Raw genomic sequence first — 110,009 nt, forward strand, 5'->3', positions numbered from 1 at the left:
GTCCCTCAACTACCTGCTGTTAAAGGAGCCAGGCCTTGAACTATGACTCCCTGTCTCAGGGCTCTTACTACCTGCAAATGGGTTGTTATAGAAAGGTAGAGCAGGTTTTTCTATTCCCTCTTTCTTGCAATGTTCATTCAATTGAATTAAAAATCACCATTTTAAAACATGAAAGTAAGTATTGTTTTCACAATGCTTAACTGCATATCCGCCAGTGGAGCTCATAGCCACAAAATGTCACTAGAGCCCAGAGCTTGGAAGGATACAAAAAAAAGATCACACACGGACATAGATAGTGAGGTCAACAACAGTGACATTAGATAGGATAAATCTTTACAAAAGGCTTATGTTCACATGCTGAAAGGTAAAAATCAATCACTAAGAACATATCTACATTGGGTAATATTTCTATTAGTCGGTCACTAAGAATCCATCTGCACTTGTTCATCTTTATAGGGTTTTAAACCGCTTTTTTATAGTGCAGATCTGGAGTCAATGGTTTACCATTGTCTGTTTTGTTTCTGCTGAATCAAGTTTCAAGTCTGCTTTAAATGTAGATGTGTAACTAGCAAGTTTTGTGCCCTGGGCTGAAAGGCTAAAGTCGAGGGAGGGGAGGGGGAGGGGGATGGTTAAATGTCCCAGAGACTCAAAGACCCTGGCTGCTGCTGCCATGGGGCAATCTCCCTGCCCTTAGGTGCTGTTGCTGTGGGCTCCTGGGAGCCACCATTTTGATGCTTCATGTAAACAGCATTTGTCACTCCTATATATGCTACCATTTAAATGGATTTAATAATAACAGGTTGGGTTATAATTCTGTTTACATTGTGGCTCAAATTTATTTGGCCAAACCTGTTTGAAAAACCTGTTAGAACTTTTTCTCCCCACACAGACAAGCTATAACTGTTAGGAGGGATGGAGAGAAACTTCCCCATTTGGCAGCTTATTCTGTTAAGGGGTTTCTTCAGCCTGCAGTAGCCCACCTGGCAATGGTTTCTTTCTGAGAAAGTATACAGGACTAGGTGGAGCATTCCTTTGAAATGGACAGCAACTCTTTACCCAGCAACGGAGCTAGATTGTTTTTATCTATTTTATAGGTAACCGGGAGCGGAAAATATGGAAGTGCTCATAAAGAAAACAGAAAACCCCAGCATCTGGTCTTTACTGCTTAGCAATGATAGGCAGAAAAGATGATTCACTTTGTTCTAGATCCTGGTCCCAAGCAGGAGATTCTTTGCCTGAAGTGAGGCCGCAGCAGTGTAGAACTTTGGCTATAGGAAATGTTTCACCTGTTGTCCAGTTCTTGTTACAGAGGAGCTTCAAGAAGAAGTATTTTGCTTGCAGATACCCATTGACTTGGCTGAGTCCAGGGAAAGGATGACCTGTCCGGTGGTTTTAGAGATGTTCTGCAACAGAAGATGAATAAAAATTAGGAGTATATCTGTGCCTGTGTTTGTAACAACTGCATGATGCACTGGGGAAAAAATAAGGTGATCTACACATGAAAATGAATGGTGAAGGTGCATAGTGAAATCCCGGGTTCCTTGATGTCAGTGACATCTCTTTGACTTCAGTGAGACTGGGATTCTTCCAATGGATGTAATTGGAACTTGGTGGGATAATTCCCAAAAGACAAGGATAATGAGCACTATCAGTACTTTTGTTTCTCTTTATAAGTACTGTCTCAAAATTAACTAATATTTAAAGTCTCACAAATGAGGTAGGGAAACATTATAATGGCTGAATGAGCCCTAACAGGGGAACAGTTACCTCCTATTTTGAGTATCTTACTAAATAGTTAGAAAATTAATAAAATACTATTTAAAGGAAATATGCAAGTGTCCAAGACGACATTGTGATTGTCCTTGTGCCTGCCTGCCTTCAAATACCTGTTTCTGAGCTGTCTTAGTGCAAGCATCTGGTGATAGGCATGGTGAGGGTTTGTGCGACCACTGAAAGGGACCCCATTCACCCTGGAGAAGGCCTCTGAACTCACTTGCCACTACTTTGAGTGTATTTTCACTGGAGGAGTCTTCTGTACATGGTCCCTTGGGCTCGGTCGCTCCTCCTGGCAGGTGTTCGTGGGGCTCCACCTCCCCTACATGCCTCCTTATGCCAACCTACAGCAGGCCACCTTATTTTATTGCAGCTGTCCCTCCAGTTCAGATGATCTTCAGTCTTCACGCCTTCTCTGGGACTGGTTGTTATCTTTGCTTCTATTGACAGGCTATAGGCCTGCTAGATTCACCATTCTTCTCTATCTCTTCTGCTCTTGCCAACTACTTGCTGAGCCTAGTGAGCACCCCCAGTATTGGGGTGTCAGTCAGATCCCCTCGAACTGGACCTAAGCCCTGAATAACTAACAAAGAAGACAAGCCAAAAAAAAGTAGCACACAAAACTATATACTGATGAGCGGCAACTAAAGAGAAAAAAGGCTTAAAGAAAAAGGAGGCAGGTGGATAGAGAAGGATAGATCAGTCTAAGCTACCCTTTCCTTCTCTCAGCCCTATGACCTGAGCCAGGTGGCGTCCCCTGGGATTCCACTCTTCTTCCCTGCCGAGGGTATCTTCTGTTCTTCTCTGGGTTAGCCTTTCCCCTAGGCTTTGCACCCATGGTAATTCAGAGTAGGAAGTCTCTGCCATCTCTGGGACGGTCCTGAAAATAGTAAGGAATCACACAAGTACCTGTTTCAAAAAAGACCACATGTAAACAACAATATGGGATTCATGGATTCAATGACTAAGGCCAAGAAAGGGGACCATTATGGTTAGCTAATCCAGTAGTTCTTAACCAAGTTACTGCAGCACCCTGGGGTGCCTTCAGAACTTTACAAGAGTGCCACAGGGTGTTAGCAAGTAAGGAGTGTCCGGGGAGCCACTCTAATGAAAGCACCCAGAGTGTCTTGTGTATCAGTGTCCAAAGCAAGCTTTAGTTAAAGCACCCCTGCCACCATTTTTCAGTGTGGGGAGGCTAATACATGAGATTCTGGAGTCTGCTGGAGTGTGGTAATTACCCTGCTCCAGCAGACTTGATTAACCAAGTAATTACAGCACATCTGAGCAGCCTCATGAATATGTATAGGTGCCCATTAGGTTTTCAAACATGGTTCACAAGATAAATCCAGAGATTTGAGAGACAAATCTACAGTCATGGCCTTTCTGAGTTCCTTGCAACAGAAAGACTGCTCTATTATTTTTCTGTAGTCAAAACAAAAAAGGGTGAAAACTAAGAGCTGACATTTTCTGAGGGGTGCCACAAGTCTATCTAGGGGTGCCTCAAATCTATTAGTCTGGCATCCTGTATCATCAGGCCATAAAACTTCATCCTATAGTTTTTGCATCAAATACAACTTCTGGTAGACCTACAGCATATGCTTTATAAAGGCATTCAGTCCTTACTAAAAGACATCAGATGATAGCCAGAGCATTGCATCCTTAGGTAAGTTGTTCCTCTATTGCACTCATTACGAACAATTCACATTTCTAGTGTGAATTTGTTAGGCAACAGCTTCTAACCCTCTGATCTCAGATAACAGAATACTGTATTTGTTAGTACAATAGTAGTCAATATTTATGCTTACCATATTAACAATATTATAGGCAACATCCATCTGTAATACTAACACATTGCTGTATTGTTAGTGATTGAACAAACAGTTTAAGTCTATGTGGTGTCTTTCATACAAGCAGGATTCTAAATGCTTCTCAATGTTAAAGAAGGCAGAGCTAAAATAAAAATGCAGCATGAGAGAAATGAAGTTACCAAAGACAGAAATACATATTCTCACATTCTAAAAGAGATGGGTATTTGATGAACTACTAAGATAATTGGAGGCCACTTCTGTTGAAAGGAGCAGCAGAGAAGGGTCATGCATTAAGACAAGTGAAATTGTGTGGGAAGAGAGAGGAAGCCAGTGACTGCCAAGCTAGTGGAGAAGCAGAGCACATATGTGCACATATCAGAGACCTGGGACTCAGGGTGTCTGTAGATTATAAATCTGCTTTGATGAGAGGAAGGGACCACTGGGTGAGTGTCTCAGCAGAGAGAAAATCCTAAAGGAGTAATACACGTGGTGATGTTGGGGCTGGGAGGAGAAGTGAGTTTGCAAACACATGGGATGTATGAGAAGGCAAGTTCAGAACAAAGACAGTGCTAACATTATACAAGAAGAGGCAAATGGGAGACCTGAGTCAGAGAAGCTTCAGGAGATGGAGATGGAGCTGAAACTGAGGCTGTACCTCTCCCTGAGAGAGAGATGTGTGTCTTTAAGACACTCAGTTGAAGGAAAGGGAAGTGAAGTCAAAGATCACTTGGTCAAACCAGGCTCAGAGGGTGGCCAGGGATTAATCTAAGAAGGTGTCAAAAAGCAAGTACAGTGCAGTATTATTGGCATAGACATGATGGCTCAGAGAAAGGCAGAGGAGAACTGGAGAAGGTACACAGAAATCAGCAGATGGCTATGAAGCTCCACAGGGAAGGTAATCTTATCGTGGTGGAAGTGTCTCCACCAGAGATATGCAAATAACATGACAGGAGGGAGGCAAAGCTGTCTTCCTAGCTGTGTTTGGACAGGGCCAGGCAAATAGAAGTGATTTAGAATATCCCAAGAGAAAAAAAAAGGCCAAGGAGATATGGAAAAATGGCATGACACATCCAGAGTAATTATGAAGCTAGAGAGTACATCTACACATGCATATTATATCACCAGGAGATAGGTGAACAACCACCTGAGCAAGCTCACCAAGCATCAACCGCAAAACCAGCAGGTTAGGATGCTCAAGAGAATCCACTCCTACCCCAGCCCAGGAACAGAGCTTCTCCATGAGTACAAGGAAGCCTACGGCCTCCAATGGCACACTTAGATGCCTGTACAATAATGCTAGGAGTTTGGGGAATAAACAGGAGGAGCTGATCCTTCTGCTAAACAGAAAGACTATGATCTCATAGGGATCATGAAGACATGATGGGACTCCTTCTATGACTGGACTACCAGGATAAATGGCTATACCCTGAACAGGAGAGATCATGCCAAAAAAGGGGCAGAGGTTGTAGGTCTCCATGTGAAGGAGATCTACGTGTCCCTACAAGCTGAGATTCGTACCCAAGGAGGACAACTGGAGACTCCTTGGATTAGAATACGAGGGGAACATAGTGAAGGGGATACAATGGTAGGAGCCCACTACAGACCTCCAAACCAGCTTCAAGTGCTTGACCAAGAATTTGCCAGGGAACTGGCCGAGGCTGCATGCTCTCGGTGCATGGCTGTCATGGGAAACTTCAACTACCCGGACATCTCATGGGATGAGCACTCAGTCAAATCCTATTGGTCACAAAGCTTCCTGACATGCGTGGATGAGCTCAACCTGTCCCAAGAAGTTTTTGGGCTGACAAGAGGCTGCTGGACCTGGTACTGGCCAAAGGGGATGATCTAATCAGCGATCTAATAATCGAAGGGAACTGGGTGACGGTGACCACCAGTTGATCACTTTCACTATCCATCAGAAAGCTGGCAAGTCAGCCAGCAGTGCAGTAGTCCATGATGTTAGGAAAGCTGACTTTCATAAGCTTAGGAGGCTTGTTCCTGAGGCCATGATTTCACAGTAAGGGAAGTTCATGATGAGTGGTTGCTCCTTAAGGAAGTGATCCTAGAAGCACAAGGGGAGTCCATTCCTACCCGTAGGAAAGGTGCTAAAAGGGCCCAACAACCCCCTTGGCTCAACAGGGAACTTATGGGCCTCCTATGTCTAAAAAGAGAGGTGTATCATGGATGGAGGACAGGAAACCCACTAAGGAGGAGCGTACTGCTCTGGCCTGCACCTTCAGGGAGCGAACTAGAAAAGCCAAGGCTGCAACCAAACTCCATGTTGCTACACAAATCAAGGACAATAAAAGTCTTTCTTCAGATATGTGTCAAAAGAAAAACAAAGGCAACATTGGACCCCTGCTAAACCAGATGGGGCAGCTGACTACAAACACCCAGGAAAAAGCCAATCTGCTTAATGATTACTTTGCATTCATTTTTCACCAGCCTAAAGGGATCACCCTGCTGAACATAATGTGGGATGACCAGGGTAAAGATGAATATACGCCCACCATTGGCGTGAATCTTGTAAGGAAGGATTTTGAGAGGCTGGACCCCCATAAATCAGCTGGTCCAGATACACTGCACCCCAGAGTGCTAAAGGAACTGGCAGACATCATAGTGCAGCCATTGGAGAGGATATTCCATAACTCGTTGCATTCGATCGAAGTACCTGAAGATTGAAAGAGATCCAATGTGGTGCCCATCTTCAAGAAAGGTAAGAAAGAAGACCCAGGAAACTATAGACCAATCAGTTTTACCTGAATCCCTGGGAAGATTTTGGAAAAAATTATCAAAGAAACCATTCTCGACAGGCTGATGGAAGGCAACCTTCTGAGGGATAGCCAGCACAGGTTTGTTGTGGGTATGTCTTGCTTGACCAATCTCATTTCCTTCTATGACCAGGTGACATATCACCTGGACAAAAGGGAAGAGGTTGATGTAATATATTTGGACTTTTAAAAAGCCTTTGACTTGGTGGCCCATGATGTCGTCATGGAAAAATTGGGCAACTGCAGCCTTGACTACTCCACAGTCTGATGGCTGGGGAACTGGCTCCGAGGTCAGACCCAGAGAGTTGGAGCTGACGGAGCTGAATCAACGTGGCACTTGGTGACTAGTGGTGTCCCCCAAGGCTCCATTCTCAGACCTGTACTCTTTAATGTCTTCATAAACGATCTGGACACTGGTGTCAATAGTGGACTGGCCAAGTTTGCTGATAACACCAAACTTTGGTGAAGATTCTCCACACTTGAGGATAGGCTGGTAATCCAGGCTGAACTTGATAGGCTTCCAAGGTGGGTGGATGAAAAACCTGATGGCATTCAATATGGAAAAATGCAAGGTGCTCCACCTTCGGAATAAAAACCTGCATCACACGTATAGGTTCGGCAATGCTACAGTTGCTAGCACCCTGACCAAAAGAGATTTGGGGGTCATGATTGACCACAAGATGAATATGAGCCACCAATATGATACTGCAGCTGACAAAACCAAAAACCTCTGGCTTGTATCTACCAATGCATCTCAAGCAAGACCCAGGATGTCATCTTCCCACTCTAGGCGGCCTTGGTGAGGCCACAGCTGGAGTACTGCATCCAGTTCTGGGCACCACAATTTAGGAAGGATGTGGAGAAACTTGAAGGAGTCCAGAGGAGTCCATGGTCAGAGGGCAAGAGAGCAGGCCTTATGAAGAAAGGCTACGAGCTATGGGACTCTTCAGCCTGGAAAAGCACAGGCTTGGGGGGACCTGATGGCAGCCTATAAGTACATAAATGGTGTGCATCAGGATCTGGGAGAACATCTGTTCACCAGAGCACCTAAGGGGATGACAAGATCCAATGGTTACAAACTCCCACAAGACTGTTTTAGGCTGGACATAAGGAAAAACTTCTTTACTGTCTGAGCCCCCAAGGCCTGGAACAAACTCTCCCCAGAGGTGGTACAAGCACCTACTCTGGACACTTTCAAGGAACATTTGGACATCTACCTTGCTGGGATACTTTGACTCTAGCTGACTTGCTGCCCCTTGGGCAGTGGGCTGGACCCAATGATCTTCAGAGGTCCCTTCCAGCCCTAATGTCTATGAAATTAATGAGGAGCAATAAGTGCCAATTTCTTGCTCTGGGCACACTATTTGTTTGTGCTCTTGGGACTGCAGGCCATTGAGCTGGGTCAGAGAAGCCCCAGCTAACAGGGGGCCTGGGGCTGCTCCAACCTGACTCTACATGCTGCAGAGGGGCTGGCTGGGGCACAAGGGTGCTCCAGTGCAGGGCTAGCCAGTAGGCAGCCCCCACACTAAAGCAACTTTGTGCCCCAGCCAGCTGTATCAGTGTCTACACATGCAGTGCTGCACACAAAAAAACTCTGCAGCAGGGTAATACTTGTTGTCAAACAAGTACTACTTTGCTGTGGAGTTCATTAGTTCCTGCAGCCTAATAGGGCTGTATGGGTAAATAACAAGAAATTTACTGCAGAGCTAATTAGGCAGTTCTGCAGTAAGTGTCTTGTGTAGACATGCCCATAGAGAAGCAATTTGATGAAGGGAGTTGGTAAGTATTTGGGGAGATGGAACAAAAAACCAAAAAAATATCCATGAGCTTTCTACAAGAACAAGGAGCAATAGTTTCAAGTTTCATGAGGGAAGTTTAGGTTAGATATTAGGAAAACCCTTTCTCACCAGGAAGGTAGTAAAACACTGGAACAGGTTACCCAGAGATGTTATGGAATCTCCATCCTTGGCGGTTTTTAAGTTCCAGTTAGACAAAGCCTTGGCTGGGATGATCTAATTGGGGATGGTTCTGCTTTGAGCAAGGGGTTGGACTAGTCACTAGATGACCTCCTGAGGTCCCTTCCACTCTAATTTTCTATGATTCTTTGATCTTCCTGTCCCCCTGGCATCAACTTTTTTCACACTGTCCCCCCAGAGCTGGGGAAGAATAAGAATGAAAAGTCTTTGACCCATTTTTCAAGAAGCTTGAGACTACCAGACAGAACTCATGGGATGTGTTAGTTACATAGGCAGCTGTTACCTCTCTACCTCCCAAGGACTTTGCCTCTGGGCTAGTTTAGATCTGCTATTGTGTTTGTTTACTGAGCCTCCGCGTGGATCAGCAAGGAGGAGTGAACCTAACCATCTTCAGCACTCGAAGCACTAGTGTCTACAGCTGGATCTGAAGGAGCAACTATTCTAGATGACATCTGTAGGAGGCCAGGCACTGGAGGAGGACAAAGCTTCCCATGCAGTGGGTTACAGTAGGAACCCTCAGCATTTTGGGTCCTTGGGAACTAAAAACTGTCAAGTCAGTAATAAGTTTTTGCTCGTTTCCAGAGAGCATCCACAGGCACCACCCCTACTGTGAATGAATCATATGTTGGCTTTTATCATAGAATCATAGAAGTAGGGTCAGAAGGGACCTTGTAGATCTTCAAGTCCGACCACCCCCCGGGCGAGAGAAAAGACTGGCCCAAATGAGTCCAGCCAGGTAGTCATCAAGCCTCTTCTTAAAGATCCCCAGGGTAGGAGCCAGCACCACTTCCCTAGGAAGTTGGTTCCAGCTCCTAGCCGCCCTAACTGTGAAGTAGTTCTTGTGGATGTCTAATCTAAATCTACTCTCTAATAATTTGTGTCCATTATTCCTTGTCATGCCAGGGGGCGCTAGGGGAAACAGTGTCTCCCCCAAACTCTTCTGGTCCCCCCTAGTGAGTTTATAGACAGTCACCAGGTCCCCCCTCAGCCTTCTCTTGTGAAGGCTGAACAGGTTCAGGTCCCGCAGTCTTTCATTGTAGGTTCTGCCCTGTAGTCCCCGGATCATGCGGGTGGCCCTCCTCTGGACCCTTTCAATGTTGTCCACATCCCTCCTGAAATGGGGTGCACAGAACTGGACACACTACTCCAGCTGTGGCCTGACCAGCGTCGCATAGAGGGGGAGGATCACCTCCCTGGCTCTACTTGAGATGCACCTGTGGATGCACGACAAGGTCCGGTTAACCCTGCCAACCTTAACCTTGCATTGTGGGCCCATGTTCATCTTGGAGTCAATAATGACTCCAAGATCCCTTTCTGCATCCGTGCTCTCAAGAAGGGAGTTTGCCATTCTATAAGTGTGCTGCTGGTTTCTACTGCCTAAGTGCAGCACCGTGCACTTGTCAGTATTGAAACGCATCCTGTTTATGTTAGCCCACTCCTGTAACCTATCCAGGTCTTGTTACAGTCTTCCCTCCCTACTAGAGTGCTCACCTCACCCCAAATTTTGGTATCATCAGCAAATTTAAACAGGTTGCATTTCACCCCGTCATCCAAATCGCTGATGAAGAAATTGAAAAGCGCAGGCCCCAAGACCAAGCCCTGGGGGACTCTGCTGCCCACTTCCCCCCAGGTCGAATATGACCCATCCACCACCACCCTCTGAGTACGACCCTTGAGCCAATCTGCAATCCATCTGACTGTGTAGGCATCAATGCCACAGTCGCCTAGTTTTTTAATGCGGACGGGGTGGAAGACGATGTCAAAGGCCTTGCTGAAGTCTAGAAAAACTACATCCACCGCGACACCTGCATCCATTGCCTTTGTGACCTGATCATAAAAGGCACTCAGGTTGGTCTGACATGACCTGCCCCCAATGAAACCGTGCTGGTTGCCCTTGAGCATCATCCCTGAAGCCAGCCCATCGCAGATGTGCTCCTTGAGGATCTTCTCAAAGAGTTTCCCTAGGATTGAGGTAAGACTGACGGGCCTATAGTTGCCCAGTTCCTCTCTCTTCCCTTTTTTGAAGATGGGGACCATGTTAGCTATCTTCCAGTCATCTGGCACATGGCCCAAGCACCACGAGCGCTTGTAAAGCCATGCCAAAGGCCCTGCAATAACCCCAGCTAGCTCCCTCAACACCCTGGGGTGGAGAGCATCTGGACCCCCTGACCTGAACACGTCCAGCCCCTCCAGAAGCTCTCTAACCCAGTCCTCCCCAACCTGAGGTCTGGAGGCGTTCCCCTCAAGTCTGTCTGGCATCACAGCGGGGAAGTCCCGGTCCCTGCACAAGAAAACAGAGGTGAAGATTTGGTTAAAGATTTCTGCTTTCTCCTCTGGCACAACCACCAGCTTGTCCAGCATACTTTGCAGGGGCCCCACATTACCCGGTGCCTTCTTCTTCCTCCCTATGTATTTGAAAAAGGACTTTTTATTATCCTTGATCTTGGATGCTAGTCCTAGTTCTATGTTTGCCTTAGCCCCCTGACAGCCCCCCTACAGGCCAGAGCAGAGGAGGTAGACTCCTCTTTGGAGATAGTACCCCCCTTCCACTGGGTGTACACCGCCTTTTTGGCAAGCAGGCATTCCCGGACACCCTTGGTGAGCCAGGGGGGCTTTCAGGCACTCTTGTCCCCCTTGCTTCTTGTTGGGATGGACTCCCCTTGGGCCCTGAGTATTGTTTCCTTAAGGAATGACCACTCGTCCTGGACACTGAGTTCCCCTGCCCTCAAGGACCCCAGCACCTCACCCACTAGTCTCCTCAACTTATTGAAGGTGGCCCTCCTAAAGTCTAGGGCTACCGTCTTGCTGCAGGCCCTTGACACCCTGTGCTGGATAATGAGTTCCAGCAAGCGACGATTGCTATCACCCAGGTGGTCAAGAACCTGGAGGCCCCTTACCAGGTCATCGCCTGTGGCCAGGACCAGGTCCAACAGGGTGTTTCCTCTGGTGGGACCATGCACCTCCTGGATTAAGTGGAGGTCCTGTATCTCAGCTAGGAACCTCCTGGAGTGGTCTGTCCTGGCTGACCGTTCCTCCCAGCAGATGTCCGGGTAATTAAAATCACCCATGACAACTACATCCCATGCCTTAAGTGCCTCTGCAAGTTGGCCCGAAAATTCCCGGTCCAGCTCCTCGCCTTGGTTGGGGGGTCTGTAGTAGACCCCCACCATCAAATCGCTCTCCCCACAGTCCCCTTGAATCTTAACCCTTACCTGGAGGTTAGACCTGAGTGTGTGGAAGTGTGTACTTGGTACTGCTGATGTGATCCCTTTTGGAAAGCTGAGTCCCCCTTCTCCATGTGGGTCCATGGCAAGAAGCCTTTCTGAGCCACTTAATGGAATGGCAATTTGGGGTAACTCCCACTCAGGGATCAAGCCAGGGAAACATCTGCATCACTAGGAACTAATTAAGTGCAGTTGAACCTTCTCAGTACCTTACAAGTAGGGAGTTAGGCTACACAAGCGTTCTGCTAGTGACATTTTGAGTGCCTGCAGGCTGAATGCCCCTCTGCAGTAGCAGAGTCCCTATTTTCATATCAGACTTATATCACCTGTGTTGACTGAAACAGGGCTTCTTGTACCACCCAGCAGCCAGCCAAAGATGTGTGAAGGCAGTCCTTTGCCTTCTGCCAGCCTTTCAGTGTGTTTCTGGTTCTGGTGGTACAGGTGCAGAGTGGAGCCATGGAAAGCTGTCAGCAGTGCATGGATGGGAATGCACTCTGGCAGTGGCAGCTGCTCTACTGCAGCTGGAGGCAGACCTAGCCAATGCCTTTGCTGGAGGAGGCAGGGTAGGGGCAGGCTGAAAATACCCTTTAGTGTGGGTTGTTTTAAACTTCTGAGATTACAGCTTTCAGGACCGGAGAGGAGGGAAGAAACTTGAGAGCACTGCCAAGTTGAATAAATCCAGACCCCTATAGTGAATCCTTGCAAAGAGCAGAGAACTTTGTTTTTAAACCTGAGCCACAGGAACTTTCTCTCTTGTGGTTCTGCCTTTGGTCCTGCAACAGGTATCTGTTGATATGAGTGGCTGGTGAGGTTTGAAGCCAAGGCAACTCAAATCCACCTTGATGTTATGATCAGAAATACTTATGGTGTGGGGAGTGCTCCACAGACTATTTTGTACCTGAGTCAATTCCAGGAGAATCTGTAAATAAATTAACCCAGGGCTTTCCTGATATCTAAATGCCTGGGTGCCATATGCCTTACAGATTGCACCTTCAGCATGTACCATGGGCCCCCTGGGCCACAAGCCATGCTGAAGCCTTTCTGCTACACTGCACTGCTGCACTGCACCAACTTCACCCTCAGCTCCTGGCTGTGGACTCCCCTGCTTCCTGGTTCTGTACAGGTGCCCTGGGTCACAGCTTCCCCTGCATGACAAGCTGCACTACAGTGTGCAAAAAGTGGAAGCCATAGAAGGGAGGGGGAACTGGAGACCATGACTGCTGCTGCAGCTGGAGCAATGGGTGAGAGTCGGGGGTTGCAAATTAACCCTGTTGGGTTACACATCACCCATGGGCCACCAGTTGGATAGCCTTGAATTAATCCTTTCACTTTGTGATATTGAAGGCTTGGCAGATGCCTGATAACTGGCTCTCAGTGGTCACTGAATTCTTGCCCCTGATAAGACTGAATCCTGTACGGTGGCGGGGAAGGTCCTATGGCTCACAGCTTGAATCCAGAAAAATTAAATGACAGAAGCAAATACTCAGAAAATGCTGCTGGCTCTGGCTGCAGGCTTATTATCATAGGGCTGGAGTGTAGGCAAACGTCTGCTGATCTGCTTGTAGATAAAGCCAAGAATTGCCCAGTGGAGCTGTCCAGTGGTGGAGTGCCTGGTACATACACACACTCTTCCCTGAAGGTTTAGAGTGGAAACGCTATGAACTATTTGCACCTTCACTGAGAAATTAATTATATTTCTGTCAGTTCTGCATTGATCCTGGTAGGGGGAAGGGAGCAGAAGGGGAAGGGCAGGTATAGGGGACATAGCTGGGCAACTCTTAACTTAGGTTGCCTAAGGAACTTTCTTCCTTAGGCCAGTCTGCTCAAAATAGTAAGTCTTAGTATCACCCAATCTCACTCTTTGCTGGGATGAGGAATAAAAATGGCACCCCTACCTGTCACTGAAAGCTGTCCTACTCTGCTAGAACTAGAAATCCTGGAGAAGGGCAGAGGAAGGTACAAACAAGACTAGCTTGTGCCAGCTCAGCAAGGAGTGGAATTCAGCAGCTGCAGTAGCCTCTTACGATGGGAAGATGGGGTCAGGAAATTAAGGTGTCAAATGCACTGGCTTCCTAAACTGGGTTTAGGTGATTCTACCCCTCGGCATTCAGGTGCTTATGCCCATAACACTCAGTGACATGTTTGCCAGCTTGTATCCCATTAGGTAGGATCTATAGTCAGTGCCTCCTTTCTACAAGCCTAAAAGCATGCCTAAAGTTTGACATCAGCCAAGAGAGCTTTACCTCAGCTGACTATAGGAAGGGAAGTTGCAATGCCCAAGTGATAATTATCAGGCATTATGCCCAAGTAACCTAGAAGAAAGGATAATACCTCCAGGTGGAGAACAGGGGGAAAGAAGAGTACTTTCTCCTGGTATTACTGTGTACATAGAGCAGGTGTGCTGTAGGATAGTGGTTTCCAATCTCCAGTACACATACCACTATTGGTATGCAGACAACCTGTCAGTGGTATGCGTTAACAGATTTATTATAATTACTTTATACGATAAAAATTTGCTGGTGGTATTTAAGGTTGAACTGAAAAAATTGCTGGTAGTATTAGGGTTGTATCATTTTATATTGGTGGTGCGCAATCTGTCAGAATTTGGGAACCGCTGCTCTAGCACATGTCTGCAACTGCATGGAGCTAGAAATGGGACAGGGCTGCTCATTGTGAGTACTGATTTATGTTGGTAATGCCAGCAAATTCTGGCACTGTGCAGTCTTCAGACTGGCTTTGTGCCTCAGTGGTGAGGCTGCAATTCATTTAGTGTACAGGAATATCTTATTTGGTGCTGTTTCATTTTCTTAGACAGCTGACCTGGCCCAGTGTTGCATTCTCAGCTGATTCCCAAGTTCCAGATCAGTGCTCAGGTGACCACACCTGAAAGCCTGTGCTTGAGGGCTCCACCAGTGGATGACAGTCAAGATGTGCCCAAGGACAAAAGAGTCTCAACCTCAGGGAACAGAAGTGTGGCTTAGAAATGCCTTTCCATCCCAGTGTGACTTTTTGGCCAGCTGCAGCTTGGATGCCCTGATGAGCTGACCTTGAGTGTTCAAGTGATCATATAAAGGCTGCCTTCTTTAGTGGGGTGTATTGAGAATGGGCTCAATCTCTCCCTTGTGCCTCATTCCCCATCATTACACGTATGGCTGTCCCAGCATGACTTAGACCAAATGCCACTGGAAGCATAATAGAACCATAAGCACTGTGCCACCATAAGTATTCTGTAGATACGGAGGCAAAGACAGAGCTGCCCTTGCTAGGCAAATGACCTCACTCCTCTAAACTAATTATAAGAATAGCTTTTCTCTTGAAGATGGAGGCAAGGTCTGCTTTCTGCTTCTCCCCTATCACACAAAAGTGGATACTTTTCATAAGTCATGATGTTCAGCTTGGGCATGTCCAGATGAGTGTGCATATGCATTTCCCCAGGGACAAATAGCAGCAGCACATAGTTGTGCCACTGCTACTTGGCCCCAGGGAACACTTGTGCACGTGTGCTCTGGTGTGCAGCAGGTTGGGTGGGGTAGGGGTGGCTGGGGCCAGCACCTGGGGTCCTGGGGGCCTCCCAGGGCTTCAGCAGCAGTGATCCAGCAGCAGAGAGTCTGGCTGGCAGCTGGAGTGCAGCTCCGGCTGGCCAGGCTGTGGTTTTCAGGGATGCATGCTGCTGCCTTGTGCGCCATCCCACTTTTTTCTAGTGAGGGTTTTTTTGACACGAGGATCTCCCAGTGTCAAAAAACCCTGCCCTGCTGCAAAATAGCAGTATGGAGAACACCTGCATGTCCAGTGTGTGCAGTGTGTAGCACCACAGACAGGTGTGTGATGCTGCATACCACATGTGTGCACTTGCCTGGACATGTCCCTTGAGTCTGAGTTCTTTTTCATGGGAGATACAGCCTAGGGGTTGGGAATAAAAGTATCACTATGCCATGTCTGTGCCTCCTGCATTCTGGATCTGGCTACTCAAGTGAGAAGAGACCCAGGGTCTGTTTTAATTTAGGGTCCATACACTCCAGCCCATCTTCCACAGGATGCTTTCCTGGTTCAGAAGAGCCAGTCACTGGCTTTGTCACTTACCATGTCTTTAGCATGCCCATATACAAGGAACTGCCAGAGCACTAAGGGCTTGCCTGTCTGGTGGCTGGGCATGCCCCCTGCATGGAGACAGCCTCCACTTACTCTTAGCCCCATTATGCAATGTAGAACAGGGGTGACTAAGGTATAGCCCATGGGCCAGGTCCGGCCCTCAAAGCTGCATCATTCAGCCTGCAGAGCTGCCCACTGGTTCTGAAATGTGGTGGTGGGGTAACAGTGGCAGTGTTAATTGCTGTGGCTCCCGGAACCAGGGCAATTAAACCTGCTGCTGCTCCTCCTACTGCCAGATTTGCAGACCCATGGGGAGCCCCATGGACCATATGATGCAGCTCTGCCTGCTGAACTGAGCCCATGGCCCAATGCTGTGCACTGGATTGGGCTCATGGACTAACCCATGTGCTGCATTGGGCCCATGATCCAACCCCATGCACTGAATCTAGCCCATGGACTGAATCCACATGCCAGATCCAGCCTGTGGACTGGCCTCCCACCTCTCATCTGGCCTGAAGGGCCAGATAGGTTGAACACCACTGATGTAGGAAAAGCAGATGGTAAGGGGCCTAGTTTTTGATTTCTTCATCCTAATGTATCTACCCTCACTTGCATAGAGATAACAGATTCCCTTCCTGCCTTCCAAAACCCTTGTTTCTGGGCTCCCTTTCTGCTTACTCTTCAGATTCAGCTTCTCTTCAGTAAAAGTGGTGGGAAGTTTTTCTTTCTTCTGTTCAAATTGGAATATAACAACAGCCTGAAGTCAAGTGTGACAGAACTTCAGCTTACCCATCTCCTCGCTCTGCTTTCTAGAATATTGTACTGAACAGCAGAAAGGCCTACTTGATGGCTGGGTTTCACTTAAACATTTGTATTGTGTTGACACAAAAATCTATGGGAACGGGATTTTAAATGAGACCCAGCTGGTTTCTCTATCTTGTCCTTTTTGATTTGGTGAAGCCAGAGTCCCACCACAGAAGGGGAAGCATGGGAGTCCATGACTCAGGGGTGGTTTTCTGTCCAATAATTTTCAAGGCCATTTTCTACTAGAACTAGAAACTACTTCTCATATAGCAGTTACCAACACTTGGTAGGGGATATAATATTTATGGACATCGGCTCCTAGACAGAGACACATGGGGTTACTATTAAGACAAGTGAGATAAAATAGAAAAAGGGGAAATTGTACGCTGGCTGCTGAGAGATCTTTCCTGGCAGTGATGTCTCTGCTAGGGCTCCTCTGAAGGCTGAGTCTCAAGGATGTGCTTTGCCTACTTTTCAGACTCTGCCCCCAGGGAAATACTCTTCACCTGTGCAGGGAGAGGATGCCTGGACAAAAAGTGGAATGGGCCTTTCCCCCTACTTATGTATCCTTTGGTGAGAGAGGTGCTTTTTGTTCAATGAACAGACCATCTCCTGTATTCTCAATACAGGCATACCTCGTTTTATTGCGCTTCACTTTATTGCGCTTCGCAGATATTGCGTTTTTTACAAATGGAAGGTTTGTGGCAATCCTCCATTGAGGAAGTCTATCGGCGCCATTTTTCCAACAGCATTTGCTCACTTCGTGTCTCATGGGAGGAGGTCAAAACATCAACATTAACAGGAGTTTGGAAGAAGTTGATTCCAACCCTCATGGATGACTTTGAAGGGTTCAAGACTTCAGTGGAGGAAGTAACTGCAGATGTGGAAATAGCAAGAGAACTAGAATTAGAAGTGGAGCCTGAAGATGTGGCTGAATTGCTGCAATCTCATGATAAAACTTTAACAAATGAGGAGTTGCTTCTTATGGATGAGCAAAGAAAGTGGTTTCTTGAGATGGAATCTACTCCTAGTGAAGATGCTGTGAACATTGTTGAAATGACAACAAAGGATTTAGAATATTACATAAACTTACTTGATGAAGCAGCGGCAGGGTTTGAGAGGACTGACTCCAATTTTGAAAGAAGTTCTACTGTGGGTAAAATGCTATCAAACAGCATCGCATGCTACAGAGAAATCTTTCGTGAAAGGAAGAGTCAATCGATGCGGCAAACTTCATTGTTGTCTTATTTTAAGAAATTGCCACAGGCACCCCAACCTTCAGCAACCACCACCCTGATCAGTCAGCAGCCATCAACATTGAGGCAAGACCCTCCACCAGCAAAAAGATTATGACTCGCTGAAGGCTCAGATGATGGTTAGCATTTTTTAGCAATAAAGTATTTTTTAATTAAGGTATGTACATTTTTTTTAGACATAATGCCATTGCACACTTAATAGACTACAGTATAGTGTAAACATAACTTTTATATGCACTGGGAAACCAAAAAAATTGTGTGACTTGCTTTATTGCAGTGGTCTGGAACCGGAACCGAACTGGCAATATCTCCGAGGTATGCACCGATTCACAGAACACAGCAGTTTGGGTGGCCCCTGTTTAGGACAGTATTTGCCTGGGATTAATTGTGTCGGTAAGAAAGATCATGGTACTGAGAGAAACCTCACAGCATATTCTATTTCCAGCATCGGTAATTGTTTCTATTATTTTGGGCCAGTGTTGCCTCCTGCTTGAGTCTCAGCAGGCTGGGAGGCATGTGCTCACTCATTTAAAACTCCATGCAAAAAATTCACTCTAAGAGCCAGCCTAGTGTCCCTGTCCGCTGTGTAAGTGGATTTAGGCACCAAAGCAGGACGCTCTCCCATGCTGCTTGAGTCCCTTTAAAACAATCTTAATATAAGAGGTAGGCGGGTGTTACAAAGGTAGAGGCATTCATGGATGTTCAGGGACTCCAGTGCCGCAGAGCAGGATGGCACCTCGGTGCCTAAGTTCACTTACGTGCCTAATTGAGTAGAAGAGGATCTGACCCTAGGGATGGGCTTCCCGGGGCATTCCCAGGTGAGCCCGGCCTTGCTGTACTGCTAACCCCGTGGCCCTACAGCCCTAACCTCAGAAACCGCCTCAGGAGCTGACCCCACAGCGCCGAGCGCCGCTCTTCCTGCCCTCCCTGTCCAGGGGCTGCGATATTCACTCCTGAACGCCTGGCCGTCCCAGCGGGTGCGGGGCTGCGTGCCCCCTGCTCCCCCTAAACCGCTGCCTCTCCGCTGAGCAAGGAGCAACTCTGCAGCGCCCTCGGGCCGCTTCCCCGGCGCGCCCTGCCCCGCTCCTCCCTCACGCCTCGCCCCTGGCCGGGCCCCCGCGGCCTGCTCAGCTCCTCCCCCGGCCCGCGTCCCAGGCCGCCCCTGCCCCCCGAGCCGCCCCGCCGCCCGTGCCGGCGCTTTTTGGAATTCCTAATCGCGGCTGGCCCCTGTGATTGGCTGCTCGGCTCTGACCCCGCTCGGGCTCCGGGCTGGGCGGATAAAAGGGGCCTGAGCGGGGGCTCCCGAGCATTCCCGGGAGCGGGCACTGGGGACCGGCCGGCCGCAGCATGACGGGCAAAGCGGGGGATGCGCTCGCCCACAGCCTGCCCGCCAAGCCCAAGCCCGACAGCGCGGCTGGGGCGGCGGCGGCGGCGGCCCCTGGGCCGGGGGCCAAGGCCGGCTCCGGGCCCACCCCGCCCAGGTGCACGGGCTTCGGCATCCAGGAGATCCTGGGCTTGAACAAGGAGCCTCCGTCGCACCCGCGGGCCGCCCTGGACTCCTTGCCCGCCGGGCACCTGCTGGCGGCCCGCTCCGTGCTCAGCCCCGCCGGGGTGGGCGGCGTGGGCATGGGGCTGCTGGGGGCGGGCGGCATCCCCGGCTTCTACGCGCAGCCCGCCTTCCTCGAGGTGCTGGCCGAGCCCCCGAGCGTGCACCTGCCGCCCCTGGCGCGCCCGCCCGGCCAGCTGGACGCGAGCCAGACGGCCAGCTCAGGTAGGCGCCTCGGAGCCGCCGCCGCGGGGCCCCGCCCGGGAATCGTTGCGGCCCCGCGGGGATCCGGCCACAACGGCAGCCCCCCGCCCGCGGCCCGCCCGCGGGGCAGCCCGGGCCACGGGGGGCGCCGAGGCCGGGGCAGCGCCGAGGCGCGCGGCAGCGCCCCCCCGGGCCGCCCCGGGCCCCCAGTCGTTGGCGGCGGGACGGGGCCGGGGCCGGCGCCGGCGCCGCCCGCAGCCTGGACGGCAGCGCCCGGCCGCCGAGCTAGCCCGGCCGCGAGGGTCCCGGCGGCGGCACGGAGAGGCGGGAGCCGGGGCGGCGGGACGCGAGCGGCCCCGCCGCGAGCAGCGAGGGCAGGGCCAGCGGCGGCCACGCAGCGCCGCTCCCTCGGGGCACGGCGGCGGGGCCGGGGAAGGGTCCCGCGCTCGCCCGCCCCCCGGGGCTTCCAGGCGGGAGCCGAGGGGACGGGGCCGGGGTGCGGGGCCGGGCGGCGCCGGCGTCGGCCGCTTTCGTTTTGATCCTGCCCCGAATTCAAAGGCAACGAAATGGGGCGGGATCGGGGCCGGGCCGAGGCCCGCGCCCGCCCCGGGCTGCGGGGGGAGGGAGCGGGGCCCGCCCGGGGTCTCGCCGCCGCGGCGCGCTCGCCACGAAGCCCCGGGCCGGAGAGGACGAGCCCCGCAGGCAGGCAGCGCCCCGAGCCCGCGCCCACGCGGCCGCCTCTCTCCCCCCAGATTCCGAGGATGTTTCCTCCAGCGACAGGAAAATGTCCAAGTCCTCCTTGAACCAGAGCAAGAAACGGAAGAAGCGGCGGCACAGGTGAGAGCGGCCCCGGCCCCTCTCCCCTCGGGCCTTTGCCACCTCACTCAGCGCCGGGCCCGGAGGTGCTGGGGAAGAGGCAGCTCTGGCTCAGCCTACATCCCCTTGGAGCAGTGGCCTAAGTGCGGCTCATGGATGTAAGAGGCTGGGGAGGAAGAATGAGGTGGGCAGCGCTGGGGCTGCAGCTTGCTGCAGGGGAGCTGGTGGTGCTCCTCAAACGCCAGGGCAAGTCCAAGATAAAATATAACCCGGGAAGAAAGCGATCTGTCATCCTTACCGGCCAGCTGAGGACAAATTGGGTCTAACCCCATCTTCACCTTCCCTCTCTCTCTCCCATACACCTGGGCTTAAGAGCCAGTTGTGCGAGCAGGCAAGGCTGGGATCAAGTCTGAACCCTTGGCAAAAGGGGACAGGAGGGAGGAATCTGTATGCCTGAGACTTGACTGCTGTGGGGTGAAAAGGAGCAGGATTTGGCAGTTGACTGTAAATGGCAACAATATTTATCTGAAGGTGTTTTTATTTCAACACCAGACAGCTTGGAAACCAACCAACCAACACCCTCCCCCCGCCAATTATCTGTGCTGAAACCAGATGCCCCTGTGTTTCTGAAATACATATTTCACAAACTGTCCTGGCATTTGCACAGAGCCTGTAGAAATGGGAATAGCCAGATCATTGAAATTAGGTCTTTGCCAGACATTAGAGCAATCCATTTATTGGGCAAACAGCAATATCTGTCAACAACTTATTCATTATTGAAGCATTTACCTCCTTTGGCAATGAATAAAATAGTTTGGAAACAGAACATGCCCCCAGGGAAGATGAGGAAGACTTGGTTCCTTGGCATATTGGCCAAGACACTAGGATTATGTTTCTGCATCTAGGCTGTCCCTAGCTCTGCTACTGACTGGGTGTGACACTGTCGTTCTGCAGCTCTGTTCCCCTACTGTAAAATGGAGCTGAAATTGCTGAGCCTCATAAACATTAGATACTACAGTGAACTGAATTTTTTGGATTGCTATGGCTGGAAATAGTTGAGACAAAAAAGGACCAGGGACACAGCTACAGTGGATGATTTAGGAGTAATTAAATTGATCCTGTCATGAGGCAGGATAGATGGATTAAAAGTGTCCTGGTAAAAGCCTAGTTAGGTTGCGGTGTGGGAACAGATTAAATTTCCAAATAGGTGTCCTGCCATTATGCAACAGAATGGGCTTGATTCCCTGCTAGTGTTCCCATCCCACTCTGGAGGAACTGACAAGTGAGCTATGTGGGGCTATTCTCAAGCCAAACTGTTCCCTGCTTGTAAATAAACTCCTTGGTCCTTTGCAAACAGGGTTGAGCTTGGAGTAAGAGAAATAAGGTTCCCGATGCAATCAGGACTGGGGATGGACCAGGATACTGAAAACATGATTTGGAAGTGCTGAATTTTTTATGTTGTGTAGTAGCAACTTTGCGTTGTTTGAGGTTTTCGTTTTGTTTTGTTTTTTCCCTTTTTCTGGACTAAGTGACAGCTGAGTGGTGATGGGGAACTCGCAGGTCGGCAGTCTGCAAATGACTCCGAGGGGGAGAGATTGCATATTATGATAGGAAACTGAGACTATGGAAGTGTATGGAAAATTTAGGCTGACTGTCAGGGGAAAAATATTCTATCAGTGAGCTGTGTTGGACTTTGATTTTACTTCTTTGAGAAGATGAATAGAAACCCCAATTACTAGAAGCACTTAGATTGGACAAAAACTAAAAAAAGGTCAAGAAGGCAACAATGGGTTTTTTTTTTTAGTCCTGGAGAGAGAAATTGTCTGAGTGCTTGGATTTCTTTTATCCCTAGAGTTTGACATTCTACAAAAGCAGCAAAAATGAAAAATCCCATGAAAAACTGCAAATTTAGGAGTGTATTTTAAATAAAGATCTGATTGCAGGGAGGGTCTCCTGCATGCACATGCTGCTTTTGTTAATAATGTTATTGATCTCATGGAATCCTTTAGATTTTTTTAATATTGGAAGGTAATTTTGAAACTGTCTCTCTGTTTGTCCTATTGGGAATGTGTAGATGGATCCTCTGAAATTCTAATTTTGTTTTAGAAAATAATTTTAATTTTCCCCTCTTCTGCATTTTTCTCCTTTTTGGGAGCTATGCTGCCTGTTTTTTTGGTTTGATTGTTTATGTATGTATTTTAAATCAAGGCAGTTAGTTTTCCCAATGGAAAAAAACCCCTGCCTTGATCAGTAGATAACACCTGGAAATTATGGGTTAAAAGGGTTTGGGCTAGACTGAAATTTGGAGGTAGAAAAGGTCTGGAGTGTATTGTCATTTTCTGAAGATGTGCTCTCATCAGTCCAAGCTGCTAATTTTTTTTCAGTCCAGTCATCCTGGGCTGGGAACTGGTGAGGCAGGCACAGGCTGTGCTGTTGCCCCTTTGGAACAGCTGGCAAGGTTTTAATGGATCATGGAACGATGGGCTGTTTGGTTTCTTTTCCCAAGGAAGAGGAAGGTAACTGGGACTGCGATTGGAGGTGTCCCGTATCCTGGGGGAAATTGGTGAATAGGAGTAGTAAGCAGTCTGGATAAAAGGTTTTGTGGACTTGTTAGAGAACTAGTAGTTGGCTTTGTGAAGAGGGTGAGGCCGAGGGTCAGCAACATAAGCAGCATTGGGCACTCACAGATTTTGGGGACATGAAAGACTAAGAACAGGGTGTTTCGTGTCAGCGCCTCAGAGTGGCTGTCACTTGAGTGTGCATATGGTTAACATAAAAGGGAAGGTAATTCTGTAAGTCAGGACTCAGGCTTCCTTCAGAGGAGGAAGTAATTCTCCAAAGGTTTTCTAGAAAGAAACAAGTTCTGAGAGGTAGTGTCAGGGTTAGTATTATCTCTGTGCTGGTGGTGGTGTTGGGAGAGATGAACTAGGGAGGAGTCTGTCTGTCTGTCTGTCTGTCTGTCTGTCTGTCTGTCTGTCTGTCTGTCTGTCTGTCTGTCTGTCTGTCTACAGGGGGAAGTAGCTGAAAGTGAAGGTGACTGTGACAGTATAAACACAGTGTCCTGGCATTTCTGGTTGTTCCTTCACCCTCAGGCCAGACTTTCCATTCATAAAAACACAAGAAAAAAGTGTATGTTTATTTTCCAGTTTCTTAGATTTTCATTTGCCTGTTTGTTCCTGCCTCTGACTGCTCCTCACTTGATTTCTTCCTCTGCTTTTTGATCAATGAGTTTTACTCCCCACCCCCACAGGACAATCTTCACGTCCTACCAACTGGAGGAACTGGAAAAGGCCTTCAATGAGGCCCATTATCCTGATGTCTATGCCAGAGAGATGCTGGCCATGAAAACAGAACTGCCTGAAGACAGGATACAGGTAATCCTACTTCTTCAAGCTCTTAGAACAACTCTCCTTATCCCATCTCTCCCAGACCTCGTTCACTTACTCCCAAAGGAGAGGAACACTTGTATGTTGCTGAATACAACTGCAGAGACCTGGATGCTCTTCACTATTTAAACCTCCAGGCATCTGTTGTTTGCAAACTTGTATTTGGTGGCTGTGCCATAGTGTGATGATGTGGTGTGCCTTTGCCATTGTAATGAATTTTGCGTGGTAATGTTGCTTTGTGTGTTGCTGTTGTGGGAGGGTATATTGTTTTGAACTGTCTGTGCATACATCCATAGCAATTGACACAAGATATATAGGATAGTTTATAACAAATTAAAACAGATAACACAGAAAAATAACTCACAAAGGAAAATTTGCAAAAAGAAAAGTTCAGAAATGGACTAGAGAGGCCTCTTGGCTTCCAAAGGTCTCTGTGGCATAGTTAAGAAGGAAATCTATGGAGATTAAATCCCTGAATTGGGAAAACCCTGCTTTCAGCCCAGTATGGGATGGAGCTGTGGGCCAGTGAAGAACTGATCTCTTCTTCCAGGAAAGAACCTGTGGTCTATTTTAGGTTGTCTAGCGTTGCTGTTGATAAGATTAAGTATGAACTATGGTGTGAACAAGTTTCAGCTTTTGGCAGAGGGCATGCCAGAAGAGGGGGGAGGCAGCAGAGGGGGCTGTTAAAGTGAAAACAGATCTTAAAGGAGCCTTAAGGATGCTGCAGGTAGCACCAGAGGCAGAGCAGATTCCTGCTAATGTACACGTGAGAATCACAAAGGTAACTTAAAAGATACCTCTGATCTCTCTTTCCAGTCTGCTCCTCCTTCAGATCTCTACATTAACCACAGGAACACAGCAACCAAGTAGTGAGCCTGTGGCTTGACTCATTGCATCTCCTGTATTTTATTGGCTGTCTGGGAGCTGAAACTTGGCCTTGTTCCCTTATGCATCAGCAATAGCTGCTTCTCGAGTTGCTGCAGAACAGCTACTATGTGGCTGAGGTTCCTCTTTTGATGTCACACAAGTCTCTTTGGGATTTTACTGTATCCCTTGTTTTCTTTAACTGACTCCTCTGCCCCTGCCTCCCCACCACCACCCCACCATGTGCAGCCTCCAGCCTGTGTGTCTTCCCCCTGCACCCAGGGGACCAATGCATCATTATACAACCATCTCTTCAGGCCTTTGTGTGAATTGTCTTTTTCAGAGGGGTTAAAGAGAGCTCTCGTAAAGCACTGATACTGTAAATTATAGGGAGATAAGCCATGGGAGGTACAGGAGTGGGAAGTTTCTCTTAAATCAGACCACTTTGTTCCATTTTCTCTGTAGCCCAGATCCTGGCCAGACCTCTCCCCCATGTGTGCTAACTCAAATGTTTGGTGGTCGAGAAGGATTGGGACTTGATTCTTCTCCTGTTGTGCTGGCCTATCTCCTGATGACCTCGCTGACTAGGCTTGTAGATGCCCTAAGCACTGTTAGGATTTTCAGCAGACCTGAGCAATAATTAATTGGCCCATTACCTGAAATAGGAACAGAATAAGGGCTCTTATTACTCATGATCCATGTTGAAGTTTCACCTTAATCAGTAAGTCCTGAAGCTTTGTCTTCTATGAAGAACAAATTAGATAGAGGGCTGGTTTTACACTTCTTGACTTTTTTGGGGGGGGATATTGATTCAAAGTCTAAGAGACTGGAGCAGTACAAGTAGTCCTTTTAATATAAGGTCCAGTGGTGCATATGGGCAACAGTTTTGGTTTCCCATAAAAAAGGCTGTTACCCTTTCTCAGTGTAGTGGTGAGCTTAAGTCAGAGATATAGCTGGCTTATCACAATGTAGAAATGTAGTTTACAGATCATGCCAGGTTGACTGACTGACAGCTTGAAGTTGACAGGTTTCTGACAGACTGCGATTGACAAATGCCTTCACACACTTCAGATCATGGTTGCACAGGTAACTTTGATATGAAGATTATTTTTTTCCTGGCATTGTGAGTCAGTGGGATTTCTATTCTTCTTGGTCAGGAATGGAGGAGTGATAAGCAATTTCATTTCACTGAATGGTTCTCTATATTTTGCTGGCCAGTAAGAGGCTGCCAACAGTTTCTATGCTGCAGATTTTGATCCTGCATTTTTTGTTGCTGTGATCTTCCTGCTCAAATGGGACCAGACTAGACTTGTGCAGGAGGAGCTGTACACTCTGGGACGTGGCTGTTACAAGCATTGGCCTTGCTGATTACACTGGTGCCCCAGCAGAAAGTGATCATGAATGACACTGGGTGGCTATAGGAAGTGTTCAAATCATAGCTTTTTGTGGTATTACTTCATGGGGAATCTGAGTATTTCATGCAAGATGAATATGTCATGTAAGAGAGCTCTTAAGAGCTCTGATGGGGAAGAACTTGGGTGACACGGTGATGTGGAAAGGGCCAGTATAGGACTGTATTGTGTTCTTATAGTGTTTCATGTCTGCTATTTCATATCACAAGCTTCCACAAGCCTTGGAAAGATGATTCTAAAGATTGGACAAGCTTCTTGATATTTAGTCTTGATTTTTCTTTTTCTTAATTCTGTCCCATTACATTATTCTCCCATTCTCCAGCCTAAATAATATCTTGCCTATTTTCAAGTTCATATTCTCTTAACTTGTCTTCCCAGCTGTCACTCTCCAACCCTTAGTCACTGCTTATCCAAGCTGTGAAGATCTCTTTCTTAAATCTTTGGTTTATTTAATGGTTGCTCACAATTACCCAAGTCCTTGGGGACAGTCTCATTTCCTTATTTCATTCAGTATTTTGGGTTTCAATTTTTATTTCTACTGACATTAGCTACATTTTTATTTCCTGAGAGGAATTTCACTTTATTCCTTGCTTGCAGTTTTAATCTCTATTGCGCCCTTTGTAATTCTCTGTCATCACTAGAGTTTTCAGCTCCTCCCAATTTAGTATCATCATTGCATTTCATAAATATACTGCTCACTCCCTCTTAGCTCATTTAATTAAGACGTTGTTGTATCATTCTGGTCTTAGTGAGAAACTGCACAGGTTCTGACTGGACTGCTGCTGACACTATCCTTTGTTTTCATTTATGACATTATTTTTGGGAGGTAGAAAGTAGAGAAAAATGTGAAGCTAAAATAAGAACAATGAAATGGAAAGAGGACATAAAAAAATATTTACTTCTAAGGAAAACCTATAACAAACGGTAGTATATTCTGAGTAGGCATCAAAGGCTGAGAGAGTTAGTGATTTAGACCAATGCTTTGAATACAATTTTTAACAGCTCTCAGGTAACACAATGATATTAGATATTCTTTAGCTTCCTCACTGTAACGATGTACCTTCTTTTTGGACTGGATACCCATAGAAGAAACCTGAGGATTATTTCATGGGTAGCACTGGAGAGAGAGAGAGGAATAATTTTTTCCAGCTAGGCACCTCCTTCAAATCATACTAAATTTCACAAGATACACGTACAAATGTTGTCACATGTTTGGAAGAGTCTATAGCAGAACTGAAGTGACACTTGTCAAAATAAACTCAGACCTTTCGTCATAATCCAGGTGGCATCTGTAGGCTGGTACAGGCAGGCCTTTGTCTAACACATCTAGACAATTTAGAATATATCAAGACTTCTCTAAACTTACTATTGTTCACTCTACCAGCAGGAATTCTCCCATCCAATTCTGTTATGGCAAAGATGGTGATCTCTTAATTATTTTGTATGGGTTTATGTAATTTACCTGTTAGATTTATTAAAACACAATATTTACAAAGCCTGGTAATCATCTGATATTTAAAGTATCATTGCCCTGTAATAATTCGATTTGGGATTACTGAAATAATGGTGTATCAGTGTAATTACATCAAAGGAATGTATCTGAGAAGTTTTAACAAAATATTGGGTAAATGTAATAAGACTGTGACTGACCCCAGTCTTCATGTAAAGAATCAATCACAGGGAAAATAATCCCTTATTGAACTGAAAAGAAGGTATTTAAAGGGCTTGGGGGGTGTTTAAAGGGGTTTTTTGGTAATTCTTGATATAACCATTGTATAATGAGCAGATGGCCTAAATATTTTAGAGCAGGTGAAATTGAACTTCAGAGGAAAAGAGATGTTTAAATGGTATATCTAGGGTTTGTCTGTCTTTAAGTACCCCAGGAAGGCACACTTGGAAAGTATTACATGTGGGTTACACTGCCTTTTCTTAATATCTCGTGATTATTCAGGATTTGTATAATTGCTGGAGTGAATCTTTCTGAGTTAGAGGATCCATAGTAAGAGCAATGATAAAAAATCTTATTTAAAGCCAAGTTATTGGGTTCATAACCAGTAACAAAAATCAGGCCCCAGCAGCCATGATCTATTTAAAGTAAAGAATTTTGATCCAAACCGTATTGCCTGAAGGATAAAAATGGGGATTGTTCATTCAACATGGCCAATAATTCAGAGTATAAGGATGGAATTACTGAGATATTAATGGTGCAGAATGAATTGTTGTAACATTCTAGAGTGTTATGAGGTCATACCTTTGCCACCGTCTTTCACCTCCCCCCCCCCGCCTTTATAAATTCTGCTTAATTGAAAGGGACCAGGTTAAAGAGAGATTCTTCCTACACACTAAAATTCATGGTGATGTTATGCCCTGTTGAGAGTAGAAAAAGGGCTACATGAAGCATGTTGTCCAGAGTTCTTTTCTGTTTATGTATACTAGTGATACTGGGACATGTTTGGTCATAAACTTCTGTATATTCTGGTAGCATGTGGTATCTGCTGATGTTGGAGTTGGCAGCCTTCTGAAGAATTTGTGAAATAGGTAATTTTTATAATAGCTTGCTGTTTTCTCAATAAATACCTCTTCCAATAATTCCTGAGCATCATGGCCAATGAGATTAGAGAAGTGTTCATTATCTTCCCCTGTGCTTTTATAAACATGGGAAGTGTACAGGCGAGAATAATAAAAGTAATCAAACTTACTGGCTCCCTAAGAGTGTTATTCTGCCCATATGTGCCTAATAGGTATGTGGGTAGTTCATCCATTTTTAGTGCCTCTTCTATAACATGCTTATTTAGCTGATATCAGTTCATAGTCATTTTCCTTTTCAATTAAGAGTTATTTTAATTTAGCCCTTTCTGTAATGGCTTGTTTTCATTACCTTTTGTTTATGGCCCTTCAGACAATTTTCTGTCCATGTGTTCATTTTCCTCTCCAAATTTAGTGCTGATATAAAAATTGTGCTAGGTGCTATATTGGACCACAGGAAGCGGCAAGTCCTGCCCCAAAGAGCCTGCAATGTAGAATGATTAAAAAGGAATGAGAAGGTGAAAATAATACTGCACCCAACTAAACTTGAAGTGATGAGGACCCCTCCTCCATTTAGCCAATATTTTTTAATAAGTGAATGAGCTGTGGCACTAACTCCCCAAGATGTAGCCATTTAATAGTTGGATAATTTGTAGGCTGTACAGAAAGAGCTGGTCTTGTGAAGCACTTAAATCAGAAAGTGGACCAGCTAAAGATGTATTCAAAGTGCAGGGCATTACATTAAACAAAATATAGGCATTGCTGGATAATATGAGTTAAGTATGTATCATGATGTTCTCTCAAGGACTTTAATAAACCTCAGAGGTGTTCAGTTCATAATTGTTTTCTCCATTCAAGTATTAATATTCTATTTGTTTTGTATCCCAATCCTCTTTTTGTGGCTTTGTTACTAAAGAGAATTTAGGGCCATGTTGCCCACGCTGACTGCTTCTGGGGCCAGAAGTTCTGGTGGCAGACGGTGGCTGCAACAAGGAAGCCCCAGGAGTGCAAACACATCCATAGCTGTGCTGGGTCGGGTGGGTCTCAGCACTGGCAGGGGGCAAGCACAAATCATTCATCCTTACCATAGGCACACTCCAAACCTCTGAGGCTGGTATAGACTGTACATAGGCCCCAGCTGCAGGGTGGTGGCAGAAGTATTTTTTTGGTCAGAGAGCTGAGACTGCTCTGCCAGTAGAGGAGGGGTTCTGCCGTCACGGGAGCTTTGACTGTGGAGACACTCAGATTATTCTGGTAGGACAGAAGCACATTTTCCTCACTATCATACATCCTTTCTACTCAAAATACTGCATTCAGGAGACAGATCCTGCTGTAGGTTCAAGTTACCCTTTTCTGCCCAACCCTTTTCTGAGGGCTGTTGGAGCCACTGTGTGGGAGAAACCAGAGTCTGAAAGGGAGAATGCCCTGTTGCTGTAAAACACTCTAGTAGTAGTGGCTTCTGGGGTCTGCTGCAAGCCCCTCTGACCAGTTATTCTGAAGAGACAATCCAATTGGAGCAGCATTATTGCAGGGGGGGACATACATCCCAGGGGAACAGGTCATACTCTGCTGGTGGCTCTTAGTTTAGAATATATTATCTAATACATGATCAGAGGTGATGTCTGCTCCTCTACCACACATCCTTCTGGAGGGAGAAGCTGTTAGGACTGCATCTAAAGGGTGATGAGGCACAATGTAAACATAAACATTGAAGAAGCTACTAAATTAATATAGCTTGGTGCTCTTTGTGTTGCTTCTTTGTCTTGTGCTATCAGGAATGTGGAAGTGAAGCATTGCTTGTGTGCAGTCGCTATTTCCTCCACGTTGGTACATCAGACAGTTTTATGTGGTAGTGAGCATGATGCTGAACGGAACATCTCTCTTCTGTTCTTTTATTGTTTCCACCCTGTCAGTCCTGGCACCCTTCTACTATTGGCTTCTCTTGGCTGCTCTTCTATTTCCAATCTCTTCTTCTCAGTGAATAACTGAGTGTGGAATGATTTTTAACTACATTTATTCTGAGATGAATCGTGCTTTACTTGTTGCCTGTATTTCTAATCTATTTGGATCCCTTTCCATTTTTGACTCTTTGCTCTTTACAGCTTCTTCTAATGCAGTGCCAGCAGTGTACACACTATCAAAATTGGTCCCTCAGTTTGTTCATGGGGTGGGCCCATAGGGTCTCTGAATACTGGCATAATATAAACCTCATTGAGATTGGGACCCTAGTGTGCTAGGTACTGCACATACATACAATAAGAGACTGCAATTGCCTGGTGGATCTCCTTGTTTTAAATCAACAAGCCCAACAGACAAGTCTGAAAATGGCACACTTAAGCATGCAGAAGCAGCCCTAATTCTGATAGCTTGTGTGGATACATTTATGGTAGTGATCATGATCCTTCTATATTGTTGCAAAGACCAAGAGTTCAGTGCAGTTGGTTCAGCTGATGTAGGAGAGAGGAGAATCAAGTTCATGGTTTGAACCATGTGGCTTCATAGTCTACTGGATGTGAGAAATGGTATCATGCAGTTTTTCCTTATCCTATAGACAACATATGCAGTATGCTATAGTCTGGGTACTCAGATTTATATATCCACTAGAGTCCAAGGGAAGTCATGTATATCCAAAGTATATGGGGAAACTGTACTTGCTCATTGTACCTCAGGTCAAGAGCTGATTATAGCTGGCCCTTGAATAGTTCTCCCAGGAAGAGAAAAGGGAGGATTCAATGAACCTTCTGTACACTCCTGGGCCTCATTGCACTCCAGCTATAATGTCATCAGATCACTGCTCTGATCTAATGTTCATGTGGGATATAGCTGCCTGACGGGGGTGGGACAAACTGGTGCCACTGGTCAGGACAGAACAGTGCACCTGGGAAAGCTGCACTTGCACCAACGAGGACTGTGCTATCCCTCCAGTGTGCCCTTACCTGCAAAAGGAACTACCTAGGCCTAAGCATACAACCCCAAATCATGGTGACATTAGCCAGCTAGAGCCATGACTTCAGCATGTTAGTTGTATTGCTAGCTGCATCAGCTAGTGAACTTTACCAAAGGATAGTGGCAAAGCTGCGAGGAAATAAACTGCAGGTATTGCAGCTTCTGTTTACAATTAATTTATAGTTAAGGTTGGGATTTTAACAGAAAGATTCCTGCCAACAAAAATATGCTGGACCGTGCTGATGGCAATAAAGTCAGTGCAGGTAAAAAGTGAATAATAAAACAGGTGATGATAGTGTGTCCGAGATGCAGAAGGTGATCACATAAGTATGGAGGATGCCCTATTGCCTGTGGGCTGGGGACAAGTGATGCCATTTCCCCATGTATCCTGCAACCTTTGCATTCTTTGAACCTGTTTCACCTCTGGGATAAATCACAAGCTGCCACTCTGAACAGGACAGTTCTGGAGGAGCATGAGAGGAGGATGCATGTGAATAAAAAGAGCTGATCCTTTCTGGAGCCTCCAATGGTTGGTATGTGCCCTGAAGGGACAAGGGCAGATGAGTCTGAAAAGATGGAGAACAGCAGAGTACAAACCCTAGTTAGCCCGTAGCCAAGAAGGAGCGGACAGCAGGAGAAGAGACCAGGGACCCTGCTGGGAGTTGGTTATGAAGGCAAAGGGTAAGGCAAGAGAACCCAATTCAAAATCCACTGCTTATAGAGGGCAATGCACATTAAGGAGGCTGAATGGGATGCCTGCAGTTTCCCAGGAATTCCTGCAATGATTGCGGCCCTCATTGCAACCAGTGAGACAAGGAGGATTTGATGTCACTGAGACCCACTTCAGTGTCCTGGGAGGAGAACTTCAGGTAGGAGTGACATTGTTTGGCCTGGCAGAGATTGTTTCAGTGCAAAGCTTAAAAGAAGGCTCATCCTGGACAGTAGTGTAAATCTGGCCAAGTGAAGGAGGGTGGTAGAGTCAATGAGCATGGGAAAACTTCTGTGAGAAGCCTGTTTGCCTTACGTGGCCTATGTTTAAGCAGAATAGGTTCATATACCTTAGATCTGTGAAGTCTGATGATACCATTCAGGCAAAGGCCTGAGGAGGGGCCAGGCTGGAAAACCTGGCGGTGCCCAGAGTTGTGCAGCTATAGGTGAATACAAATGCTGCTTCGGCCCTAGTAGCGTGCAGTAAGTGCTCTCTGCCAGGTTGGGCCAGTTGAGTGGGCCCGTGCTGACTGAGTGGTCCTGCTCCTTCTCACTATTTTTACAGCTATTGTGGCTATGATGGACACTCTGGGATAACTGCCATGAGTGGATTGTACCTTTGTAGGCAGCTTCCTTGGAAGAGATGGACAGGGGAGAAAAGGTGGAGGGCAGCATAAGTAAGAGATACTTACAGTGCTGCACATAGGAGCTACAGTTGAACAGTGAAAAGTACTGTGGAAACATTCTTGGGGAGAGAAGACAGCAGGATGAGAGGGAAAGGAAGAGGACAAAGAGGAGGATATTCTGGAGCCATAATTAGTCATCTCCAAGCTGTAAAACGACAAGCTCCTAGGGAATTTAGACTATCCATTTATATTGGGTGACAGACAGCCAAGAAAGCCTCCTCAATATGGTCCTTAGATTACACAGAAGATGATCTTATGATAGAGAAACTGGAGAATCCCACATGGGGAGAAGACAATGGGGACTGGGAAAGAGAAAAGGAGGGAGAAGAGAACAGAGAGCAAGAGAAAGGGAAGTAACAGTATACAAAGGTGGAAGAGCATATAATTAGTTCTGTTATGAATTAGCCAGAGTAGAGTACTGAGGTAGAGATGGTGAAAGAGAAAGCAAAGAGGAATGTGTAGGCAGATGAAAAGGGTGCATGGTGCACAGGAGGAGGTGAAAGAATGGGGGTGGCATAAAAAGCCTTAGAGATATGAGTGGAAAGAGTTGAGGGAGTAGGTACAGACCAGAGCTAAGTTGTGAGCTGAGGCCAAGTTATGGAGGGCTTAACAGCGAAGCTAAATGGCAGTGCTTGCTTTCTCAGGTGGATTCTTTTGCTCTTAGGTGCTGCTCAGAGAAGTGTCCATTTTTGGCCTGCTCTTGGTCTTTCCTTCTGCTTCCAGGTCAGCTTCTTTGAAGGTCTTGTCCTTCAGATTGTCTTATTTCTCTTCTGAGTTGCCACTTTCTTCCTTCTGTCTTCTTGCTCCAACTGTGACAATCTTGCCTGTTGTGCCAGCCTGCAACCTAATGGTGCTTTCCTTTGTGCCTCATCTGACGTGGCTCTTGAGGCTGCTGATGGCTCTGTGTAACCAAAGACCTAGTCAAGGGAGCTGCTGAGAGTTTGGTGATTAGAAAGAAACCACTCTTGGTGCTTACAACTCTGTGTTTCGAGCATCCTCCTTGCTACATAAACATCTAAGGAGGACGAAGCAAGGAGGTAGCAGGGTAAGCAACAGTACATTGGATAGTGTTATATGTATTTTGCCATAGTACTTGGAGGCCCCAGTGAGGCTCAGGATCAAATTGTGTTAGGCCAGGAGTTCCGCATGCATAGCCCATGGGCTGGACCTGCCCAGTCTGATGTACTGATGGTTCAACACACAGTGTCTTGTGCTGAGTCTTTACTGCTTGAGCTAAAAGACCTAGTCCTGGCCTCTGCTGAACTAATCAAAATCCCTGCCAGGGATTTATGCCCTGCTTTACTTCCCCTACTAAAACTACTTTGCACATAGCACTTATCCCCAGGAGCATCCATGTGCAGAGCACATTTTGAACATTAACCAATTAATCCTCACAACAGCCCTCAAAGATAAGTCAGTATTATCACCCTCATTTTTAAAATAGGGAAATAGAGACATGGCTAGGGAAAATGACATGCCTGACAAAGTCAAACAGAGCTCTACCACTATTAGAGCTTGGGCATCCTGTCTCCAAGTCCCATTTCAAATTCTTGTGAGCACTCCTCTTTGTACCTGCCACATTGTACTCCAGAGGTGACATGGTATAGGGAAAAGTGCTTTTGGCATTTTCCAGGATGTCAGACCCTATACAGGCATATGGAATTGCATTGGTTTGAGTTCGTGTTCAAATCAGTGTGTCATGTGTTCAAATCAGCGGGTCCAGTTGCTCTCCACCCCAGGGTGTTGATGGAGCTAGTTGGGGTTATTGCAGGGCCCTTGCACAGCTTTATGAGCACTCATGATGCTTGGGCCAGGTGCCAGATGATTGGAAGACAGCCAATGTGGTCCCCATCTTTAAAAAAGGGAGGAGGGAGGACCCAGGCAAACTATAGGTCTGTCAGTCTTACCTCAATCCTAGGGAAACTCTTTGAGAAGATCATTGTGGAGCACATCTGCAATGGGCCGGCTTCAGGGAAGATGCTTAAGGGCAACCAGCACAGTTTCATTAGGGGCAGGTCATGTCAGACCAACCTGAGTGCCTTTTATGATCAGGTCACAAAAGCATTGGATGCAGGTATGGTTGTGGATGTAGTCTTTCTGGACTTCAGCAAGGCCTTTGACACCGTCTCCCACCCCATCCCCATTAAAAAAAACTAGGCGACTGTGGCATTGATGCCTACACAGTCAGATGGATTGCAGATTGGCTCAAGGGTCGTACTCAGAGGGTGGTGGTGAACGGGTCACATTCTACCTGGGGGGAAGTGGGCAGCAAAGTCTCCCAGGGCTTGGTCCTTGGGCCCACGCTGTTCAATCTCTTTATCAGCGATTTGGATGATGGGGTGAAAAGCAGCCTGTTTAAATTTGCTGATGATACCAAAATTTGGGGTGAGGTGAGCACGCTAGTAGAGAGGGAAAGACTGTAGCAAGATCTGGATAGGTTGCAGGGGTGGGCTAACATAAACAGGATGCGTTTCAGTACTGACAAGTGCAGGGTGCTGCACTCGGGCAGTAGTAACCAGCAGCACACTTATAGAATGGCAAACTCCCTTCTTGAGAGCACAGAGGCAGAAAGGGATCTTGGAGTCATTATTGACTCCAAGATGAACATGGGCGACAATGCGAGGTCACAGTTGGCAGGGCTAATTGGACCTTGTCGTGCATCCACAGGTGCGTCTCAAGTAGGGCCAAGGAGGTGATACTCCCCCTCTACGTGACACTGGTCAGGCCACAGCTGGAGTACTGTGTCCAGTTCTGTGCACCTCACTTCAGGGGGGATGTGTACAACATTGAGAGGTCCAGAGGCGGGCCACCTGCACGATCCAGGGGCAACAGGGCAGACCCTACAATGAGAGACTGAGGGACCTGAACTTGTTCAGCCTTCACAAGAGAAGGCTGAGGGGGGACCTGGTGACCATCTATAAACTCACTAGGGGGGACCAGAAGGGTTTGGGAGAGACCTTGTTTCCCCTAGCGCCCCCTGGCATGACAAGGAATAATGGCACAAGTTGTTGGAGAGTAGGTTTAGATTAGACATCCATAAGAACTACTTCACAGTTAGGGCGGCTAGGAGCTGGAACCAACTTCCAAGGGAAGTGGTGCTGGCTTCTACCCTGGGGGCCTTTAAGAAGAGGTTTGATACCTACCTAGCTGGAATCATTTGAGCCCAGTTTTTTTCTCCTGCTCATCCAGGGGGTTGGACTTGAAGATCTACAAGGTCCCTTCTGACCCAACTTCTATGATTCTATGAGCATATCAACATGGCAGCCACCCCTTAGACCATAAATAATCAAAATGAGATTTTCAGGAACTAAAGCTGCTAACCACCTCCCCCTCTTCTGCTCCACTCAATATTTATGTCCAGTGAGGTAGAGACCTCAAGAAAGGAAGTAGGATGAAGGGAAGAGGAGCTCTCCAGACCCTCACTTAAGGGATGGAAGGTAGGTTGCAGTCCAAAGCAGCGGGTTACACTCAAAGAGGTGATTATCCTGCATGGGCTACAAAAATTCCAGTCAATTCACCTGCAATCAGTAGGAGAATTTCCTAGATGTGCCCTAGTCTCTGTCCAGTCCTCAGGGCAGAGATTTCTAGGCAGGACCCTCTCTCTAAATGTTGTCAGGATCACTGAGTTACCCATAATACTGTGACCAGAAAAGAATAGACTGCAAGGTGCTTGAAGCTGGCTGTGTCTCTTTGTCTGGACAGAGCCATTAAACTTGTTCATTTGTGGGGGCTGAATCCCACTTCTGGCTATAATTTATGTACCTAAGCAAAATTCCAGGACTCCAGATCCACCTCCCTGGTGTGGTGAAATGCCCACTGATGTAAGCAGGAACTTTGATCAAGTTCTGGAGCAGAAACTGATTATCTACCTTACGTGGTAGATAATCTTCAAATTATTGCTCTTATTAAGTACTTTGTTGTCTCAGTCAGTATCATTTGGTAGGAAAAATACCCTTCCTCAGGTTGTGTAGTAACTTGTATTCACTTGTCAAGGTGAATCCTGGATTACCCTCCAAGTTCCTTTTGTTTTTAACTCATTTGTGTTGTGTCTGAGCCCTTCAGGACAGGGTTGTGTCTCACTTATTTGATTACAGTGGTCCCCTTGCTTGGGATGCTGGGAAAACAACACAATGATGAAGGCTTAGAAGTGGCAACAGTCTTGCTTATCCTTATCTCCAGCGTTAGGGACTTGCACAGCAGAGGACTCTGCAAAGAGAAAGTTTTTCCTCCCATGATTTTGAAATTAGGCTCTATTCTGCTCAGCCTTCCAGGTGAACACAGTGCTTTGCTATGGGGTCTTGGATAGTGGTTTCAAGAAAATGGTCAAGAACTAGGTGAAGATCTGGGACTAGATGGGTAGCCAGCACAGAGGGTTGGGTTTTGGTGTGATATGCTTTTCCTGCAAGCATGTGCTGATCAGGTGTGTTGATCTAAATCAGCTGAGAGATAAGGATCACTGTGCTTCAGCAGTTAAGGGTACTGTCTTCTAACTCAGTGCAATCATAAATATCACCAATTACATCTCTTATTTTAATATCCATGAGCAGCAAGGAGTCATTTTAATGTTTGGGTGGCCCTTCTACCTAGAGGAACTGCTCCCCACACCGTACCAGCCTCACATACATTTTTCTGGGTTTGATCCTGAACCAGACATTTTCTATTCTGGTTTCTAATTATTTTAGACACTGCACCATTCAGCAACAGCCTGTCCATGCTTCCTGAGAAGAAGAGCTAGATATCACTGGCATGCTGATGGAATTGTTTCTCAGTCTCTCTAGCAACCTCCCATACAAAATGACCAAGACTGACCATGGTGGGGTGTCACTTTTGAGAGTGTGTTCTGTCACCTATCTATCACTCCTGTGTAGGGTCTATCCAAGAAAAAAGAGAAAAGCCATCTTAGCGTGACTCCATCTACCACTGTGAGGCTCCCAGAGATGGATTGGTAACACCAGGTGATCAGAGAGAAGGATGCTACCAGATCTAACAGTAGCAGCATATCTGGTGCTCTTAATATTTTATTAGCACATCCACAATCCATCAGTGTAACCCGCTGTGTCTGCATGCCAGTCTAAAACATACCTGGAAGGGATCAAAAAGGTTGTAGCAAGATGGGGGGCGGGGGCACTATTAGTTAGTGTGCAACAACTATTAGTAATGTTCCTCTGAAGGAAGAGCCTTCAGGTGGGACTGTAGTTGGTCAGATTACTAACAGGAAGTGGCAGCCTCTGGAGCAAAGGGGCAGATCATTGTTTGTTTGATGCAGTGCTGGTAGATATTCCTCATGATATGTGGATACAGGTGAGAGACGTGCAGTTCCAACAAATTCCAGAGCCAGAAGGGAAGGTTCTTGCCCTGCAGTGCAATGTCAGTGTCAGTATCGTAGAGTCAGCTTGAGGATCTTTCATGATGGCTTAAGGAAAGCAACAAGGATGATGTGAGTCATGAGTCCCATGATCAGCCATGCAGGCCATGTGCCACCTTTACTACACTCATTTAACTTCATATCCCTTTTACACCTGCCATAGAAAGTGATGTCACCATAAATAGTGCCAATAATTTTGACATTACATTTGAATGGATAGCAGTAAAGAGTTTCCTCGTTTATAAAAATGCTGCAACCTCCTCCAGCAGTCTGGAGACTGGAAGTTTCAAAGTTAGGTCAAATCTTATCCCTCCCTGGGCATTTAAAAGTCCCAGTACCTGTCTAAAAGCCAAGTATCCCTGGCCAGCAATCAGGAAAATGTAAAGGGTATCAAGATCAGCCCAGGACTTGCCCTATTATTATGATTATTTATTGATTTATCAAGCACCAACAGTGTGCTTGGTCATGTGCAAAGAGGAAGACACAGTCCCTGTCCTAAGGGATTTACCATATAAATCAGACCCAGACAAGGCAGCTGGACACATTTGATATAGAGGTAGAGGGATCAATATCCCTGCAGCTGAGTTATTTTGATGACTCTCATTTTAGTGGATTATAATTGAAAGCCCTTGTGGAAGAAGTGTTTTAAGGAGGGTTTTGAATGAGGGGAGGGAAGCAGATTGACTGGTGCACAAGATAAGAAGCATTGCTGAAGAACAAAAGGCAAAGACAAGAATGGAGGAGAATGTAAGGGGAAGACTACAAAGGAAGATGTCTATGCATGAGGAGTGGGGAATAGGAGGAAGCAAGACCTGAGTTGCTCCAGGACCCACAATATGAGGACAAGAATGCCTAATTTGATAACCCAGGCAAGAGGACTCTAGTTAAGGCATTTGAACAGGCAAATGCCTGTTCAAAGCTGCAGGAGAGGATTATTTTTAGAGCAGCATTTTGCAGAATGGAGGGGGCTGAGCTGGGACAATGAAAGGAGGAGGTTGCAGTAGTCAAGAAGAGGGATGTTTGATATATCAGTACATGTCTTAGTAGCTGGAATTGAGAGGCAGCCAGGAGTCTTAGAAATGGTATAAAATGGAGCATCAAACTGGAGGTTGACAGTCTGGGTAACTGGTCATTCTCTATGTTGACAGAGTGTGAAGCCAGGAGAGAGCTTGTGATGAACTGTCAGAAATTCTGTTTAGGCTGTGTTTAGATTAAGGTGGTTGTGGGACACCTCAGAAATGAAAGGTACCAGATTAGACAGGAAGATGTTGGGAGCAGAGGTGGATCAGGGAATTCTCAGCATGCACATGGTAGGGGAGCACATACTCAACCTAGGCAGAGCAGCAAGGGAGAAATCCATCCAGCAAAGCTCACTAGCTCTGTGGCCATGTCATCTTGGCTGTCAGGTGGAGTGTGTTATTCCTTCTTGCTTGCTTGCTTAATTGAAGAGAATCAGAGGCCCTTTCTTCTTAGGAGCTTTTATTCAGTCCAACATAAAACATAACATTTAAAACCAATATTATCAATCAGTGAAGAAAGCTGGTAAAATGTCTGAATCTTGGCATGCTTGCAGGAACAGGGAAGACTGGCTATGAATTTCTGATGAGGTGGACTGCAGGGACCTCTTGATGGCAGTGGGCACATCTATGCAATCATTAATGCACCACAATTACTGCACATTTAGTTTAATATTTCCTCAATGAAGTGGTAACTGAATGTGCACTACCTATATTTACTGAGCAGTAGAGCCAGCACACGTTTTTTTGGTGACGGTTATTGTGCAGTAGCCTAATAACACTGTGTAGTAGCTTAATAGCACGGGTTTTGACCAGCACACTACTTTTCTTAGGCTACCGTGCAGCAAGTGTCTCATGTAGATGTGCCCAGTATCTCTTTTTTGTAATTTGGGGCTTTCAAATACACATGTAGCTGCATTGTATATGTCTGTGTGTACACAATTGCTTGTGGCCCCCTAGTGGATGTATGTGTTTGTTAGGCTAGCATCCTTTGCTCAACCAGGTGTATTGCTTGAAAGGTCTTTGCTGAAACATGGTGTCAAAAATGCTGAATGAAATCTGGTGACCACAACAAGTAAAAATTATTCATCTTCCAGGCTGAAGATCCAGGAAAGGAAAATGCTTGGAAATGCAGCATGAAACTAATTAAAAAAGCATCTTCTCTGGTTTGGAAGGAAGATGCGCTTCAAGGTCACATTCCCAGCCCCATGTAAAACCTTCCATTATATTTGGTTTATGCATGGATGCTGTTAGAAACAAGTCTTTAAAATATCCCTTTACTCATTCTAATTCCCGACCACATGAGTAACATCAAGGAAATTTCTCGTTTGCAAGCAGTGGTTCAGGAGTTCATAGAATAAACAAACCAATATGATTAATGCAAATAACCAGGGCACATTCTGTCTCATCTCCCTTTGCAAAATGAGAGAATTCTTCTGAAACAATTTACTGGTATGCATCATTAATAGTAATAAGAACTAGTTATCAGCTGGAATGCATAGAAGGAAACAGGCAAAAATAACCTTGTCTAGCCTTGTATTAACCAGGGATATAGTATATGGTACCAAGGTATCCTGGAACAATGGTAGTCCCCTTTACATGGTGAAATAAACACCCACATTTCCCAGGGTTTTGCAGATCTAATCATGAGGCCTTCTGGGTACACATATTTGTGTGGGTTGTTACAAGGGGCAATATTGTGGCTCTAGATTAGTGATTCTCAACCAGGGTGCTGCAACACACAAGGATGCCATGATATCCTTTTAAGGGTCCCACAGAGTGCCATGCAATACTAGTGCCGTTACATGTGCAAACACCTACGTGATTCACAGGATAAACCCAAAGTTTTCAAGTAGGAATCTATAGTGTCAAAAACATTCTGACCTGCTGTGGGCTTTCTGAGTTCTTTGCAACAGAAAAATTGCTCTAGTATTTTTCTGTAGTTAAGAAATTAATGAAATGTAAGAGCTGACATTTTGCACAGGGTGCTTTGAGTCTAAAGAGGTTGGGAACCACTGCTCTAGATATTTTCTGTGACTTAAAGCTTGTGCTATCTACTCTAGATTCATGGTGTCAGTATAAGCCTTCTATCCTTATCAGGGGTCAGGAGCAGGTTCAGAGAACTGGTGGAGTTCTGCTCTCTAAAACAATGACAGCGATTCAGTTGGTGTTCTCATCCATCTCTGTCAAAGATTGTAAGGTGACCTCTCAATATTTGCCTGTTACATGTTGATGGCAGGTTTCCAAATGTACTGAATCCTAGCAAAGCATGCACAGAAACAAGACAACTCTCTCATACCTGGGGAGAGTACTTAAGATTGAAAACCTCAGATCTCTACAATTTGACAACAGAAAATCTCCTTATCTGGGAGCAGATCCTCTCTGCCTGTCCTCTCAATGGCTCTCATACTGGAGGGCACACCCAGATATTCTGCAATCACTGTTCTGTTGTTCCATCAGTACTGTACTAGGAGTGATCTGCCAGATTGGCCATACTTGTTCTTTTCTTGTGGCTTCTCAACCCAGCTACATAGAATTTACAGTTCCAGAAACCCAATTATGCCTTGCTGAGGGGGGACAAGCTTTCAATAGTCCTTAAGTGTGCAGTCATCAGGCTTTTTCCAGACATTTGGATATGATGTCAATGATCTCACCAGTTACTGCCCTGTCTCTACATTCTTCATCTCAGGAAGGGGTCTGGAGAAGACATTTGTGGGACAATCTCAAAACCCAGATATTTGTAGTACCCTGGCTCCTAATGAAGTAATATATAAATGACATAGAGGATTGTCTGGTGTTGTTAGATGTTCCAGAAGAATATCAGTAGCGATAGCCAAAAGCAGCAGTATGAGGCTCTGGTGAAAGAAGCAGTAACTGACCATACACAGAGACAGGGTAGGGAAATAGTAGACTTTTAGAAATCTTCTCACTCAGCCATTTGCTCACAGCTAAGCATATGTGTCTGGATCCAGAGATGTATGTAGTTCTGGCTATTCCCAAGTGAACATGTGAGTAAGTAGTACAAGGCTTCCTGGTATCCATGAATTCTCTCTCAATTTCTGTCCATCCATACAATATATACAATCTTCTCCATCCATTTTCAGACCAGAATACTGGGAGTGGCATTCACAGCATAATAACCTACTGATCAAGCAAAAGTAATTGTCATGCAGCAACTAGCACTTGGTAGTAAGATGTCAGTGAAGATGTAACTATTCAGAGTGATGGAGCTGAGGAGGGAGTTGGTATAACCCAGCTGTGAAAAGGCAGCCCAAAAGTGACAAGGTCTCTTCCATCTGGAAAGATGCATTAGGCAGATATTAGGTAGTAGTACCGTGCAGTAGTGCTCACAGGCAAGAGGTTGGTGTGCCTTGAGGAGCTGTGGTTTCTGCTAATTTAGACCATACATCTCAGGCCAACACTTTTCCCTTCAGTCTTCTTCTAAAGCCTCTGTAATTCTGGAGATTGGGTCTGGAGGCATGTCCTGAACTTGCGGTTCCCTTGTATATAGAGCTCTTCCTTGGTTGCTTCTGAATCCCGTATGCTCTTATGGTTCTGCACGGTTCTACCCATTTACATCTCTGTTCATTCATTCCTCTCTCCTTTTCCTATTTCCAGTCTGTCCTAAACCACAGATTCCCTCCTAATTCCAACCCCGCTCCTTTTTGCACCCTGTTTCCTCAAACCCTGCGCCCCCTACCTCTGCATGGTAAACAATTTCTCCCTTTTCAATCAGATCCTTCCTTAATACAAATGTCTTCCAAGAAACTTTTGCAAGGTGATCTGCCCAAAAGGTATGAACAACAATAACTAAAAGCCATCCCCCATAAGCTACATGTTGAGGGTAGTTTTCAATTGTCAGTTTCTTGAGGCAGGTTCTTTATTTTAGCTCACTGCAGAGGTGCGCACACAGACAGTTGGGTGACAATAAGTGGGATATGAAGTGTTCATAGTGAACTTCTGCCTTGAGAAGCTCTCTCTCAAGATGTACTGATCCAAAAGAAGCCCCCAAAATTATGAGAACTTTGCACAAAAACATCAGACATTCTTCAGTAAATAGAAACTAACTGGCTGGATTATTAAGGCAGCCGTCAGCATCACATGTAGGTGCATATATATAAACTAAAAAAAACAAACAACTAAAATTTAAAATTTAAAAAAATGTAGTCTCCTTTTCCCTGTGCTAAGTGAGTGTGTGTCAGATCAGCACCTATCTAAAGAGGAAAGATCAGAAGAAATACTACTGATGCTGAAAGCTGTGCTACTAGCTGAATAGTCAAACATAAAGGACAGTGTTTGGGAATATTTCACTCAATGTGAGGAAATGAAATTTCCTACACAGTTGTCTATAAAACAAATTCCCTAGACCAAAGAATTCCAGAGGCTTGACGGGGATGTATTGATGCTTCTGCTGGTATGTAGAAAACTCAGAGGTTCCTAGCTAGAGGATCCTTCTCTTCTGCTCAGCGTTATACCAATCACCAAATTTGAGGTAAGGAAGGATTTTCCCCCTAGGTCAGATTGGCATTGCCGTGAGGTTCTTCCTTTCTGTAGTGTGGGGTATCATCCTCTTCCTAGGATCCTCTGATCACATAATAGCTAACTGCTGTTTCACGGCAGTGGCTGGGCATGACCTATGTTTCGCCTGCTTTAATCTATAGCATGTTATGTAGTTGTGTGTGAGGGTTTAAAGTGACAATTTTGGGAAACACTTTGGTGAATGGTTGCCTGAGAACACAGGGGACTGGACTTGATGGCCCAGAAGACCCCTTCCAGTCCTATGTTTCTATGCCGCAAAGCTAAAATTACTGCAAGAAAGAATTCCTGCTGGTCCTTTAGGCACAGGAAACATGTCTTGGCAAAATCAGAAATATTATCCAGCAGTAGGTGCTGGAGAAGACTGAAGTGAGTAATGAGGATTTGTATAATGCAATAAAGATACCACTGACGTTGCACAGTCTACCTGCCAGTATGGCTAACGGGCTCTCATTTTAGAAATGTCAAACTGACCTTTTCAAGGAGCTTTAATTTCATCATTTTCAATGATAACAAGTGATAACATTGAAACAATACGTTCAAAACAAAGTACTTTGATAATTATCCATAAAACACATTTAATTCCTGCAGAATATCAGTTTCATTGAATCAGTTGTTTTCCAACAGAAGACTGTTCTCGCACAACATTTTCCACCAGCCCCAGTCAATATTGGTTTGCCAGCTGGCAGAATTTGCTGCTGCTGTTTCTGCATTGGCTTCCTCTTGTCTGCTGTGAAAAGGGGGATGCTTGGAGTCAGCAGGTTGAGTTACAAGGCATGGAGCCACCTAGCGGATGTCACAGACTGCAGTTACCTCACTGGGCTACTAAGGAACGGTATGAAAGGTGTGCAAGTGAGTAAAGGCATGCAACAGAAGGTTTAAATGGATGCAAACAAGGCAGGTTCACAAGCATTGGTATGGATGTGAGAGGAATGAGTGGGGAGCAGTAAAAAAAACAGGGAAAGGAATTAGGCATTAAGGGAGGAAGAAAAGAAAAAATGATAAAAACAAGAGTGATGAAGAGTCTGTGTACTAGAGAGAAGGGGTCATGGATAGTAACACACCTTTAAAAGTCACAGTTAATCGACTACTTGCTGTGTCTCTCAGAAGAGAACATCTCTGGCCAGCTCTGATCCTAGTGCCTGGTAATTGTTGACAAATGCCAGGGTAATCTTGGGACTCATTTACTGCAGAGCTATGCATCCTTGAAATTGTTTAGATAAATACAAGGACGTTATTTAAATTGCCAGTCACAAAGTGAGATTTGCAGTCAGCTTCCCTCAGATTTTGCAGCATTTAAGGTATTTCCATGGGAGGACAGGTAATATCTGCGGACAGAAAGGCAACTGTATCAGTTTATCCAAAGTGTAAATGGAAAGCCACCTTGCTTGGACCTGGCATAAGGACATGGGGAGAGTGGAGGAAAGCGTTGCCTTTTGATAGTAACTATATCAAGAGTCAGAGGTGGTGGAGCATAGATAGATAGATATTCACACCTGGAAGGTTAGAAAGAACCAGAACAGGCATTGCCACCTCAGTCTAAGCACTCTCAGTCACCTCCTTCCTTGCACTAAGGAAAGAGGAGCTAGTATCCCAGGAGTGAAAGGCAAAAGCTTACCAGAGAAAAGAACGTGCTAGTGCCCAAGCAAAGATTCCTCTCTGTTCTAACAGGCACAAAAAGAGCTCTCCAGGCAAAAGGGAGACAAGGACTTGGTTCTTGCCAAGGGCTCTGGATTAAGAGCCATTAACAATCCAGAAATAGAATCATCAGAATGGAAATGCAAAGAGTTTGCAAGTGTTCAGACAGTCTGCACATGAATCCTGCACAAAGCGGCCTGTGATTCCATGAAGTGCCTGCCACTGGGGAGGCTGGGTTAGAGTAGCCCAGAACTAATGCACCCCCTGCTGGGAGTGGGTAGGACTGCTACAGCTGTGTTCTTCCATACCCTGGTGGTAGAGGCTGGGTGGGACAGCTGGGAGCTCCCTGCACAGCTGGCTCTTCTGCTTTATTCCCAGTAGCACTCCTGCTGAGAGAAGATGGGAGTTTGTCCTGGCAGCTGCTGCTGCTTTTCATTTCCCAATGCAAAGTCCCCAGCTGGGAGAACCTGGCCCATATCACCTGCTGCACCCAGGCTTGTCCATTGCTGGTGCACAATGTCCACTGCTGGTGCACAAACATTGAATTTCTCCTGCACCAGTAGCTGAACCCATCTCCAGTGAAGACAGCACAGGAGACTGGTAGGAGGAGAATGGGGGGTGGGGCATATGCCTCCCCTGAGATTGCCCCATCCTGAAGCGATGCTGAGTTGGAGGCCAGTTTTTTTGTTGCACAGGTTGGCAGCATGTGGGGAGCGGGGAGGCACTAAGCCACAGCATAGAAGTATAGGAGTGGATATAGGGCTTTTGGGCCACCCCCAGGCCCACCCACAAATTGTGCCTCCACCCCCCCGACTCAGGAGGCATCAGTCACCCCTGGCAGCAGTGCTTCATACCTGGGTGGGAGCACTATTGCCACCATGCAAGAGCCAGGACTCTACCTCGGAGCAGTCCCTGCCTGCCAAGGCAAGAGTCTGGAGTTCACTGCAGAATTACCCTCTCCCCACCCCAGCCCCCAGGAAATCCACCTCCCAGCCTCGGGCCCAGCTGGCACTTGTCCCTGGTGCAGTGAGCATGGCTCCTCCACAGCTGTTGGCAGTGGAGGCATCAGAGGGTTAAGCTGTCAGCTCTGTAATGTTAAACAGGTGTCAAAGGCGCCTCCATATATCTGCAGATTGAAATCAAATTCTTTGCAGTATAAAAAGATAAATTACCCAGGCGATTCCCGCCTCATCCCACTCATCAGGCCAGCGCCAGACGGCAAGCAATTTTTTTTTTTAATGTGCTAACGACCTAATCAAGCAATCAAGTCGGAGAAGATTGCGGAGTGACCCCGAGCATCCATCTGCCAGCGAGACCCCGCCATTCATTTCCATTCCGCCATGTACTTCCCGGGAAAGAGAGGGAGAAAAAAATCCTAAACAAATTAACACCCAATTTTCCATGAGTCTAATTAGTTAAATGAGGAGGTGTTTGGGGTGTCCTGGGGGAGGGAGGGGCTGCCTCTCAGAGAGGCGCATGGTAACTCCATGGCATTAATTAGCGCAGGTCAATGGCGCTGTTCCCTGGGGACCAGCTGCTTTAATTTCCCGTGATATTTCAGTGCCTGAGGCCCATCGATTCAAACTGAAATTAACTTATTTTTCAATCAGGCCCGGGCTGCCCCTGGGGCTGACTCTTCCTTTGCCTCCTTCTGAATAGACCTCAAGCAATTTTTCATCTAAAGCTGATGCCTTTCTACTGCGGGCAGGGAGGGAATCGAGGGAGGGAGGAGGGAGAATGAGACAAGAGGAATGGAAATCAGAGAGAGAACACTAATAGATTTCTGTGAGCCCCCCCAATACTGCTCGTATCTCTGCTTGCTGCTCCCCCAGGTCACAGCCCAGAGATTATTCTGCCAATTTTCAGAGAAGATGAGGGGCTTTTCAAACTGGGAATTCAGGGCGAGCTGTGTGGATCAACCCCCCCCTCCCCCCACCCTGGCACATGCTGCCCGGGCCCAGCCCTCCCCACAGGCATCACTGCACACAGACTCCCTCTGCAGCTCAGACACCCAGTAAATAATGAAAGAGAAAATCCCAAGCACAGGAGCCAAAAGCCACTAGAAAGAGGCACTGCAATGGGAAATTAATTACATCCTGCAGAGAGGGGTGGGAGTTGTTGTGAAGCTTGGCCCTTTTTGCTCTTGTGAGGGCGGAAAAAATACGTGCTGTGTACTGCCCTAGGAATGAAAGCCACAGCTGCTTCAGGTGGGACGAGCACAGCCCTTTCTGGAAGAGACATGGGTCCTGGTGGAGAAAAGCAGCATGGCACTCCTTGAGGGAGATGCATACTTCTGCCCCTGGGAGATAGTGATGGTGCTTAGTAGGCTCTCTCCCCCCAAAGAGACTGAGGAGCACTGGAAGAGCTTAGTAGGTAGAGGTCCACTGCTAGGGAGGCAGAAGTCCCCATGGGGCGGCACTAAGGGGCATCAGCAGAGCTGCAGGAAGAAAGCTAGCCCATCACTTGTGCTTTGCTGGATCCATTCAGCCCTTTCAGTCCTGTGGTTTGTGTCAGCAGTTACCATGTTTTTACATCTATATTGTTTTAGCTTCTGGTTCCTCAGGAGGATATTTGTGGTCACTCTCACATGCACATGCACTTGCACAAATAGTCACAAGCATGCAAGCACCAACACGCAAGCTGACATACAGCCTCCTCAGCCCACATGGAGTGGGGGCAGCCTTCACTTCAAGAGCCAAGTCACCTGGCCTCAGTAAACTGCAGCTCCCTTTTCTGTTGCCCTTTGCAGGTGTGGTTCCAGAACCGCCGGGCCAAATGGCGGAAGCGGGAGAAGTGCTGGGGGAGGAGCAGCGTGATGGCCGAATATGGGCTCTATGGCGCAATGGTACGGCACTCCATCCCGCTGCCAGAGTCTATTCTCAAATCTGCCAAGGACGGCATCATGGAGTCCTGCGCCCCTTGGCTACTGGGTAAGAGACCAGTCCCCTTCATGGGGCCCATGGGGCACAGCCAGTAGTCAAGGGAGTAAGGAGTTAAAATGAAGGAAATTTGAGCTATACTGAAAATGCTGAATAAGGGGAGGAAATTAATGAGCACTTGCTCTCTCCTCCAGAACGCAGGGACACTGCTACTGCTAATGACCAACGGGCCCCAACTCCTGGGGCCTGAGCTGCAACTGTCAGTCCCTGGTTCTAGACTTATCTGTCCCCAGCTCCAGACTCATAGTGTGAAGCTGTTGGTCCCTGAGCTAAGAAGTATGTAGATAAGGCTGCTGACCACCATCCTGGACTCCCCTGGCATGGGATAAGGGATATTGGGCCCCAGTTCCTGTGGTATGGATTTCCCTGGACTCAGAGTCAACAGAAAATTGGTTTCCATTGAAGAGCTGGAAGAAGTTGTTTAGATCCAGCTCCTGCAAGCCTGTGTGACTTCGTTTGGGGTGAGGGAGCCAACTTGTCCTCTCAACAACCCTTTTCTGGAGGACTGGAGTGGAGTTCCCCTGCAGCTCCCTCCAGCTGAGGGCACCAAACTCCTGCCTGTTGTTCTCGGGTGGGTGTGTGGGCTGTGTAGATGTGGACGTAGTAAATCCCCTTTCACACTCCTGCTCTTTGCTTCCTGTTTTCTGATCTTTCAGACTAATTCTGCCAAAACACTGACTTGTGGCACCTTAGAAACGGACAACCCTGCCCTTCTGTCTGTAAAACTGAGAGCGAGAGGCAGAGGGCTGGGCTGTGAATGAGGGAGACAGAGGCAAAGGGAAGATGAGATGCAAAGGGCTTCTGTAAATGAGAGAATAGAGACCACCCACGACACCTGCCTTGTCCAGGTGAAAGGGCTGCTCTGCTGGCCCTTCCTCCTTTTCCATCTTGTCACTGCTAGCCACCACTTCACTGTCCCTCAGCACCGGATGGCCTATTCTGTTTGATCTCTCAAAGCCCTGCCTTGCAGTTATCCTTTGGGAAATTCCCTGTCTCTTTGTGGCATTTAGACTGTGTCCCCTTATGGGACATCACGACTTAGGCATATATGTCCGTCTCAGACCTGGCCCTTCACAGACACTGGCTGCACACTGGTGTTCCCTCACATCTGCCCCTTTAGCAGAACATTGGCTCTTCCCTCAGGTTTAGCCTGTCTGGAGGGGAGCGAACATGGTCTTACCATCCAGATCTGCCCTGCCTCAAGCACAGAGCTGGCCGATGCTCCCCGATCAGGGCTGACCTGCCTTGAGCACAGAGATGGTACCTGCTCTGCTCTTGGGGCTGGTCTGCCGCCAGTAGAGAACTGGCCTGAGCTCCCCTTCATGCAGGGCCCAAAGCAATGGGCTCTCTCTGACTGCTGTTTGAAGCAAGGGTTTCTGCTTTTCCTTAATTCTGGCCTCTCTTTATCTTTGCTGTTTTCAGTTCAAGATGGCTTTCCCATGCCCAGGCGCTTTTCTAAACCCGAATACCAACAATTCTTTTTAGGGATGCACAAAAAGTCTCTGGAGGCAGCAGCTGAGGCAGGAAGGAAGACAGAAGTGGAGCGCCCCGCCCTGCCCAAGCTTGACAAGAGTGACAAGGAAGAGAGGGGCCCGGATCCCAAAACCACCATTTCCCAGGAGGAACTGAGAGAAAACAGCATTGCTGCCCTCAGGGCCAAAGCTCAGGAGCATAGCACCAAAGTCCTGGGGACCATCCCTGCAGACTCCCCAACTCCCATCAGGAAGCCAGAGAAAGAGGAAGAGGAGGCAGCAGCAGACGATGAGAGACAAATGGAGAAATCAAATTCATCACAAAAGGAGGAGAAGCTGATCTAGGGGAAAAGAGATGATGGAAAATGGCCCCAAAAGACTCTCTTCTGGGGGCTGCAGCCTCCTCTCAGACTGACAAGGCCCCTCCTGCCGCCCCTGCCCAGGGAGTGAGGCCTCCCATGGTCTCTGCATTTCAGGAAGCCACAGGCTCAGGCCAAGTTCTGCCTGTCAGGTGTGTCCAGAGACTGTTCCCCTCAGGGGTATTCCCACCCCATTTCCCACTCTGCCCTCAGGAGTCTTCCTGCTTCCACCTCTCTCCCCCTTTCTGGGAGATCAGGAACTGTCCCCATCTTCATCTGAGAGGCAACTGAAGCCAGTTGAGGTTTTGGGTCCCTCTGCACTAGCCTCAGAGCCACTTTGGGTTTCTCTGACCTGGTCCAAATTGTCCAGTCTCAAGAGTGAGTCTGAGTCCCACTTCCACCCCAACTCATATCAGAGCAAGGCTGCCCCTGCTCCAGTTTCACCCACCCCCAGGCACTGGGTCAGTCTGTCCCTAGCTGCAGTCCCACTTGTCTCTGTGCAAGACTCTGCTCTTGCCTGAGTTCCACCAACTTCCAGCCTCTGGGCAAGTCCCTTCCCAACCATTACTCCCACCAGAAACCTGCTGTTGGCCATCAGCAGGAGAGGCTGGGACACCCTTCCAAGCAGCAGGAGCTCCATCTCCTGTAGACCAGGTCCCTCCCTTGTGCCCGTGTTTCTGGTGTCTGGCCTTCAGAATGCCAGGACGCAGTGTGGGCAGGGTGAGATGGACGCACTGCCCTCACAAGGACCATATTACCCTTTCTCTGGCCATGATTATTGTGGGACAAATCCATGGAAGTGTTTGTGTAAAACAGTGAGTCTATTTAAATGGTGATTTATATGTTCCATGTATATCTTTCCTGACTGAGTGTTGGGGTGTCCCAGGGGCACTTTGGAATGGGGAGGGTGACTGGCATGTTGGGCAGCTGATTTTGGTCTTGGTTTTTCAGTGAGAAACCAAGGGAATAGGGAAGAACAGGCATAATTTGCAGGAGCTGATCCCCCAGCCCCAGGTACCCAAGACCCACACCTTCCCTATGGGACATCCCGAGTTTTACATCTGACTTCCCTCTGCAAGGGTGCTGACAATTCATAACACCCTCAGGTACCAAGTTCCTGCAGCTAGCAGCACCCAAAGCACATACCATACCTGGCTTTATGCTTTACAGACACCCAGGATCTCATGGGTACCCAAGCCTTGCACCCAAATTTACCTGTAATGATGAGACCCAGCTCCTCCCGCATGGTTACCTAGTAGTTGGCTCCACTCTCCTCAGTACCTATGCCCAGGCATCAGCCAGAACCTGCACCCGGTTCCACGTGCCGTGGCAGTTTAGCTGTAATCCAGGCTGCCTCAAACTGCTCCCTAGCACTGTCTGGTTAGCACCTTCTGGCCCCTAGCACAAGCTGCTGAGGTTTAATCATGTAGAATAATAACAGAGTCCTTGCTACAAACATGCTGTGGGTCTAGGCTGCTCCCACAAGGCTGATGATCAGACTTGGCTACAGCTCCCAGAAGAGCTCTGGGAATAGCAATGCACCCCAAGACCCTAGAGGCAGAGGCCTTGCAGGCATTGCCTCAACTTCTGCATTGAACGGGTCAAATACTAGGCAATATGTTTTCTGAATATATCAGTTAGCATAAAGTGGTATCATTTGCCAAATGTATGTACTGGCTTATATTTGACCAGCTTGGTCTCTGAGTCTCAAAGGGAGCTTCAGCCATGTCCACAGATGCACATAAACTCACAAACACTGTGATATGTACATATTCCTCATACCCAGAATCCCATATGAATACACAGACCCACAGCATCACAGCTCCATGCTAACATTGCCTTCCCATCCTAGTGAGGGACTTCCCTCCATGAAGGCCCCAGGACAGTGACTTCCACATGTCCCTTTCTGTCCTGCTGTAAACTGTGAGCTCTCCTTCCCCAGAACTACTGTTTTTATTCTGTCAAAGGCTGATCCTCCCCTTTCATGCATCTCTGTTCGTCTTTGTCCCCAGTTTGTTTGACGTGTTAGTTTATAGCCCATGGTGTGTAAATAATGTACATACAGTGAGAAAAGATTTCCGTATTGAGGTGTTTGAGGTATGGAACCGTAACAACTTCTAGTCATTCAGAACCTGTGATTTATGTGCCATTTTCTGTAAAGATATAAACAAAAAATAAAACTAAATTGGAATCCTGTGTACAAATCTGGTCACCTGTGTTCAGGAACAACGACCTCCAACTGGAACAGGTGTGGAAAAGGGCAATGGGGAGCATACTGTATGAGGGACTAGAAGAGCCTGGCTTGTTTGGCCTAGCAAAATGGAGGCTGAGAGGGAATATTGCTGTCTATTAACACATCAAGGGATAAACATCAGAAAGGAAGGAAGAAGAGCTCTTTAAACTAATCAAACAGTGGTGGCACAAAAACAGAAGGGTGTAAAGTGCTCATGAATTCATTTAGGCTGGAAACACAATGAAGGTTTCTAATCACCAGAGTAGGTAGGTTTTCCAAGTGCCATTTAGTAGCAGTAGCGGTGGCAAAAACCTAGTCAGTTTTAAGACAGAACTTGGTCAGTTTATGAAAAAAATCACATGATTAGGATGAGACTCAATGACCCAGGAGGTCCCTTCCAATCCTATATTCCTAACATTAACAGGGTTGGTGTCCCCTTGGTCAAAGGGGACCCAGCTAAGAGGCTGATAGCCCAGTGGATTGAATGACTGTATGCATCTGCGTGCCTGAGGTGTTTGCCTGCCCCCAAGCATGGCAAGTACCCATTGCCTCCAGTAGTTATAAAAATTGTTCTCTTATGACAACCAAGGAAATAAAGTAACATGTAGCTGCTTAGCAATCATGCTGTGCCAGAGCCAATAGAACAGACAAATTCATTCCCCAGCCCACAGCCTCCAATTCCCAACTGGCTTCTAATGTGGCCCAATGAATTCTCAGTTTTGTAACATGCATGGAGGGAGCCTGGCCTGGCCTCCCCCCCGCAAGAAACTTGCTACAAATAAGGGTGCCCTGGGCCACGTGCTTTGGCCATGATTACCTGGGAGAGGTGTTCATGGGATTCATTTCCAACCTTCTTCCCAAATACTCAGCTTCATTTCAAACTAAAGGACAAACAGCAGTGCAGTTACTATTTAAGCACTGTGATGGAGGCTTGGAAGCTAAAGGGCTGGGTTTGGACTTTATAAGATTGCATAGTGCAGAATGTCCTTACCTCTAGTTCCATGTATGCACACACACTTCTCCTAAGCTTTTACTATGCACATAACCGTGGATGCCCCCTCCTCTTGATCACAATAGGAATACACACTTTGCATATCAATAGACCTCTCACAAATGCATGCTAGATAGGTGCATGTTTTGCCTTCACACACTAAGATTTTTGCATATTGCATACACATTTTGCAAAGGCCATGCTTCACTTAAATATACAAATCACACCTGCAATTCAATTCAGCAATACTGCATTGATATGACAAGCTACAGAAATGCTGCCAAAGTACAAAGCAAAAAAAGGGCAAATGTATCAGGTATCTGGTAGCAATAGCTACACTCTGGTCCAGATGGGTATTTCTAACTGCACAGGGAATTATAAACCTTAGTCTGTATTGTTCTCAATAAAGACACAGTATGATAACCAACTGCTTCCAAAGTAATCAAGGGAGATTCCTTTTTCCCTTAGAAATTAGCCTATGATCACATCTTAATTAACCTGCAGCTATGCATCTTGCATGTAAAAGTAGATAATGAGGGAGCTATTTGCCTTCTTCATAGAGTTTGGAACTTTGGATTCTATCTGGCACCCAAAACTGAACTCAATGGACTTCGGGAAAAAACATATGGTACCCTTAAATACAGCTATAAACAGCACACATGGAAACAGAGGTCTTCAGCTGGGAAAGGTGGGGTGATCTGAGCGCTTTTTCTTGCACACTGGTGCACAAGCAGAGGCTGCTATGTCAGGAAGGGACTGCCAACCTAAAATGGGGAAGAGTAAGAGTTTGTCTATGTATCTTATAGGGCTGCTGCCGCACAGCCGTGCCCACAGAACTGTGGTGGCAGCGCCCCCTAGTGAAGATGTGGCATATGGCAACAAATGTTTTTAGCTGCTCCCCTTCCGCGAATGCCCGTTCTGCCAGCAGAAGGAGAGGTTTAATGTAGAAGAGGGAGTAGCTGATACCAGTCCCACAGGAGGGGAAGAAAGGAGTCTAGTGACTCAGGGCATCTCTAGTCCCTCCTCTGGGACTGAAAATAGGTCACTGCTCCCTTTCCTTTCTGGCAGCTCCAGGCTTGAGGAGGGGTGGGAATGAAAAACCCATGGAGCTGCATCCCCCCACCTGGGTAAGAGGAAAAAAGGGACATCACTGCAGCTGTTCTTCCTGTGCCCCTTCAGATATAGCTGTGCTACCTTATCCCTCTGGCAGAAAGGCCTGAAAGGTAAAATTGATGTAGGGGGTAGGGGGCAGGGGAATGGAAAGAAAGAATGACTGTAGAGGTTGGTGGGGAAAAAATGATGTGGCTGGGCAGGGGCTTAGTAACTTGTGGAGGGTGGGTAGATGGAGGCTTGGGGACACGGAAAGAACTAGAACCCTGGGGCATGGGGAAAAGCAGGGCATTTCCCCCCAACACTCTCACTCACTCTCTCTCTCTCTGCAAAAGCCAGCAAATAAACCAAAGAACACAGATCTAAAAAAAAATCTGTCTTGGGGGAATGTATCTGACATGATTTTTTACTTTTGCATGTTGGCATGTCCTTTCAGGCATCTGGAAGGAGGCATTAGCTATACCAGAGAGCACTCCCAGGCGTGGGGAGACATTCTTCAGACCACTTCCCAGGAACCAAGCCCCTGCTCTTCTGAAAGTATGTAACCAGGCAGGAAATATTCCCATGTTGTGACCAAAAGAAGCCACTGGAGGTCACTGTTGCTCTTATGAAGAATAACTAACCCTGGCTCCTATGGGTAGATTGCTGTCTTCCTGACTTTTGCAGTCCTTCCTCTAGAGCCTCAGTTTTTTTCCCTGCACTGCCTCAGCACAAAACCAGAGCAGTTACTATCATTGATGTATCTCTTCAAGGCAGTAGAGCCTGGGAGGTGCCCCACAGGAGGCAGGCACAGTATGTCACAATGCAGTGGTGCCTATCACGGCTGAGCAATATTGTCCCTCCTCTGGAGGCCTGCCACTCTGGTGCACTCGCTTGGCCTGGCCCCTCTGCCCTATTTCACCTCCCCTTTCAGACACAGATTCACCTTCTCCATGATCCCCTTCTCACATTGCCCCATGTGCTGGCTTTAACCAGTCAGTATTTGGTATTCCTGCTTGTGGCCCAACACTCTCTTCATGTGGGCAGCCTGTACCCAGCTACTACCTTTCTCCAGCTCTGTCCTTGCACCCTGTGCCTTCCAGCATGCTTCTTCCACCTCACTCCATCCCTTCCTCCCTCCCCTCATAATCGCTTCTCCAGCACAAATTGCTAATATCAACAGAGCTTTGGACAAGTAACTGTGATCCCACCCAGCCACCCACACACACACAGTTCTAGCTATTGCTGCTGATCACTGCTTCCTGGATGCATCCTTGAGAGGTGTTTGGGGAAGCTTGAGCCCAAATCACAGGAGGTACCAAGAAAGATGGTCTGAGGCCTTACTGCTCTGGAGCAGTCCTCTTTACCATAGGGGTATGGGTTATTGCCAATATGTGTGGTACTGAACAGGCAGATGTTCCTTCTCATTTGGTCTGACTCTTCTGTGCTCCCAGCACGCTCAGGACCATATTTGTCCTCTCCCTGTTTCATAGATTTAAGGCCAGAAGGGACCATGAGATCATCCAGCCTGACCTCCTGCATAGCCCAGACTACAGAATTTCATTTACACCTAGAGAGAAGATGGTTCTTCCTTCCCAATATTTCTGACACCTACTCCAGATATTTCGAGCTGCTCCACACCTCAGGTTTCTCTTTCCTCTGTCTCCTACCATCCCTTCCATTCTGCAAGTCACCTCACTTTGCTTTTCCTGGCACACAGACACTTTTAAATGTCCTCACAGGACATTTTTGCTCCTGTGTCTGATCCTGCTCCCTGTCTACATGCTCCATTAAACCCATGCCTTTGCTTCTTTTCCCCCAAGTCCTGGAACAGCTCCCTGGTCTTGCATTACTGATAGCTCTCCCCTTTGAAAGAAATGACAATGCCAATAACTTAGACCATGTAATCTCTGATGCAGTCACCATATACAGCTCACTTATGTGGCAAGGTATAAATAGCAGTGAAAAGAAAGAAGGTCCTTGCCCTAGGACACTTAGATAGACCACCTAGATTAGACCCATGCTGCCTTGGATGATCAATCAAGGGTGCAACCTCTAGTCAGTGAAGATTTCCTGTCAGCTCCTTCCTTTGGCGACTGGAAGACTTTATGAAAGAACATTTTAAAGAGGCTGTTGAGAAGGGTGAGGAAGACTGTTTGGAAGAAAAGAGAAGGGGTATTGTTCCAAGTAGAAAAGCCAGAACAGTGGTGGGGAGGGGGGCCTCACTTTTGAGATTGGAAGAAGAATCCAAGTGGAGCAAACAGGCATGGGGCATGAATGGGTACGATCAGTCCACAGGGTGAACAGGGCTTTGTTCAACTTCTGAGCATACAAGGTCAGTTAATGTTGGGGCAAGGGGAGCAATTGTGCAGTGACACAGGCCAGTCTGAATTGTCTGTGGCTGGGCATGCAGGCACCAGCCAAGGTTGGCTCTAGTTCAGGAGCCGCTGTCAGGACTCAGATTAGCATGAAGGTTATTCCAGTCAGATATTTCTATAGCCCACCCCTTTCCCCTCCCTTAAAAGGGATTGGATTTCTTTTGCTCATATTTGGGAGAGAAGAAAGACTGTGTGAGCAGGCAAGGGACCACCTCTGGAGCTCTCTGAGTGTAGGTTTGTAATTTGATGGCCAGAGAGGGGCGCAGCTAACACAGCAACTTGCCCCTTAGGAGCAAAACAACACATCCTAGCTTGTGCCTTATGTACAAAGGAGAAGTAGAACTTCCTGAAGACCACTTCTAGCCAAGAAGTTCTTCTGCACTCTGAATCATGGCCTGGCTGCTGCCCAGGGATCGCTGCCTAAAAGTCTGTTCTCAGACCTCTAGAGGCCCCTTTTTGTCCAGCATAGTGAGAGCCTGGAGCGGTGGGTCCCTGACGGCATACATGCCAGAAGCTGTAGCCTTTCCTGGATCAAGGAACCACCAGGGCCTTTACAGGATGTCAGTGGAGCAGGTGGATACATTCTGGGGGACACTAGGACGGAACCGACTCACGTGGATCAGCCCCTTTCACTCTGTCCAGGACTGTAACCTGCAGCAGGGCCGGGTTGCCTGGTTCCTGGGAGGACAACTGAATGTAGCAGGTAAGTTGGAAGCCATTGCCCCCTCTCTGTTCTCTGGCTTGCTGGGGAATCTGCCTGATCCCTGCCTCTTAGGGTGGATCCTTTTCACTCTCGCTGAAATGCTGTGAGTCTGTTTCTAGGGCTGAAAACATAGACTCCTCCCTTTACCCAGTAGCTAGGGAGCACTTTATGGCAGTATTAGATTCCTGGTTGTTGACACTTTCTTGGATGAAGCTAACTGTATGCACTGATCATTTTTCCCTTGCACAGAAATCCTAAACAGGGGGAAGAAGAATTTGACAACCAGCACCCAAGCAGCTGGGGGAGAGTAAGGGAGAAGAATGTCAGTGGGTAATAGCACTTCCCAATGAGTTTTCCTGTTGGGTTTTCTCCAAGTCCTCATTGCAAGTAAATCCAGGGCCTGCTCAGAGGTGCCTTCAGTGAAATGCTTTCACTAGGAAGAAACTGGGACTAGTTAGAGCACATTCTGGTAAATTGTGAGGAATGAAGAACATTCCTTTAGATCCAGCTATAAGCTTAGCTTTTGGGAATGTGTTCCGATTGGCTGTGTAAGATTTGTAGTAGGTGTGTAAGAATGTGATTGGCTTGATGGGGATGAGCACATATCTAGTAGTGATTGAGCAACTGCAGTTGGATGGTCATGCACTGGGAGGTTTTCTGCACTCACAAGCTGATCATCATTGGGTCTGACTAGTCCTGAGAGCCACCTAAAAAAATTAAGTGCTAGTTGCATTATGACTCAGTAAGTGATTCCCTCTGATTCATTATTGCTGAGCGCTTCTTCACACTGCTAAATAACAGCATTGCCAACTCTAAATACTCAGGAAGCATAACTTAGGGATCTTTTTATTTGCCTTCTGGGTTTGAGGCTTTACAGTTCATATTTTCAACCTTTTCTTTACAACTCTGAGAGCTAGAAATTTTCTTTATAATGAAAGTGGAGATTCCCACATGATCTCTTGGCTTCAAGAGCTGTGGTGTTAAAGAAAAACATCAAATGTAGCTGAGGCTCCCTATAAAATTGCAAATAGTAGCAGCACTGAGGAAGGAAGGGTTACTCCAGTCAGAGGAGCTTGCTTTGGGAGACTACTTCAAAAGTCTTCACCACTTGGAGTCTGCAAAATTCCCTGGGACTCATTGCCCTAGTTCTGCCCCATCTCAGGTCACTGCATTGTGCTTCCCTCTATTTCCTCCAAAGATGATCACTTCCTGTCCTAAACATTTCCTATGGAGTGTTGTTACACAGCTGCCTCAGCCCACTACAGAGGCAGGTACTTTCTAGTGGTAGGTGAAGCGATAACTGTGGATCTCTTCTTTGCCACACAGAACTCCTGTAAGAATTACTGAGTTAATATTTATGAGGCATTTTAAATTAAAATGTCTTATGAAAAGTAGAGAGCATCACTATCACTTTCTGTTTAGTTCTGTTCAGTTGGTAGTAGTTTCTGTTCAGAAACGAATTGATGGACAGTGTGGCTGAGCTGTTTGTGAGTGTGATGGACATGAACCTGAAGAGGTTAAAGGTGTGGGCATGGGGCTGGGATAGTGTCTATGACCTGAAGATTGGTCCAGCAGTCACATGGGATAGGACCAGAAGAATACCAAGCTAACTAGCAGACAGTGCTCCCCGCCCCCTGAGCCCAGATTGTAATCAGAGAACAGAGGTACCAGCGCTGGCCTTATGTGGGTCAGTGAGGTGGAAGACCATATAAACAGGTGATCCTGGTCAATATTCTGTTTCAGTGAATTGTTTGGATCGACATGTCCACAGAGCTCCGAACAAAGTGGCCCTGATCTGGGAGAAAGATGAACCTGGGAAAGAGGTCCAGATTACATACCGGTCAGTAGTGTGCGAGGTGCATGCAGTAGAGGAATCTGGTTGCACTCAGCTCACTTGTGGCAGGTGACAAAGGCACAATGATTCCCGTGTACTGTGAGCATATGACAGCACTCAGAAAATCAGCAGTGGTTGGGTTGCAGCCTTGCAGGATTGATGGAGGGGAATCTCAGACCTGGGACAACTTTCTTGCTGTGACCAGCCTCAGCCTTCTTTAGGCAGGCAGGAAGTGACAGCAGTTCTCAACAGCATAGCAGCATTTTTGTGTAAGCACAGCAAGCCCTCAGGCTGCAGGAGAGGTAGAACCAGGAGGGCTTCCCCATGCCCCATCTTCCACATATGCATACCCCAGCAATAACGCAATGTTCCCAGTGCTCCCTGTAGTCCAGTGTCCAGTCTTTGACATTAGACAAGAAGAAGGTATCAGACACCTCATAATGGAACAGTTGTCCAATAAGGAAGCTCTAGCTTAACTGTCCACACTCTCAGTTAGCTGGAAATTAGTTATGTTGGTCTTTTAAAGACTGCCACCTCTTCTGCTTCTCAATGAACTGTCTGGATTGGCATGTTCACAATTCTTCCCATTAGGAACAGATCTAGAGGAAGATTAGGATGTAAGGGAACCTCAGCCATTTATTTCCAGCTCTAAGGTGGGGTGATAGGGATGTTCTTGCTAGCCATTGTAATTCGCCTCCAATTACAAAGTGATTTCTTTGGACAGGGAACTACTGGAGTTGACGTGCCGATTGGGAAACACCTTGAAACGGCAGGGAGTGAAGAAAGGTGACCGGGTCACTATTTACATGCCCCCATGCCCTCTGGCTGTGGCAAGCATGCTTGCATGTGCCCGGATAGGAGCCATACACATGTTGGTATTTGCTGGATTCAGCGCTGAGGCTCTAGCTGACAGAATCCAGGATGGTAAGAGTTGCCTTTTAGGCAGGACATGTCCCTTCATCCTTTCCTCTTTAGGAACAACAGGGATTCCTGTTTGACCAATGAGGTTTCAAGTGACTGCACAAAGTTCCCAGGCACTGAGGCTGTCCTTGGCCAACTCCTTGCCGAGGGATCAGGTTGGGGATTTAGGGCTGAATCATGTGCTCACTCAGAGAACTTGTAAACCCGCCTTCAAGCTGTAGCTTCAGAGCCACCTCACCAGAAATGCTGGTTTAAAAAATAAAAGCAGTGGTTAGGAAGCTAATTGAGGAACAGTCTGCAAAGCCTCACAGAGTTCATTCATGACTGCTAGTTGGTGTGGATAGACATGGAAGGAGCAGCAGGGGACATTCAGCATCTATACTTCCAGAAGCTCCCTAGCCCTAAGGAGAGTTCTGCAATAGCATTTGTTCCGCAAGACTGCCAGAATCCTTCTCAATAGCTGACCTTTTCACGGCAAGACACCCACCCATAGGGAATGATAGAGGAGTCTTGCCTTACTTCAGAGCTGGGAAGAGAGGACTAGATCCTCCCTAAAGCAAGGCCGTGCACTAGAGGGCCCACTACAAGCCCCTTTTCAGTCAGTGGGCTCTGGGTGTGGCTGCATCAAACCCAGAATTGTTAAAGTAGGAGCAGCTGGGGTCTTCTTTTGGTGTGTGTGGGGGGGTGTTCTTTGCCTCAGGAATGGGAGCCAGGCTGTCAAACCCTACCACTCCTACAGTTATATGTTACCTTTCTGCAAATATTCCTGCAAGAGGGAGAATGTCACTGCTCTTGTTTAAAGAGAGGTCATGAAAAAAAAACAGCAGTTTGGGTGGGGGGAGGTTGGAGAAAGAAAAATGAAAGTGGAGCAGGGAAGGATTTAGGCCATGGCACCAAAGTGATAGAGACATCATGAGAATGACACATGGTGAGAGAGCAGAAAGCACCCTCAGCTGGACAGAAGAGAAGGCCTGGCAGCACTGCTATTAGTTTTCTCCCTTTTGTCCTCTCCAGCTCAATCAGAGACAGTGATCACAGTGAATCAGGGGCTCCGAGGGGGTCGGGTTACTGAGCTGAAGCAGACAGTGGACCAGGCTATGAAATGGTGCCCGAAGGTGAAACGAGTTTTGGTTTCCATGAGGACTGAGCAAAAGGTTCCCATGTCAGACCTGGATGTGCCGCTGGATGAGGTGAGATGTTCTGTGAAGCTACTACCATGTCCCTCCCTCTCCTCCCAGGAAGGACATGTACCCTATGGCTAGGGGCAGACATTCAAAAAGCCTGAACCTGAATTGTTTCAATCTTTGCAGGTTAGTCTAACCTGCCTAGGCTGAACCGATTTGTAACTGGATAGACATCCCCTCTGGACTGAAGAAACGCAGGCATATGCCTGCAGTGGCTCAGGCTAGAAGCTGGGAGAGGGGTGGGAGTGGGGGAATGCTAGAGCAGCCCGCCATTCCCTTCAACACTGCTGAGCTGAGGGGGACATGGTCAGGCCCCAGCAGGACACTTTGATTAGGGAGGGGTCCCCAACCCCCAACCCCACCCCTGCTGCTCCTGACCAGCAAGGGAGCCAGCAGGGAGTAACACAGCATTTAGCACCACATCAAGAAAACAAAAGCCTCTCCTCATTAGTTCAAGCTCTTCTTAAACTATTTTTTCCAAGGAAGAAAGGGAGGGACATTACCAGCTGACCTGTTAATTAGCTCCAAAACAAGACACTGTCCTGTCTGCCTTACACAGACATCTCTCAGCATTAGCTAGCATACCATATGCTAGAGAGGGGAAGGGGGTATCCCTGCTTGAGGGGGATGGGAGGGTAGGGAGCAAAGGGAAGCCAGGGAGACACTGCCGTGCCTGCAATCTCTGCTGGAGCTCCAGCAAGAGAGCAGAGGGGAGGGACCAGCCCTGCTGTGGAGCAGAGAGCCCAGCCCAGGGCTGCAAAGCATCTGGGATGCCAGGGGACTCTGGTTGAAGTTAAACCAGGAAGGGGTCTGGGAGTCATTGCATAAACTGGTTTGACTCAGTTCAGTTAAGTCTGATACTACATTCAACCAGGTTTCTCTCAAACTGTGGTAAAAGGATGCATTAGGGTCTGGCATGAATAATCTAAAGCTTATTGCTCAGGCAAAGACCTGGCTATTACTCTGCTCTCTGGAAAGGATCGTGAATGCAAGGAATACTTTGTGTGGTGATAGCCCTGTGTATTGTTGTGGCGCAGTACTAATGAGAGCCTGTGGGAGTATAGGCAAGGTCTTGAAAACTCTCTGGTCCAGCACCAGAATCCTGCTCTGAAGCTGCTACTGCTGTTGGTCTCCCAGGTTTGGAGATGGGCCCAACCAAAGCATCTCTGGCCAGTCAGTCTAGCCACTTTGGCCTGTGGAAGTATCAAAACTCAAGGGCTGCCTATGGCACCTGGGCTTCTAGGAAGACTCCTACCCAAGCAGTAGTTATTCCCAGGACTGTTTAGATTCTAAAATCAAGTGAGATCAAGTACATTTAGTCTGTATGGCCAGTTCTGAAGCACTGACTGCCATTCCAGTCTGGGCTCCTCACAGGGCCCTTGCCATGCACCTCACTCCTGTGCTGTAGCTTCCCCTGCTACACCACCTCTGAGCTCCCCATAAACACAGCTTTGCTCAGGTGCCTTGCCTGACCTGCAGCACCTCTGCCACCCCAGGTGGGGGGACCACAAACACATCTGCTGACTCCAATTAGAATATCAGTGCTATGCAGAATATAGGCAATGAAGTGGATGGGAAACATGGGTGTTTTAACTCCATCATAGGCAGCATCCATTGACAAAATACTTTATCCCCCTGGACACTCCATCACTGACCTAAGTATGGCAGTTCTTAGATAGCAAACTTTTGAAAACAGATTTGACCAGGAAATTGGTTAAGAACAAGAAATCACCTACAGACTGCGTTGTGTTAAGTATGGTTTAATCTGGGACTACAGGATTCTTATCTTGTTACTTGTCTTATCCTGTGACTCCTTTGTTCCTATAGGTTTACTGCTTGCTTGTTTGCTTCTTCCAGCACTGCATCCTTCTCCCTCCCCACCCTTCCTTGTCTTTTGTATTTTCTCTCTCCTTCTTACACTTTCTGCAGTCCTTTCACACAGGCTCTGATGAAATGAGCTTTAGCTCATGAAAACTTGTGCTAGATCTATTTGCACCTTATAGACTAGTTAGCTAATCTATAAGGTGCAAACACATACACACATACCCTCCTATATATCTAACCTTTGGATACAAATCTCCCCTGCCTTCAGAGTACCAGCTAAATAGTCTCTCAACATCAAGTAATGGTCAACCTCAGGGTTGCAGTGCTGATTCTTTCTGCAGAGGTGTAATTATGTCACAACATTTCTATTACTTCCATTATGTTCTAACCAGAGCTGAGCTAAAAAGTGTTTCAGAAGAATTCTGTGATAGTCAGAGAACTAACTGTGTACAAATAGCCTCTTACTTAACAGAGATTTTCCTTGGTTGGGTTCGTGGTCAGAGCTGCTGACTAATGACCAAGCTAAAGTAATTACCACTTCTTCCTGTTGCTTACTCTGCAGAGCCACTGCAGCCCTGGCAAAAAGGAACTGGATTTTATTTTGGATAGTGCATCAGCAGAATTGTTAATTAGGCCTTTATAGTGAGTTGTGATGCCTGTCAGAAATAACTCAGCCAGGGGGAGTGTGTGGTACCAGCACTTCAGAACAAAAAAAATCATCACGTTACCAGAAAATAGAATACACCTGACCTAACAAGAGTGAATTAGGAGTCAAAGGGCAGGACACTGGAGTGCCATTTAATACTAAATTTTCAGGGTGTTTCTTCTTTCTAGAGTGATATGACTTTAGAGAAAGTAAGCCTTACTGAACACAAAGAGTGGCAGGGAATTCAGTGGTTTAAGTACAAGCTGAGGTTGTTTAAGTACAGACAGTCAAAAAGCATGAGGCTAACTTGATTCAGTCTTTGCAGGTTAGTCTAAAATACAGAGATTAAGCTGGGAAACAACTAGACAGACATTCACTTTTGATTCAGAAAATGCAGTCTCATACCTGCAGTGGCTTAAGCCAGAAGCCAAAGGGGGGCACTGAAGCACATAGCCAGCATAGCCTGTGTGTTCACTTCTTCTTCCTGCTGCCCCAAAGCCTGTGAGATTTGCAGTCTGGAGTCACAGCAGCAAGATTCTGCAAAGTTACTTATCACTTCCTCTTCCTGTTTCCAGGTGCCTTTGGGATTTGTAGTCCACAGTCACAGCCAGTAGTAAGTTTTTAGCAGGGCAACTTGCTCTGTACTTGGGAAAGGGAAATTTAGCCCTCCTCCCTGGTCCCAGACCCCAGACAGGATTTGCCTGGCTACCACCCCAGGCCTTCTCTGCTGGAGTAAATAGCCCAGCCTCGCCTCGGGCTGGAAACCATGTTGGGATGGTTGGGGATTGTGATTTATCTTGAACCAGGAAGGGGCCTGGGACAGAAGTTTCATAAACCAGTTTGACCAAAATCAGTCAAGTCTGATACTACATTCAACCAAGTTTATCTTAAACCAGTTTCAGCCATTTTGAAACTGGTTTATGTGCACTGGACTTCAGTTCTGTTACAGGTTTAAACCAGTATCTTATGACTTAACCAGTTTATATGTAACTTATGTCCCTAGCCCTAGGTAGTAGTTCTCATCCCTTTTAAATTCAGGGCACCCCTCAGAAAATGCCAGCTCTTAGTTTTTACTTGGGGAATTGTGTTGCAGAGAACTCAGACCACAGCAGGTCAGCATGTTTCTGACACTCTGCATTCCTATTTGAAATCTCTGGGTTTATCCTGTGAATTGTGTGTAAGTGTAGGTGTTTGCACATCAAACAGTGCTAGTATTGCATATCACCACCTCCCAGCACCCTTAAAAGGATGTCATAGCACCCCAGGGAGCAGTAGCACCTTAGCTGAGAATCATGGCTTTAAGACATATAAAGCTTTCCAACCTGCATTTTGACCTCAGTAAATGACTTATGCAAGGTAAGAGCAGGTGTGGGGAGAATGGAAGTAAATCTGGGAGCTGTGAGGAGATCCCAGAATGAGAGTTTCTCTGCTTTCTGTCACAGGAAATAATGAAAGAGGACGTGTGCTGTGAGCCTGTTGCCATGGACAGTGAAGACTTGCTATTTCTTCTTTACACCTCAGGCAGTACTGGCAAACCCAAGGGGCTGGTCCATTCTCAGGCAGGCTACTTGCTCTATGCTGCCCTCACACATAAGGTAGGATCCTAGAACATTATGGCTGGAAAGGATCTCACAAGGTCATTTAATCCAGCATGACTAAACCATCCTAGCCAAGATGGTAATGAGGGCCCAGTCATGCACGGTGGGGTTATCAGTTTCCTTATGCACATAGACAGCAGGTTGATTAGGACTACCAACCTGCCTTGCCAACCACAGGAATTAAGCTACTTGAGCTAGAGAAGACTCTCTGGGCAATGTGGCAAAGGTCAGTGCCACCACTAGGACCAGAACAGGCCTGAATCCAGGTAGCAGGGCATGCTCTCGAGCAGACTTGGCACCCCGTTGTGCTGCAAAGGGCAGAAACCTGGGGGAGGGGATGTTCTGTGCTCCAAATGGCTCAAACAATGACAAACAGCACAAGGTTTGAGGGTGGGAAGGAACAGATATCAAAATCAATATGACTGCTGTATTTAGTTGTTTGTGGCTATGTCCTTTCCCCACTGTATTCGGAGACTGTCAGATCAGGCAGCGCATTACTCCCCAGCAGCGGGAAGCATTGTTAGGACACCAAGCCACCTCCATTTCAGTGTGAGGAGACAGGAAACAGCCCCTGCCTTTTCCTTCTGTGCATATGCTCTGTCCCAGTTCAGTCAGTGATCTACTTACAGGCCTAGAGGGGGAATAAGGGCATACTTACAGAGAGAGAAAGGTGTTCAAGGGTGAAAGCTCTGTTCCTAGTGGTAGTTTATAAAGCATTTAAGAAAAGGTGACCTCAGATACAGACAGTGTTATCTGACATTTTATTCAGGTCACTAGGGAGGCCCTGGACAAACCCACAGAAAACTGGGAATGATACTGGGAGCTAATTGTTATTAGCCAGGTTGTACCAGAAATATAATTAACTTGTATTTCTGAGACAGAAGCATTGGCTGCCAACTTTCCCAAGAAAGGGTAGGGGATAGAGGAGTCAGCTCCTGAGAGCAGAAGCTGAAAGCAGGGGCTGCTCCTCCTAAGCAAGCATGTGGGGAGCAGGCAACACCATCCAATTCCAAAATGTCCATTTGAACTCTAGCTGCCTCTGGAAGACGTAACCCAGAGCTAGAAGTAATCATCGTTTGTTTTCCTTAGCTGGGTTCAGCAGTCGGGTGCTGACCTAATTATCTTAATTTAAACAGAAACTAAGGAGGGAGAGTTTCCATTGGGTACATGCTGGAGACTTCCTCATTTGTCACCCTCTTGTCAGCCAGGTTCTTCACAGGAGTTGGAGCACTGCCACTCTGGCCTTAAAGGCAGACGGAGCACAGCTTTTTTTAAAGTATGGTTAGAAATGGCAGATTGTGGAGCAACAGCCAAAATGGGCTTCCAAAAGATTTACATTGAGGAGCTTTCTGGCATGGAGCAATGGGGAAATGAAGAAGCAGGTACCAAACCCAAGAAAAACAGATATTTCACTGGAAGACTAGCTCTGCAAGATGGTGGGTGTATGGATATTCTGCCTCTCCTGCCACTTCAGCCTGGTATCAAAGGCCCTTGTGGGAAGAAAAAGGAGTACATGAAACAAATCTCCTGTACTCTGGGTTCTAGTGAGTGTGCAGAGCCAGGTTCCTGTTGTGGACAGGTGTGTTTTCCCCTGCAGAGACAACACAGCAGCAGGAGAGGGAGCTGAAGCCTGTCTTGGCTCACAGAGCACAGGCAGGATTTTGATTACAAGACCATTCACACTCAGAGCCCATAAGAGAGATTGTAGGGTTGGCAGTGGGAAAGAAATAGTAGCTTGATTTTAAGATGCTCAAGTGGGAAAATTCACTACAGAATCCATGAAAAACAAAGAGAGTGACTGTTCAGAGAGCAGGACAGTGCTCTGTAAGAGGCTGGGACTCCATTGGCTAGCACACCTTTGGTGTGCTAACAGTTACCTCAAAGAACTGCCTTGCATTTAGTTTAAATGACCTGCTTTGCATTTTCATTGACTATCTGCTTGTTCTTTTGTTTTGAGAGGGATGAACCTCAGTGTGGCCCTAGACCCTCATTATTTGGTTGTACCACCTCACATCTCATCTCCTTTGCACTAAATAGCCCCAGTCTCCCCTTCTTATGAAAATCTCTGTAGTTCCCTAATAATTCCTCTTCTCTGGCTCTTCTCCAGCCCTGCCCTGGATGAGATGGGATGAGCACTGCCAAACAGTTTTCTGTTCAGGACAGGACTATGTAGCTGATCCATTGACTGTCACTACAAAAGGGCCAGTGTCATTTAATATGTAGCTGGTCTAGCTCCTTATTTAATACAGTTGTTGCACAAAGACCAGAGGTTTTTGCTAAGCTCATGTCTTTTTTCTGGAGTAGTCTAGTTGTTTTATAACCCAGCAGTATGTAGATGTGGTTCAAATTGTTCCTGCCAGTGAACTTTTCCTCCAGCTAAGCTTCCTTTAGTTTTGACCCTGCAGAATTAACAGGAATGGCCTTGTCTGAATCTATGCAGATGCCTTTCCTCAGAACAGCGACAGCCAGGCCCTGGTCAGGACCCAGCCTCCCTTATGCAGGTGCTTCCAGTGACATAAGATACAACCTAAACAGACCTAGGCTGTGACAGATGGGTGTAGGGTGACAATTGACAGTGATGGGGTATGAGGACACTTTAATCAGAGCTATCACCCTCTGCAGAGGAGAGGGGGATTCTTTCAAGGATACAGCCATTGCTGTCTGTTCTCTTGTGTACAGTATGTGTTTGATTACCACGATGGGGATGTGTTTGGCTGCGTCGCAGACATTGGTTGGATCACAGGGCACAGTTATGTGGTGTATGGCCCACTCTGCAATGGAGGAACAACCATCCTCTTTGAGAGCACACCTTTGTACCCTGACCCTGGTGAGTACTAAGGAGGCTCAGGAGCTAAGGGCATGGAGCAGGGCAACTAGCTAAGAAGAGGTGGTGGATCTGGGGAAATGAGGGTGATCCTGTCTTCAGAAAAATGTAGCAGCTGTTCTACAAGGACTAGGACAAGCTATATATTATAAAAGCTTTCAAAGTACCTTGCACTGAACCCTCAGAATGGGGTGGTGATCCTGGCTGTTCCATGCAGCACATGGGTGCAGAAGAGTCATGAAATGAATTCCCCTCTCAACCCAGGGAGCAGGGGTTCTCCCATCATAGCGTTGGTAGGGTTTGTTAATGGAACAGCATGTAGCAGGAACACAGACTGAGTTTCTCTTGAAGCTCAGAAGACAGGCAGTGCAGGGGGAGGCCAATTCAATAGCTTTCCTGAGGAAGGGTGGTGGCAAGGAGCAGAGCCAATTCCTCCCTGCTTTGGAGCAGTCTCTTCTTGAGCGCATATATGAGGAGTCACCTTTGTCGGTGATGCTGGCTGAACTCATTCCCACAGCAGAGACAGTGAGCTAGATGGAGTGCTTCAGTTATATCCTTGAGCTGGGCCTGCCTAGCTAAGAAAACTTGCCTGAGTCCTGGAAAGACATGAAAACCGGGACTGTGTTGAGGTGGGGCTGGAGGAGCCAGGTCTAGAGGTAACTGGTCCAGTTTCCCATTCCAGGACGTTACTGGGAAACAGTGGAGAGGCTACGAATTAACCAGTTCTATGGGGCACCCACAGCGATTCGCCTGCTGCTGAGATATGGGGACAAGTGGGTCAAGAAATACGACAGATCTTCCCTCAAGATCTTGGGCTCAGGTTGGTGCTGGGACGATGGCCGAGGATGGAAAGGCCACCACTCCCAGATGTAGATATGCTGCATTAGGGCAACATCACCATATTATGGGGTCAAAACTGCTTGGGGAGAGACAGTATAATGACCAGGACTATAACTTGGCTCAGTTCCATCATCTCAATGAAGACATCATAGGATATACAGGGCTGGAGGGAGGGACTTCCATAACTGGTAGTCATCTGTCCCTTTCCTCCTGGAGTCTTAAGACAGAAGCCAGTCCCTGAGATGCTGTACTTCTGAATTGTCCATCCCATGATATTCATCTGCCTTTCCCTTTGCAGTAGGAGAACCCATTAACACAGAAGCATGGGAGTGGTATTTCAATGTGGTTGGAGAAGCACGCTGCCCAGTAGTTGACACATGGTGGCAAACTGGTAAGAAACAAAGGAGATCCCTGTCTTCCCATTACCAGCACCTTTACAGCTCCCCAGTCATTAACCTGTCTTAAGAATAATTCTTGTGCACTACTGGGCACTAGCTGGGATGATTCTCATTATACATCACCATAGGTGTGTTTGGTCCCTTAAAGAGAATGCCCAGCACAAGAAGCCTCTGGGCCCCATCACAAGATAGATGAATAAATTAAGCTCTATTATTTAAAACTAGGTTGGAGAAGCCCAAGATGAGCAGGATACTCCATCTAATTATCTATGGCAGAGGTTGGTAACCTTCTGCCAGCAGAAGCTATACTTTGTGATCCAGCCCCTGCTGCAAGCCACAAGACTCTGCCCCTGCCCCTGAATGGCCAGCTGCCTTCACTGACACTCACTGCTGGTCTCCATCCCCTCTGCAGCAGGATTAAGCACAGATGCAGTGGTGAAGCAGGCTGTGCTGTGGGGGAGAGACCTGTGGAAGAGACTGGCAGCAAGGTGAAGCTCTATGCCATCAATCCCTTATACCAGTCCATAGTGCTGAGCAGCAAAGTTTGGTCTTGGGGTAAAGCTAACAGTGGCATCCTGCCCTTGCCCTGCGCAGATCCAGGGGGCATACCCCCCATGCTTGCCTGGGCATGGACATAGCAGTGGGAGGCTCCCTCCCCAGTCCCTATGTCTCCCCCAGACGAGCTGCTCACAGCTCCATCCTGCACCTCACCCCGGCTGAGCAGTGCCTGTTGGTGCCTCTTTGCTTTGGTGCCCAGGACAGTTGCTCCACTTTCCCCCACCTTTGCTATAGCACTGCCAGCTCGAACCTTTGTGGACTGGATCAGGCCTTTTTACAGGCTGGATCTGGCTTATGGGTCTGTTGCAGACCCCTAATCTACAGCCAGCAGAGGGCCTGCCTTACAGCAAGTGTAGGTGTAGGAAAGTCATCCTTTGGTACTAAAATGCAACCCTAGCCAGGGTGAGGCTTAGGAACAAATTTAATTTATCAGTATCTTGATGTGACTTTCACTGTGCTCCAGTTTCATGGGTGTTATGATTGAATTTACTTCAGAAACAGGAGGCATCTGTATCTCTCCCCGTCCCTCCGACCCTGGAGATGAGATCCGCCCAGGTCTGGCCATGCGACCATTCTTTGGTATCAGCCCCTGTCTTCTGGATGACAAGGTAAGATGCATACATTATCTTAATTAATGCTCTCATGCTGCCCCATCCAGCTGAATGTAGAGGATCTGCAACTTTCACTCCCTCTAAATCCTGTCCATTCATTACAGCTGCTCCAGAAGGAAGATCTATATTTAGATGAGTTGGTAGCTACCCCTTCTAGTGCAGCCTGTGTTTTTGCACTGCTTTCTATGGTGCCCCATCCTGGGAGGGGCTGAGGCTAGAGGAGTGAGGAGGTATTCCTCACACACACTGCTTTGGGATATTCTGAACCGGTGGCTTCCAACCCCATAGTCAGTGAAGAGAAGCTGTTCTTGAATGAAAGTGCTAATAGTTGTGCCTGAAATGAGCTGCTTGTGTCCAGAGGAGGCTGATGGGAGCCTAAGGCAAATTAGAGGAAGCAGACCTGGAGAAGAGGAGCAGAACAAGCTAGGCCAGGCACCTATTTCTTCCATCAGGGAGAACAGATCAATCCTCATTGCTAAGCAGTTGGATGGCAGAATGCTGAAAGGAGACTGTAGAGAGGGGGGTTAACCTCACTGTTGGTGAGCTCCATGAGACTGTCCCCCTTTGCTCTCCACATCTCTTCCTGTTAGGAGGAGGTTGTTGGGCAGATTCAGTAAAAGCAGACCCATGACTAATAGGGCAGGTTGTCTTTGTCCAGAGCTGTTCCTACGGGTAATGTTTTCCAGGGCAATGTCCTAACAGAGAATGATGTCTCTGGAGCCCTCTGCATCTCTCAGGCCTGGCCAGGAATGGCACGGACTATTTACAATGACCACAAGAGATTTTTGGAGACATACCTGACTCCTTATCCAGGTAACAACTTGTAGGAAAAACAGAAGCAAAGCAGGTTCCTGCATTGAGCAATGTTCAAAGCACATGGAAAAAAATATAGCTGCACTGGAACAGACCTTGAGACCAGGGTTCAATTCCCAGCTCTACTGTAGTCACAACACCTTGGATAAATCTGTAATATCCCTAGACCTCTATTCCCCTTGTGTAAAATGTAGACTGTGTTTCCTTTACTACTTTTTCCTCTGGAACATAAGCTCTTTGGCTTGGGGACTCTTGCTAAGTTTGTGCAGTGCCCATCACAATGGGCCCCTATGCTCAGCTGGGGCCTCCTGGTACTTCTGTCATTCTGTGTTAGTGTCTCATCTGGAGGCAATGGGAGAAGGTCAAGGGAGAGTGGGTATTAGAAAATGAAATAATAAAAAGGAGTACTGAACCCAAGAGAGTTGCACTATGGTAACTGTCCCAGACTTGGGGTGGAGAAGGGGAAGGCCAAGCAATGTATTCTAGATTTAGGGTGATAATGGAAAGTGACATATTGCTGGGTGGAGGAGGGGGAAGTCATGAGGTTGACTTGGGGATAGGGAGCACCCAGGCTAGGAAGCAGAGCACACCAGGGGAGTGCTGATCAGGAGCAGTGCTGACACTACGCTACAGACTGTAGGGGTATGAGATAAGAGTGCAGCTTGCACAGTAATTTGCAAAGTCAGAGGCATGTGATTTCGAAAGGGTTCATGTTTCTGACTGCCACAGGATTTTTCTTTACTGGTGATGGCGTCTATCGTACCAGCGAAGGATACTATCAACTGACAGGACGACTGGATGATGTCATAAACATCAGCGGGCACAGGCTGGGCACAGCAGAGGTGGAGGATGCTGTGGTAAGAGGCTTGGGCAGGGGGCAGTGCCAGCTGTCTGACCTCTGATGTGTAGGCAAGAGGAAGAGATGATGAGGGGAACCTCCTAAGGAAGCAGCATGAATAACAGTTAGAGAAAAGCCAAGAAAATACAGACTCTAGTGCAGGGGGGGGCAAAATGTGGCCCACAGGCCAGATGTGGCCCACCAGGTCATTCTATCCGGCCCACAGGGCCCCTAAAAATTTAGAAAATTAATATTTATCTGCCCCTGTGGCTGCCTGTCATGTGGCCCTTGATGGCTTGCCAGAACTCAGTAAGTGGCCCTTCGCCCAAAATAATTACCCACCCCTGCTCTAGTGTTATTCTAGGGATGCCTGAGTTTTCTTCAGAGGGAAGCCATGTAGTGAAAGCTGTGGGAAGTGGGATGAAAAGTGTGGTCTGCTGCATAAAGCAGTCCCGCTCTGATTCTACCCAAGCTCACCGAGGTGGCAACGACAATGTGCAGCCATGGCTCCTGACACCTATCAGGACTCCTCCTACCAGAGGCAACCACATGAGCATGTGCCAGTTACCCTATTGCCTTCTCTAGAGGGATAAGCTTTTCCAGCCAGGAGCCTCTCCAGGCTTGGAGAAAGACTAGCCCCTGAGAAGTGTGCAGAGCTTTCCTAATGGCTTAGTATGTGGCTTATTCACAACTCAGCTGTTCTCCTGGACCAGAACCTTGATTGATTATTCAGGGGAGGAATAAAGGTTAAGGCTGGGCTCATGCTGGAGATGGGCAAATCATGAGAGATTCAGAGAAGCACAGAAGTTAGCTGACCCTCAGAAGTCTACTTCTCTCTGGCTCTTTGAGAAGAGAGCACCTTACTGTTCTCTGGGGTAAGGCAGGACTCCAGAGTGGTGTCAGCAAAAGTATTACTGGACTTTGCTGCTGCAGCAGGGGTAGAAGAAACAGGATGTGGGGTGGCCCCTAGAAGTAAGCTCAGAGCTGGAAGGGATGTCAGAGACTGCCATGGTTAAAAAGGAGTAGGAAGAGGGACTAAGGGCCACATTGGTACCTCCCCCTCTCTCTCTGCGTTACAGCTGGCTGTGCCAGGCTAGCATCCAGCAGCGCAGGCTGCAGCCAGCCTGCCAGGGCTGCTGAAGTGAAATGCAGACCTGTTTTGTTCCAGAATCAGCATGCAGCAGTGGCAGAATCAGCTGTGATTGGCTACCCTCACAACATCAAAGGGGAAGGTGAGGCACTCACTTACGACCATAGTCTCCACTGTGTGCTGCTGGGGATTTTGGTTGGAGGCTTCATACTCAGGTTGGCTGTGTTTAAATGTGGGTCATGGGGAACATGCACGGCACATGTTCCTCTGTCTGTCTTCCCTTATAGTGGTGCCCAGTCCATAGGGAGGGCATGGAAGTCAACACAAGGGACAGAACTGAGTAGATTCTGCATGAAGCAGGAAAAGTCAAAGGCTCTGGCAGTCCTTTATATTTAGAGGTGTCTATAGCTTGGGGTACAAAAGACCTGCCCTAGGCTAGTACTGACGATGCATCTCCAGGATGTCGATTCCACATAACAGGGAAACGGTGCTTTGGGAAAAGCATCAGCTTTTTACTGCCACATGTCATGGAGATGGTGTGGTAATGAACTTTAATGAAGTCCCAGCTGCATCTCAGCATCCACAGCTTATGCATTGCTGCAGGCTGGGAAACATCAGCTTCAGGGTATCTGAGCCCTGCATGGCTTGGTACATGAATAAGTAATGTCATCTGTTTTTGGCAGGGGTTTACGTGTTCCTTGTGTTGAAAAAGGGCATTAATATCTCTCGTGAGACTCTAACAGCTGATCTCCAAGAGCTGATTTCAAAGAAGATTGCAAAATATGCAGCCCCAGAGTATGTTCAGGTAACAAACTGCAAGCCTGGCCCTGCACGTCCTGCCCCCCACATACCTACAGGCTTTGCACAGCATAGCTGAAGCCCCTTCCCCACTACTCCTACCCTTGTTGCTACAGCTTCAGACTCTAATTCTTACTCTACTCCCTTTGATCCCAGGTCACGAGCAGGCTACCCAAGACCCGCTCAGGGAAGATTATGCGTCGTGTGCTGAAGAAGATTGTAGAGAACAAGGCCCACCAGCTTGGGGACCTGACCACCTTAGAGGACTACGAGGCTGTGCAGAAGATCATTGAGGAGCATAAATGCCTCCTGCAAGGGGAGCGAGGCCAGTAACAGCAGCACACTCAGCAGGCTCCCTGTTTCCTTTCCCTTTACTCCCACCAAATTGGCACCAGACACAGAAAAAGCCAGTTATTAAGTACCAGCGAGTCAGCTTTACCTCTCACCCATGGTTGCTAGAGACCCACAGCCCCCCTAAGAAGCTGACAGTATCTGGGGTGGCAGGGATTGCTGCTGCAGGTAAACAGGAAGACATGCATCTGAGAAGTAGATTCCATGAGAGCAGATGGGCACAATAGCAGAATGACAGGAAATGCTTCCTCACTGGGCAGCTGAGGGTGGCATGCCCTTACATGAGGCTATTATAAAGACATTCCCTGCCTGTAGCTAATGAAGGGGGCAAAGGTTGGTTAGTTCTGGGATGGAGGCTTCCTTTTCAGCAAGGCTCCCCAGTCCAGTACGCCCATGCATGACTGGTGGTGCCCAAATCCTCCAACTGCATTCTATTCTTCCAGCTGCTGCATAACTGTGTCAATGCAAGGACAGAACAGCAGAGCTATTCTGTCACCTCCTTAGCCTGGTTAATAAAACGCTGACACATTTAACCCTTGGGCTACTAAGGTTTTAATACAAAGTATTTCAGTTGACTTGTGACATGGCTTCAGTACTGAAGAAAAATGCATAGTCTTTTTCTTTTCTTTATGCTTCCACTGGAATAACCAACTGCTGGTTTAGCAGTGACAATGAGCCCTGCCCTACAGAGCTGCCTATCCAGGAAGGGAGGCTGTAACCACATCTGACACAGAGCTCATTCCTCAGGTCCAGCTAAAGAGGTTCAGCAAAGGTTGTGATCCCTTTGGGCCAGCCCAGAGCAGAAAGTACTGTGAACTGCTTCCATGCAGCACCAGAGACTGCCATCTACTTTGTCACCACGGACCTAGTGGGTAAGGGTCCTGAGTTCCTCTCAAAGCAAACAAATTGGGTTCCTTCCCTACCCACACTGGCAGGCAAGATATGGGAATCCAGTTGCAGGAGAAGACTTGAGGCAGTAGTCTCTTCTCCACCCCAGAAGCAGACTGGACAAAGCAGAAAACTCAGCTCTGGCTCCTTCAGGGTATTTCCAGAAGCCTTCATCCTCCTTATGGAGGACTCACTAGCTCAGCAGTTCCACATCTACCAAGCAGGTTATCTGCTGAAAGGCAAGTTGATTCTGCTTCTCCTGAGCAACGGAGCCACTGGAAGCTTTGGCATTTTTGTCAGCATTCCTTGTTGGCTGGGAGACACTTTGTGCCCTCATTTTTTGTTAGCTCCCACCTTCCTCCTCCGCAGAGTCTCAAGATCCAGCTGTGAAACTGCAATTCAAAGAGCAGGCACAAATGAGCACAATGGTTTCAAAGGGTGAAGAGAGGTCTCTCACATGCACACCTCATTGTACAACCCCCTGATCTTCCACTCCCAAAAGATGAATCTGTCAGCCCTTTGTGACCCAAGTCACATGTAGGCCAAGAGCCAGCTGTCCCAAGGGCTGAGAGGAATGGATCTGCCTCACCTTTTCCAGGCTGGTACGATGTCCCACACTGATCAGGGTCATGCCCAAACGAATGCATGTACGGTATAGCTCATGCTCCACCTCTTCTGTTAGGGCACTGGTGGCTTCATCCAACACTGAAAGAAAAAGCAGGAAGTCCCATCAGCATAGAAGACTGTAGCTGATTGGACCTGTCATCACACCTCTCCTCCCCACCCTCCAACCTTCAACTTCTGCTCCTTTCCATAAGGACTCTGGTAAATGAGCATCTGGCTTATAATATGGCATGGAGCTCTCAATGCCAGCACCTCCCACTGAGGGCTCACAGGCAAACTACAAAAGGCACAAGAGGACCAAGGCAGAGATCTTGGTCCTCCAGAGGGATCCCCGCTCATTTCATGTATTCCCCTCTGCAACAGCCAGCTGCCACCTCTCTTTTAACCCAGAAGCAGCTGAGGGAACTTATCAGCTGCCCCCTAGATATGTCCAATTGATTTCTGAGCCAGAGAGCCCGAGTGATATTGAAGGGAGAAGAGACCTATCAGGGTGCAAAGGAGTGCTCCAAACTCGGTGTGCTTTGGGAACGGGTTGAGCACCAGAAGCCATTGGGTCTGTATTTCAAACACCTTGAAACCAAGGTGACCTGGGAAAGGGCCTCCCAGGCTGCAAACCCTGGGGAAGGTAGAACCCATCCCTATCCACTTCTACTACAAGCTGAACCTCAATTCTATTGGCAAGATCTCTGGATTTGGCAGCACACTGGAAACTGCAGTAGCTGCCTTTAAATTTTAAAAAATGGAGGATTTTTAATGGATGGCTCCATCCTGGAGCTCCCAGACACTTGCTTAGATACTGAACTGAGTTCATTTTACACTGCTCTATAATTTTCAGTTTTCAATAGGCCAAAGATTTCTGCACTAACATGACAAACCTGAAGTTACAGAAGCTGCAGGGAAAACACTACAGGTACTGGCAGCTAGATTAGACACAGTCAGAGACTCTGATGTAAGTACTTTCAGTGCTGGTCATTTTAACAGAAACATCCATCTGAAGAGTCAACTAGGCTGCCATTTAAATGCATTTCTGGGGATTTCACAGCTGACACCAAGACAATAAATGGGGCAGAGCCACTGGTTCAGGCTATTGGCTGACAAAGGTGCAACTGAATGTTTTAAATGTTATATTTTTAAGTTTATCTTCACAGCTATTTGGGCTAGAATCATATTCAGTGCAAGCTCAGATCCCAAAGCACTATTCAACAGCTAAAGGATGGGCCCCAGGACACTATAGAATATGGAGCCTGTGGTTGTAACAGCCATCAGCATGGGAAAGAGTTTAATTTCCCCAAGTATAGATTTGGGCATTTTTCAAATGTTTCTCTTTGAGAAGTTGTACTAAGTGGGGCTATCGGTTTCACTGACAGGCCAGGCTGAACTTTGGGAGACTTTTGCTAAAAATATATAGAAACCAAAAGAAATTCATTGGCAAACAGGCAGCATAAGACAAAGCTGAAGATGAGATTACTCTCCACCCACAGTCTCTTCCCCTAGTCCCTCTACTGAACACCCTTCACTCCCTCCACCTAAGCCTTCCCTCAAATATAGGTCACAGCTATGCATGCTGCCAAAGTACAACATGCTACTCTACCAGGTGTTACTTTCAAATAATAAACGTGGGAGTTTTAGCCTTGGTAGGGAAGTCAATCTGGTGGAAAGGTCACAGACACTTTCTTCCTGACTACAATTTTGCTGTGGATTAGAGAAAAGGCTGTAATTTGTGCAACTTCAAAGACGCCCAACACTGTAATTATCCAGAGCTATTTTGGTTCCATATAAGCACAGAACAAAGAATTACGCACAACTTACTTCCCACACTGCACATCAAAATCTGCTAAAGAACATCGTTAAAGGTTGCAACACCCAGTACTTAAAGCTAGGATATGGCAGAATTAAGCTGGCCTGTGGAATTTACATTCAGTCCTCTGGTATAGTATACGTTAGGACATGCTGTTCAGCTACAAGCTATTTTTCTCCACAGGACCCTGCCTCATTCAGGGTGGATTACGCTATTTATTGAGCTACTATTCAAGGTTGTGTTCTTGCCTCATTGTTTAACATGTTGCCTCAGGCCTGAATTACTGTACACTACTCAAATCTCTCTCTGCAGAGGGAAAAGTCCAGGAGGAAATTAATTGTTTCGTGGTGCTCCCCTCCACAGTAACCAAGTGCTTCATGAACAGTAATGCAGGCCCCCTCTACACATTAGACTTAAGGCACGATTAACCAGGTAATCATGCCTTAAGTTGTGACCCGATTACACGTTCAACCAATTAATGGTGTGATAAAATAAGCAATAAGCTGCAAAGTTATGCCACAAAAAAATGTGTAATAACTTTGTAGCTTGTTCTAATTACACCGTTAATCAAACGTGTGGGCAAGGGCTCCCCCTGTGGCTGGGAGCCCCATCAACTGAAAGGCCCCCAGCCACAGGGGAGCAGTACTCACTGCCAGCCTCACAGATGACAAGCCTTGCAGTGGTGGCAGTGCTGTCAGCGGTAGGGCTTGCAGTAGGGAGAACACTGGCCCCTGTGTGAGCCTCCTTGGCTGCAGGGCTCATAGTGAGAACAGCCCCACCACTGCTCGGAGCCACCTGAGATGTGGGGCTCACAGCAGCAGCAGCATGCCCCGTGCTGCCCTGCTGTGAGCCCTGACAACTGCAGGACTCATAGCCACGGGAGCTGGCATAAGGGGGACCTGGGATCATGATCCTAGGCTCCCCTTGCACCAGCAATGAAGTGCAATGGGCTCCAATGCATGATCCCACAATTGTGCCTTCTGCCATGCACATGTAGCATGGCAGGTGTCATTGTGTGGACTGCACAATAGATCCTATCATGCCTTTACCTGTGTGTGTAGAGGGGCCCACAGAGACATGCAGTCCTGATGAGCTTAGGGGGGCAGAAGCAGTCATTGATCACAGCCAGATATTTTAATACATTTGTGGAAAAGTACTACTGACCCATATGTAGACAGCACTTCCAGCGGTAGACCAGGTTCTCCTGCCCCTTAATTTGTCCTTTATTGCTCTTCTGTGTCTAACAGGGGAGGTATTTGCTACTTTTTGGTCTGGCAGCTCTATGAAAGTTTATGGGACTATAAATGAACAACACATTGAGATTTATGTGTATTCATGGGGCATCTCCTGGGCACAGAGAGTTACAAGGCATAGTTAGACCTAGGGCAAAAAATTTCACTTCAAATTTCCTTTTGTGAGGAAATGTGCATGCACCCCCCCCCCCCCCCAAACACCCTTAATTTATTCATAGTTTCATAGTAGTTTGGGGTCAGAAGGGATCTGAACAGATCATCTAGTCTGACCCCCTGCCACTGGTAGGAGCACACACTGGGATCACATGACTCCAGACAGGTGTTTGTCCAACCTTTTTTTTAAATTTACCCATGATAAGAGCGAGGACCACTTCTCTAGGAAGTAGGTTCCAGACCCTAGCCACCCTAACAGTGAAATAGCGCCTCCTAATCTCTAACCTGAACTTATTCTCTAGCAGCTTCTGGCCATTGTTCCTCATCACCCCAGGTGCTGCTGGTGGGGAATAGGGCCCTTTCTATTTGCTGCTGATCTCCCCTAATTAGTTTGTAGGCAGCCACCAAATCCCCCCTCAGCCTCCGCTTGCTGAGGCTGAACAGATTCAGGTCTCTCACCCTCTCCTCACAGGGCCTGCCCTCCAACCAAGCAAGTGGCCCTCCTCTGAACCCTCTCAAGGCAGGCCACATCCTTCTTAAAGTGCGGTGCCCAGAACTGGACGCAGTACTCTAGTTGTGGCCTGATCAATGTCGCGTAGAGGGTGAGTATCACCTCTCTGGACTAGCTTGAGATGCATCTTTGGATGCATGACGAGGTGCGGTTGGCTTTGCTGGCTGCAGTCTGGCATTGGCAGCTCATGTTCATCTTGGAGTCAATTATGACTCCAAGATCCCATTCCACCTCTGTGCTCACAAGGGGAGAGCTCCCCAGCCTATATGTATGCTGTGGATTCCTTCTCCCCAGGTGCAGCACCCTGCATTTATCTACATTGAACCCCATACTGTTACCATCTGCCCACTTCTGCAGTCTGTCTAAATCTAATTGCAGGCTCTTTCTCCCTTCAAGTGTGCCTACCTCTCTCCCCAGATCTTGGTGTCATCGGCAAACTTGGACAACATGTTTTCCGCCCCCTCGTCCAAGTCGCTGATGAAGATGTTGAATAGTGTAGGCCCCAGGACTGAGCCCTGGGGGACCCCACTATTCACATCCCACCAGGCTGAGTATGATCCATCCACCACCACTCCCTGGGTGCACCCCATCAGCCAGTTTTTGACCCATCCAACTGTGTAGGCATCAATGCCACAGTTGCTCAATTCATTAATGAGAATGGAGTGAGAGACAGTGTCAAAGGACTTTACTTAAAGTCCAGAAAGACTACGTCCACGGTGACACCATCATCATCCAGGGATTTAGTTACCTGGTCATAAAAGGCCATCTGGTTGGTCTGGCAGGACCTGCCTTTGAATGAACCCATGTTGATTTTCCCTGGGCATGAACTCCCCTGCTGGCCCCTCACAGACGTGATGCTTGATAATTTTTTCAAGGATTTTCCACAAGACCAATGTGAGGCTTATGGGCCTATAGTTTCCTGTGTCCTCCTTTCTCCCTTTCTTATAAATGGGGACCACATTAGCTAGTTTCCAATCTCTGGGCACCTGGCCCATGGACCTTGATCACTCGTACAGCCGTACCAAGGGCACAGCAATGACCCCCACCAGCTCTGTCAACTCCCGTGGGTGAAGGGCATCAGGATCTGCTGATTTAAAACTTAAAACAGTCTCTCTGAGAACCTGCTTCAATCATGACTCAGATGGCACAAGGGATCCAGGATGTTGCTAGCAAAGGAAAAGGAATTTTGTAGACAGCCTCCGCCACTTCACTCCTCCAGGGCCATGAAGGGTCCTGCTCTTCTCCAGCCTGGAACTACTCACCTGCATATCTGGGCTGGAGATAGAAGAGTCGGGTGAATGAGAGTCTCTGCATCTCCCCTGGGGACAGGATATCATACCTGCAGCAAGACCAAGAACCAGAATTACCACCAATCAGCAGTGGAGAATTATGAGAGCACCTCTTCAGAGAAGCAGGCTCAAAGTTATCTCCCCTCCCCAGCACAGCATCCAGAGCTACTAGGCCCAGAACTCAGGAGTGGCTCTGCAGCCCCAGGGATGTTAGATCACCTTGGAGGGAACTGAACACACATGGGACTATCCACCTTTAACATAACAGCAGGGGATGCAGGTCCTGACCCACAATACTGAGCTGACATCTTTGTTCCCCAGTACTGTTCATCTCTCCTTTGCCTCAATGGAGGCAGAGAAAAATGCCATTTGTGAACCAAGTGTATATGGGAGCTTAGGACTCATCCACACCACCACCAAGACCTACACAAACCCACTTGTAGATAATGTAGCAGCTTTACCAGTTCCAATCCACCTGCTGGTCCAGACCTCCTGTCCTTGCTAGTAAGTCAGACTGTAGATGCACAGACAGGAGAGAGCACAAAACAGTCCTGAACATATCTCCCTTCCACCCTCCTGCTCTCCTCTTCCCACTGCCAGCCCCTGCTTTCCTTTGGCTAAAGTCACCTCCCTCAGGCTACAATCCCCATCTATCACTTTCACCCAGCAACACCTGTCTTTCACGTCCAGGTCACCCCTGTCCTTGACACATCTCCACCTCCTCAGCAGCACTCTCCAGCACTGTGCTTAATCTGCTGATTTCTAAGGGAGGGTTCTGTCCTGATTAGGGACAGCAACTCTGCTCAGTGGGACCTGTATATCCTTGTATAGTGCCACCAGGCTGAGATACACCAGACACCACAGTGTCCCCACAGTCAGACAGAGATGGAGCAACCCCACTAGGCTCCAATCAGCTCCCTTAATGACTCACCAGCCCAGCCAGCTCCAGGAACCTCAGGATTCTCTCATCATCTGCAGACCCTAGAGGACAAAGACTATTACCACTATATCCAGAGCAGCAGGAGCAACACCATGCCTAAAGTCATAGCTCTAAAGAGGGGCCATTGGGAGGGGGAGGAGCATCTGCTACTTCCCCTAGCTTAGTTTTTAATGGAGTCGCTCTAGAAGTTTAACTCCTACATGCCTGAACCAGTTCTGAGGTGCACATCTCAGGTTGAGCTCCAATTAGAGCATAACTTGAAGGGAAGAATTAAAGGAATAGAGGTGAATGGAAAACCAGATCACTTGTTAGATACTTCAGTGAATTCTACTCACCCGAAAGCGGATAAATCTCCTTTAAAGGATAAATCACCTGGTTAAATAAACCAAAGACACCCCACATCAGAGGAAGCTGGATGTGAGAATTCATCCCAAACACATACACAGACTCTAACACCTAGGGAGAGCCAGTAAGGAGGGAAGCAGTCACACCTGAACACTCCCCTACAGGCCTTTAAGCAGCATACAGGTCCCTGACATCAGAGCTGCCTGGCCTGGCCTGTCCCAAGCCTGAGGACTGCAAGAGTCACCAGTGTGTTTGTGTGGCTGAATGTCAAATAGGCTGAAAGAGCCCAGGCCCCCCTGTGACAGCCAGGCAGAGGCAGGGACTCACCTGCTCCCTCAGGGTTCCATCAGTGAAGAAAGGCCTCTGCGGCAGGAACACCACCCCATGGGGGCCGAAGCACGTCAACGTAGAGACGCTCCCTGCACAAATCCAAGAGACAGAGTCTTGTCAATACCAAGTACAAGCCCAAATCCCCATCCCCTCACTTCCTCTCCTATCCCATCTTCAGTGCACAGGCCTGAAACAGCAGGACACAGGCACCAGGCAGAGACCAGGCTTCTGGGGAGCAGAGGTCTGATCTGCAACACAGTGCACTAAAGATGAGAAGGTCAGAGCACAGCACAAGGAGAGAAGACAGAGCAAATGCAGCCCTGACCGCACTCACACATGTGCACTGCTTGTCACAGAACTGCATGACTTGAGCTTCACTCCCGACTTACCTGGGACAGCCCCAGCTTGTGTCCAGGGCAATGCTTTGGAGAGTCACAGCCCTTACCCTGAGTGCTTTCCCAAAGGCCACTAAGGACCCTGAGGAGAGACGTCTTCCCTGTGCCAGTGTTCCCCACGATCAGCAGGTTGTTCCCTTGCGAGATCCTTAAGTTGAGGTCTTTGATGAGCAGCCTGCCTGAGGATGGGACTGCAAGCGTAACCCTCTCCAGGAGGAAAGCTGTATCTTCTGGCACCATCTCCTCTTCAGATCTGCTGCTGCCCAGCCACCAAGACCGAGGGAAGAGAGAAGAGTTCAAGGTAAGTGGCAGCTGCCTTCCCCAACACCATAACCGGGAGCCTGGAAATCCTGGTGACTGGTACCTTATGAACACCTCCAAAAAAGACTTGACTTGCAAGGCTAGAGAGAACCAGTTGCAGTGGTATGCTGCCCCACAGAACAACAGACCAACTTGTGACCAAGGACAGAACCATGGCACTAACCCACAACATGCAGCAGCGGTTCTGGCTCCAAGAGCCACCTAAGCCAGCCCACAAGATCCCTGGGAACCCTGCATTCAGCTGGAGGGGGAATAAAATCCCACTAGAATAAACCCTTTAACACCAGAATATGATCTCCACCTGCCTTTTTTGGAAGCTCCTTGCCATAGCAGCTGCTAACTGGAAGGCAACAGTGAGAAGACTGACCTCTTGGGGTATGTCTACACTGGCTCCCTGCTGAGCCTGGTCACACCTGCTCAGCTGGCAACAAAGCCCACATATATGAAACAGTGTAGACCATATAGAGTTGCACTGCTTAGGTCTCCGCTCTTTCAAATACTGGCTTCACCCCCCGCCCCCATCCACCGCCTAAATGGGAAAAATACATGCAAAAGAATACTGTATAAACAGCCCATATTGGTCAATATATTAAGGAAGCGGTGGGAGCCCTATTGCAAGAGACCTTGAAATGCAACAAAAAACAGGGAACACATTGTGAGGGACAAACCTCGCCAATGGGGACAGGAAGAGATCAGCCTTTACAGCAGTGTCCTCAGCTCCCAGTCAGGGTCAGGCACCCACTATGCAGATCACTACATAAACACAAGACCTAGTCCAGACCCCAGGGACCTTACAGACTGGTCTTAAACAGAACACAGCAGGAGATCAACAATGGGAGGTGGACAGGAGCAGAGGTGATGACCATAGGAATGTGAGCACCAGCTGGCCACAGCCTGGTGACTCCGTACCATTTAAAAAGGACTTTTATTATTAACCCTTGGAGCTGGCAAGCAGCATCTGGCCCTCTTCTGGCTACATAAATCTACAGAACCCCAGGGCCCAGAGTAAAACCTACCACCTGAGGGAAGTTTTGGTGACAGTGGTGGTTCAACCTGCACTAATCTCTCCAGCATGCAGGGAGCAGAACCCCTTCTTAGAGTTTCATAGTTTCATAGTAGCTAGAGTCGGAAGGGACCTAGGTAGATCATCTAGTCCGACCCCCTGCCTTGGCAGGAAAGAGCACCGGGGTCAGATGACCCCGGCAAGGTGCTCATCTAACTTCCTTTTAAAAATCCCCAGGCTAGGAGCCTGCACCACTTCCCCTGGAAGCTGGTTCCAGGCCCTAGCCGCCCTGACTGTGAAGTAGCGCCTCCTAATATCTAATCTAAACTTACCCTCCGCCAGCTTGTGACCGTTATTCCTGGTCACTCCTGGCAGCGCACGGGGGAACAGGGACTCCCCCAATACCTGCTGATCCCCCCTGACCAGTTTGTAGCAGGCCACAAGGTCCCCCCTTAACCTTCTCTTGTGGAGGCTAAACAGGTTCAGGTCCCGTAGCCTCTCCTCATAAGGCCTGCCCTGCTGACCCCTGATCATGCGAGTGGCCCTCCTCTGAACTCTTTCCATATCGTCCACGTCCCTCTTGAAGTGTGGCGCCCAGAACTGGACGCAGTACTCCAGCTGCGGCCTGACCAGTGCCGCATAGAGGGGGAGGATCACCTCCCTGGACCTGCTCGAGATGCCTCTGTGGATGCATGACAGGGTACGGTTGGCCTTCTTGACTGCCTCCCCACACTGCCGGCCCATGTTCATCGTGGAGTCAATGACGACTCCAAGATCCTTTTCCGTCTCCGTGCTGGCAAGAGGGGAGTTCCCCAACCTGTAAGTGTGGTGCCGGTTCTTCCTCCCCATGCGCAACACCTTGCACTTATCAGTGTTAAACCCCATCCTATTCTCATCCGCCCACCGTTGCAACCTGTCAAGGTCAGCTTGTAGCCTATTGCACCCTTCTAGTGCACCCACATCCCCCCACATCTTAGTGTCATGAGCAAACTTGAACAGGGTGCTTTCTACCCCGTCATCCAAGTCACTGATGAAGATGTTGAACAGTGCGGGCCCGAGGACCGAGCCCTGCGGAACCCCACTGCCCACGTCCTTCCAGGTCAAGAAGAACCCATCCACTACCACCCTCTGGGTGCGGCCCTCCAACCAGTTGGCGACCCATTTGACCGTGTGGGCATCGACACCACAGTCTCCCAGCTTTTTGATGAGGACAGGGTGAGAGACAGTGTCGAAAGCCTTCCGGAAGTCCAGAAAGACTACATCCACAGCAACCCCTGCGTCTAATGATTTGGTGACCTGATCGTAAAAGGCCACCAGGTTGGTCTGACAAGACCTGCCACTGATGAACCCATGCTGGTTGCCCCTGAGCATGCATTCCCCCGCAAGGCCCTCCTGGATGTGTGCCAGGATAATTTTTTCAAAGAGCTTACCCGGGATTGAGGTAAGACTAACTGGCCTGTAATTTCCCGGGTCCTCTTTTTTTCCCTTTTTGAAGATAGGGACCACATTGGCCCTTTTCCAGTCCTCCGGCACCTCGCCAGAGCACCACGAGTGCTCATAGAGCCGCGCCAGGGGTCCCGCAATGACCTCGGCCAGTTCCTGTAGAACCCTAGGGTGAAGATCGTCCGGACCAGCGGACTTGAACACGTCCAGCCTCTCCAGAAGTACCCTAACTAACTCCTCGCTAACCCCTGGCCCAGGCGTGTCTGTCCCGGGGCCCGAGGGGGGCCCAGCAGGGAGGTGGCTGAACTGGTCCCTACTTAGGAAGACAGAGGCAAAGAAATCGTTAAATATGTTAGCTTTGTCATCTGGCGTGATGACTAAGTTGCCCATCGTGTCCTGCAGGGGCCCCACATTACCCGGGACCCTCTTTTTACCCACTATGTATTTGAAGAAGGACTTCTTACTGTCCTTAATCCGGGAAGCTAGTCCTATCTCCATCTCTGCCCTGGCCCTCCTGACTGCCCCCCTACATCCTCGGGCGACTGTAACATAGTCCTTCTTGGTGATGACCCCATCTCTCCATTGGGTATATGCCTCCCTTTTAGCAAGGAGACATTCCCGGATGCTCTTAGTGAGCCATGGGGGTTTATGTGCCCTCCTGCTCCCTTTGACCCTTGTTGGGATTACCTCCCTTTGGGCATGGAGGATCGTCTCCTTAAGGAGCAACCACTCACCTTCGACATCTGATTCCCTTCCCCTCTGGGTCCTCAGCGCTTCCCCAACGATCCTCCTTAGCTTGTTGAAGTCAGCCCTCCTAAAGTCTAGGGCTGTTGCCTTGCTGCAGCCCTTTGCCACCTTACGCTGGATGGTGAATTCCAGCAAGCGATGATCACTGTCTCCCAGGTGGCCCATCACCCGCAGCCCCCTCACCAGGTCATCACCCGTGGCCAGCACCAGGTCCACCAAGGCGTCTCCCCTGGTGGGACTGTGCACCTCCTGGGTTAGATGGAGGTCCTGCACTCTGGCTAAGAACCGACGTGAGCGATCAGACTTGGCTGACTGCTCCTCCCAGCAGATGTCTGGGAAGTTCAGGTCCCCCATGATGACCACATCCTTAGCCCTCACTGCCTCTGTGAGCTGACCTAAGAATTCCTGGTCGAGCTCTTCTCCCTGGTTGGGAGGTCTATAGTAGACTCCCACCGTTAAGTCTCTCTCCCCTGGACTGCCTTTTACTCTAACCCAGAGCACCTCAGAGTGCCCCCCCTCTACCCCTTTGCTAATTAACGAGGAAGTATATTCCTCCTTGATGTAGAGTGCTACTCCTCCACCTTTCCTTCCTATCCTGTCCCTCCTGTACAGCCTATAGCCTTTGACACTCACCACCCAGTCATGCGATGAGTCCCACCACGTTTCTGTGATCCCTACTATGTCAGGGCTGGTGACAGCTAGGAGGAGGGTGAGTTCCTCCTGCTTCTTCCCCATACTTCGAGCATTCGTGTAGAGGCATTTGAGGCCTCCAACGGTTGTGCCCACTGACCCCCTAGTCTCAGCAATGCCCCGTCCCCCATCACTTACCTGTTTCTCCCTTTTGACCATTGGTCTGGGCTCGCTGGCTGTTGCTGGGCCTGGTAGTTCATCATCTCCTCCGCCCTCATCTTCCCCCTCCCCCGACGAGCCTAGTTTAAGAGTAACTAGGGGAATAGCTTGGAGAAGAGATTCCTGGACTGTAGCTGAAGGAGGAAATCCTGCCTTGCCCACCAGGAGGTACAAGATGCCAGAGAACTTGTCAGACTTTCCCCACAGCCTGGGAACACAGCCACACAGTCCGCCAGCTGCCATGCCACAGTCAGTACCGGCCACAGATACTCACCTGTCCAAGCCCCACTTGTCCAAGTCCCAGCTGCTTTTGGCTTCCAAACAGTGATCCTTCCATTTCCTAGAGAGATTCAGCAGGGTCTCCTGCAGCTCCCCAATCCTGTAAACCAGTCAGAGCTGAAAAGAAGACTAATACCAGCTCCCTTTCCCTGGCTCAGCTTCTGCTTTCACTGAGCTCTGATTGTTAGTATGAGTCATGAGCTCAGTGCTGTCTAAGATGCAAAGAATCCTGTCCCACAGATCTACCAAGGTAAGCAACAAGACATGTTTTGGTGCTGGCTTAGGGAAGGAAGTGGTTAGGGAAGCTGGGGAAGTTTTTAAAAATAACAGTATCCTCCTAAGAAGCAGCTAGCTTTGGAACCATTCAGGTGGAATGCTGGGGAAAAGGCATGGCTGCTTTAGTGTCTTCTCCTGGCCTGCAGGGCATGGGCACCAGTGGCAGTGGTAGCTCAGTGGCTCCTGTCTGTGACTGGAATCCCCACCTCAGCAATTGCCATCCCAGCCCACCTCTATTCCAAAATGACCTCAGCAGACAAGAGCCCAGGGTGGTGATGCTCAAAGATGAGGTCTCAAGACCACAGACTGCGTAGGGTTAGGAGCATGTTCCACATCTGGCACAAATCAGGGTTGGGGCCATTGAGTGCCAGCAACAAGTATGCCAACCTGGGGCATGAGGCAACCCCAGACTAGTGATTTCCTTTCTACAGGGGAACCCTGCCTTGGAAAAGTACTTCCCTCCCATGCAGAACCCCAGATCAGGACCCTCCCTGCTGCTCTGCACTGGAGTTTCATAGTAGGTAGGGTCAGAAGGGACCTGAGCAGATCAAGTCCAACCCCTGCCATGGCAGGATAGAGTACTGGGGTCAGACAATCTCAGCTAGGTGTCTATATAGGCGCCTTTTGAAGACCCTCATGGTAGGAGTGAGCACCACTTCCTTTGAAAGTTGGTTCCAGATCCTAGCTGCCCTGACTGTGAAGTAGTGCCTCCTGATGTCTAGCCTGAACCTACTCTCAGTCAACTTGTGGCTGTTATTCCTAATTAATCCTGGCAGTGCTCAGGGGAACAAAGACTTTCCCACGGCTCGCTGGTCCCCCCTTCTAAGTTTATAGACAGTCACTAGATCCCCTCTCAGCCTTCTCTTGAGGAGGCTGAACAGGTTCAGGTCCCGTAGCCTCTCCTCATAAGGCTTGCCCTGCTGCACCCTGACCATGTGAGTGGCCCTCCTTTGGACCCTCTCAATGCTGTCCACATCCCTCCTGAATGCAGTGTCCAGAACTGGATGCAGTACTCCAGCTGTGGCCTGACCAATGTTGCATAGAGGGGGAGGATCACCTCCTTGGACCTGCTCGTGATGCATCTGTGGATGCATGACAAAGGTGCAGTTAGCCTTACTGACCACTTCCTCACATTGGCAGCCCATGTTCATCTTGGAATCAATGACGACTCCAAGATCCTTTTCTGCCTCTGTGCTGATGGGAAGGGAGTTTCCCCAGTCTGTATGTACGCTGCTGGTTCTCTCTCCCTAGGTGCAGTACCCTGCACTTGTCAGTATTGAATCCCATCTTGTTCTCATCTGCCCACCCCTGTAACCTGTCCAGATCTAGTTGTAGCCTGTCCTTCCCTTCTAGTGTGCCCACTTCTCCCCACGTCTTAGTGTCATCCATGAATTTGAACAAGGTGCTTTTCACCCCCTTGTCCAAGACACTGATGAAGATGTTAAATAGTGCAGGCCCAATGACTGAGCCCTGGGGGACCCCACTGCCCACATCCCTCCAGGTCAAATAAGACCTGTCCACCACCACTCTCTGGGTGCAGCCCTCCAGCCAATTGGTGACCCATCTGACTGTATAGGCATCAACGCCACAGTCGCCTAATTTTTTAAACGAGAATGGGGTGAGAGACTGTGTCAAAGGCCTTCCTAAAGTCTTGAAAAGATTACGTCCACTTCGACACCTGAATCCAAGGATTTTGTGACCTGGTTGCAGAAGACCACCAGGTTGGTCTGACAGGACCCTCCCCTAATGAACCCATGTTGGTTGCCCCTAAACATAATCTCCCCTGCTGGTCCCTCGCAGATGTGTTCCTGGGTAATTTTCTCAAAGAGCTTCTCTAGGACCACAGTAAGACTAATGGGGCTGTAGTTTCCCAGGTCCTCCTTCCTCCCCTTTTTGAAAATGGGGACCACACTGCGTCGAGCTCTCTTTCCCTTCTGGTCAGCAGCTGGCAAAGGGGGGGTCAAGGGAAGGCAAGTCTCACCTGTGCGTGTAGCCAGCCACATCAGACACAGTGGTGGAGAGGTCAATGAGCTGGCTGAAGCAGCTGATGAGGTAGATGGAAACAAAGGCGTTCTGTGGAAGAAACACACACCCAAGGTAGCACAGAGCTCAGGCAGCAGTGACCAGGGTGGAAGCTGCTGTGCCTACCTTCCACCACCAGCAAGCAGTGATGGAGTCCATGCTCAGGCATGGGAAGCAGCCACAAGAAGGTACAGAAGTAGGACTCGATGGTCAGTCAGGCTCCAGAAGAGATGACCCAATACAGGAAAGATGACCATGAAGGGAGCAGCATATTCCAAAACGTGAGAAGAGCTCTCCCTACTTCAGCCCAGGAACCTCTGGCATCCTCCACCTACCCCCTCCAGCCCACTGCCCTTAGACTGCAGAACAAAATCAGCTTATTGCAAACGCAGAGGGAATGCAGTGACCAGCACAGAGGTAGAAGTCAGGGAAGAGAAGGTCCTGGGGATCACTTTGCATCTTCCAAAAAAACTTCTTACATGTGGACTAGCACTTCCCACCTGACCCTGTAACAATCCCAGCTCTCAAGAACCAGCCAGTACCGGAAGAGTCAAGGCCTTTACAACCTTTAAATGAAAGCATGTGCATCTTAGACAGCATTGAGCTCTGATTGTTAGTATAAGTCATGAGCTCAGTGCTGTCTAAAATGCAAAGAATCCTGTCCCACAGAGCTACCAAAGAAGGTGGATAAACAAGCTACAGCTGTTTACAGCTAGTCCATCCTTAAGTCCTGTTAAGTCCTGTCAGGCAATACTGTGACCCCTGCCAGTGCTGGGGTCAGTGCCCTTTCCAGGATTCATGATGACCAACTCCCAGCCGCTGCCCTGGGAGACAGCTGCTGCTCTGACAGCTCTGTTTGCTTTGCAGCCTGGAATTCTGGGTGGACTATTTTAAACACATTACCAGCCTCAAGCAGGTTTTGACCAGCTGGAAACATGTCAGGTTCTGGAGGGCCCTCTCTAGGGTTTTAGTAAAGCAACGAATGCATAGGAGAGTTCAGGTTTCTAGCCAGTACAAACACAGGAACATATACAGAACACAAAATCTGGTCAAGGGGGGTAGCTGCTGTTTCATAGTTTCTAGGGTCGGAAGGGACCTGAGCAGATCATTGAGTCTGACCCCCTGCCATGGCAGAAAAGAGTACTGGGGTCAAATGACCCTAGCAAGGTGTACAGCTAGCCTCCTCTTAAAGACCCCCAGGGTAGGAGCCAGCACCACTTCTCTTGGAAGTTGGTTCTAGATCCTAGCCGCCCTGACCGTGAAGTAGCGCCTCCTGATATCTAGCCTAAATCTTCCCTCTGCCAGCTTGTGACCGTTATTCCTGGTCACTCCTGGCAGTGCTCGGGGGAACAGGGACTTCCCCAGTGCCTGCTGATCCCCTCTGACTAGTTTGTAACAGGCCACTAGATCCCCCCTCAGCCTTCTCTTGTGGAGGCTGAACAGGTTCAGGTCCCGTAGCCTCTCCTCATAGGGCCTGCCGCCCTGCTGCCCCCGATCATGCGAGTGGCCCTCCTCTGGATCCGCTCCATGTTGTCCACATCCCTCTTGAAGTGTGTGTGTGCCAGTTGTTCCTCCACAGCTGCTGTGGTTTGTTCAATCAGCAGGAATTGAACTTGACTGTGTGAGCCCCAGTCTGGTGCTTACTAGCTCAGCAGAACCTGGCTTTTCATTCAAAGCAGGAAGTTCCAAGCTGGTATACAGGTAGTCACAAAACTAACCCTCCAGAGATGCACAAACTCCTTGATGCTGCTCACATGCCTCAGGTTAAATCACACATCTAAAAGTTTGCTGGCTCAGGGTCCCCTCTCTCCTTCTTGTAAGAAAATTTCAGGAGACTATCTGCATTCAGCCAGGACTCCTGAGGGTTGCCCACATTTTTTCTGTCTCCAGGCCCTGCCCTCCCACTGTGTGCTGCTTGCTCTGCTCTCAGTGCCAGCAGACAGGACTCCCACCCCTTCCAGATATTACTTGACTGTACTCAGCCCCACCGAGCCTCATGATCTGGCCAGTCTGTGCTACTTTTCTCTGGGTGCTTGTGACCCAATGTGGGCCCTGCCCTCAGAGATTATACTGTGCTCACCTTGCTGACTAGGCTGCTCAGTTCTGTTGGAGTCAGGTCTCCATATACACCACTGAAGATAGGAACGGCAATCACCACGTAGCTCAGGATGCTGCCCAGATAGTCAAAGGTGTTGATCCCAACTGGATACAAAACACATTAGCCAGAGCAGTGAGCACCCTCTATCGCAGGCAAATCCATATCCAGTTTCTGGGCCTAGTCAGAGCAGTCAGTTATTACCCTGCAGAGACTCCCAATCATCCTCCCTCCCCCACAGACCAACACAAGAGACAGTGCTGAAAGCCAGAAGAACACCTATTGTAGGAGAGCCCAAGAGCAGGGATGAGTAGCCATCTGCCATCATGTAGCTTCCCCAGGCATCAGAGCAGGAAACAGCCACCCAGGTACCATCACTCACACACTAGGGCATTGTGGTGGGGCAAAACCTGGCCAGCCATGCATGGATGCAGGAAGGAGTAGTGAGGGGATCTAGGTAGTACAGAACACCACATGGCCCAGAGCTCTCAGGATTTCACCTTGACTTCCAGCACTAAAGTACCAGCTTGGGTGTGGCTGAAACTACAATCAAGTATTCCAGGAAGCACAGGAATGACAGGATTTTCAGGCTGTGACAATCCTGGAGGGACAAACTCTGCTCAGATAAGTTCTTGGTGCAGCTCCTGCTCAAGCCCTCATATCCCTAAAGCAGTCCCCAGCCTCCACATGCAAATCTGAAATACTGCTCTCAACTTTAGAGCCTGGATTCCATTTTTTGCTTTAGTATTCCGATTTAACCAGTTCCCTCCTTTCCACCCTTTCATTCTTCCATGAGATCTCATATGGGCATGCCATGTGTGCTGAACTTGTTTGGTTATAGGGCATTGGGTCTGACAGCCAGGGGTGGACCCAGCACTGCTGTATGTTTGTCTGTCCCTTGGGAGCCATTTGGCAACCTGATGAAGCTGCCAGATGCCTCTCCACTTACTGTACAAGCACAGCTCCTTGCCCATCAGCTCCCTCTGTGTCTGCAGGAGGCTCTGTAGCCTGCGGTCTGTGCGCATGTGCTCCACCCGCCCAGCTCTGCAACACAAGACAGAAGCAAGCCATGAATCTGCACAAGGCCATTAATGAGCTGGAGACCTGCAGAGTGATGACAATGTTACAGACTCCAGGATGGACGGCTGGAAAATATCCATCCCCACAGACTCTGGGCAGTGATTCCAGGGCAGGGCAGGCAAGGCCAGGCACTAAACACCCATGGTGAGACCCTTGGCAGAAGCAGGAAGTTCTAAAAAACCCTCTTCCAGCCCTCTTGGTGTCTGGATTAGACCTGAAGAGCTAGAAACAGTTAAGTTATGATACCAAGGCCTGATACCTGAATAGTGCAGGTACTTATTCTACCTTAGCAAAACACCTTCTTGGAATCAGAGGCTGCTATGCTCCTGGAGTGAGAAAGGGAAGCAAGGTGGTAAACTGAGGAGGCAAAGGGCAGCCTGTTCTCTTGACACCTGCTCTGTAACCCAGGAGCCTCAACCTGGCTGTTCCCCTGCATCTATCCCTATACTGGGGCTGAAATGACCTGGTTACTGGTCTCCTTGTGCATGGATAGTTTGCCTCTGGTCTTCAAGCCTTCCACCTCTCATCCAAGCAAAACCCTGAAAGTATTTTAAATCTAGTTTCCATTTTCCTAAAACTGCCTGACAAGTTTGATGTCAAGACCCAAGGTCCTCTCCAACCCCTACTTTAGGAAACATTAACCTCATCACAGTCACTGCCATATTGTCAGATCTGCACACCTCCCAATACAACTAGAGAAATAAGACCTCTGTACCAGAAAGCTCAATTCATGCACTAAAATGCCTCATTTTAAATCTCTGTGAGAAATGTTTCTCCCTATTCATAAAGTTTACAGCACCCCCAAGTGGCAAGAAGCAGAAAAGGCTGAAACATTTACTTTTTGAACACAGGCTGTATATATCCAGAACATCTAAGCTCAGTGGTTCTCAACATTTGGAGCTCAAGGCACCCCTCTTTAGATCCAAGGCACCTGTTGAAAAATGCCAGCTCTTTGCTTTCACTTGTTTCTTTGGCTACAGAAAACTAACAGAGCAATTCATCTGTTGTAAAGAACTCAGAATGACCACACAGGTCAGAATGTTTTTGACATTATGGATTCCTATTGGAAACTTCTTGGTTTATCTTGTGAATCATGCATAAGTGTTGGCATACCTAACAGTGCTAATATTGCGTGGCACCCCACAACACCCCTAAAAGGATTGCGCAGCACCCCAACATGCTGTAACACCTTGTTCTAGATGATTTTCTACCTCCAGCACATCTCTGCCTGGTGCCCTATGGAAGTGGCAGTGCAAGCAGGGTGCAGGTTTTATTGTGGCAATTACAGTCTAATACTGCTCAGACCAGGCCGTGAAGACCCCAGTGCCTAGAATATGCTACCACTCCCACTAGCAACATAAGGAACTAGACTGGGGACATATTTTTCTGTTAAATAAAAATAATATTATTAAATTTAATTTGAATTATATCTTAAAAACAAACAAGCATATTTCAAATTAATTTCAAAATCATCACAATTCACGTTCAGGTTCCAACCTGATATGACAAATTAAAATAAATATTCAAACAAACTTCCAACTTTCAAAGAAAGTTGAGCCACTGAACTGGTGCAAGGCACTGACTAAACACCTAGACCCAGAGTCTTTTTGCTGAAGTGTAAAACCATCTTCTGACATCCTTTGCCTCTTCTACTAAGAACATTTTCTTTGCCTCAGTTCAATGCTATGTATGACTCATTCGCTCAAAGCTAAGAAACCAACTGGAAGATAAAGCAGAGAAGCTCATTTTTTCCCCTTCAAATCAAAGAATAAAAATGAGTGGATGTGATATATCCATCCTATCACCCTGATGGATAATAACTACAAAAAAAACTACATTTCCTTTTGTTCAAAAAAAAAAAATAATAATCAGTGAATTTACCTTTTCCCCCCTCTTTATATCCAGCATTTTAAGGTAATTTAACTAATAAGTTTAAAAACTATTATGTTGGTATATAATTTTAATTGAATTCCAATTTCCATCCAATGCAGCCTGACAAAAAATCGTAAGCAAGGTAGTTAAATAAATTAGAAACTCATTATCCACTATTTTCTACTATAATACAGTATGTAAAAATTAAGGATCACAGTAAGAGTATGATTAGCTTTATTATTGCATATAGCAGTAAGGAATCCTGTCAGCAAAAATAAGATAGGACTGAAGGGGGAAAAAAAAAATGAACTCTTTTTTTTAAAAGAAAAATAATCACAAAGCATAACTGCAAAACAAAAGCAAAATCAGCAATTTAAATCAATTCACCCTGATGGGGATTAGAACAGCAGTGGGAGGAGTATTAGAAGTTCTCACTGCAGACCATGCCAGTGAGCCATATGCACAGTCCAGGTGGGGGATTGCTGGAAGCTGGACCAGCCCCTGGTGTTTGTTTCCTTCACATAACTCTATCTCCCAGCACTCAGGCTAGATGGTTAACATCTAGCTGCCCACAATCAAGCCCTCCACTCCAGACCACATCAAGGTGGGAACAGCCATTCTTATTAAATGCCTTAGCTCTAAAAGAGATGGGTGAGGAGCAGGTGAATGAAATTTATGGGGAACACTGAGCTGGGAGGCACTGTGGACACTGTACAGCACAGGGCAAAAGCGGCCTATGAAGGGACACACTATTCTGGGCACCTCAGTCAGACTGAAGAACATAGTACGGGGAACAGTAACAAAAACAATGTTGGTAGGGGAAAGGAAAGGGCGGGGCAGGGACCTGAATTAGTGGGAAAAACAGTACCATCAGCTGCGCTAACACTAAAGGAAAACAGGACAATACCTACCTGAAGGAGAGGGATTGTTGGTGTAGTATGGTGAGACAGAAATCAAAAGGGGAACTGAGCCTGGAGATGGTGTGTGGCGAAGCACTAGAACATGATCTGTGGGTCCCAGGACAATTCTACTCTAGATGGTGTGAGGGTAGGTTGTTCCTCTCCAGCTTGTATGACTGTAACACATCTAGTTGTGCTAATGCAGGGCCAGAGAACTGTCTGTTAAAGGAGGCTGCACAGCCTCTGGGATTATAGCTGGGAGAGTCATATGGAAGGACTAGGGTCAGGGTTTTTCAACCTTTTTGGGTCAGTATACCCCCAGTGGCTGGACACGGAGCAAGGGAGGGGGGTAAAGGGTGGCATGCGGCCAAATGTAGAGTGGTGGCAGTGCAGGACTGTGCATGGCAGTGCTGTCCCCGCCCACTCGAGCATACCCCCTAGGGCCTTCTCAAGTGCTCCCAGTTGACAACCCCTGGACTAAGTCAAATGAGCAGTAGCAGCAACTCAGAGGGGAATAGGTATGGGGCAGCAGTCGATGCACTTCCCTAAGTGTTCTGGGAGGTTGGAGCTGAGCAGTTATCTTCAGGCCTGGAAGACAGATGGATGCATTCTTCACTCACCTGTAAAAAGCTGCTGGCTCTGCATTGACACGAATCTGCATGTGCTTGAACCTGCACAACCCAAAGCAAAACATGAGGATCTGCATGGAACCCCCACTGGGCTGGAGAATGAATATCCCCACCAGAGAAAGCCTATCCCGCCTCCTGCCACAGCACCAACCCTAGAGTCCTACAGGATATAGGAAAGGGTCTGGATGGGTCTGGAGCATTAAGCATGGGCCGGCAAAACCCTGAAAATGTGCAGGTACCATCATCTCAGACCAGCCTAAATGTCCACATATTTTGATAACCTGCACATACCCTGCAGCCAAGGGCATCCCACCACCTGGCACAGCAGGGTATCCCAGTTCCAGTTTGCTAGCCCAGGGTCTCTACCATTAGTTTACCCCAGTGGTATAAGAACACAGCAGTCTGGTTTCCCCACACTGCACCAGATCACTAGTTGGTACATCTAGATGCTGGACACTTCAGTGGAAACTGTAAAATCCTTCCAGTGCACCTGGTCAGAGACCCAGCAATTTCATGGATGGGGCAGAAAATAAGAGAATGCCTGAAGCACAGAAAATGAAAAAACCTATGATTGGGAACAATTTCAGCCATATCATGAAGATTACATGGATTCAGGTCATGGTGGTGGAGAAACAGGAGCTGTACAGATCTTAGGCACCATGCTGACTGATTAACAAACTTGGACCAAGATCTCTTCTAAACGCAGCTCTGTGCACCTTGTGCTCCATAGCTTTCAATGCATTAGGAGAGGCACCAGCAGCAGCAGCGATGGGTAAATGAATAATGGTGGAAAATTAGAACACCAGAGGCTCAAGGACACTACTTGGTCCAGTTAGCAGATTGGGACTCCTGGACTGAATTCAGATCGCACTGAGCAGATATGGCTTGATGAGATTGAGTCCAGTGGGCTGGTTGTGGGAACTAAGGCTGTGAGAAAAGTTGCTGGCAATTAAGAGGGAACATGATAACCATCTTCATATATCTGAAGACCTCCCATAAGACATAGGGAAACATCTTTTCTCATCTCGCAAAGAGCAGAACATGGACCGATGGCTAGAAGCTGCAGCAAAGTCAGGAAGGCCAAAACGCAACTGGAGTTGCAGCTAGTGAGGGATGTGAAGGGTAATAAGAAAGGTTTCTACAAATATGTTGGTAGCAAGAGGAGGATCAGGGAAAGCATGGGTCCCTTACTGAATGGGGGAGGCAACCTTGTGACAGAGGATGAAGAAAAAGCTGAAGTCCTCAATGTCTTTTTTGCTTCAGTCTTCACAGGCAAAGTCAGCTCCCAGACTACTGCATCGGACAGCACAATTTGGGGAGCAGGTAAGCAGCCCTCAGTAGCGAAAGAACAGGTTAGGGACTACTTAAAAAAGCTGGATGTGTACAGGTCCATGGGGCCAGATGAGATGTACCTGATGAGGGTTCTGAGGGAGTTGTCTTGTGTGACTCCAGAACCATTGGCCATCATCTTTGAAAACTAATGGCAATCACGAGAGGTCCCGGATGATTGGAAAAGGGCAAATATAGCATCCATATTTAAGAAAGGGGAAAAGAAGGATCCAGGGAACTACAGACCAGTCAGCCTCACTTTAGACCCTGGAAAAATCATTGAGCAGACCCTCAAGGAATCCATTTCTAAGTACTTGGAGGAGAAAAAGGTGATTAGGAACAGTCAACCTGACCAACTGGTTGCCTTCTATGACAAGATGACTGGCTCTGTGGATGCAGGGAGACCAGTAGTTGTGGTGTACCGTGATTTTATCACGGCTTTTGATATGATCTCCCACAGCATTCTTGCAGGCAAGCTAAGGAAGTATGGGCTGGATGAATGGACTGTAAGGTGGACAGAAAACTGGCTAGATCACCAGGCTCAGAGTAGTAATCAATGGCTCACTGTCTAGTTGGCAGCTCCAGGAGTCGGTCCTGGGGCCGGTTTTGTTTAATGTCTTTATCAACAACCTGGAAGATGGCATAGAGTACACCCTCAGCAAGTCTGCAGATGAGACCAAGCTGGGGCGAGTGGTAGAGACATTGGAGGGTAGGGCTAGGATTCAGAGTGACCTTGACAAATTGGAGAATTGGGCCAAAAGGAATCTCATGAGGTTCAACAAGGACAAATGCAAAGTCCTGCACTTAGGATAGAACAATCCCACATACCACTACAGGCTGGGGATTGACTGGCTGGGCAGCAGTGCTGCAGAAAAGGATCTAGGGGTTATAGTGGACAATAAATTGAATATAAGCTAGCAGAGTGCCCTTGTTGCCAAGAAGTCTAATGGCATACTGGGATGCATTGGTAGTTGTGTTGCCAGTAGGTCACAGGAAGTGATTATTCCCCTCTATTCAGCACTGGTGAGGCCATATCTAGAGTATTGTGTTCAGTTTTGGGCCCCCCACTACAGAAAGGATGTGGACAAATTGGAGAGTCCAACGGAAGGCAACAAAATGGTGAAGGGGCTGGGGGACATGACTGTTATGGAAAGACTGAGGGAACTGGGATGATTTAGTCTAGAGAAGGGGAGACTGAGAGGGGACTTAATAGCAGCTTTCAACTACCTGAAGGGGGTTTGAAAGAGGATGGAGCTAGACTGTTCTGTGATGGCAGATGACAAAACAAAGAGCAACCATCTCAAGTTGCAACAAGGGAAGTTTAGGTTAGATATGAGGAAGAATTTTCTCACTAGGAGGATAGTAAAACACTGTAACAGGTTACCCAGAGAGATTGTGGAATCTGCATCCTTGGAGGTTTCTAAGACCTGGCTAGACAAATCTTTGGCTGGGATGATCTAGCTAGGGATGGTCCTGCTTTGAGCAGGGGGTTGGACTGGATGACCTCCTGAGGTCCCTTCCAACCATAACTTACTCTGAATCATAGAATTATAGAAAGTTCAGACTGGATATCAGGAAAACTGTTAGTACAGCACAGCAGTGGCACATACTGGATAGGGAATGTATGGAATCTCCATCATTGGAGGTTTTCAAGAGGAGGCTGGAAAGGCATTACTCAAGGAGCTCTGTAAAAGAGAACAGGTGGAAGCCCAGGAGCTCTCCCAAAACTCTCCCCACAGATGACAGGGAGATTGAGAGAAGAGCTCTGCAGCCCAAAGAAGGTAGATTTGGAGAGGACCATGCTCAGCAGCAAGAAGATAAAGCAGAGCTACACAACTGGCTTAGTTATGAAAGAAGATTAAAGCAGCTGGGATAAGTTTAGGGGAGGGGATACAAAAGGGGAGCTCTAGTTCTTCAGTTAGAAGGTGTGATTTACTGATTTATGCTTGCTACCCCAGGCTGCAGTGCAGAACAGAATGTGTTCAGTTTTTCCCATGCTTCTGGGTTTTGCCAGTTGCTACATGGGGCTGAGAAATAATTTTTTTGGGGGGACAACACAACTGGAACCCTGGTAGACTACTCCACCATTCACTCACCTGAAATCCCCCTCCAGCTTCTCCTGTTGCACCAATTTTGAAACAATGGGGCTCATCAGCATCTTGTTAACAACTGTCCCAATGACAAAATACCCAAAGATACTCACTGGGCCCAGCCAGCCGGTGCTAAGTGGGGAAAAGGAAAGAGGTTAGCAAGCCAACCAGGGGGAACTACACTCCAGCACGCTATAGTAGGGAAAGCAGTTGGGGCTACACATCCATTTAAGGATGTGAACCTTAGTACACTCAGGCTGGGAACTATATCTCCAAGTGTGGTCAAAGCCACCTCCATCACACTAGTGCCAGGAATTGCACTTCCAATATGCTAGGGACCAGACCAAGATATGAGCAGTGAAGCACCCCAGAGAGTATGAAATGAGCTTCATCAGGCACTGTCTTCCAGTGAGAAGGTGCAGAGTACTTACCTGTGAAAGCACTGATAGGTGTAGTAGGCTAGTGTGAAGGGAGAGATGATGAGTTTGCTGGCCATGGAGCTGAGCTGTCTGCAGAACCTCTCCACATCCTGGCTGATTCGCTGGTCTCTGTTCAACAACAGAACAGTACTGACTCTTAAAGCCAATTACAAAAGCAAGAGCAAGATATAATAATAAATCCCCACGAGGACCAGCCAGTTCAGGTCACAGTTTCATAGTTGGTAGGGTCAGAAGGGACCTGAGCAGATCTTCAAGTCTGATCCCCTGCCATGGCAGGAAAAAGACTGGAGTCATATGACCCTAGCAAGGTGTTTGTCTAGCCTCCTCTTAAAGACCCCCAGGGTAAGAGCCAGCACTACTTCTCTTGGAAGTTGCTTCCAGATCCTAGCTGCCCTGACCGTGAAGTAGCGCCTCCTGATGTCTAGCCTAAATCTACCCTCTGCCAGCTTGTGACCATTATTCCTGGTCGTTCCTGGTAATGCTTGGGGGAACACAGACTCCCCCAGTGCCTGCTGATCCCCCCTGACTAGTCTGTAACAGGCCACTAGATCCCCCCTCAGCCTTCTCTTGTGGAGGCTGAACAGGTTCAGGTCCCATAGCCTCTCCTCATAGGGCCTGCTGCCCCCTGATCATGCAGGTGGCCCTCCTCTGGACCCTCTCCATGTTGTCCACATCCCTCCTGAAGTGCGGTGCCCAGAACTGGATGCAGTACTCCAACTGCGGCCTGACCAGTGTCGCGTAGAGGGGGAGGATCACCTCCTCGGACCTGCTTGAGATGCATCTGTGGATGCATGACAAGATATGGTTGGTCTTCCTGACCGTGTCCCCACTCTGCCGGCCCATGTTCATTTTAGCATCGATAATGATTCCAAGATCCTTTTCCTTGGAATTATTATTGAGGTCTGGGCAGAACTGTCATGATTAATCCTCAGAGGATTTATCCAGTGTGGTTTTGAAGGAAGCTACTAGTGGGGCTCCCACTTGCCTTGGGAAACCATTCCCCACCCTAGTAAGATTCATTAAGATGCCACTGCCCTCACCAAGAAAAGATGTTCCCTCTCTTACCTTCATCTAACTTCTGTGTCTCACTCCAGTAATCATCCCTGCCACCTCTCCACCTCTCTCCTTCCCTGGTATTCACAGCCTGTGGACCCTTGGCCTCTCTTACTCATTTTTCAGGGTCTACCTTCTCTACAAAAATCACTGTGTGACATCCAAAACTTTTGGCCTGAGCACAGATTCCTGTTAACAACATAGCTGAGTCCCATCCAAACTGTGTTCAAGTGGTAGACTGAATTTTGGTTGAACTGTATGCTGGCCCTTAGCCACCATCTGGATATTTTAAAGTTTTCCCTAAAAATCAATTCTTCCAGCTACTGATCATTTCCATTCCTCTTTCCCAAACTCCTTCTAGTTTGTCAACATCAAGCAAGGAAGGAAGTGCCTTGAACAGAAGGCGGTGCTCTAGGCCTGGCTGAAAGCCAAAGGAGCACTCCTCTTTCTGCTCAGAGACACAATACCTCTGCAGTCCCAAAGCAGCAATGGCTTCTAAGTTTTTGCAGCCAGAAAACACTGATCTAACTGCTGCTTGTCCTTGTTTCTGTGAAGTGTTCATAACAGTGGGCCTCAAGTTACATTTTAACTCAGACTATGGACTCCTAGCAGATATGTTTTCCTTCCTTTATCTGTTGAGCAACATTCATGGCACAACATAAGTAAAACTGATTCAGAAGCCATGCTAGAACCTAGAAGTGTCTGGATGTCCAGGGGCAATTCCTTATCTCCCCGAGTGCAGAAGAGACAGAGTGAGAAAGAACTGTGATAGGACCCAGTTCGACTCATATAATGTCAGCTAACCAGCATGCCAATCCTACAGCCCCATAAACTGGCACAAGTAGCAAGGGCAAGTTCCCACTTTTATACAGTAAAGCACAGGGGTTACGGTCACAAGCCAACAGGTCAATAGGGGGGGGAACAGGTAAAAGGTAAAGAAATATCAATATTGTGGTAACATATACTCAGCACCTTAATTTCTCTCCTATATTTCTGGAGATGTCCCCAACCAAGCCTTTAGTCCCTAGAGCACTTAAACAGCAGCCTGCAAATACCCCCAAGTCTGAGACCAGCTTTTTCAGTCCACAGTCCTGGCTGACCAAATCAGTGAGCTCTCCAGCTCCTCTGTGTAGGGCTGACCAGGTTCCACATACACACTGCTCTCTCTTCCCCTAACTCCAGCCTCAAGCTTCCTCTTCCTTTTTCCCTTGCTCCCCAGGGGGCTGGGGGTTTCTGGGAGTTGCAGACATCAGAGCTCTGCAGACTACCCCCTGGTTCCACCTGCTGTTACACACATTATGTTCACATTACACAAGAAACCTCTTCACACTCAGATTCCCCAAGGATAACCCATCATCAATGCTTCTGCGAAGAAGTATTATTGATAATAAGCAGCAGGTGTTTGGGCAGGGGTGGGATTAAAGTGTATATTGCAGCAAACCAATAAACTAATTCTGCTGCAGAATTTATGAGCTGCTGTAGTAAAGTTTGGTGTTTCTGTGAAAGGCCTAGGAACCTTGTTACAGTGCAAATCATTAGTCATAGGTTTGGGAAGGACTTCAGACATCATCTAGTCCAATGGTACTCAACCTTCTAGCCCCACGGACTGAATGAGTGGTACTGAGGCAGTCTACAGGCCGGATCCCATGGGCAGGGTCAGTCTACGGGCCAGATTCAGCATGGGGACAGTATGTGGGGTTGGTCTACAGATATAATCTTGCACGCCAGATCTGGTTCTATGTGGTAGCAATTAATGCTGCCACGGCTCCCTGATGCCAGACCTGTGGGGAGCCCCACTGGCCAGAGGTTGAGCACCACTGATCTAGTCCAACCCACTGCAAAGATCCAGAACTGTTTTTTTCTGGACCATCCCAGATAGCTGCCTGCCCAGCCTCCTCTTGAAAATCTTCAATGAAAGATTTTGCAACTCCCCTCAGCAGCTTGTTCCCCTGCTTACTGCTCCTTCACCCTCTCCTCATAAGTCATGTGGCCCAGCCCCTTAACCATTTCTGTTGCCCTCCGCTGGACTTTCTCCAACTTGCCCACATCCTTTCAATAGTGGTAGACATAAAACTAAACATAGCATTCCAGATGTGGCCTCACCAGTGAAGAGTAGAGGGGAATAACTACTTCCCTTGATCTGCTGGCAACACTCCTACTAATGCAGTCCCTGTATGCCATTAGCCATCTTGGCAACAACAGCACACTGCTGACTCATATCCATCTTATTGTTCACTGTAACCCCCAAGTCTTTATCTGCAAAGCTGCTGCTTAGTCAGATGGCCCCAAGCAACTGTGGAGCCAGGTTCATTCACATTTGAGTCTTCAGGCACATTCCAAGGATAAAAACTAAATGTGACTTATAAAGGACCTCTGGCTCCTCTCACAGCAGGAACAACCAGGCAAACACATGGTTTTAGGCTAGATATCAGGAGGCACTACTTCACGGTCAGGGCGGCTAGGATCTGGAACCAACTTCCAAGAGAAATGGTGCTGGCTCCTACCCTGGGGGTCTTTAAGAGGAGGCTAGATGTACACCTTGCTGGGGTCGTTTGACCCCAGTACTCTTTCCTGCCATGGCAGGGGGTCGGACTCGATGATCTGCTCAGGTTCCTTCCGACCCTAGAAACTATGAAACATGCTTTTTTGGCTTAATGCATGCTCTGCATTGGCCTCTATGTCTGTGAGGCACCCTACAGTTTGACAAGCACTGAGTTCCAAACTCACCCTTGCCTTATTGACCCAGTACAAAGTTTTGTCACCAGAAATATTGCTGGAGGAAGCTCCCACAATTGCTAGAGATTGTGGTTCAAATCCATTCCCTCCTTGCCTGCTTCTGCACCTCCATCCCACATAGCCGTGGTGCTACATCACTTAGTTACAGGAAAACCCTCAGCTGACTATGTCACCATTAATAAGTACAGCTCCCAGTAAGCAGCCATTTCCTGTACTTATCACAGGGCTCAGTCTGGTTCCTCAGGAGGGGTCACCAGTGAGATAAGTACGCAAGGATCCATGTCAAAAGCAGATTCCTGAGCCTATAGGCAGGGCTCTGTGAATGTCATGGTGCTTCATAACTTACTACATAACCACTTCTTTCTAATTCACTCCAAATATTTTGTTCCAGGACCTGAACTTGCTTTTAAACAGGAAACAAAGTAGGGTCCCTTAGCTCTGCAATCTATGACTGAGTGCAACTCATGTAGTGTTGTCTACAGCAGGGTGGGCAGAGTGGTGGATCTGGCTGGTGGCTGAACTCCATTTCCCAGCAGCCCCTGACCACATGGCTGGGGCCATTTTCCATGGAAACCAGCCCCAGCAGCAGTGGCAGGGTGCTCGCAAAGCATGAGCTGCTCCAGAGCCGGGCTGGGATTTTGGGCAGTGACAGTGTGGTCCAGAGCCAGGTCAGAGCCGTGATTCACTGCCTGCATGTCTCTTCCCAGGGCATGCAGGCTGCAGATCATGGCGCTGCCCTGGCTCTAAACTACACCATCACTGCTGTAAGGAGCTGTGCTGCAAACCCTGCCAGCAGGGGCAGCACTAGGCAGGCTGTTGGGAGGGCTATAGCCACCTCAAAATTCCCCACAGCCCGCCTCCCAGCAGCACCACTGCAGCCACTACCCACCTTACACAGGTGGCAGCAGCTGAGCCCACCCCACTCCCACCCGCAGCATGGCACCCCCCCTCTACCTGCCAGCGCTGCTGGGGCCAGTCTACACAGAAACCCTGGCCCTATGCTATCACAGCATGGCTGGTGCGGGGGTCTCCATGGAAAATCAGCCCCAGCCAAACAAACAAGCAGGAGCTCCTGGGAAATGGAGTCCACTGCTGGCCAGATTCAACTTGTGGCCAGACTCTGCCCACCCACAGTGGCCTATGAGGTAGTGAAGTACAATTGGGAAAGGAGTTCTCAGGGTTTGGTGAGATGAGTTATGAGGAATTCACCTCTCCACCCACCACTTCAACTACTACCCCAAACACTGCCAAAAAGGGGAAGGGGGAAATGCAGCCCCTATCCAGTATAGTACCCTCTCTGCAAAGTACAAAATCAGTTTCTGAGCCTTTCCAGAGGTCACACACCCAAACAATCCTTTCTCTGCTGTCAGGACCTGCATCTGATTAAAGTCACGGGTAATTTAAGGTCCAAATAAACAAGGGAGAGAATCCTATGTGTACTGAACTGTGGAGGGAAGGGTGGGGTAGAGGACCCCTGCCACAACATAGCACACCTACCAGGAGAGAAGCCAGGCTTTGTAAAAAGAGGAAGATGGGGTCAGCAGCAGAGGCCTGATACAAGAACAGCAGCACCTTCGGCCAACCTGAGGGCAGGGCACAGCAGTGACAGTTCTCTACAGAGCTCTACCTGCCTCTCACAAGGCACCAGGCAGAGAGCCTTAACCACCCGCCTCTGGGAAAAACATGAAGCAGAAACACACCCCCACACACACAGCCACAATCAGCCTCCTATCCAGGGCAGCCACACCCAGACATGTCAGGAAAGAGTGAGGGGCAGATCAAGAGGTGCCAAGCAAGGTGGGAAGAAGCTGCAGGCAGCCTACGGGTTATCGATGTCCTCGTGCAGCACATTTAGAGTATAATACACCTGTCCCTCAAAATATTGGCAGTGAAGGTCCTCAGTGAGAGTCTTCCTCCAGCTCACGTACATCAGGTTACTGATAAACTGGTCAAAGCTTTTCAGCTGAAGGGGGAGAGGCAAGATAGAGAAAGAACATGAAGAACAGGCAAGATGATCACTTCACACCAAAAACTGGAACGATTCAGTGACAAAAAGGCAATACGCCCATCCCACAACTCACTGTCTACATAGGGCAGGAGGAGCCTCAGATCCTTCAGCAGTGGGGCCAGCTGAACACAGCCCTATGGTTCATCCCAAGCATCAAGATGCTTCCTGTGATGCTGGGCAGGGAGTGTCCTAGAGGCAGGGTGCTTCTGGGAATGCCTCGTATCTAGCTTTCGAACCAGCAGCAAAGGCCTTGCCTCCTACAGCACATTACATTATCACATCATGGCACCTCCTCCCTCCCTGCATGGACTTGATCCCAAAGGCAGGACCCAACACCATATCTTATCAAAGGTCCCAAGTTCTCGGGGGGGGGGAGGGGGGGACAACTGGTCTGAGAGTGTGCATTACACCATAGGGAGGCTTATTTCTCATGGGGTCACACTCTGCTTCTCCCCACCCTTCCAGGGAGAGTATCCTCCCTTACTGTAGAACCCCTCTTTGCTCTCCCTACCTCACAAGTGCTTGAGGAGTGGCCTCCCTTACCGTGGAGTTGACTACAATGAGAAGCAGAGCAATCACTGTCAGAGTTTTGAATCCATACAAGTCCTTGCTTCCCAGGATGCCATAGTACTGGCTGGGGATCAGTCCCACTTGGTAAATGACCAACTGTTCTGGGAGGTAACAAGCAAACATAAGGGAACAGTGAAGGTCTGAGAAAGCAGTAGAGCCTTGAAGCTTGCACCAAGATTTAGACACCCCCCCAGTCCCAAGTGTTCAGTCACTTACCCAACAAGGTAATACACAGCAGGGTCAGAAACATCAGCACATTCTGGGAAGACCATTTTGGAAACAAGATAGCCTGAATCCTCAAAAAACGTTGCAAGAACTTCAGATCCAGCTGGGGCCGGGACTGAGGTCTAGTACAAGACACAAACAGAGCAGAGAACTGAAGCAAACAAGCAGGGTTCCTAGAATGGGCTCTTCTGACCCTGTCTGAACAGAAAGGTATCCATCTCTGCTTCTCTGGAACCAGACCCTATCAACCCTTCCTTCCTCCACTTCAAGAGAGACACCTCAAGTCTCTAGGGACAGTTGAAGGAGAAGATACGGACCAGTTTTGATGTACCAGGTACATACTGACCCTAAAAATGACAGCATGTATATACCCTCAAGTGCATCCATAAGAACTCATCTGCTGGGGACACCACACCAGAACCTTTGTGCTGGAAGATGCCAAGAAGCTGCTGCTGCTAGATGGTGCGTTATGGTACTACATATAATTTAATTTTTTTTTTTTAATTCTTTTTTATTTTTCCTGAGTCTTCTCTGGCCTGGACTAAGCTTGGCCTTCAGCATACTCCAGGAGCCAGGCAAGTACTTTGGGTCTAGCCCCAACATCGAGAGGGCAGGGCAGGCTCTTCATACAGGCCTTGTCCACATTCACCTGCCTCTACCATCAAATGTTCTAGCAGCAGACATCAGCTACCACCACCACACACATCCATGTGGCTCTGGCAGCTGCACACAGTACAGTGCACCTTGGAGAGGCATCATCACCTGATGAAACTGTGATAGCCAAGAGGTGTGGGAGTGTCCATGCATGGCTTCTACCAGCTGGTGGAGAACAGCATTCAGAAAAGGCGATTTAACTTTGTCAGCAGAGGTTCTGCCCCCACAGAGGCACTCCAAGCATAGGCACATACAAATTTTTGCCAGAACTGGATTTCTACCAGCAAAACTCTGCAGTGCAGAATGGCCATGAGCATGAATGAGGGCAGCTGTCCTGGTAGTCTCCATCTCCCCAGACTATTCTGCACTCTAGCAACATGCAAAAAGCTTATCATGTCAATGAAACAGCTGAACTAGACAAGAAAGGTGGGCCCATCTAGGGGAAGCTGAAGCCCATTCATATGCATTCCCAGGGAAAGCTGCCAGCCTGACTGTTGACTTGCATCCGTCAGCCTAAGCAACATGCTAAAGCTTAAAGCCTTCTTCCCTGGGGGGGGAAGGGGGGGATCTTCCTTTCCTGTGCATCCCTTTCCTGTGCATCACTGTCTGGCTGCCAAACCTGCAGCCCCCACACCAGGTACAGCTCAGCGTCACACACAGAGGCAACCTGAGTAGGGTGCGGGGTCCTGCCCCGGACAAAAGGAAGCCAGCAGCGGACTGGGGGGGTTGAGTGGCCCGACATGAAGCCGACGGCAGTGCAGTTACTGCAGCCACTCCACCAGCTCTAAAGGACTCTCCAAAGTGTGGGCCCCGGGGCAGTCACCACAATTCGCACACCCCCCAAGGATGGCCCTGGTCTCACTCAAGGCCCTGCCTGGAGCAGAGCCCAGGGCCCCAAGACTGACCTGTACCCTACTCCTTCCTGGTTTCACATCTCCCTGTGCAGCACGCTCACGCCCTTGAGCTCAGTGTCTTGCAGTTACTCTCCCTGTTCAGCTCTGTCCTCAACCCCTGCATCCTGCTGCCTGTTCGGCCTCATCTTGCACCCTCTGCTGTGGCCCCCTCTGCCCTCCCAGCCACAGATGCTAGTGTGGCACCCTCACGGTCGCTTCAGCCCTAGGGACGCAGTGCACCATGCAGCTCCCTTCCCCCACCACCAGCCTGCCCCAGGCCCACCCCTCTCCCCCCTGCTGAGTGCCTGCAAGGTCCCTAGGCTCCCCCACCCAAGGCAGGCAAGGCCACACCCTGTCACTCAGCTACATCCTCGACTGAAGCTCCATGGCCTGCCGGAGCCTAGATGGCCCATGGGGCTAGCAGGGCACGTGGCCAGGACCACCACTGGCCACTCACAGCTGAGCTGGGGGCCAGGCACACTCACAGCTGAGCTCTCCCGGAACAGCCTCGGATATCAGTGTCCTGGCCGCCCCCACCCAGGCCTTGCTCATCCTAGAGCCAGCCAGTGCCCCCACCCCAGCCTGGCACCCTGCACCCCGCCAGCCCCAGCTGGGCACCCCCGGGGAACCTGAACCCTTTCACCAGCCCCCACCCCAGCCTGGCACCCAACACCCCCGCGTATCCTGAACCCACCCCAACCCCAGCCTGGCACCCTGCGCCCCCAGCTGGAAAGCTTGCACCCACCGACCCCCGCCGCACCGCGGCACCGCCCGCCCGTCGGCCATGAGCGTAGCCCGCCGTCCTCAGCCCGTAGCGGCCCCGCCCCTCGATGCATATTCATCACCGCTCCTGACTATTCATAAACTCCAACCCCCAGCTTGAGGCAAGAGATCGCCGCGGGGACAGTAGAGTTCGAGCGCTCTGCTAGAGCGGCTCCGACAGAAAAGGCGCATGCGCAGACAGCATGATGGCAAGCCCGTCATGAAAATCGTGCTGGGGCGGCTGGAAGGGCCGTGTGCCGGGGTTCCGTCCTCCCGTGCTGCTGCAGGGAGAAGAGCGCCCCCTCCCGGAGCCACCACGCGGCTCTGGAGGGACAGCGCCCCCTGGCGCCGCGCCGAGCTTAGGCAACTTTCCTGAGCATCCTGCTCCCAGGAGCTGGCGAGGGCAGTCCGGAGCAGGGAGCGCTGTCCCGTGGGGCGGGAGCCCATGGGAGTGGGGATTAGGCTGCACGCTTCTGTACGTGTCTCCTGGTGCAAGTAGGCAGAGCCTAAAAGCAGACCAAACCGAACCCCAGCAGCAGCCCTGGCGAGATGTGCGTGCTCGCCAC

General features: G+C 48.2%; 3 protein-coding genes across 12 annotated transcripts; 2 read left to right on the forward strand and 1 right to left on the reverse strand.

Annotated features, from left to right (window-relative positions):
- The first annotated feature begins 19,048 nt into the window (after positions 1–19,048).
- On the forward strand, positions 19,049–50,106 carry VSX2 (visual system homeobox 2). Of its 2 annotated transcripts, none has more exons than XM_090034984.1 (5): positions 19,049–19,472; positions 20,204–20,288; positions 23,518–23,641; positions 48,100–48,280; positions 49,712–50,106. In XM_090034984.1, the coding sequence occupies exons 1-5, from the start codon at positions 19,049–19,051 to the stop codon at positions 50,104–50,106; spliced, it is 1,209 nt and encodes a 402-aa protein (XP_089891110.1). The 2 variants fall into 2 exon arrangements, with proteins under 2 accessions (XP_089891110.1, XP_089891112.1); XM_090034986.1 differs by having other exon boundaries at positions 49,775–50,106.
- Positions 50,107–56,994: 6,888 nt separating this feature from the next.
- On the forward strand, positions 56,995–75,030 carry LOC149872029 (acetyl-coenzyme A synthetase 2-like, mitochondrial). Of its 4 annotated transcripts, none has more exons than XM_090033662.1 (14): positions 56,995–57,514; positions 59,258–59,354; positions 60,073–60,272; positions 61,284–61,459; positions 65,366–65,518; positions 68,201–68,348; positions 69,028–69,165; positions 69,484–69,576; positions 70,637–70,749; positions 71,439–71,565; positions 72,295–72,422; positions 73,572–73,635; positions 74,177–74,298; positions 74,448–75,030. In XM_090033662.1, the coding sequence occupies exons 1-14, from the start codon at positions 57,202–57,204 to the stop codon at positions 74,622–74,624; spliced, it is 2,049 nt and encodes a 682-aa protein (XP_089889788.1). In that variant the 5' UTR covers positions 56,995–57,201; the 3' UTR covers positions 74,625–75,030. The 4 variants fall into 4 exon arrangements, with proteins under 4 accessions (XP_089889788.1, XP_089889789.1, XP_089889790.1 ...); XM_090033663.1 differs by having other exon boundaries at positions 60,073–60,134; XM_090033664.1 differs by lacking the exons at positions 59,258–59,354; positions 60,073–60,272.
- Positions 75,031–75,176: 146 nt separating this feature from the next.
- Positions 75,177–109,615, reverse strand: ABCD4 (ATP binding cassette subfamily D member 4). 6 transcript variants are annotated; one of them, XM_090033668.1, is made up of 19 exons: positions 109,427–109,614; positions 107,126–107,256; positions 106,883–107,010; positions 106,155–106,294; positions 100,534–100,650; positions 100,109–100,234; positions 96,675–96,725; positions 93,153–93,247; positions 92,189–92,310; positions 90,068–90,159; positions 87,806–87,910; positions 83,219–83,424; positions 82,771–82,862; positions 82,434–82,470; positions 82,090–82,139; positions 81,620–81,672; positions 81,132–81,208; positions 76,120–76,235; positions 75,177–75,922 (listed from the first exon to the last, which is right to left on the reverse strand). In XM_090033668.1, exons 1-19 carry the CDS (start codon positions 109,465–109,467, stop codon positions 75,827–75,829), a joined length of 1,875 nt encoding a protein of 624 aa, XP_089889794.1. In that variant the 5' UTR covers positions 109,468–109,614; the 3' UTR covers positions 75,177–75,826. The 6 variants fall into 6 exon arrangements, 5 of the variants coding, with proteins under 5 accessions (XP_089889794.1, XP_089889792.1, XP_089889793.1 ...); XM_090033666.1 differs by having other exon boundaries at positions 83,219–83,427; positions 109,427–109,613; XM_090033667.1 differs by lacking the exon at positions 109,427–109,614 and adding an exon at positions 107,897–107,954 and having other exon boundaries at positions 83,219–83,427.
- Between the last annotated feature and the right edge of the window lie 394 nt (positions 109,616–110,009).

The sequence above is a fragment of the Crocodylus siamensis genome, chromosome 2 (assembly GCF_052110815.1).
Source record: "Crocodylus siamensis isolate JL-2025a chromosome 2, ASM5211081v1, whole genome shotgun sequence".
Classification (NCBI taxonomy): Eukaryota; Metazoa; Chordata; order Crocodylia; family Crocodylidae; genus Crocodylus; species Crocodylus siamensis.

What these genes read in the sequence shown, in the direction of transcription:
- ABCD4 (XM_090033666.1), bottom strand. Translation starts at nt 109,467, where the DNA reads ATGGCCGACGGGCGGGCGGTGCCGCGGTGCGGCGGGGGTCG. An exon ending in TGAGCAGCCTAGTCAGCAAG is followed by an intron (nt 90,160 to 92,188) that starts GTGAGCACAGTA and finishes TTTCTTCCACAG; the next exon opens with AACGCCTTTGTTTCCATCTA. An exon ending in GACAAGTGGGGCTTGGACAG is followed by an intron (nt 83,428 to 87,805) that starts GTGAGTATCTGT and finishes GTGGCTGGGCAG; the next exon opens with CAGCAGATCTGAAGAGGAGA.
- LOC149872029 (XM_090033662.1), top strand. Translation starts at nt 57,202, where the DNA reads ATGGCCTGGCTGCTGCCCAGGGATCGCTGCCTAAAAGTCTGTTCTCAG. An exon ending in AGCTGACAGAATCCAGGATG is followed by an intron (nt 60,273 to 61,283) that starts GTAAGAGTTGCC and finishes TGTCCTCTCCAG; the next exon opens with CTCAATCAGAGACAGTGATC. An exon ending in ACCTTTGTACCCTGACCCTG is followed by an intron (nt 68,349 to 69,027) that starts GTGAGTACTAAG and finishes TTCCCATTCCAG; the next exon opens with GACGTTACTGGGAAACAGTG.
- VSX2 (XM_090034984.1), top strand. Translation starts at nt 19,049, where the DNA reads ATGACGGGCAAAGCGGGGGATGCGCTCGCCCACAGCCTGCCCGCCAAG. An exon ending in TGCCTGAAGACAGGATACAG is followed by an intron (nt 23,642 to 48,099) that starts GTAATCCTACTT and finishes TGCCCTTTGCAG; the next exon opens with GTGTGGTTCCAGAACCGCCG. An exon ending in CTGCGCCCCTTGGCTACTGG is followed by an intron (nt 48,281 to 49,711) that starts GTAAGAGACCAG and finishes TGCTGTTTTCAG; the next exon opens with TTCAAGATGGCTTTCCCATG.